The sequence below is a fragment of the Meriones unguiculatus genome, chromosome 7 (assembly GCF_030254825.1).
Source record: "Meriones unguiculatus strain TT.TT164.6M chromosome 7, Bangor_MerUng_6.1, whole genome shotgun sequence".
NCBI lineage: Eukaryota > Metazoa > Chordata > Mammalia > Rodentia > Muridae > Meriones > Meriones unguiculatus.
Window position 1 is genome coordinate 87364716 of NC_083355.1, and position 141750 is coordinate 87506465.

Below are 141750 nucleotides of genomic sequence, written 5' to 3' on the forward strand. Positions count from 1 at the left end.
AGCGCATGCCTCAGAGGCAGGCAGATCTCTTTGAGTTCTAGGCCAGCCTGGTCTATGAAGTGAATGCAGGACAACCTGTGCTACACAGAGAAACCCTGTCTCAAAAAGAAACAAACAACACAACCCTCTTTTCCGGGAGGGGACAGGAGTCGGGGAGGAGGTTGAGAAAAAGTCCCACTGTGTAGCCCCGGCTCCTAAGTGCGCCACCACCTTCCGGCTTCAATAGTTATTTTCTAAGATTCCCTGGGTGACGGTGTCCTGCCCAGACCAGAGAAGACCAGGGCGGCACATTGAGAAGCTTGGGACTGGGTACTGAGAAAACATGTGCTTTCTGCACCGGGGATGCCCACAGTCAGGCTAGGCTTACCCTGGTGGCCTCATAGAAGCTGTCGCTCTATAGCCATCAGATGAGGACAGGAAGTGCTCTTTTCAGCAGTCACCGTGTCCGGCCACAAGTAGTCCAGGGAGGGGTGTAAACCAGAGGTCTTTGTTTTGTTTGTTTGCTTTTGGTTTTTCAAGACAGGGTTTCTCTGTGTAGCCTTGGCTGTCTTGGACTTGGCCTCGAATTTGCAGAGATCCGCCTGCCTCTGCCTCCCCGGGCGCTGGGATTACGGGTCTGCACCACCATGCCTGGTTGAAGCGGGAATTTTTAAATGTCACCGGGACTTAGCCTGAGGTTCATATCCCTGGGTGATGAGGCTCATGAGTGTGTCAGAAATGCAGCTTCAGGTCCAAATGCCTCTAGACTTGTAGAGTGGCTAGCTGACACAGCAGTCACCCCAGCTTCCCGTGAGTCCCCCCAGCAAGCAGCCGGCCAGACAGTCCAGAGCAAGAGCTTCCTTGCTCAGGTATGGTGGTACACACTTGCCATCTCAGCACTCAGGAGGCTGAGGCCAGAGGACAACGAGGTCAAGGCTAGCCTGGGCTACAGACATGGACAAAAGTCCTCCAGCCCCAAAGCTCTTTTTGTGGCTTACCCGGGCACGGCTCTGAGAAGGCAACACCTCTTTATGCGTCTAAGAGGATGGATGAGAGAGGGTGTGTAAAAAGAAAGGCCCGGGTTTGCAGAAACCAGGCATGGCTTGGCCTCACAGTCAGTCCCTTCCACCTTCTTAAAGGACGGGAAACCTCAAGCATATGAAAAAGAAGCGATTAATACCTCCCACCTACTGTCAGCAATTACCGGTTTATGACCGCCCCTGTTTCAGCCACACTTGTCCGTGGGATCATTCGGCGCAAACCCCAGGCATCATGCCATTTTGTCTGTAAAATATTTCAGTATTTCTTCTAAAAGTTAACAAACGAATAATGAGCATGCTGGGGCCGGGATGTGACCCGGTGGTAGAGTGCTTGCCCTCGGCCAAGCTGCCAGCATCACAGAGAATAGTACAGATGACGATAAGGGGCCAGCAAGATGGCTCAGCTGGCAGAGGCACTTGCTGCCAACCTTGACAAGCTGAGTTTGATCTCCAGGGACCCAGACGGAGGGAATCGACCCCTGTAAGCTATTCTGTTGTTTTCTAACTTCAACAAGCATGCTATAAGGCATGCAAGCGCATGTAACATGAACATGTACACACACATGATAAATGTAAAAAAAAAAAAAAACAATAAAGATGACAATAACCATACAACCTATTAAATCTTCAGGGGAAAAACAAAAACAAAAAACCAGCTTCATCCTGAGGCAACCTGGTGCGGGGACTACCTTCTCCTTTGTCTTGCATCTCTGCCAAGATGCTGTGCCAGGCATAAAACAACTCAGGAGGCAAAGGAGGAGACAGCCCGCCACAGTGAGGTCTTACTGACGTGCTTGAACCACGGAGCATCTACATGGAAAGTGATTCCTTGTCTATGAAGCCGAGCTGCCGGAGGGTCCCAGGCCCCTAAGAGGCAGAACTGAGTTGAAGGCAGAAGGAATCTTTTCTTTCTGTAGTATTTTATCAGTAGCACTGTCATTACAGCATAACGTGTCAATACCTAGGGGCCCAATAGCCGTGCAAAGATTTGCTAGTGCTCACTGAGCTCACATCTACCCAAGGATGAAGGAAGGTCTGCGGTGAAAGTGAGAGGGAAGCAGCCCGGCTGCCATTTGATGGCTGTCCTAGGACTGTGAAGTCACCAATGGGAAGGAGCAGGGTGACCATGCGGGAGTCACCCCCTGCCCCCCAGCAAGTGGGAGACTAGAGCCCAGACAGATGTCAGCACAGAGGGTGACAAGAATGTTAGCATCAAGCCTCTCCACAAGTCCTTCCCTCCCTCCCTTCTTCCTTCCCTCCCTCCTTCATCCCTCCATTCTTCCCTCCTGCCCTCTCTCCATCCCTCCCTCCCTCCCTTTGTGGGAACACGTGTGTGGAAGTCAGAGGACAACTTTGAGCGCCGATCCCCACCTTCCACCTTGTTTGAACTAGTTTCCTTTGTGTGCCTCAGCTAGCTGGCCTGTGAGCTTGCAGGGAGTCTCAGGTCTGCCTTTCATCAAAGGAGCTCGGATTCTAGACACACACGCTACAGTATCAGGCCTGTGGATCTGGGGGATTCAACCTTAGGCAGTGTGCTTTTTACTCCTGGAGTCTCTTCTGTAATCCCAGCCCCCATGTTTCTGTTAAACCTTTTGGCGCTTATCAGACCTACAGGGTGGCTGCTCAGAAAACTACTGGAGGGAGGAGGTGGTCTCTGTGGGCAGCCTGAACGACTTCAGCCGCTCTAGGACCAAACCATCTAGCTCCTTTGGGGGCCATCAACACTGCCCCCTGTTGGGGCCTGTTGAAGGCTGACCCAGACTGCATGGTCCCAGTGTCTGCAGTCGCCATAGGAAAAACTGGTGACATCACAGAAATGCTCTCCGCCCAACACTAGTCTCTTGTAGGTAGCTGTGTCAGGGGCAACCACAGTCTTTCACACAAAAGAAAGAGACTGTTTCTCTCTCCACATCAGTGATTCTCAGCCTTCCTAACGCTTGCAACCCTTTCATACAGTTCTTCATGTTGTGGTGACCCCCAGCCATGAAGTTATTTTCATTGCTACTTCATAACTGTAATTTTGCTACTATTACAAATTGTAATGTAAATATCTGATATGCGGCACCCCTCCCCCAAGAGGTTGAGACCCACAGGTTGAGAACCACTGATCCAAATGCTTGAGAAATCTCAGAAATCCTGACTCAGAAGCTGCCACCTCTGGGGCCATCAAGGGTTTTTTGTTTTTTGTTTTTGTTTTTGTTTTCAGTACCAGCACCTCAATCCCCTGCCAACACTGTCATCGAAACTGTGACCTGCCACTGGAGTGATGATGGGCTGACTGTGATAGCCCTTCCTGGAACCACTTCATGGTGGAAATGGGCATCTGGGCCAAGAAGGGTCCGAGGCAGAGTAATCGCTGTGATGGCCAGGGCCACTGAGGGGAAGGACCCAGTGTTGCTGGATGTCCTCCAGCTGTTCACCCTGGAGCAGACGCTGGAAGGCTCACCCACACTTTCTTTCTCTGAGACCACAGGAGCTATGTAGCTGGCTAAGGTTGGAGGCCTGAGGCAGGCCAGGTATTCTTCAACCAAAGTCCGTAGGTGGAGGTGGGAGTTAGCATAACCATGGCAACTCTCCAGCCCCGGGCTTCTAAGAAAGAAACCATGATCTATCCCACTTTTCTTAAATTACAGTCCAGAAGCCTTAAATTCAAACATCTGTTGACAAGGACCCAGGGCCTGTCTCTGCTAAGTGATGTAATCAGTCCTTGTTATCTTCTCCCTGCTCTCTTGAGAAGCATAAAGCAAATTACCTTTGGCACTGAAGAGGCTTTTAGACCAACCTTTCCACGATATGTCTGGAATCTGGCATCCAGTGCAAGTATATAATTACCAAAGAGAAAGGTGTGCGGAGGATGAGCTGGCGCAGGCCCTCCAACGTGGCAGGAAGAATTGCTGCTGTCTTCAAAGACGAAACATCTTTCTCAGGGCCGGCTTAGGGCCTCAGCTGTGAATTGGAGTACATAGTATATCACTAGGAAATTATTCCCCCAAGGTTTCCATCATCGACCCCCTCCCCTGTGGCAGGCCATTAGCTAGCTTCTCCCAGCCTTGCTATCTCTCAAAGGTCTCCAGGACCTCAGACTCTCAACCCCTCCACCCCATCACCCGTCACTCACCCGAACGACTAGTCTACTGTTTGGCTGATCTTCCCGTAGAGGGCATGTCACCTGTTTCCTTGTCCTCTCCTCCCACAGCCCTGCACAGCACCTGGTACTGAAGCGTATGCTCCTCCCCAGCACCGTCGGAGAACAGCCTGTTTTCACAGCTGAACCTGTGCCTTGGAGTTTTTCGTCTTCTCCAGTCACTTTAATTAACGTGTTTCTAAATGCCCCAGGCCCTTTCTTCTGTTACCTCGGGGAAAGCTATGTGGTGTGGGGTACCTTGCTGCTCAAAGTATGCTCTACTCAAAGTAGAAGTTTTGCAAAATGTAGAATGTGTGGCCTCACCCCAGGCCAATGACTATGATACCCAGTGCCCGTCGAGTCTCCTCAGGAGCAATTTATTGCCTGTGGGTTGTTTGTTTGTTTGAAGTTGGTTTTTTGAGGCAGGGTCTAATATAGCCCTCAAACTCCCTAAGTGGCTGAGAATGACCTTGAATTTCTGATCGTCTTGCCTCTAACTCCCAAGAACTAGGATTACAAGTGTTTGTCATCCCACGCGTGCGATGCCAGGGACTGATGCCAGGGGCTTCAGGCCTGCTTAGGTAGGCGGGCACGCTACCAACCGAGCGACAGCCACAGCTATGTTGTCGGGCATCCTACCTGCCTGTTATAAACCCCACAGTATGTTTTTACTTGAAGCGGTGATTTTTTTGACAAGGTATCTCTACATAGTCCTGGCTGTGCTGGGACTCGCCATGTAGACCAGGCTGATCACCAGCCCCCCCCATCCCCCCAGAGATCTGCCAGCCTCCGCCTCCCGAGCGCTGGGACTAAAGGTATGTGCCACCTTGCCAGGCTAGGTGAATGTTTCACTAAATAAATTAAAAATAAGTGCTGGGGGGATGACTCAGTGGGGAGATGTCTCCTGATTGCTGGGAAAAGCATGAGGACCCGAATTTAAATTGTCATAACCAAGTTAAAAAAAAAAAAAAAAAAAAAGCCAAGCATAGCAGCGCACACTTGTCATTCCAGCCCTGGAAGGCGGGGACATGAGGAGGCAGGGATCGGCTGTCCAGCCAACCAGTGAGCTCCGGGCTCAGTGAGAGACTGTCCCGGAGAGGCGGAGGGTGGTAAGAGGGAGTTAGTCAGTGTTGACCTCTGACCTTTACACGTGCACAGCCAGGCAGGTGCACCTGCGCACACACAAGTGAAAGATAAAATTAAAAACTAGAAAAGGTCTCCTGTTTGCCCACATGCTTATCTTTCGTGATGCTTCAGTGTAAGCACTCTCAAATGCCAAGCCCCGGGCGGGTCTACTTTTCTAAGTTATCTTGTGAAAAGAATCTGGTTTTTGAAGACTACAAAATAAAGATGTTTTTATTTTTAACGATTCACATACTTTCATACCATCCATGCACAGGGGCCATACAGATCTTTGTTGTAGTGTTCCACCAAAGTTAGCACTGGAGATTTATTTATATCTCTTACATACATACATACATACATATATATATATACACATATGTATATATACATATATTTAAGACTTTACGTGTGTGTGTGTGTGTGTGTATGGTTGGTGCTGGCAGAATCCAGAGGGAGGTCATCAGATTTCTTAGAGTTGGAATTACGGGCAGGTTGAGTCCCTGGGTGGGTGCTGGACACTGAATTCTGGTCCTCTGGAAGGGCAGGAAGCAGTTAACAGCTGAGCCATTCCCCGCCCTGCCCAGGCCCTTCCCTTCGCCACCACCTTCTCCTCCACCTTCTCCTCCTCCTTTTCAGAATTTTCTGTTTCAGTCTTTCATTTTCTATTGTTTACCACTTTTTTCCCCCTGCAATATAAATAACATGCAACAACTGTTTTCTTATGTATCATTTTTATTTATTTTATGGTCTGGTAACAGTCAGCTTGACACAATGTAAAATTATCTGGGAAGAGAATTTCACCTGAAGAATTACCTAGATCAAGTTAGTCTGTGGAGGATTGTCCTGATTGTAACCGGGAAGTAGAAGTGTCCAGCCCACTGTGGGTGGCACCACTCTGTAACCAGAGCAAATAGCCCTCTTGCCAGCAGGTCATCAGAATCCTTCACGTTCCCGCCATGCTTCTTTGACCATTCGTTCCTTGGCCAGTGCTGTGCGGAATAGCAAGCAGGCCTGCCTCAAGTCCCTGCCTTGACTTTTCTAGGTAATGAACTGTGACTTGGAAGTGTAAACCAAATTAACCCTTTCCCTCCTCACATTGCTTTCAGTCAGGATGTTTAATCAGGGCTACAGAAATAAAACTAGTACACTCTGAATATGCTTTAAAATTACATTTTATTCTTAAACTTATTTAATTGACAGATTATATGCAATTACCATGTATAACATCTTTTACTTATATATTACAGAAAAAGCAAAATCAAACTAATTACCACATGATTTACCTAACATTTATTTTGGGTAAGCTGAAAACCTACTTGCAGCAATTTTCAAGAATATGGCACATTGTTTTTATCTATCAGTGAAATTTGCATTTGAAATACATATGTATGTATACATACATATATTTATAATTTTTATTTTATTTTCAGTCATGTGTATGTGTGTGCATTTCCAGCAGTGTGTGGCACCCCTGGAGGCCAGAGGCATAGGATTTCCTGGAGCTGGAGTTACAGGCAGCTATGAGCTCCTGTCATGGATGCTGGAAATTGAACTCCTGTTTTTTTCTGGAAAAGTAATACACGATCTTAACAGCTGAGCCTTATCTCCAGCTTCAATATACTTCTTATCTTTAGAAATTCCATTTGTAGCCAAGCATGGTGTCACATGCCTTTAATCCCAGCACTTGGGAGGCAGAGGCAGATGGAGCTCTGGGATTTCAAAGCCAGCCTGGTCTAGAGTTCCAGAACAGGCAGGGCTCTTTACACAGAGAAACCCTGTCTCAAAAACAAAACAAAAATCCATTTGTTTAAAAAAAATTATTAAGTGTAGACATATCTTCTATTTTTCCTAATTCAATCACATTAACTCTAAGGATCTATGTATTTATAATAGCTATTTTAATGTCCTTGTCTGTTGTCTGCATTCTGCATCTCTTGTTATTTCCTTTTTTTTTTTTTTTTTTTTTTTGGCTTTTGGAGACAGGGTTTCTCTGTGTAGTGTTGGCTCTCCTGGAACTTACAGAGATCCTCCTGCCTCTGCTTCCCCGAGCACTGGGATTACAGGTGTGCACCCCGCGCCCAGCCATCCCTGTTACTTCAAGGGTAGTTTCTGCTGTCTGATTTTCATCTCTGGCTGTGAGCAATGTTTTCTTGGTTTTTTTCTCTGACTAGTAATTTGAATGCTGGACACACATGAACGTTACTTTATTCATCTTTCTTTAATAAATGTTGCTCTTTATTTTGGCACACAAATCATTTGCAGATCAGCTGATTCCTTTGTGCACTATTATTAAGCCCCGGTAAGGAAGTCTAGACCAGGTTTGGTTTGAGGGACAGTTTAGTCTTGTTATGAATGGGTCACACACTGCGGGCTTCAGAGCACACCCTAAGTAATCATAGAGGACCCTATTTGGATGGTCACTCTTTGAATGTCTCCTCACCCCAGTTTAGAGAACTGCCCTCTCTGCCCTGGCCAGTTTGTCAACTTGATAGATACAAGGACGAGGGAACCTCAACAGAGAAAACACATCATCCATCAGATTGGCCTGTAGGCAAGTCTGTGGGACATTTTCTTAAATTAATGATAATGTAGAAGGGTCGGGCAGGCCCTGGGCAGGTGGATCTGGGTTGTATAAAGACACGAACCTGGGGAGTCAGCCAGTGTGAAGATTCCTCCACGGCTCCTGCTCCCTGGCACTATGGGAGTTCCTCTTCTGTTCAGCTTCCTCCTGTCCAGATCTTTGCCCCGAGGGTCCCAGCTGGCCCGACTTCACTGAGATTCTAAGTTGTCTCCTCAGCTGCAAGGGAGCTGGCGCTCGGTGGACCCCTCCCCATGTCTGCCATCCGGAAAATTCCATCCAGGTAGAGGTGTAGGGCTCCCTCTTGTTTGCCCTAGTTCACGGACCTGTGTTGCCTTGTTGCCTAGCAGCTCAAAAGTGGAACCCTTACTTGTTTGATTAGCCTGGGCTTTATTATTCTGTTGTGGCTAGAGGCGAAAGTCGGGGTAATTTTTGTGTTTTATTTTCCCTAGTCCAAATTCTTGATTCACTGCAGTTCTCTGGGTTTGAAAAACTGTAGCACGCAGACCAATACATTAAAAACAAACAAAACCGGAGTCTGTATAATGTTACTTTTATGCGTATGTTTTCAGGGCTGACCACTTGGTATTAGAGGAGCAACTGGTGCGCTCTTCCCTGGGGAAGACTGTTTCTCCCACTCCCAGCATTCCTTAGGTGTCTGTAAGTTCTTCATGTAGGATTGAGGCCTCATGAGCTTCCCTCGTGCATATTAGCATGTCCATTGTGGTCACACACGCCCCCATCCCCTCCCAGGTTTCTCTGTGTATAGCCCTGTAGACCAGGCTGCCCTCGAACTCACAACAGATCTCCCCACCTCTGCCTCTGGAGTCCTGGGATCAAAGGCATGTGCTGCCGCTGCCTCAGCTTATTGTTCAGGCAGCCTGGTTGGTGAGATGTTATGTGTATAGCTTCTGACACTTACACAGCAAGAACCCCTGTTCCTCTGGCTCTTACAATTTTTCCAGGTTCTATTTAAGACCTATCTATTCACACATATATATGTAACAATAATTAATGAAAAAGAGACCGTGAATCTGAAAGCTAGCAGGGAGGGTTTGGAGTGAGAAAAGGGAAGGGTAAATCATGTAATTACATTATAACCTCAAAAAATTAAAGAAATAAAAAACACTTTAGCCATTTCCTCTGTTTATACATGTGAGTAAATTGCCCTCATTTTAGAAAAAAAAAAAAAAAAAGAAAAAAATCAGGGCTGGAAATAGCTCAGTCAGTAAAGAGCTTGCCTCACAAGTACGGAGAGCCCAGTCCAACATTCAGGACTCACGTTTTAAAAAGCCAGCTTGGACTTCCAGCCACTGGACCCCCAGGGCTCACTGGGCAGGCATTCTAGTCTGTTTGGTAAGTTCCAGGCCACTGCCTCACATTTTAAAAAAGGAGCTGGCACCTGAGGGATGGATGACACCCAGGGCCACCCTCAGGCCTCCACATCCATTCACGTACGTGAATGCACACGTCCACCCTCGAACGTAGACCCACATTCCCACTCTTTGAACTTTGTTGTTTTTGTTACTTCTCCTGTTGCTGTGATAAAGCGGGATGCATTGGCCCTTGCCTGTGATCCCAGCACTCGGGAGGCAGAGGCAGGCAGATCTCTGTGAATTTGAGGCCAGCCTGGTCTACAGAGCCAGTCCAGGACAGCCAAAGCTACACAGAGAAACCCTGTCTTGAAAAACCCAAAACCAAACCAACCAAACCAATCCCTGACAAAAAGCAACTGGATCATAAATGAGGAAAGCCTTTCATGACAGGGAAGGTGTTTGTGTGAGAGGGAGGAAGGGAGAAAGCAAGTGAGCGAGCACCTGATTAATTGGGTGCTCTTATAAAGCCTCCCTGGCCTCAAGCTGTTGAGCCTTCTGCTCCCACTTCCCAAACATTAGAATCAGGTGTATTGTCTATCACACCCCACACTCCCGTCCTCTTTACGTGCAAATGTGCTATTTGTCTTTATAGTACACTGCAGAAAAGAGCTCACAGATAAACTCCCTTGACTTGGCTTTGAGGATATTATATTATATTCCAATCCAGACTACACAGCAGAATGCTTGATCCTTCTCCAACCAAGGTTTCACAGGATATGACTGAAACATCTTTTAAGGCTACTTGCAGCCTACGGAATTAAGGCTAAGCCTTAGCTTCATGTCTAAGGCACCTCCGCCATAGCTTTGCTGGCTTTTATTCTGTTATGTGGTCTCTTTACTCCAAACATGATGGCATACTATCCTTCAAACACGTCCTGTGTCACACCCCCACCGACTGTCCTAACTTCCTGCTGTTCTTCCAAGCCCAGTTTAAACTGCCCTCTAGGCTATCTGTGATCTCAGCTGCTCAGGAGACAAAGGGGAAGGACCACCAGAGCACAAAAGTTTGAGGCTAGGTTTGGCAACAAAATGAGAATGTTGCAGAAGCGTATCCCCAAACTTAGAGGTGACTTCCTCCATGGTGCTGGCTCTATGTGCCATCTCATACTTCCTACACGCCAGCAGAGAAGGGACTAGCACAGCTTCTGCTCCGAGGACAAACCTGACTGTGGGTTGACTTTCAGCTTCATTTTTGAGAGAATGTAATGATGTACTCCTAGGCAAGATTGCCAACTATGGGGGCTGGAGAGAAGGCTCAGTGGTTAAGAGCGCTGTCTGTTCTTCCACTGGACCCGGGTTCAACTCCCAGCACCCACATGGCAGCTCACAACTGTCTGTAAGCAGTCCAGGTGGTCTGACACCCTAACACCAGTGCACATAAATTAAAAAAAAAAAAAAAAAAAAAGATTGCCAATTATGTAAGCAATGAGCCTCAAGTGGCAAATTATACCTATACTGGGAGAAATTACAGGTCCGAGGTGGGGCAAGTTGTAACTGGGGTTCACCTGCCTCTTGCTCTAAGAGACATACGAAGTTATGAGAGGTGACACTTGTGCATGAGGTGCCTAGGCCAGGGTGGCTCTTGCACATGAGCAGAGTCTTTGGGAAGACAAATCCATGGGAAGTGGAAGTCCCACCATGAGGATTACTACCATTGGAGAAGCATTTGCCCAGCTGAGGTGCTGCCTAGTTCTGATGCTTGACGTACACTTGGGAGTCATCTGAAAAGGGAAACTCAGTTGAAGGGTTGCCTCCATTCGACCTGGCTGTAGGCAAGCCTGTAGGGATTTTTGTTTTTCTTTTCAAGGCAGGGTTTTTCTGTGTAGCCCTGGCTGTCCAGGACTCACTTTGTAGTAGACCAGGCTGGCCTCAAACTCTGAGATCTGCCCGCCTCCGCCTCCCCGAGTGCTGGGATTACAGGTGTGCACTACCGAACCTGGTGGCATTTTCTTAATTATTGATGTGGGCACACCCCATATATTATGTGTGGTGCCGGCCCTGGGCAGGTGGTCCTGGCTGCTATCAAAAAGCAGATGGGGCAAGCCAGTAAGCATCCCTCTGCCTTGGCTGCCCTCAAAGAACCATGATTTGGGGTATATAAGCCAGATAAACCCTTTCCTCAGCAAGTGACTTTTGGGGCCTTCCTATAGCAGTAGCAACCCTGAGACGGCTGAGCTGGCAAGCTGTGTTCTGAGTAAGCCGGTGCTAAGTGTGATTTGTCAGGCTTGTGAATCTAGGTGCTGGAGTCGGATCAGGTTCCTTTGACAGCAGTCACGTTACGTAGGCCGCAGCCATTCAATCTGTGTTGTCTCAGCCCCTGAACACCTTTTGAGATTAAAATCTTGTCTTTTCCATCTAGCAAAGTCTATTGCTATGCTATCTGAGCGAATCAACTCAGCCTGCTCCTATTTCTTTCATCCTTTATAGGAAATAACTGCAAGCATGCTCACACACACCCATAATCCTAGCATTGAGGGGGCTGAAGCAGGATTGCTGAGTTTGTTATCAGTCTAGGCTGCATGTCAGATCAGACAGGCTACAGGAGACTCAATCTCAGGAAAAAAACCAAACCAAACCAAACAAACAAAAAAAACCAAACAAAAACCCCCAAAACAAAACAAAACAAACAAACCCCAATTACTTCCTACTTTAAAATGTTGCAGGGATGACTACAGTGTTCCCTATTTCCTGATACCAGAGCCCAGGAGAAATAATCTTTAGATGCATACACATGTACACACACAGATTAATAAAAACACTAGGGGGGAAAAGCAACAAAATGTCAGCTTAAGTGTCAACCTCAGTCTTATCAAGCTGGCCCCAACACATCCCTAAAGGTCTTCATGCACACTAGTGTTCCTGAGACAGCACACGTAACAGTCCTATTCATCTCAACCGTTAAACCTAAAGTATCTGGCAGGGGTGACCTCCATTTAGGCTGATCCGGTAGAGAACTGCCTTGCCCTATCTCCCAGCTTGGTCTGGTCACTTTTTAACTGCTGATGCCAATACTACTCCTACTAGGTGTCCGTCACAGCTCAGACACCTAGTTCTGTTTGGAGACAGGGCTTCTCTGAGTAGCCCTGGCTGTCCTGGCCTCGCTTTGTAGGCCAGAGACCCACCTGTCTCTCCCTGAGTGCTGCGATGACAGGCATGCACCACCGTGTCCAGCTGACACCTAGCTTATTTAGGTAGTGACTTTTTTTTTCTCCCAAGTTTTTATTGATCTGTGTTATTGAGTGTGCACTGGAGGTCAGAGTACAACTTTTGGGAGTTGGTTTTCTTCTTAAACCACAGGTCCTGTGGACTGAACTCAGGTTGTCAGGTGTGGGAGCAAGTTCCTTTATCAGCTGAGTCACTTCACTGCCCATGCCATAAGTAACTTTCCTTCAAGGCAGAAATCAAACCTGCTTCACCTATGGAGAAGGCCAACTATCCACTGTAACTATCTTTCCAACACTGGGATAGTGCAGTAATAGCTGGGCCAAACCACTAAGGTTTATTACAGAACTTAGCTTAGAAGACTAACTTTTAAAAAAATTATAAATTGGAAGGTCTGAGGATAACTGTGAAATCAGTTTGCTCCTTCCACCTTTATGGGGGTTATTCGGATCAAATTTGGATCACCTGTCTTTGCCTGCTGAGCAATCTTAACAGCACCCCAAAGGCCACTTTTGACCTGTTGTGTGACAATAGACATGGCTAAAACACCTTTTTCTTTCTAAATCCATCATAATCTACAATCACACTGGAGAACGAAGGGTCCCACTCCTTGCAGATTTGCTCTATTTTACCTTAGAGCCGAGGTCATGCTAGACAAACACAGTATCAGCTGAATGGACACTGACAAGCAGGGCCATCTGACTTAACTCTGCAGCTAGTTCTTTTGAGATTTTAAAAGTCAGGCTAATTCCTCGTGAACATCACTGCCAGAATTCTGTCAGGTACCCTAGTCTTAATTCTTTGCTACAGAGATACTTCCATTAAGACAAGGAGGGCTGGGGCTTACTGGTTATGACGCCAATGTGCAAGGCCTCAAGTTCATCCAGTACTGCAATAAACAAACACCAATTTCAGAAGTTGATTCTGCATAAAACAGAGTTAAGAGTCTAATGAAAAAGATAAGGGGAAAGAAAAAGAGGGAACAGTAGGCCAGCCATGAGCCTCCCTGTAAACCATCAATCTCACGGTATATGAAGATGCTTACTACCATGAAATAGATTTAGAAGTGTGCATGTACAAAATGACCAGAAGGACAGTGTGACATGTTCAAGTCATGATGGAACCACCGTATTAAAAGATGACTTGGTTTTCTGGGGTCTCCCCTCACCTTAACAGCTTCCACAGGATAGTGGACAGTTAGTATTCACTGCTGCAGACTCCCAGAAACTCTTATAAATGGTTCCCAACCTAGGATGGTGTGAAAGATGCACACTGTGTGTTTTGAGTGTGGTTTTCTTCCTAAGCTGATGACATCAGGTCTAAATCTCTAGCAATGCTAGGAAGCTGCAGTGAGGTTAGCTGCAGCCACCAGGCAGCCAGGCGAGGAAAGCGGGTCTAGTGCGTTGTGCTTAGGTGGTGGTACTAACTGCATTTTGACCTAGGCTATTTCCAACTTGCAATGGGATGTACTCCCACTGTTGAGTTGGACTGAGATGTACTGATTGCTGGGAAAATGAGGCGAAGGCTTCTTGGTGTCAATCATAGCAAACTGGGTCCAAACATGTGAGCCTTGACGTTCTTCTGTAGCAGCCCACTGATTTTAAAACTGACAATGCTCTGCCAGACAATTCAATAATCAGAGAGGAAAAAAAACACTCAGTAAGAAAATACAACTACAGAACATTTCTTTATTTTTCTCTAAGACTTTCCCAGAGGACATAACTAACCTTGTCACCACCCCACCCCCCACGGAGGGTTAGTGCACTCGCTGCTATAAAGCAGGTACGAACAGTTTCAAGGACCGGAACCAACCTTAAATGGCAAAAACACTTTCTATTTGAATTATCAAAAAAATGTTTAGTAAAAAAAAAAAAGAAAGAAAGAAAGAAAGAAAGAAAAGGAGCAGAGGGGCAATGGTGGTTTCAGAATGAAAAGATCATTCACGTTTCATGTCTTACATTCAGTCTTGGCTCTAGTGTAACAAAGTGGAAACAGGATTACTATCTTACAAAATGTTCACTACAGCACACTGTATGCACCTGTTCCAAGCCCAGCCCAGCCCAGCCCCCAATGCTTCCAAATCTCCTACTTCCCAGCCTGTTGGGCCTGTCGACGAAGGAGCACATAGATCTTCTCTTTGATCCAGTCTTTGTTATAAGGCTGGTACGTCTGTGTATCAGCTCGGTAACTGAGGAACAGAAAGAAACATGCAAAGTTACAGTGGTCAGTTAGAGGCCCACAGAACTGCCTGGTGTGGCTTCAATATGCACAAGTACTGAATTAGAAGTGCTGTTGTAACCACACCACCTAGTATAATCCTTGGGGTAAAAGACAAGGCCCACAGCTTATAAGCACTCAGTTTCACACCTATTGACCAAAACCGGGTGTGCTTTCTCCCACAGTTTCTATTTTTATAGTCCTTTCAGTGATTACAAAAGCTAAACACTAGTACAAGCTTTAGATTTCCCAAAATTATTCTGAATCAACCAAGAAATCTCAATAGAATATTACTTCAACAATGATTTCCTGCTGATGTTTAAGGAACTCATAGTTTTAAGATCTTTTTTAAAATAAAAAGCAAAGGAAAGGCCTACAAAGGAGAATTTCAGAAAAAACCTCTCTTTTAGAAAAAGAGAAGGGTTGCAGGAAGACTAGCAGCAGCACAATTCTGCTGATGATGCAGGTTTCAGAGCCTGTATCACACCAAGCATCCCGCCAGTCAAGGCAGCTACAGGACTTGAACAGAAAAACTTTTCAGCTCGCCTAAAACCCTATCTAGTGGAGGAACGTATACTAAAGCTGCAGGATAGGGATGGAGAGACAGCTTTGTGAGTGGTTAAGAGCACTGGTTGCTTTTCCAGAGGACCTGGGTTTGATCCCCGGCACCTATATGGCAGATCACAAAGGTATATAACCCTGGGCACCAGGGGATTCAATGTTCTCTTCTGACTTCTGAAGGCACTGCATGCACACAGCACACAGACATACATGCAGACGATACACTCGTACACAGAAAATAACAAAACTGTTAGAGGTAGTCTGATGTGTGTTACTGGTCCTTAAGATCTGGTTACACCTTTTTTTGTTTTGTTTTGTAAATCTGCTTAAGTCATATCGGACTGGTTGATTAAACAGCCTATATATACCTGGGCAGGGCAAAATGTGGTAGGCATGGCTAAGGTTCCTGGGCTTTTGGAGAGGAAGAAGGAGGGCGCCATGATGGTTAGCCTGGAGAAGATACCTCGTGGAACCGGGAGGAAGAACTCCAATAATGGTGTGAAAAGGCCCAGGTGAAAAATAAAAGCAAGTATTTAAAAGATTATGGATAGAAAATAGGATGGTTGAGGAGGGTGCCATTGGATGGGGCAGGGAGGTGGGTGGTGAGGTAATTCAGACAGTGTAGGTAGGAATACCTGCCCAGCCCAAGGCGAGTAAGGCAACTATAAACTGAAACAGATGTCTGTGTCTTATTACTTGTGATAGCGGGTTAGATAATACTGCCGTGATATTCATAGGACTAATAAAATTATATAGCCCAACACCCATTTTATTTTTAATTTACTACAACACAAAACCAAAAACACTGTAGTATAAAAAGGCTGACAAAACACCAACTGTGGTGGTCCAGAATCCCAGCACTCTGAGGCAGGCAGATCTCTGTGAATGAGGCCAGCCTGGTCTACAGAGCAAATTCTAGGACAGCCAGGGCTACACAGAGAAACAACAAAAGACAAATTGTGGGGAGAGGAGCTCAAAAGATTGTTCACTTTCTAGGCTCAATTCCCAACACCCACACGATGGCTCATATAAATCTGTAATTCCAGTCAGAGAATGATACTCTCTTCTGGCCTTTGAGAGCATCAGAAATGCATGTAGTTAATAGACATACACACAGGTCAGACATACATACAAATAAAAAAGGAACTAGGTAAGTGATAGTATGTATTAAAATTAAAATTGTAGTGGTGACACACACCTTTAATTATAGCGCTTTGGAGGCAGGATAGCCAGAGCTACACAGAGAAACCCTGTCTCGAACCCCCCACCCCAAAGTTGTTATTAAGTTTGCAATATTATTTTAAGTATCTGAATTAGTACACTGTCTTTTAAAAATAACACTCTAAGTAGCTATAATTATTTTTTAAAAAGTGAGGAAATTAAGGCTTAAAGAGAAACAACTTACTAGCTAAGTGATGCTGGGCAATGTTCATTTTCTTCAGGTCATAAACCTTGTCATGAACTTTACACAGTACACTTAGACATTCAAGGCACTAAAACCCTCAACGACTAAGCAAAAAATCTATATGCTATTTTGTTTCATGGTTCCAAAGACTAAATATGGGGCTTTGTGCCTGGTAAGCAAGCCGTCTATCCTGAGCTACACACACCCAAGGCCACTCGTACCCTCTGAAACAGGATCTCACTAAGTTGTCTTAAACTTTCCATCCTCCTGCCTCACCCTCATGAGTAGTTGGGGTTACAAGCCTACATCCCCACAAGTAGGGCCAGTTCCCAATAAGGTAAATAAACCCCAAAGAAGAAATGCTTCAAGCAACAGTGAATTTTCGCCAAGTGATAAGGCCAGAGGCTGTATTACAAGCGCACAGGCTTCAAACATTGCCTATCCAAGCCCAGAGAAGCACAGTTCCTTACTAATGCTGCTTTACGGGAACTAGTTTAAAAAGTGAATTATTTTCTAGGAGCACCCTCTGTTCATATATCCTAATTAAGTAAGTCTCAACCTAGTCTATTTCAAGGTGTAGACTACAGTACAATATTTACACCAGTACTACTGGCAATAAATTTTAAATACAACTACAGTAAGCATGTTAAAACCTCACACCAATGAAACCAAACAAGTTTACACAGGACAGGACTAAAATTAAATTTCAAGAAAGGAACTTTGGTTTTAATCTGAAAACAATTACTTTAGGAAAAAGACAGAAAAACCTAAGAAAAGGGACTATTAGGTTTAGGGCACAAACAATTTGGAGCTTTTAAATCAGCCTATTTTCACCCTACACTATGAGCTGGCCAACCTTCCTATGACTTAATTTTTGACCTATATGTAAGTGAAACAGCAGTAACTAGATAAATGGACAAAAAAAAAAAAAATACAAATGAAAAGATATAGTGGCTAATACTTACACAAGACAGCTGAGATCTGCCAGATCGTCAATAAAATCAAACAACTGACTGATATCATATGTGATGGAGGGGCTGTTGGGATTCATTCTCTTCAGATGCTCTTCATACATTTTACAAACACCTACAGGGGGAGAGAACAAGAACTCATGAACACAAGTAGCGCTATCTTGCTGGTAAATTTAGGAAAATTGAGCTGGAAAAGGACCGCAGGCTGGTCACTTTTGTTTTAATTTCTGTGACTAGAAACTCAAATTTAATTGTTTTGGGCTTTGTAATTAGAAGATTATTTCAAACCACTGGAACTAGAGGGCCATTAAGGGTTAGGGCTGGTCATCTGGGGATGACCAGGGCCTATCTATGGTTGAACAAGGGCCTATCTATGGTTGGTTCATTAGCAATGACCCTTTCCCAACAGTATTTTTCCCCCTCCCCTAAAACAGGGTCTCTCTACATGGCCCTGGCTATCCTGGAACTCAGAGATCCTCCTGCCTTTGCCTCCCAGGCTCTGGGATTAAAGGCGTGTGCCACCACGCCTGGCTTGTATTGTGGTTCTTTTTATCAGGTTTCCCAGCAAATCCTTCTAAAGTCAGAGAGCAGACCACCACCACAATTTCCTATTTATCTTCAAATTTTGATGCAATGGAAAGTCACAGTAACTGGCAATGAAGTTGGATCCTCCTAATATGGCACTGAGGATCCTAGACATTGGATTCATTAGAAATCCAGAAAGCCAGCCCACTCATCACAAGACTGAGGACAAGTGCCTCCACCTACTAAACTTTCCCTGGCAAACAGTAAATACCTTTCCAGAGGGCTCTACAGGTCATCTGAAATATATCACATCAGCACAAAGCAAGCTCGTAAATACTCCAAGACAGCAACACCAGGTGTGGCAGCCACACCTGTAACCCCAGCACCAGTTCAAGCTCATCCTCAGCCACAGTTTGACCATAGCTTACCATGAGACTCTTGTCTCCAAAAACTAAAACCAAAACTCCCAAATCATTAACAATTATCCACAGAATATTACCTGTTAATTTTCAGCCTGAAAAGCATTCTAAAACGGGGAGTATACCTTTTCAGTCCCTTGCTACCACCAGCAACTCAAAGGTGTTAGCAATGTTAATTACCTGTGGGCAACAGGCCTTATGCTGTAATACATAAGCCCCTAAGGCACCTCTAAATAAACCTCTTAAAGACTGGCGGCATTGCTGGGGGGGGGGGGGGTAGGCGGTTAATCCCAGCACTCAGGAGGTGGAGGCAAGTGGATCTCTTGAGTTTGAGGCCAGCCTGGTCTATACAGAGTTCAAGGACATCCAGGGCCACACACAGAGACAGAGACCCTGTCTCAGGGGAAAAAGCCCCCCAAAACAAAACAATAAAGGGGAGAACAAACAACCTACCCCCCCCAACAACAACAACAAAAAAATCCTTAAAATTCCCAGTGAAAAGCCACACAGTAACATAATAACAAGGTAACTATTTTACATGTTTTTGTGTGTCTATTTGTGTGGAGGTGAAATGCCATGTCTCCCTTCATCTGAGACAGGGTCTCTTCACTGGCCTGCAGCTTGCTCAGGCTAGGCTGGCCAGCTAGTCGGTCGATCTGCTTGTCTCTACACCTCAGCATTAGGATTCTAAGTGCAGGTTACCAGATTTGGTGTACATGGCTTTTGGACTCTCACTCAATGCTGCTTATGTCTTTACTGACTGAGCTACCTGCCCCCTTTAATTGCTACAAGCACACTACACTGAAATCATATAACTGATAAAATAAAAAAGGAAGTGAAGCCCAGTGACCTGTCACTGACGTCATGTTTAGTGGTTACAGACTATTCTTATCTGCTACCACCAGGAGGAAGAATGAGCATTTACTCAGCATTTCACTACAGGCTGTAGCCAGACAATGAGGCAAGAAGCTAACAGGCATGTAGACCAGAGAGAAGGAAGTAAGCTGTCTCTATTTGCAAATGAGGTGATCTTGTAGACAGGAAGCAACCAAAACACCGTTAGAATTAATAAACGAGGTACCAAGGCTATAACATACAAGATCAATACATGAAAATCAGCCGTATTTCTATATAATAATAAAAAAATTACCTCCACATACAGTGTAATAAAATAAAGCTCTTACCAATGAAGCAGACTTGTGAGAGGGGGGAGGGAAGGACATACAAGTAGATTTTCAAGGAAATGAAAGGGTTTGCAGATGGCAGTGGTAGGCTTGAACCTAGGGCTTCATGCATGCTAAACAAATGCTCTACTACTGAGTGACACCTCTCAGTCACCTCCCCCACACCCATCCCACCCTGATTTCATCAGAAAGCATCCCAGTATTCAGCTCAGGCTGCCCTGCAACTTAGCTCAGGCTGGCCTTCATACTCCTTTGGCCTCAGCCTCCTAAGTGCTAGAATTACATGATGGTAATAACCACTGCTCATCTTTTAACTTTTTAAAATGGAAAATAAGCTACCATTTCTTTTCTTTTTTAAGAGGATGTCATATGTAGCCACGCTAGCTTTGAGCTCCCCACGGCTGAGGCTACACCTGAACTTCTAATCTTCTTGCCTCCAATTCCTAAGTGCTAGAATTACAGGTGCACAGCACCATACCTGTTGATGGTGTCAAGGAACAAATTCAGGCTCTACATGCTAGGCAAGGGCTCTATAAAACAAGCTACACCCCAAGCCTACAAGCTACAACTTCTAGTCTAAAAAAGAAAACGAAGTTATAAAACACACAAGAACCTTAAATGAGCACTGTCATGCCACAGAAACGAGCACGGTAAGTCTGTATGCAACAATTCCAACTAGCCACAAGGGCCTGTGTGGAGCAGTTAGCATTCACAGATTTAATTAATCATGGGTTGAAAACATCCATATTAGCAAGGCCATCATCTAATCAGTTTGGCACATTTCACAGAACTGGACCACACAGAATGAACCCTAAAGTAAACTACACTGAGTTAACAATGTATCAACCCCAGTTCACTATTGTAACAACCTTACCACTTCCAAAGCCAGATGTCAGTAACAGAGGCAGGGGGATTAACTTTATATTCTGTTTACATTTTCTACAAACCACCTATCAATTAAACTACAATAATTAAAAATATTAGAGGCAGACTCCGTGGAACATATCTACAATCCCAGTACTCAGGAGGCCAAGGTAGGCAAATCTTGCATTCCAGGTTAGCCTGGATAGGTATCAAAACTGTCATAAATAGACAAACAATAAAGCTAGACTTTACTAAAATTAAAAAAGGCTAGGAAAGGTCACTGTCTGCAATTCAAACATGACAACACGGGACCAGAGACACTGTGCTACGGCAGTAGTTAATTAATCTATATAGTTAACCTTAATAACAAATAAAATGTCAGCAGAAGAATGGACCTGAGACATTGCAATCCCACCCCCAACACCTTTTTTTTTCTTTCAAGACAGGGTTTCTCTATGTAGTCCTGGCTGTTCTAGACTCATTTTGTAGACTAGGCTGGCCCCAAACTCACAGAGATCGGCCTGCTTCTGCCTCTGGAGTGCTGGGGTTAAAGGTGTGTGCCAGCACCACCCGGCTCCCTCTTTTATCTTGAAGAGTAGAATTTGATGGCAGTGCTACCTTGAAGCCATTTTTGATTACAAGCAGCTTTTGTTTTCACAGGTATAATTAATCAGTTCAATTTGGGCCTGACCAAGTTAGTTTTGAATAATCAACAGTTTTATGGACTTGTGCAGCCAAACCAAAGTAACTATATATAAGTTTTTGATAGAAAGAAGAGAACCAACAATATCCTCGGAGCAATGTCAGTCAGCACAATGGGAGTTTAGTAAATGTACAGTAAGTAATACTGACCTGCTTCTGTAACCCTGACTTTCTCTGAGCTTACTTATTTTCTAACATTCTCACGGTCTACAACCAAAGCTAAACAACTTTAACATCCAATAGACAAGTTATTGGGTTTCACAAGGCATTCTCAGAGCTGAGTGTTAATCTATAGTGCTACAGTTTAGCCAGAATAGGTATATAAAACACCCGTATATTATAGCAAATATAATTAATGGTCTATGCTAAAATCCTATTTTCCCTGCTTAGTTATTAAAGAAATCTAACAAAAAAACCAGCTCTAGTCCCCACTGTTATTTATCTCACGAGAGAATGGCGTGTGTACTCCGAGGGACTCCAAAGATTTCTACCCTTGATTAATTCCTTCTGCGATCACTCACCTTCCATGCACTCATTCACAGACTCGTAGTCAGCATAAGTCCTGCCTTCTGGCCTCTTGGTAGGCTGTACCAGCAAAATGGTGTGAGACTGAAGGGGAAAAACAATTTCAATGAATAGCTATATGCATCTCAGAAATTCAAAACATGACATAAGCCCCTCACACACGACACAAATGTTACTAAAACACAATTAACTAGGTTGCTCATTCCACAGTACAGATGCCTATGTCCAACCATGTCATCAGTGCTGGGTCCACAACTCCCTTACTAAATCTGCCCCTAACTCTGGGTCATTCCTCAAACTCCAAATATACCTGCCAACAAGTACGAGCAAGCTATCTTGTACTCTCCCTTCTGTCTTCCTCTAACACCTGTTGTCTGCCTCCACTGATCTCTAGCAATATTAACTCAATAAATCCTAAGACAGAAGGTGATAAAGGGAGAAAGGGGAATACTTAAATAACTGTTATCAACGTAAGATCTTTTCTGACTTGAATACAACAGTGGAGCCATATTTTACGCATCAAGGTGTACAATATAATAGTAGTAATTTAAAATGTACATAGTAAATGGCACCCTAAAAAAAAATCCATTTACCTATTCACCTCCCAGGTGACTGGCCTATAGGGGCTAGCTCATACCCATGTTATTTGTCACACTGCAAGATCTGTGAATGTACCTGAGGAACAACAGGGACACTGAAGCTTCCCTCTCCTGCTCACCGGGGGGTGGGGTCAGTTGCTGGGTTTCTCGACCTCTCATTAGCCAAAAATGCCTCCAAATGTCCCTGGGAGATGAGGAGGAGTCCTATTGGAATTCTGGCTGTATCTAGTGTCTCCCTTGCATGTAGAATGACTAATTAATTAAACAAATGCCAGTATGATGCAATGCCACTGCAAGCCCAATCCTCAACCAAATTGTTCACCTTGTTTTCTCTGCTTGCAAAACTAGTTCCTGGCTAAAAACTAAATTCTTATATCAGGATGGCCAAGCTGCTTTGAGACAATCCAAAAAGAAAAACAGTACTGAGGACCGAACCCAGGGCTAAATCCCCAACCCTTAGCCAATCTAAAAATTTAACTATCAACAAATTGCAACCAAGACATCTGAGATCTGGGTTTTCTGGATAAAAAAACAAACAAAAAACTTTAAATTGCACATACCGAAAGAGCATTATATTGCACCCTCCCCAGCAAGGTCTGAGTCATTTTGATTAAGTTTGAGAAGACTTGAGGCAAAACTCTAAGTTGGCAATAAGAGCAATATGTATGGACACAGTTTTGCCAGTGATTAGAAGCCAGAGAAACCATGGGATTAGGTTTGTTATAGAGGGGATCATAAAAGGCGAGCTACTCAAAAAGCATTTTCAGTATGTCACTCATGAGAAGAATATAGTCTTATGGAAACCATATTTGCATCTTTTATCGCCTTATTCTAGACATGCTACTCATTCTTTGCCACATTTTAAAAAACTTAAGGCAAATTAAGGAATACTTTGAAAGAATAACATTTGAAAAGTGTAGACACACACACCTGCTCCAAGTATATCCCGAAAACCTCTCCCTTTTGTTTACTTAAGAGCAAGAGGACTAGGGTACTGGAGAGATGGCAAGCTGTTCTTCCACTGGACTGGTTTTCTATTCCCTGCACTCACATGGCCGCTTACAATCATTAGCAGTTTCAATCCCAGAGGAATCGGACGCCCTCTTCTGGCTGCCGCAGGTACTGCATGCAAGAAGCACACATCATGCAGGCAAAGCACCCATACACAAGAAACTAACAAAAACAGAACCCCACAACTTTTAAGATCTCCCAAAGCAAGACAGCAATCATGAGAGGGCTGAAGAGATAGCTCAGTGGTTAAGAGCACGTGCTACTCTTACACAGGACCCGAGTTTGGGTCTCAGCAGCCACATCCGTCGCTCAAAACCGCCCTCTGTAACTCCAGACCCTGGGGATCTCACACCCTCTTTCTGGACTCAGCGGGCACCCGTGATGTGTTCACGTGCACAAACACAGGCACATACTTTAACTAAAACAAAACCCTTTACAGAATGTAAAAGCCGATTCTTACTACCATTCCTGTCAGGCACTGGGGCTAGGACCCTGGAGTCTCTTTTCATGCTCCACTCCCAAGAGAATGTAATTAAGAACAAGACTGAAGGCTGATGGAATTGCCTAAACGGGGCAACTAAGGACATTGAAAAAAAATATACTTTTTTTTTGAAACATAGAGGTTAGGGGACGGCTGAGGAGGCACACTGCAAAGCAAATCCGAGCCTCCCGTCCCCACCCCAGGGCCCACATGCTGCGAACAGTGAGGTGACGGGTGTCAGTTTCAGGAAACGTCTCACACACATTCCCCGGCCATTGTTCCTCCAGTCCGCCGGTGCAGCTGAAGAGAAAAGGACGGCAGCCCACGCCTCCCTCTCCCGGGCAGCGATCCGCTAACAGATCATCCTCTGCCCTCTGCACACCTCGCCCCAACCAGCAGGCGGGCGCGCAGCCTCGGGGCGGACCAGATCCGGGGCCTACAGCCAGGCCCCGCGTCCCAGCATCGGGAAGGGTCCATCCGCGAGCTGGGGTAGGGTGGGGGTGGGGGGGCGGGGAGCAGCTCGCTCGCGCTGGATGAGCGGGGACCGGAGGGATGGGGAGATGTACGGAGCAGGGGTGGCCCTCGAAGTTGGGGACCCGGGCAACCGCTGAGGCCTCACCATCGCGCCAAACGCTTTGCTGCAGCCGCCGCCAACACCGCCGCCGCCGCACACGAGCTCAGCCTCAACGCCGCCAACAGCCAATCCCGCGAGAGCAGGCGCCGGAAATGGTCGGAAGCGGGACACGAAAGAGCCTTTCGCCCCACAGAGAGGCACACATTTCCGGTTTCCAGAGGGGACCCTGACTCCGCTTCAGCCATCTTGGATGAGGGCGCCGAGGCGTGTAAGAGACTATTTCGCGGCTTTAGGAAGAACGGTTTGTTTCGGGATGCTGCCTGGTGTACTTCAGTTAACGGGCAGGCGGCTAAAGTGACGGAGAATGCCGCGGTGACGCCGGTCGTCCTTTTTTAGCCTTTCTAAAAAATGGCGGTAATAGAAGGGCCGCGGTCTATAGGTCGGTTGTAACCCGGAAGTGCCCTGTTAAAGAGGAGGCGGTGAGACAATCCGGAAGTGGGAGTAATGAAGAGGTGCCACTTGGCGGCCATGGCAGCTGTAGTATTGGCGACTCAGGGTCAGGGCCTGGCTGAGGGAAGTACCATGGGCTACACCGGGTGTAGGGCAGAGACAGCGCTGTGTCGACTTTGCTGTTGAATCCTCTGATCCACTGTTAGAGACTTGCGGGACAGCTTGCTCGGCGGTAGACTCTGAAGGGAGTTTGCTGGGACTGGTGGGCTGGTCTCTTCCCTGGGGGCGGATCACCCGCGGAGCCACCCTAGGGAACAGGTACCGCCAGAGAAGAAGACACTTGGGTTTACCTCTTGTCCCTGCTGCCACCGGGGACATTGTCTAGGGGAGAGGGTCGTTGTGTCTTTCCTACAATTGAAGAGATCCCTTGTCGCACAATTTCTCCCATCTGTTACCTACCGGAATCCCAGTGACTGGCATCTAGGAACCTAAGATTGCGCGAAGTTTTCCCTGGTGCTAGTGTCAGTAAGAAGGAGCTTGCTTCTTAAGAGAGCAGCGTGCTTCGTGAACACCCCGGCTGGTGGCAAGGCTGAAAGAAGTGGGAGACTCCCTTCTTCTCTTGGAAGACCACACGTTTAAACAGCCTAAGGCGCCTTTTCAGACCGCTGGAATTTTGAAGCCTGGTGGTAGAGGGTGACTACAGGAGGGCAGAATGGATGACTTTCTCTCCATCAGTCTGCTGTCTTTGGCAATGCTGGTAGGATGTTACGTGGCTGGAATCATTCCTTTGGCTGTTAATTTCTCAGAGGTAAGAAATTCTCCGTTTTCCGCCAAGCGTTAGGATGGTGCTAGACGGTGTGATATTTGCAAAGAGAAGCTGTTTCTCAGCTCTAAGATCTCATTAAGGAAAATGTATGTAACATTTCACAGCAGAAACAAGCTCACGTTTAGCTTTGTAAGTCTTAACCGAGTGTGGTGGATAGATCATTCCCTAGAGACCCTGGAGTCTGCAGAATTCTATGGAAATTATATACAAAAAAATTGGGGCTCAGCATTTTCCTAGGGACAGGAACCGTAATTACATTTCTGATGCTTCCCAGAGGTTTCAAGGAATCAAGGTAACAAAAACAAATGGAGACTATTACTTTGTCCATATGAGTTGAAATCTGTATAATTTTTGGAGAAAAATCATGAATGTTTTTGGAGGAAAGCACCACAATTGGTGTGAAAAATGAACTAAAGTAGGTTGTGTTTTGTTTTGTTTTGTTTTGTTTTTCCAAAGAAGCCAAGGACTGGAATGGAATAGATATTCTGAGATTATTTTAAAATCTGTTTGCTTAGAAATAAACTTTTTGGCTGGGCATGGTGGTCCACGCCTTTAATCTCAGCACTTGGGAGGCAGAAGGCGGATCTCTGAGTTCCAGGCCAGCCTGATCTACAAAGCAGGACAGCCAGGGCTACACAGAGAAACCCTCTCTTAAAACCAAAAGCAAAAAACAAAAAAAAAAACCACAAAGAAACTTTTAGTGTGTTTGGATGCTTTGGTTCCTTAAACAGAGGTTAGCGGAGGGAGGGACAGGATGTGCACATCAATTCTTTAGATTGTCAAAAGTTCCCTAGGTGCACTGTTCAAAGTTTAGGGAGGAAAACCCCCATTCAATTTTTCCTCAAGATCAGCAGTAAAAGCTCTTACCTCAGTTCTATTCCTGAAAAGACTAATTTCCTCAAAGGAAAGATAAGGCATGAAGTAGGCTTCCAAGAGACTGGGAACGAAAGGCATTGATGGTGAAGAGAATAGCCTGCGGTGGAAAGGATGGTGAGGCTAGACAGTGAGGAAAAAGAGCCCTCAACCAGAAAGGCATTGCCTTGTCTGATCCTTTTTCCATTTCCTTTTCCATCTGTGCCCTTTGCGATCTGATGGTGTTTAGTTTTGTTTGCTTATGCGTGTGGATGTTTTGCCTAGGTTTGTAGCCGTACCATATGTGTGCCTGCTGTCATTGGTAGCTGGAAGTTGCAGGGTCCTCTGGAACTGGAGTTACAAAGGGTTGTGAACCACCATGTGGGTGCTGGGAATTGAATCTGGGTTGTCAGAAAGAGCAGCTGCTGCTTTTAGCTCTTCAGCTCCTAACGATAACACTTTTTAAAAAATTATATACGTTACCTAATGTGATTCATTGGAAGGCCTGGGGTATAAGCCAAATAGCAGAGTTTGCCTAGAATATACAAGGCCTAGGTTTGGTTCCTAGCATTGACACAAACAAAACCCACAACAGACTCACTGAGCTACACTACAGACAAGGAAACAGAGTATCCTGGAATGAGCTTGTCTGACTCAGCCATTCTCAGCCACTGTCCATCGTGGCAAGGGTACATGGTACATGTACTGTGTAGCTCATAGACAAACCCAGCACACAGACTCACTCTGGAGGTTAGTGTTTTTAAATTTTCGTTACTGTTTTTGTTTTTGTTATTTTTCTTTCCTCAAGATAGCAGTTGGATAAAGCTGGGCAGCAGGTCTTCCTTCATCAATGAAGCCTTTCTTTTGGGTTACTTTGCTGCCTAGGCTTTCTGAGCCTATTTTCCCTCTAACATGTTTTCTTTCTTTTAAAATATTTATTTATTTTACATGTGTGTTTTGTGTGCATCGGTGTCTGTGCACCATGTGTGTGCCTGGGGCCCTTGGAGATCCCCCAGAACTAGTGTTGATAATGATGATCCACCATGTGTGTGCTGGGAATTGAACTCAGATCTAGTGGAAGAGCAGCAGTGTTCTTAATCAGAGCCCCAATATATTTTCTTATAGTTGTGTTGGAATGGATTGACATTATTAGGGTGACATTTGTGAGGCTTGGAATGGTTTGTATATTTAAATATTTTAACTGAGATAAATTTTATCTAGGTTTTTGTTGTTGTTTTGAGACAAGGGCTCACTGTATAGCCTTGGCTGGCCTGGAACTCTCTGTAAACCTGGCTGGCCTCAAACTCACAAGTCTCTACTGGCCTCTTCCAGGGATTAACGGTGTGTGCTGCCAGGCCTGGCTTAATTGGAGTAAAATTCAAGTAAGTAATTTATAGCTTGGTTTTTGGCTTCCCTTCTTTTTTTTTCTCCCATTGAGTTTTCTTTTTTCTCAGCTTGGTTCTTGATTTGTTGTTTTGTTTTTTTTGTTTTCATTTTTTGGTTTTTGGAGACAGGGTTTCTCTGTGTAGAAACTGGCTGTCTCGGAACCCACTTTGTACACCTGCTTGGCCTTGAACTCATCAGAGCCTCTGCCTTCCAAGTGCTGAGATTAAAGGTGTGCACACCACGCCCACCGGTTTTTGAAATTTTTCTTTGTTTAGGTGTTCATAGAATCTCTCTATGTAGCTCTGGCTGTCCTGGAATTCACTCTGTAGACCTAGCTGGCTTTGACCTCAGCTTCAACTGTTTCTGCCTCCCCAGTGCTGGGATTAAAGGCGTGTACCTCTGTGTCTGTCTAAAGAATTTCTCAGAGCAAAAATAAAGGCTGATGACTGATGGAACCATGAATTTTTATTGCATTAGTTTGAGAGTAGTCTGAAATTGCTGTAGCAGAGTCTGTTACACCTGACTCTCAGAAAGTATATGACGGTAATTTCCTCTCACTTCCTCCTCACGTGCAAACCACCATTCTCCATGTGTGGCTTTTTTCTTTGTCCTTAGGCCAGGAAACAGTAGCTTCATGGATTTTTGATTTAGGAAAAAAAGGAGAAAAATTTTAATTGTCAAATCAATTATATATAACTAATGACAGGGAAAATGCTAATTTTTCAGCATATGGGGAAGTGAAAAACTAGACTTGTAAAGGAGGCCACAGCTCACTTTCCATAAATGAGGTCCAGTGTGGCATCTTGTGTTTTAGATTCAGTTGCTAAGGAGCCGTTTTCTTCTGCAGTTGGTAACGGTGCTGCGGATACAGACTGAACCAGTTTACCTAGTTTACACTCAGCAGCTGTCCTGATTGATAAGTGAAGTAGATACAGATGGCCAGAGTGGGATTTTAGGTCGACTGTCTGAGGATTATTTTTGTTTTAGACTTCCATTTCAATCCAGACCAGTATATTTGCAAAAGTGCAACGAAGTGGGGGGAGCGGGGGAAGAAAGACATAGCAAATACAGTCCCACAGGTGTTGTTATTAGAGTCAGCAGACACAAAAAGTACTCCTGAACTGGTAGTAATCATATTGTTGTAAAAGTTTCTGAAGACTTTCAGCTTGGGGACTTCTTGTGTTCGTGAGAGCAGTTTGAATTTTCCTCTGTTGAGACAGTGAGTCCATAGTAGGCAAATGATGATTTTAGAGCCTAATTGGACTAACCACCTATCTCAGAGAAACTGACACACCAGAGCACTGGGTGTCATCAGGGCAGGTCTCTAATCCAGAGAGAGACCGACGCAGGAAGGAAGATCACAAATTTGAGGTCCAGCCTCTACTGCATAGTGAGTTTCTATCAAGCCTAAGCTAGAGAAACTGTTTAAAAACCAAAACAGGGCCGAACACACCAATTGATTATTCAATATCATATGGCCAGTCCTGAAAACATACATACAGGCAGTGTCATACAGACTGAGCAGCTTATATCTGGGAATATGTATGTAAAAAGGAACTTTTATTCGCCGGGTTTTGTTGTTCTCTTGGAGTTTTTCTGCCTGTCTGCTAACCTAGGCCTAGAACGTTTTCAACCTTTGAGACTTACTGCTTAACAAGCTCACCCTTTTTTGTTCATACTGAGCTCTGGGCTGGCTAGTTCAATTCCGCTGTTCTGGTTTAAACTCCTCTCCTTAGACATCACTTTGAGATGGAGGTGCTTCTACAAACTAACTTTACCTTCTTTGCTTGGGATTAAAGGATTGTACCACCATTCCTGGATCTAAGCTTCTGTTTACTTGAAACTGGCTCTATACCAAGCTGACCTTGAACTCAGATCTGCTTGCCTCTGTCTCCTGGATTAAAGGCATGTTTGTATTTCAGCCAGATCACACAGACCTACATGAACTTTAGATGTGACCTCTTGCCAGCTGTATCTTGCAAACCTAGAAAGAAGGCTTTTGGATGAGATCTCTTGGCAGAACAGTCATGTTCTGAATTAAAATTCCTCTACATATTTATACATATATACATGCAATAATGGAAAAAGACATGAATTTGAAGAGAGAGAGGAGGGATATATGGAAGGATTTGGAAGAAAGAAAGGAAAGAAATGTAACTATATTATCTCAAAAACAACAACAACGAATCAGTGTCATTGCTTTGATCTCACACTCAGATCTCATTGGTGCTAGTCTTAAAGGCTGTAGTAAGGATGAAATGAAAATAAGCTTAAGCTAGGCCTAGGACATGGTAAGGACATTTGAAAATGTGGTACTACTTATAAGGCCTTTTAAGATCTTTTTCTGATTTATAATTTTTTGGGGGGTGCAGTGAACTTTATTGATAGTATTCAAAAGAGTAGAACTCCTTGAGCTGCTCCCCTTCTTTTGGGGGGTCTGGGATGAAAATTGAGGGGAAATGCTCAGTGTTGGGGCCTGAATTGAGACAGGGACTCCTCAGCATCCAAGGGCCTCTCTTCTCCCCTCATGTTTTTGCTGGATGTTCATTCCAGGAAATGAGCTTTACAGAGTTGTCATCAAGAGTAGTGTCAGTCCACCATCACAGCTGGAAGAGTGGGTATCAAGGTTCAAGTTGCAGGAGACACTCTTGTCCTTGGTGGGCTCTCTGCCGATGCCTGGTTCACTGCCTTCTTGATGTCTTTGGACCACCCAGCATGTCTGATCTGTGGCAGACACATTGGTGGTAGGCACATAGAAGGCAATGCCACTGAGCTTCCCATTCAGCTCTGGAATGGCTTTGCCCACAGCCTTGACACGTGGCTGCAAGGACGATGTTCTGGGGAACTGCACAGCTATCTTGCTATAGCTTCCCAGTGTGGCCATTCACTGTCTTGTGGGTGGCAAGGTCATCAATGTCAACATTTTGTCATCGTGGAGGCATTGGTCCATGAGCCTTTCCCCCTTACATGATAGGATGTTGACAGGCCCCATTTTGTTGGTAATCATAGCTGTATTGACATCAGGAGTACAGTGGTGATGTGATGTTCTGAAAGCATCGTTCTACCTCGTTGCACTCCTTCCTCTGCTCTTAAATTCTTTCTACCCTGTCGTCCATGATGCTAAACTATGGAGAAGGTGATATTAAAATCCCATTACAGCAGGTCACTCAGCAGCTTCTTACTCTCAGGGCTTTGATGAGTTAAGAGTTTCTGTAGTTATCACTGACCACTGCTAAATGGAGCTTTTCTGACCAAAGCTACAGCAGACTAATCTATGGTTATAAACACAATTATTTAGATAGCAATTTAATGGGTATATCATGTCCCCCTAGCAAAACAATAGCAGTAGCTTTTCCACTGTTACTTATGACTTACACACCCATGGACTTTTAACCAGGCTTACAGTACCTAATGTCTATTTACCCTTCTGTGGAGAAGGTCCTAACTCAGAGCAGGGATTAGTTGGTTACTCCATTACTGCCTTGCTACTGTTGCACCAGTGGGCACTTCTTGCTTGGCTGGTTGGTGCTGTAACACACACCATGATTTTGGGTTACCATTACTGTGATGAAATATGATGACCAAAGCAACTTGGGGAGGAAAGGGTTTATTTGGATTACACTTCCATATCATCACTGCTTATTATCGAAGGAAGTCAGGACAGGAATTCAAGCAGGGCAGGAAAATGGAAGCAGGAACTGATGCAGAGGCCATGGGAATGTGCTGCTCACTGGCCTGCTCTGCCTGCTTTCTTAGAGAACCCGTCCACAGGTTGTACCATCCACAATGCCTTCCCACCTTAAGAAAATGTCCTACAGTCTTGCCTACAGCCCAGTGTTATGGAAGCATTTTTTAAATTGAGGCTCGCTCCTCTCTGACGCCTCTAGTTTACATCAAGTCGACATAAATCTATCCAGTATACCACTGCTGGTACTGCAATTTTCATCTAGTAACCCATGGTTTCTGGAAGCAACTTTTATCTATCCTCATAGGGTACTTCCATGTAAAGTATTTATTTATTTTTATTAGCTTGTCATTAATTAAGTTTCCTTCTGGCTTTTCATACATCTTTAGTTTTGGTTGGTCCTCCCTCTGTACTTCCTCTCCCATTTCCTTGACCCTCTGTGATCTTCTTGCCTCTATTATTATTATTATTTTAATCATCATTATTATTGTTGTTATTATAGAAGGGCTTCATTTTGTAGCCCTGGCTGGCCTGGAACTCACTATGTAGACCAGGCTGACTTCAAACTACCTGCTTGCTGGGATTTCAGGCATGCGCCACTATTCCTAACCTGACTTACAATCTATGGTTTTTATTTGGGAACAAACTTCTAATACGAAGGAGCTATTTTTTCTCATCTCCTTCTCAGTTACAGGAACTTTTCAGCATTTGTTGTGCTGCAGAGGTCTGGTGATGGCTGGCCTTCGCGCTCATGGATGCTGTTCCATGAATAGGCCAGGCTTTGTCCCCCAGCCTCCCTACATGTGGCAGTCTTCCAAGCGGCTACCTTTCTGTTTCTTCCTTTACTTAAATATTACTTCTAAGCTTTGTTTTGTCCTTTCACATTTTGAAGTTTTCTTTTGTGCCTGATTATAATAGGTGATTTATTCATAATAGGTGTCTGGTGTTTTGACTTACCACCACATAAAAGGTTGTGTGCCTGAAGAACAAGTTTGTTCGGTTTTCATTTTCTCTGACAGTTGGTCCCCTTTGAGGTAGGTTTGACCAAATGGCATTTCAAGGATTTATTTTTTTTTGCATTGTCTAGCGTCTTTCTCTTTTGTTCCCTTATGAGACTGCAGTAGCTTTGCCACTCTTCTGAATTTCATTTCTAAGTTCTAAGACTTTAAATTTTACCTCAGAAAATTTATTCTTATCTGGAAAGCAGCCAGTAACATGTTGTTCCTCAGATTTGAGCTATAGATTACTATTTTATAGGGTTCTATGGCTTATAAAAAATTAGGTTTAAATGAGACAAAATTAGGATATGATCAGATTCAACATTATTATGAAAATTTTATTTTCTCTAAGATGCTATATGGATATGCATAATTAAAATTTATTTACATAATAAAAGTAGTCTTTTTATTGTTCCTCTTTTTCTTTTTCATTTTTTCTTTCTCTTTCTTGCTCTTTCCCTCTCTCTTTCTTTCTTTCTTTCTTCTCTTTTTCTTTCTCTCTTTCTTTTTCTATTTCTTTCTCTTTCTCTCTTTTACTTCTTTCTTTTGACCCCCTGCTTCTTTCTCTAGACCCCCTGCTCAGATGTAGCCTATGGGCAGCTCAGCCCCCATGGGGGTTCCCTAGTAAGGGGAGCAGAGGTAGTCTCTGGCATGACCTTGTTTGGCTGCTCTTTCATCACCTCTCCCTGTGGGGTGCAGCCTTACTAGGCCACAGAGAAAGAGGATCCAGACAGTCCAGATACCTGATAGGCCAGGGTCAGATAGGGAGGAGGTCCTCCCCTATCAGTGGACTAGGGGAGGGGCATAGGGAGGAAAGAAGGAGGGAGGGTGGGATGGGGGAGGGAGATAAGAGAGGGGCTATAGCTGGTATACAAAGTGAATAAATTGTAATAAATAATAATAAAATTTTAAAAAAGAAAGGGTCCTCACTATATATGGCTGGCTTGGAACTCACAGGGACCCACTTGTATCACCTCCTGAATACTAGAATCAAAGGTGTGTGCCACTACCCTGTGTGTGCTTCTTGAACTCTACCTATATATCAGGCATTGGTATGTGTTGTCTTCTTTAAACCTCAGGATGAGATCTAGAAATATTGTTGACATAGCTTTACAGATAAGCAGATCGGCAGGAGGAGCCATACACTGTGGTGGAGAGAGTTTGACTTGCCGGGCCAGAGTGTTTGTCCAATGAGTGATGCAACTTTCCTGATGAGCACTGTAAAGAAGGCATGAGAACACAGTCTGTTTAAGGCAGTTTTTTTCCACCTATTAACTCAGGAGCATCTTAACACCAATAACATTTGCCTTCCTGGTTTCTCTCCTGCTGTGGTCTTAGTTGGGGTAGCAAGGCTTCAAACCCCATGGTAAACACTTGTATGTGTGCAGGGCCCAGATGCCTGGAACACTTGCCCAGTTGGAACTAAGATCAGTTTCCAACTCAATAGCCTCACTATTTAATCGGTCCTCCATTTTTATGGTACAAAAAGTGATATACTTTTAAAGAAGAGAAAAACTCTATTGAGAATATTTTTATAGTTGACAGGCTTAACCTAGCCTCTAATTGAAAATTTTATTTGTGTGTCTGTCATCCTCAGTTGCCTTATCTTATTTTTGGGGACAGGATCTCTCATAGAACATGAAGCTTGCCCTTTCAGCTAGACAGGCTGGCTAGTGCAGCTCTCCCCTGCTCATCCATCTCTCGTTGCCCCCTATGTTGGTGTTACAGGCATGCAGCATCACACCTGAATTTTTCATGGGCACTAAGGTTCAAAAATCAGGTCTTCATTTTTAACAAAGCCTGAGCCATATCCCCAACTCCACAATTGAAGGATTTAGAGATGAGATTTAACATCCACTAGGGCTCAGTAGATGTTTGAAATTCCAGGTAATGAACAGTAATGCCAAGTGTGAGTGTGGTGTTTAGAATCTGTGGTGGAATTTCAGAAGCCTCTCCAAGGTGTGGTAGGTAACACATCCCTTTCATCCCAGACGAGATGCGTGTTTAAAGGCAGATCTAAGTTCAAAGCCATATATTCTACGTATTGGGAACTCTCTTTAAAAAGAAAAGAAATGCCAGGCATGGTAGCCCAAGCCTCTAGTCACAGCACGTGGTGGGCAGAGGTAGGTGGATTTTTGTGAGTTTAAGTTTGGCTTGTTCTACACATTGAGTTACAGACTAGCTGGGGTTACACAGAAAGAGAGAGAGAGAGAAGAGAAAAACAAAGCTGCTCACTTACCCTTGAATACTAGCGTTTGATTTCCAACTTCCTGAGCCAGAAGTAGTTGGGTTTTTGCGTTAGAAATCTTTCTGTCTCAGTTATATGGGCTATGAAGTGACAAGGTCTGGATGATTATATCATCATCGAAGGTTCTGCTTGCTGCCTTGATCCTAAGTATTTATTATAATCTAGCTAATCCTGGTCTCTCCATCTAGCTGTACACTCAGCTTCATTTCTTTATGCATTTGATAGGCAAATGGGAGAACGCTTGCTAAAAGCAAAAGGCTGTTAAACGACAAAACAAGTTTTGTCCACAAGCAGTTTAGCATAGTGAGCAAGCTAGCCTTCATAGGTGCAAGTCATTGCCCTGTCACTTACTGGTTATGTGAGGCTAGGCAAATTACCTTCTAGGCCTCTGCTTCTCCACCCGTACAGTGGGGATAATAGATGTACTTACTTGAGACATGTAAAGGGATGATAGTAGAACTTGTGTGGTTTACTGAGTACTTGACCACTAATTATATAGAGATGGAAGGAGAGTATTGGTGGCACCTTTCCAGACATCTGTTAATCCAGAGAACCAGCAAGTCTCATTAGTCAGACATCCTGAAAGTAAGCATTTTGTTTGCTCTCTTTTGCCCTTTGTTCTTTCTTAACTTCTGCTTTTTCTAGTAAACGAGTGGACCAGTTACCAGCTGAGCCTTTTGTTCCAAATTCAGTCTTCATCATCCTCTCTGCAAAAACATGTACCTGTGCCTTTAAATATTTCTTTTGCCAGCTGGCAGGATATTAACTCCTTGTCAGTAGAGGATGCTGGAGAGAATTTATAAGAGGGAGGTGTTACCCTTTTGGTTCTGGCATGCTTGTTCAGCAGGCTCGTAGGCAGTTTCTCTGGCACTGATTTCTTTAGTAGGGCAGCCTCCTTGCACAGTGTCCAGCTGTGACAGGGCCTGCAGCGTGCCTGGAGTCTTAGCCCTACTGGGTAGGTTTCTCTGTGCCCGGCTCCTACACTTCAGCCAGCTGTTCATTCTGGGCTCTTGGGGCATACACAGCTGCTCCAGCACTCAGCAGGCATCAGTTTCCATTGGCACCCCTCCTGGGTGGTTTTATGGGACAGTCTCCAGCAAGACACCCATGAACAACTTTCCCTACAGCCTGGAGTGCTTGTTTCTAGCCAGTTCTACCAGCAAGAACTGGCTTGCTGGTAACTCAGAAACTTGTGCTATTCTCTGGACCCCAGCCATAACCTCTTCAGCAGGGTTTGGACCTCAGTCTTTTTATTTTATTTTATTTTTTAGGTATTCTTATTTCTGTCTTTGGGAGGGAGCCACTCCTTATATTGCTACTTGTCTTTTTTTTTTGGGGGGGGGTGGTAGGGGTTGAGGGGTTGAGACAGGGTTTCTCTGTGTAGCCCTGGCTGGCCTGGAACTCACTCTGTAGACCAGGTGGCCTTGAACTCAGAGATCCACCTGCTTCTGCCTCCCAAGTACTGGGATCAAGCACCACACCACCTGGTACTTGTATGTTCTTATTAGTCAGTTTCTCATTACTGTTAAAGTTACTCTTTCTATTTAACTTTGCCTATTCAAGTGACTTTATGGTTTCTCTTTCCTGGTTGGACTCTGGCTGATACAGTGGGGTAGTTGTTCATAAAATCAAGCAGCACCAAGGCTGAGCAGTCACTCTGTTCTGGCATAAGATCCAACAGTTTAACTGGGGCAAAGGGGTGTGCTCCTGTAGCCCCAGAAATGCTGAAGCTGAAACAAGAGGATCACGTGAGCCTAGATGGGCCAGCTGGAGCAACATAGCAAGATCCCATATCTTAGAAAACAGTGTCATAATACGTGGCAGCTGACCTTTAGTGTCTGCCCTGAAGTCATTAGGTAGTAATGAGAGTTGTGATGAACTGAAAGCCGCTTATTATTTGATACATACTGCCTGATACTGCCAAAGCTTTCTACTTTTTCAGACCTGGAAATCTGGATTTTTGTATGAAATCTTCCAAATGTTATTTTGTGACTTAAGAATTACACATTATTGGGGCTCAGAGGTTAAGAGCGCTTCTGCTAGCTGCTCTTTCAGAGGTCCTGATTTGAATTCCCAGCAACCATATGGTGGCTCATAACCATCTATAGTGGGATCTGGTTCCCTCTTCTGGGGTGCAGGCAGAATATTGCATAATAAGTAAATCAGTAAATCAATCTATCTTTTAAAAAAAGATTTGCACATTGCTGGAGAGATGGCTCAGAGGTTAAGAGCACTGGCTGCTCTTGCAGAGGTCCTGAGTTCAATTCCCAGCAACCACATGATGGCTCAACAACCATCTATAATGAGATCTGGTGCCCTTTTCTGGTGGGCAAATGTACAGGCAGACAAAACTTTGAATACCTAATAAAAATGCATCTTAAAAAAGATTTATACATTGTCAACCCACCTTTACATTGTGAGAGCCTCTAGAGGAGCTCTCAGGGTTTTCTAAGCTGTCTGCAGAAAGGACAGTGACTAGTAGAGGAGATTAATACACATGACAGAGAGCAAGCGACTGAATTCGTGACAGTTGCAGAGTTTAAAACCATTGGGTAAAGGAGAGAACATATTTGTAAACATATCTTTCGGGCTTGGTGGTTAGGGGCACGTGTTCCTGCAGATGTTGGTTCCCAGCACCCACATGGTGGGTCACAGCCATCCTAACCCGGTTCTGGGGGAGTATGCCACCTTCTGTGCTCCACAGGCACTAGGCACGCACCTGGTGCACATATACATGCAGGGAAAGCATTCATATTCATATTTTAAGTCCTTAAAATATTTTTATTAATCTTAGAGAGTTTCATTCAATGTATTTTGATCACGCTTACCCCTAACTCCTCCCAGATCCGCTCCCACCAGGAGAAAACAACTAACTGATCACATTTAGGGCATTGCACCCTCTGATTCAACCACAGCACAATGATTGTAGTAGCTTACACTGTGAGTTACAAGGCAGTTCTGTGTTGATTGTAGTAGTAACCCTGATGAGGAAGTCTAAACCCTGTTAGTAGAGAGGAAACTGAGCTTCAGTGTTTAGTAAGTTCAAGGCCTGTTTATATAGTCTCATTAAAAAATTATTTGTGTGTGTGTGTGTGTGTGTGTGTGTGTGTGTACACATGCAAAAGTGCCCACAGAGAGTAGAAGGAAGTTACAGGATCCCTTGAAGCTGGAGTTACAAGTGTTCATAAGCCTTGGATGTAGGTGCTAGGATCCAAACCTTCCCAGACAGAGCACTCTTAACTGAGCTCTCTTCAGCTCCCAGCAGTTTTTCTTGTTGAGACTAGGTTTCACTATGTAGCCTAGCTGGCCAGAAACTGTCAGAGATACACTTTTCCTCTGCCTCCTGGGATTAAATGTATGCCACCCCTCCACCCCACCCCCCCTTAAGACAGCATATAAAGTTAGCCTAGGGTGAACTGGAACCTGCTAAGTAGCTAAGGATGACCTTGGACTTTGAATCCCCTGCTTCCATGTTAATGGTGGGATTACAGGTGTGTGCCACCATGCAGGAACGTGAACCCAGTGGTCATGCTTGTTAGACAAGCACTGAGCTACAGTCCCAGCCCATAGTTAGCATTTAAAATTATCTGTGTATGGGTGTTTGTGTGCATGTCTAAGATGCATGTCAGATACTCTGGAACTGAAGTTACAGACAGCTGTGAGCTGCCATGTGGGTTCCTGGAATCAAACCTAGGTGATCCTCTGGAAGAACAGCCAGTGCTCTTACCTGCTGAGCCGTGTCTCCTGCTTCCAGCATTTTGGGGCGGAGGAGGCATGTTTATAGTCAATTATAGATAGACTGTGGGACATTTAATGTCATGTGTAGAAGGAAAAGAAAATATTTTCCTACAGCTAGGTAGGATCACTAATAACATTTTGTCTTACAGTTTCATTGCTGTGAAGAGACACCCACCATGACCACAACAACTCTTATGAAGGAAAACATTTAATTGGGGTTGGCTTACAGTTTCAGAGTTTAGTCCGTTACCATCCCGGCAGGAAAGATGGCAGTGTGCAGGCAGACATGTGCTGGAGAAGTAGCCGAGAGTTCTTTTTACATCTTGATCTACAGGAAGCAAAAGGATACTGCGTCATTAGGCCTAGTATAAGTGTATATGAGAGCTCAAACACAACTTCCTCCTAATGGTACCACTCCCTATGGGTCAAGCATTCAAGCACATGGGTTTATGGGGGCCATTCCTATTCAAACTACCACACACATTTTACATCAGTTTTATTTTGTTTTAATATTTAACATGGTTGAGTAGATTGTTTATGTATAATTTTACATTTTCCCTTTTGTTTGGGAATAATTCTTTTATTATTCAAATTTAATATAGGCGTTTTCTTTTTAGGGACGTTTATTGAGACAGGGTTTCTCTGTGTATCTCTGCCTGTCCTGGACTTGCTTTGTAGACCAGGCTGGCCGCAAACTCACAGAGATCTACCTGCCTCCCACTCCTGAGTGCTGGAATTAAAGGTGTGTGCCACCACACTGGTTAATATATGTATTTTCAAATGTCTTTGCTACATTCAGTCATTTTATATACTGAAATTAATTTGTTTTTGACACGAAAAGATTGAGTGAACTTTTTTGTGCTTGTCTAAACTCTGGCCATATTTCAGATTTTAAGAATGGAATAATGAAGTTGGGTGTGGTGGCACACACCTTTAGTCCTAGCACTCGGGAGGCAGAGGCAGGCAGATCTCTTGAGTTTGGGCCAACCTGGTCTAAAAAGAGAGTTCCAGGACAGCCAGGGCTGTTACACAGAGGAACCCCGTCTCGGGAAAAAGAGAATCAAGAATGGAATAACGGAGTGAGGTTAGTGCCCTGGCTCGCCCCTGTGGAGGCTGATGCAGGTGAATCTCTGTGAATTGGAGACCAGCTTGCTCTACATAATGAGCTCCAAGACAGAATGGCTTCGTAATGGAGAGGTCCTGTCTCCAGGAATAAAAAAATTAAAATAAAAATTTAAAAATGTACAACGTCAGAGGGCATAAATGTCCCTAAGAAGGTTCTCAATGTTTTGAGAATGTTTGTTTAATCAATGCAAATGACAATTTATTTTCACATTATTATTCAATTTTTTTAAAGATTTATTTATTTATCTATCTATCTATCTATCTATCTATTTATTTATTTATTATATCTACAATGTTCTGTGTGCAGGCCAGAAGAGGTCACTAGATCTCATTGTAGATGGTCGTGAGCCACCATGTGGTTGCTGGGAATTGAACTCAGGACCTCTGGAAGAGCCGCCAATGCTCTTAACCACTGAGCCATCTCTCCAGACCCCCTATTATTCAATTTTTAAAAACTTTGCTAGAGAAAAAAAACATGTTTTTTATTATTTTAGTCTGTTCATTGGACTCTATATATTACTGGTAAATTATTGCCAATCTTTTCCCAACTTCTTTCATAGTAAGTTTCTGTTTTGTTTTTATGGTCACCTGAAAGAATCTACATAGGATTTTTAGCTATGTTCAGTTCTCTCTTTGTTTTGTGTTTCAAGACAGGGTTTCTTTCTTTTTTTTTTTTTTTAATTAGCTTTATTCTATGTGCATTAGTATAAAGGTGTCACCTTCCTTGGAACTAGAGTTAGAGACAGCTGTGAGCAACCATGTGGTAGCCGGGAAATGAACCCAGGTCCATTTAGGAAAAGCAGACAGCACTCTTAACCAGTCAGCCATCTCTCCAGCCTCAACCTCTCAAACCTCAGCCACTCTTAACCAGTCAGCCATCTCTCCAGCCTCAACCTCTCAAACCTCAGCCATCTCTCAAACTTCAGCACAGGGTTTCTCTGTGCAGCCTTGGCTGTCTTGGCTGGCCTCCAGCTCAGAGACGCAGCTGCCTCTGCTTCTGAGCATTTGCCACCACTGACTGCCATGTTTAGTTATTTTATGTTTAGAAAGAAAAACAGTTCAGTCTTATCTTTTAAGATTGGAGGAAGGGGTGTTAATAAAGTGCATGCTTATTATTACTTCCTGGAAGACTTCATTAATCTTTATGTTAAGTGAATAAAGAGGGACATCTAGCTGTCCCTGATCACTGTTCATTTAAGTGTCTCCAAGCAATCCCCTAATGTTAGACCCTTGCTGTTCATGCACCAGATGATGTCGAAGATAAGCACCAACAGTGTCTCTGCAGACTGTGCTAACATCCTGTTGCCATGCAGTAACAGCAACAGCGTTTGCATACAGAGGAGGACACGGAAGCACGGGAGGTTCACCCTGCTGCCACTTAGGGCTGGAGCTTTGGGGTGGCCTTGTTTCAGACAGAAGAACTTGAATGAAATTCAAATCTGAGTTAGGGATGTTAATGGCAGATCGTGTAGTGGCTAAATTAATGTGAAATATCTCCTTGAAGCAGCTTTGTAAGACTATGGAGAAAAGCTTTGCTGTTTGAGCAAAAATTATTCCATATTCCTTGATATCTCTTCAGTGCTTGGATCCAATCAGTGTTGCTCTAACAAATTTACCTCTTTTTTAGGATATTGTTGATGCTTTGAGTACTAAAGTAGCCTTGGACACGAAGACCGAGACAGAAATTTCAGTAACAAAAGCTTCTAAAAGTGTTGACTTGTATTTGGTTGACTGTTTTTATGAGTGGGGAAAGAAAAACTATTTAATTTTCTTGCTGTCTGCCAAGAAAATTAAACAGACTTCAAAGCTTTGCACTGATAGTTAATGGCATTGAATGCAAGCTGTTGTTTTAATTAATACAGCTGGCTGATTCTCCAGCTCAGTCAGCTACAACTGTGAAGTTTTAAAACGAGGTAACAAAACCAGTGGCACTGCGCAGTTCATGCCTCTCTTGAGAAAATAGTTCATTACCCTGACAGAAACTGTTGCTTGGGGAGCTCTCTTCCCATCTTGAAATATACCTGAAGTTTATAGTTCCTCATTTAAATTCGCCTTATTAGTGATTTACCACAGGCAAAGGACAGAAGCTGCCAGCACTTTGTTGACCTTAATAAACACAGAATTTGAGATTGAATCCCTGGTTGCAAAGTTTTATGAGAGAATACATGCATGTAGACAACATAGAGCCATTATAGCTAGGCTTGAAATAAATTAGGCTGAGTCTAAAATTATTCTGGTGGTGTACTGGCTAGTTTTCTGTCAACTTGACACAAGCTAGAGTTGAGTCCCCTCTAGACAGGGTGGCCCTAAGTCCAGTAAGAAAGCAGGCTGAGAAAGCAAGTAAGCAGCACCCCTCCATGGCCTCTGCATCAGCTTCTGCCTCCAGGTTCCTGCCCTGTTTGAGTTCCTGTCCTGATTTCCTTGGATGATGAACAGTGGGATGGAGGTGTAAGGCAAATAAACTCGTTCCTCCCCAAATTGCTTTGGTCATCGTATTTCATGACTTAAACTATGACAGTTAAGAATTTTTTCCCCCAATAAAAATTGACACTATGGCTCAAGTATTGGTATAAGCCTTGACCAAGACAGCTTATTGAAGGAGTAGTTTATTTGGGCGTATAGTTCCATCACCATGGTAGGGAGGCATGGCATCAGGGAGCAGCAGGCTGAGGGAGCAAACTGGGACTGACACATGGCTTATGACATACAGCTTTTGAAACCCCAGAGCCCACACCCAGTGATATATTTCCTACAGCAAGGCCACACCTCAAACTATCACAAGAGTACACCAACTGGGGACTAAGGACTCAACTGGGTCTTAAGGGGAACATTCTCATTCAAACCACCACACAGCTCATCATTTTCTTCTCTCTCCCTCCCCCCTCTCCGTGTGTCTGTCTGTCTGTCTGTCTGTGTGTCTGTGTCTGTGCATGCATGTGTGCAGTTGAGGCCAGAGGATGATGTTAGGGGTTACGTGGAAGTGAACTTATAGGTGACTGTGATCCACCTAATGTGGGTGCTGTAAACCTAGGTTGAATCCTCTACAAGAGTGACCTTGTCTCAGAAAATGAGATGGAGAAGACGACACTAGGTATTGATCTCTATTCTTCCCACACATCCCCGCATTCAGATGTGAACACACAAAGAAAAAGGAACTGAAACCACAGAACCATGTTAGTATTGAGAGCTAGGTTTATTTTCATGTATTTATAAGTTATATGTAATTATATACTGTATATGGTTATGAAGTAAAAATTGTTAATTTACCATATGCTTATTTTTATGTACTGTGACCCAGAATCGCCTGGGAGATGGCCTCTGGAAATGAGCACGGGAGGTTATCTCAGCTAGATTAATTGAGCTGGGGAGACCTGCCTGCCGTGGGCACACCATTCCTGGGGCTGAGACCCTGACCTGTGGAAAAGGGAGAAAGTGAGTGGCTCTCTCCACTTCCTGGTTGTGGGTGTCATGTAGCCGGCTACTTCGAGCTCCTGTCGCCTCCGTTGCCCTATCACGGACTGTACCTTCAACTGGGAACTGAGATAAACCTTCCCTTGCCTAAGTTGCTCTTGCTGAGTGTTTTATTGGAGCAGTTGGACACATCTATAAATTTTTTCACAAACAGATTATCAGTACACATTGTCATTCTTTCCTCATACCAAAACAGCATGACTTTCTGAACCCAAGACTAGACACTGGTCTTTTTTTAAGTGCATGATCATTTTTGCTTTAATTCTTTCTTTGGTGAATTTCTAGAAGTGAAGTTTGTGGATCAAAGATTTCACTTAATTTACGGGGAGGGGGGTTGAGGTGGGAGGGTGGGAGCATGAGAGAGGAGAGCAGGGAGTGCGAGTAAAAATTCCCTTTGGAATGTATGTGTGTCTGTATGTACGTATGAAAGTTGTATGTGTAACTAGTGTATGTACATGCGTATGAGGATGGTATATGCACCCATGTATACATGCGGATGCTGGTAAAAGACTGGGCATCCTGCTCTAATCACTCTCTTCCTTATTCCTTTGAGCCTGGGTCACTGAGTGATCCTGGAGTTAGGCTGGCTGCCTCCCCACAGCACTGGGTTATGGGCAGAAACATACCTATGTCCAGCTTTTTTCATGGCTGCTGGATTTGAACCTGGGCTTGAATACTTATACAGCAAGGTTCTTAGCCACTGAGTCATCCCTCTAGCTCACATCTTTGAGACTGTAAGCCTAAATTGTCAATTGTGGACCAAATAAGCTGTGGCAGTTCACATCCGTGTCAGGGTTAGGGCAATGTACTCGCTGCGCCTGCTCGTGCTCAGTAGTAAATGTTTCCCTACATCATTGCCAACTTTTCTTTTTTGCTTTAAGGGTTGTGGTTTCCCAGGCTGTAGTAGCTGATACTTGTAATCCTAGCAATGGGAGCCTGAATAGGATTGTTGTGGGTTCAAAGCCTGCTTAGGCTGGTAGTTCCTGGCCAGGTCAGTGAGACCTTACCACTCCCCTGAGGAAGTCAGTGGTCTGTGGGGGAGGAAGAGATACTACATTCTCTCTTCTGTTTTAAATTATTGTTTGTATTTTATGTATATGGGTGTTTTGCTTGCATGTATGTCTGGGCACCACATGTGTGCACAGTGCCCACGGAGGCCCAAAGAGAGAGTCAGAGTCAGATCCTCTAGAACTGAAGTTACAGATAGTTGTGAGCCGCTGTGTCGGTACTGGAGTGTAACTAGGTCTTCTGGAAGGGCAACCAGTGCTCTTAACTGCTGAGCCATCTCTACAGCCTTAGACATTTTTTTTTCCAGTGGTGTAGCCATTGGTAAGGTGTTCACACTTCGGCTGGAGAGATGGCTCTGCTGGTAAGAGCACTGTCTGCTCAGAGAGGACCTGAGTTCAGTTCCTAGCAACCACATGGTGGCTCACAACTATTTATGCTGGAATCTGATTCCCTCTTCTGGCATGCAGGCATATATGCAGATAGAGCACTCACGAATTAAATAAATAAATAAATAAGTAAATAAGTAAGTAAATAAATAAATAAATAAATGAAATCTTAAAAAGAAAAAAAGATGCTCCCAGTCCTGTAAGCATACTCTTACTCGCCTCCTGTAACCTGCATTAATGAAACTCATTGGATCATTTAAAAAAAAGAGAGAGACATGAAAATAGCAGGGTGACTAGTTGGGTTAGAGGAAAGGAAACAGTAGGAGTGAAATGGGAAAGGGATATATGCTCAAAATACATTAAATGCCATGGGCTAGAACAATGGTTCAATGCCATAATGAGATCCATTACTTTGTATGCAAGTTTTTTAACTAATAAGAATTAGCTATTTATAGAAAGAAACAAATGGACCAGCTGTAGTTCCGCTGGTAGAATGCCCAAAGCCCTCAGTTTGGTCCCCAGCATTGCATAAAACCAGGTGTAGATCTCGTGCCTGTGCTCTCAGAACTTAGGAGACAGAGATGGGAGGAAATTCAGGGTCATCCTTAGCTACATTATCAAGTTTGAGGCCAGCCTGGCCTACACAAAACCCTGCCTCCAAGTAAAGAAACAAAGACGTCATGATCTTGTGTTGTCCAGGTTGTCTCTAACTTTAGGCCCAAGCAATCTTCCTCCATCAGCCTCCTCAGAAGCCAGTGTGCCCAGCTTCTCATCTTTTAACTGGCATTACTTACGAAGCTAATCATTTGTAATGCTTACTGGCCATTGTGGCTATAGGTTTCATGAATAGAAAAATTTCCTTAACCATCAGTCTCTCTAATGGTTTCTTTTGTTGCTTTTCCAGGAACGACTGAAGCTGGTGACAGTGTTGGGTGCTGGTCTTCTCTGTGGAACCGCACTGGCAGTTATTGTGCCTGAAGGGGTGCATGCACTTTATGAAGAGGTTCTGGAAGGTGAGAGAGACTAGCCTTACCTGGGAAACATCAGCAGAAGAATTAATGGAATTTCTGTGGCCATAGTTCATGTTTGTCCTAAAAGGGTGTTTAAGACACCTTTGGACTCCTTAGACATTGCACAAATCCTTAGCAGTTTTCTGAATACTGTAACTCATGAACACTAATTAATACTGCAATGGGTGATTTAACAGTGTGTAAATTATCTTTGGATCCCTTTTCCCTAGCTGGATGCCTTTGTTTAGCCTCAGTAGAAGAAAATGTGCCCAATCATACTACAACTTGGTATGTCAAGGCAGGTTGATATCCATGGGAGGTCTCCCCTTCTCTAAGGAGAAAGGGCGGGGCCATAGGGGGACTGGGATGAGAGGGGAAGGACAAGCTCCTATCGATGTAAAGTAAATTAATTAATGAAAATTATCTAATATTTATACCAATAAAGATATAGGAGGCATAAACAGATAAAAACCTGCTAGCTCAGTGAGGTAACTTTGTTTTCTGAACTATATACAGTGTATCTATATATAAGCCTGACTCGACAGCTAAACTACTGGCTCTTTAGAAATCTTTTTCTATGTGTCATTCTGTGGAGCTAGTCTACCTTTCTCCTGAGCTCCTTCAGACCAAAGAGGACTCCTTAGCTCTTTTCTAGAAACTGTTTTGCCTGTGTCCTGCCAACTGCTTCTGTGTTGTTCCTGCAAGCCCAGAGAGAGGATCCCTATCTCTTCCTCAGAGCTCCTTCCAAAAAGATTGTTTTAAGCCAAAAAAGAGAGCACTATAGCAGAGGTCCAGTTGCCTATAAAAGAAGTCTCTAGCTCCTTCCCTACACCTTGGCAGGTTGAACCATGTCACTATCATGGTGGGGCCGCAATCCAAGTCAGTAGGGGCCGAACCATTTTACCTTCATGGTGGGTAGCTCGAGGCCACCCAGCTGACTTCGTCTCCGTTCATAGAGTGCAAGACCTCTCCCAAGGAACTTGCCTTGAAATAGTAACATTCCATTCCATAGAATTCTCATCTACGGAAGTTTTTAGAGGCACATTCAAACTGCATCTCTTCAGGACCATAAAACTGCAATATCTATTTAGGCTCTTGTATTGTGCTAACAATTAGGTTTTCTATGTACATTACTTAAATATCCTGTAACATAACAGTTATCTTTTGTGTGTGATGCATGCACATATATGCATTCAAGTAGATGTTAATGTGTGTACACAGGAGTATGGAAGCCCATTCGTGTCAGGTCTCTTCCTTTATCCGTATTTCTTATTATTACATTTATTTATTGTTTTGTATGAGGAGGTGGGTACACACATGCCATGGTGCAGGGGCAGTTTGTGGGGTCTGTTCTCTTCTTCTACCATGGGGGTCTGTTTTTGATTGGATTTAAGACCTACTGCAAGAGGTGGAACCTATACTCGACACTACTAGAGTGCCAAGAACCTGAGACTAAGTAAGTCACAGACCCAGGGGGAACCTACTACTGTTCTGATAAAGGAGCATAGTAAATCAAACGACTTGTAACTAGAGATTGCTATACCCATGATGGAGAACGTGGCAGAACCCTCGTCAGAGAAGCTCCTTGCAGCAAATAGTTAACACGGGACACCCTCTACTGGACGATTACAGAGAATGGGAGGCTTTGGAGCACTCAGCCCTAAATGGGATGTCTTCATCAAAGCTCCCCTCTGGGCTCAGAGATCTTTGCAGAAGAGGAGGCAGAAGGAGCGTGAGAGTTTGAAAGAAAACGGTATCTTCTGGGCACAATAGGACTGGTGCTCATGTGAACACACAGAGGCTTTGGCAGCCTACATAGGACCTGTAGAGGTCCAAACCAGACACAGTCCCAGCACAGGAATGGGTACTGGACAGAGTCCCACCTCTAACCAAGAAGTTTGCAGTTGTAACCTGCTGGGAAAGGGAAAAGCAGGTTTTCTTTCCCCAGTGGAAACCTGGTATGTCAGACACACTCCTGGGCTGGCCCGTCTCCAGGATTAGTTACTTTGTCTTTTTTGTTTGTTTGTTTTTCTCAGAGCTGAGGACCGAGGAACCCCAGGGCAAGCGCTCTACTCAACCCCCAGGAGTAGTTACTAACATAAAGCAGACCTTGTGTATTTTTGTGTGTTTTTGTTTTGTTTGAATTTTTTTATATATATTTCTTATTTTGTTGATTTTTCTTTTTTTTAGTTTGTATGTTTTGATTATTTTTGATTTTTGTTGTTTTTGTCTATTTGTTTTTGTTTTGCTTAGAGAGAAAGAATTGGGTGAGTAGGGAAGTGGAGAGGGCCTGGGAGGAGTTGCAGGAGGGGAAAGAATTTAATCTAAATATATTGTATAAATTTTTCAATAAAAATATAAAATTTTGGCCTGTAAGCATCAGTGTTTGAAGTATCAAACCTGTGATATGAATTAGGAATATCCTTTGGCTAATTTTGAGAGAGAGAGAAAGGAACTCACTAATATTTTATAAAAGCTAAATGTTTTCTATGCTGTTTGCTTTTTATGTGCGAATTTTGTGTCAACCTAGGTATAAAAGTAGTGACATTGCTGCATTTGCTTTCATTGCCACTGTGCTTTCTTCCCCTGGTTTCATCAATGTGAAGCTTCATGTGCTTTCCTGCAGAGACTGGCATGAACTTCTCAGATGAAAAAGGAAGATTTAGGTTTGGGGCTCTTGGAAATGTGACTGCATTCTTGCATGGTGATTTTCTTCCATGATCAGGATTTTGAGTTGATAGCACTCAGAAGGTCTGCATGCCAAAAGCAGAATGTTTTATCACAGCCTTTCAAACTGAAAGTTTATGGTTGCCTGGATTACAGTATAGGAATTAGGTGTCCTTACAGTAAATTAAATGGCACTTAAAATACAGATGGAAGCTGTTACATTATGGGTTTGTTTTGCTCCAGGAAAACACCATCAAGCCAGTGAAACCAAGCAGAATGTGATTGCATCAGACAAAGCAGCAGAAATACCAGTTGTCCATGAGCATGAGCACAGCCATGACCACACACAGCTACATGCGTACATCGGCGTGTCCCTTGTACTGGGCTTTGTTTTCATGTTGCTAGTGGACCAGATTGGCAGCTCCCATGTGCATTCCACTGACGGTGAGTAGCCCTCGGGCTTTTCGGCTGTGCAAGCACTCCTGCAGTTTGGAAATTTATAAACAACTGAACGATTTGGTCCAAGCCAATGACCTTACTTAAATGGCAAACTCCTCTGTTCTCCTCAGGTGCTATGTGGCATTTTATTCAATTAGGGGAGCTGGTGAGTGGTGGCATGCTGCAACTGTTTATTGACATATTAACCCCGCTGGGCTTAAAGCGGTCACACTTGAGTGAGCCTCTAGGGCATAAGTAGCCTGTGTCGTGCTGTGGAGCCTTTAGGCAGCCTGCAGCCTGTAGCCCGATGATTGGAACATTGATCTTTATATAAACTTAGGACATACGCTAGCCTAGTCTCCATATTGAGCTTTAGACCAGCCAGGGGGATACACAGGGAGGCACTGTCTAAAAGCTAGTCAGCCACAAGCAAAAACCCCAAACCAACCAACAGACCAAGCAAACAAGCAAAAAAATTGATAGTACTTTCTGATCTGCTTATTAGATACACAGAGGAAAGAAGTAAATTAAAGAGTCCAGCAGTGCTTTGAGTAGGTGATCAAAATCAGTGTCACCGGCATTTTGCTTTTGGTGTAGCTCAGGAAGCCATCGGACCAGCCCCTTTTCAAATAACTCTAAACCCTGTTCAAATATTTAAAAATTGCCATCTGAAGACAGCAGAGAGTCACCGAGAGCAAGCACAGTCTGCAGAGTATCAATATTTGGAACAGAAATACCTATTTTTACAGGGTTAGAAGTCAGCATCCTTGGGGGCAACTAAAATTGTTGCAGAAACTTTGTCTTTCCAAGCATTATTACATGTCTGTAGTCCTAGTACTTGGGAGGTGAGGTCAAAAGGACTCAGACCCGCCTCAACTACATAGCAAGTTTGAAGCCAGCCTGGACTACGTGAGACCTTGTCTCAGAAGATCCCCAGTTGTTTGCAGCACAGAACTCAGGACACCAGAGCCCTAAAGAGAAGGGCTGCTGCTGGGTGGAGCATCTCCGAGGGTAGCTATGCTAGACTCTGCAAGCAGAGTATCAACAATAGCTATGCTAGACTCTGCATGCAGAGTATCAACAATAGTGTCAGGGGTTGGCTCTCTTCCATGGGGTGGGTCTGGTTTAAGCCAACAGAAAGTTGTTACTGGCCAGTGGGGTGATCACACTGGCTGTTTGGGACACCAGTACAGCCCTGAGCCTTTCTCAGAGTGAGCTTTAAGCACAAAACCACATCCTGGGTTGACATACCTCAGTTAGCTAGAACAGTTAGCCAGAATCAGAACTGTAGAAACCAAAAAGCAAGCTTAATCCAGTTAGGGACTCCCCAGAACTATGGGCTATGATGGATTAGGGGTTGTTCTCGTTTGGCAGGGTGGTGCTACCTATGTGCTGGCTTCCATGGCCTAAACAGGCATTAGTTATGTTAAGGTCTGCAGACCTTAACTAGAACTTACACTAGAACTCAGCCCCAGTTTCCCTGAGTAAGCTGTTTAGATCTCTGGCTTTTTAAGGCAATTAAGCTAAAACAATTAAACTGAGCTGTTCAAACCAATAGTGCCCTGTACCTATACCCAGAGTAAAATGTAGCATATGATCATTCCTCCTTCTGTTTTCTCTCTCAAGCACTGTTTTTGCTGGCATTTTCTGTGTGTGTGTGTGTGTGTGTGTGTGTGTGTGTGTGTGTGTGTGTTTCTTTCTTTTTTTTTCTTTTTGTTTTTGTTCTTTAGTTTTAGTTTAATTTTTTTGGAGACAAAATCTCTTTATGTAGCTCAGGTGGGCCTCAAACACTTGATTTGAAAAAATAGGCTATAATATATAAAAGTTATAAATATATAAGAATAATGTGTTTTGGGGCTGGAGAGATGGCTCAGTGGTTAAGAGCACTGGCTGTTCTTCCAAAGGTCCTGAGCTCAATTCTCAGCAACCTCATGGTGGCTCACAACCATCTATAATGAGAGCTGGTGCCTTCTTCTGGCACCCAGGAACACATGCAGGCAGAACTCTATATAAATAATAAATCTTAATTAAAAAAAAAAGAATAGCACAGTTTGTGTGTGTGAGTCTGTGTCTGTGTGTCTGCATACAAAGGTACCCACCTGGAGCCTCAGGTGTAGGAGCCTGCTGGAGCAGGTCACAGGTGGGTGTGAGCCACCAGATGTGAGTGCTGGGATTAGAACCTCATTGGGCCCTCTGCAAGAGCTATAGGGGCTCTTAACTGCTGAGAAATCTTTAGCCCCCAAAATACTATGTTTAAAACCCCTAATGTTTGAAGTATTTTATTAATTTTTGACATTTCATTTAGTGTATCTTGATGATTTTTACCATCCCCACCACCTTTGTTCATTCTCCATCCTCCTTCTCTGCCTCTCCCTCCTGCACGCCTTCGTGGAGCCTAACTTGTGTTGCTCAGTAGTGTTGTGTGTGGGGTGTGGGCTGCTCTGGAGAGTAGTGGCAGACTAGGGATCACACCCTTACAGAAAGTGCGACTCTTTTTCTCCCAGCAGCTACCAAATGCCAATAGCTCCTTAGCTATGGGTGGAACTTCGTGCCCTGCCTCAACCCCCACCCTTGTTTCCTATAAAAGCAGTGGCATCTCCAGCAAGAGAACTTAAAAGGCGATATTGGTTGCCGGTCTAGGAATGGAAGACAATGAAGTGGTTTTCTCTGTCTGAGTGGTGTTACAGAACCCTTGAAGTGGCATATGGGTGCCAGCTACACAGAATGTTAGTTGAGCAGGGGACAGTTGTTTGGAGCTCAGATCATTCTCCGATCCTTTCTTGATGACTATGGTCCTAGGATTCGACTTGGAACACTGTTTATAATGTGGGAAGTTTAATACTTAACCAAGAACTAGAGGTGAGAGATTTGGGGAAAGGAGGGTAATGATGTTAGAAGGTACTAGAAAAACTGGGTTAACTGGTCTAAAAACTGAAAAACACTGAGAACCATCTGATACAAAGCTTACGTAAAAACCTTCCTCAGGTCAGGTGTGGTGCTGTGGGCCTGTAATTCCAGCTCCCCAGGCTGAGGCAGGGAAGCCACAAATCCAAGATCTGCATGGTCTTCAGAGTGAGTTCATGGCCAGTCTGGCACTTAGTGAAACTCTGTCTCAGAATTAAGGGAGGGAGGGAAGTAAGAAAGAGAGTGGGGGTTGTAATTCAGTGGAAGCGTGCTCAAATGCATGGCAAGGCCTTGGGTTCAATGCTCCGTACTAAAGGAAAAATCCTACCCAACAGTATAGTTGCAGCTGACCTGAGCTACTTAAAAGATGCAGCAGAAGGTACTGTTTTAAAGATGCTTCTGACATTTCTGGCTAAGGTGAGTTCAGGCAAAGGAAGAAAAGCAGTGGCGAACTGTTGTGACTTGGATATAAATTGGTGAAAATGCATATTGGGTGGTAGCTGCAAAGTGGAGAGGGGAAACTAGGACAAATGTTGGAATGAGAACAGAGCTGCAGGAGGTAGGTGAGCCTGGAAAGAAGTAACCAGGGGCCGTGGTGCACTTTCTGCAGACAGAGGGCGGGCCGGCAGTGGGCTTATTCATCCCTGGAGTCTATCCAGGGAAGAGTTTTCCCACACCCGCCTCTTTAGTACAAGGAGAATGTCGAAGAATTTGAAGTAGAAAGAAAAGGCAGTAGTGAGGAGAACAACCTACATCAGAGTTCAAGATCTCAAGTACTCATAGCTGGGTATAATGTTGTACATATACACCCTTAATCCCATTACTCAGGAAGGCGAGGCTGATTTTGAGTTCAAGGCCAACCAGGAGTGCACAGCAAGACTCCAGCTCTAAAATACTAACGATAATAATGGGCCAGCTCTAGACACAGGGTTTCTCTGTGTAGACTTGGCTGTCCTAGAACTTTCTGTCACACTACTTAGTGGTCCTTTCTCATTCTCGTGTAGATCCAGAAGCAGCAAGGCCTAGCAGTTCCAAAATCACCACCACGCTGGGGCTGGTTGTCCATGCCGCAGGTAAGTTGGGATTGCAGCAAGCCTAACCCACCTCACAGAGAAGACTCCACACTGAATGTCCTGTGTTGAATTTACAAGCTAAGAATGTTTTCTACATTTTTAATACCTAAACACAAGGTGTAAGCAAGGCATGGTAACACATGACTGTAATACAGGCACCCAGGAGTGGGGGCAATAGGATCCAGAGTTCGAGATGAACTTGAACTACTTAGTGAGTTCAAGGTTAGCCTGAGCTACATATTCAGACTTTGTCCAAAAGAGTCTTGCTGTAGCTTATAAAGTATCAGTTATAAGCGTAGTTACAAAGCATTGGTTGTGTATGTGAAAGGCCTATGTTAAGTCCTCAGCAGCACCATATTTCCTGTCACTGGAAAATTATATTTAGAGTGATAATGCTATTTTGGAAGGCAGCTGTGCCACATGTTTATATATTACCTGTGCCTTGTTTTATAGTGACAGAGTTGACTAGTTACAAGAGGCCAATTAACCCATAAAGCTCAAATGTGTCCTGTCTGGGCTTTAAAAAGTCTGCTGACCTCTTTCCTAAGATCTGTCTAGGATAGAGCCTCTGCATGTCAATACCACACAGCCTTGCTGCGCGTGGAGGCCGAGGCAGTGAGCAGAAGACCCAGCAGCGGGGTGAAGGGGCCTCACTTCAGCACCATAACCCAAACCTAGACCTGACACTAGCATTCTGTCAGGACCAAATACATTTGTGAAAAGTGGCGCACTCCTAGCCTGCTGTTTTCTGCTTTCTAACAAGACTCACCCTCATCACCACTGTAGAAGTGGTGGGGCCTGAGAGAATGGAGCAGATAAATGAGGCGGACTAAAGTCTTACACAACAGTCAGCTTCATGTAGAGCCCCAGACAGTGTATACTCGAGGGTTAAGAAAGATCACATGAGTAAAGGTCTCATGATTTCAGGCTGTATACAATCACATGGACGAGCCACACATGACAAAAACATGTCATAGAGACATATAAAGGAAAACATTTAATTGAATAACAACAACAAGCAAGAATGAGCAATTTGAAGTAAACTCGCTCCTATCCATAGACCTGGGAAGAACGTGTGGACATTCCCAGAACAAGCGTGTGTTTCAAAGAAACTGAGGTCACAAGACCTCGTTTGTTTTCTTGGAGTGTTCTCACAAACACTCAGAATTCTCCTAACAGGATTCCATTTCTGGACAGTGTTCCAACACACCCATTCAGCCAAAGTCCCTGTCCTGACAAATTTTATGTCAGCTTGACACAAACTAGAGTCATCTGAAAGGAGGGATCCTCAACTGAGAACGTGCCTCCATAAGATTCATCTTAGGACATTTCTTAGCTAGTGATTGATGGGGGAGGGCCCAGCCTGTTGTGGGTGATACCAACCCTGGACTGGGGGTCCTGGGTTTTAGAAGAAAGCAAGCTAAGCTAGCCATGAGGAACAAGCCAGTAAGCAGCACCATCCAAGGCCTCTGCCTCAGCTCCTGCCTTTACTGCTTTTGATGAACTGTGTCATGGAACTGTAAGCCAAATCTTTCTTCCCCAGATTACTTTGGTTATGGTGTTTCATCACAGCAATAGTGACCCAAGCTAAGATAGTCCCCATCATGTGTGAATCATCTGTATTGAGGCCTCCAGCCTTAAAGACAGAAAGATGCCACCTTTGAAGTTCTTCCTTAGCACTGCTATTATTATAACTTGACTCATTGGGGGATGTTGATTTCATACTTTTTCAACAATAAAAACTGCTAACATATGGACTACGCAGATGCTAAGCTCTTTGTATATGTTTTTTTTTTTTCATCACTCATGAAGCCCTAAAAATGTATGTTTTGTTGACCCCACCATTTTTGTTTGTTTGTTTGGTTTTTCTTGGTTTTACAGTCCCTGGCTGTTCTGGAACTCACTATGGAGACCAGGCTGGCCTCAAACTCAGAGATCTGCCTGCCCCTGCCTCCTGAGTGCTAGAATTAAAGGTGTTTGTCACTACCATCCCGCTTACTGATGTCAGCGAGGTTGAGTGACTTCCCCAGAACCAAGCCCAGCTCCGCCTGGCTTTGAAGCCCACGCACTCAGCTCTGCAGCCACCACCTTTTATAGCATCTTGTTTTCTTGTCTCCAAATTCAGCGGATGGCGTAGCTTTGGGAGCAGCAGCTTCTACTTCACAGACTAGTGTCCAGTTAATTGTGTTCGTGGCGATAATGCTACACAAGGTAAGCCAAGATTGGGTAGTCTTGATCATTGATGCATTTCTAAAATGTGATTTTTTTTCGTTTTTTAGCTTAAAAATATCTTTATTTATATGTGTGTGTGCACATGGGCCCACACATGCCACTTAGCATGATGAGGTCAGAGAACAACTTTGTGAAATTGGTTCCCTCCTTTTACCCTGGTTCTTGGGGTTTGAACTCAGGTCTCAAGGCTTACACAGCAAGCACCTTGACCCACTGAGGCATCTTGATAGCCCCACCCATCCTTTTTTTTTTTTTTTTTTTTACTTTTTAGTTGCTATCCATTTAGGAGAATTAAATATGTTCATTGCTAAGTTTTTGTTATTTTCTTAAACTTATTTTAAAGGCTTTATAAAATTTTTGTATCATGTTCACAAATGACTAAAATCTTATTAATTTTTTGTTTGTTTTTTCGAGACAGGGTTTCTCTGTGTAGTCCTGGCTGTCCTAAACTCACTTTGTAGACCAGGCTGGCCTTGAAACTTCAGTGATCTGCCTGCCGCTGCCTCCCTGCAATTTATGTATACGAGTGCCCTGTCTGCATGTACTCTTGCATGCCAGAAGAGGGAGCAGGATCCTATTATAGATAGCTGTGAGCCACCATGGGGGTGCTGGTGAACTCAGGTCCTCTGGAAGAGCAGCCAGTGCTCTTAACCACTCAGCCATCTCTCCAGTCCTCAGTTTCTATTTTTCATAGAATTTTGTTCACATAGCTGACTAGATGGCTCAGTGGGTAAAAGTGCTTGCAAGCAAGTTCCCAAAAGTTGTCCTCTGACCACCACACCCACAGTGGCACACAGTGGCAACATTCACACGCACAATACTAATAAATAAAAATTTAAAAATTCAAAATAATTTTGTGTATGGTGTGCGTGTGTGTATATCATGTATAGTATTTATGATATACACACACATGCAGGGTTTTTCTGATGAGAACACTGATTCCTAAAAAGCAAGCTTTCTCTTGATGGGATACCTAAGTTTCTGTTGTAAGAGTTCACATTCAGATACCATCACATGCATTTCTTGATGTGGAAACAAGCCCTGCTTATCGAGTCATAATAAGGGCTACTTTGTCATTTCCAGGCTCCAGCAGCATTTGGGCTGGTTTCCTTCCTGATGCATGCTGGCCTAGAGCGGAATCGAATTAGAAAGCATTTGCTGGTATTTGCATTGGCAGCACCAGCCATGTCCATGCTGACATACTTAGGATTAAGTAAGGTAAGTGTGGGCATCTCTTGCTACATAGTCATGTGTCTAGTTCTTCTCATATGTGCTCAGCCTGCAGCCTGTGAGCTGCATGGAGCTGAGAGCTATGAATGTGACCTAACACAAAATCAGAAACTTACTGAAACATGATACAGTTTTTAAATTATTTTATTGTCTAACATAAATATTGTAGATTGTGTGACAGTATGTCACAGTATCCAAAGGCTCAACAAACCTGATAGGGTATCTTAGGTTGAATTTTTCACATACAGTATTTTTCCAAACTAAGATAAAAATTGAGAGTAAAAGTATGTGAAATAAATGTCTTAATTCCAAGTTAGTCCTTTTTATGAATTTAATATTCATGTAAATTGAATATCCGTTCTAAGAATATTTATGTAAGTAGTAGAATTTCAGTATAATTTAACCAGCCATGCTTATTTTGTTTGGCAGATAAAGTCAGAACCATTATTATTGTTTTATTAGTATATTACTTTATCATTTATTATTTTATTAGTGCATTATTAGTGTTTTGCCTGTATGTCTGTGTAATGATGTTAGGTTCCCTGGACTGGAGTTACAGACAGTTTTGAGCTGCCATATGGTTGCTGTTAATCACTGAACCATCTCTCCAGCCCCACTGTCCAACATTTAATGCTGAAGCAGGCACAGGAAGCATGCAAGACAAGTCATTTAGTGGCCTGCAGGAGAGTAGAGCTGGAGCAGAGATGGCTGTAGGCAGCTGGGAGTCCAGTTCTATTTTTTTATCCCTTAATATAGCTTCAGACTTGAGATATCAGTCTCCAATTTAGAGCCCACATACTGCATTTCCAAGCCTTATAATTCTCTCTATAGCAACAACCCTTCCTAGTTTACCTAAAAGCCAGTGAGTAGAATATATGGGGAAAACCTAACTAACCAGGGCTGGTCGGTAGGAACTGCTTTCCTCCTTACCCTCATTGATCCATCATTATATGAAACAATAAATATGTTAAAAGAAATACCGACTCTTCTGGTTTTCTGTTGGTTGGCTGGTTGGTGGGAGTGAGCCCAGGGCCTCACACGTGCCAAGCACTCTACCACAGAACTATGTCCCCAACCTCTTTTTCCTTCTTCCTCCTTCCTTTTCCTGTTCGTTTTTCATTTAAAAAATGAATAAAAAGGAAGAAAAGGGAAGGATTTAAGAAAGCATATATGGAAAATGAGATGGTCAATGAGTAGTTAGATTCTGTTAACCAGGGTCTATGGATTGTTGATCTTGAGTCTAACAAGTGAGTTCTTAGACGGGGCCTTCCCATTCACCTGGAGAACCATGAGAACAGTGGGCAGTTCTTTATACGTTATCCATACACACACCTATCTTTGATGCTGAGGACTAAGCCCAGAGCCTGACACATGCCGTCACGTCCCTGCCCTGATAGTTCCTTTTAAAATATGACGCCATCCCTTCACTCTCTTAAATAATCAAAACCAACAAAACCCAGATCAGTGAGGGAAATCTATTTTAGTGCTGTTATTAATATGGCCATTGCATTTGTTTTGTTTTGTTTTTGTTTCTGAGACATGGTCTCTCTGGGTAGCCCTGACTGTCCTGGAATTCACAATGTAGACAAGGCTGGCCTTAAACTCAGAGATCAACCTGCCTCTTTTGCATCTTGATTAGTTTGTGTCTTAAGTACCTGGCCTGGTAACACAGAGGATACGTGTTCAAAGACTCAAGTGAAACTTTCTAGCTAGTGCTTGAATGCTGCTGTGAAAAGCAGCTGTAGGTAGAATGTTCATTGCAAAATGCTAAGGGCAAATTTAGAATGTTCTCCCTGCAAAATCATTACACATTTGAAGTAATAAAATGTTAATTAGTTTGATTATTTCATTGTTTTCTCCAATCACAGTGTCTGTATACTAAACATTGTGAGTTTCACATTTTTAAGCTGTGATTGTATGTGTCACTAAGATTCTTAGGCCTTTATTTAAAACCTCCCCATAAATGAGAGAATTTCCAGTCTGAAGATGTCAGCAGTATCAGGTATAAATATTCCGATTTAGTTGGGGCAGCTTCCTGTCTCTGACTTTGATGTGACTTGTTTTAATTCTAATTCTAATCTCTTCTACTTCACAGAGCAGTAAAGAAGCCCTGTCAGAGGTCAATGCCACTGGAGTGGCCATGCTTTTCTCTGCCGGGACATTTCTTTATGTTGCCACCGTCCATGTCCTCCCTGAGGTGGGTGGAATGGGGCACAGCCACAGACCTGACAGCACTGGAGGGCGAGGCCTCAGCCGCCTTGAGGTGGCAGCCCTAGTTCTGGGTTGCCTCACACCACTCATCCTATCGATAGGACACCAGCATTAATCGCTGAGGGCCCAGCCTCAGCTCCGGCCATTGCCATCCAGGAAGAAGAGCTAGCGCGTGGCGCTCCTCGCTTCCTCAGTGTCTTGTCTGACCTTGCCCATCTCCACCCGTGTTCCTACAGTCCGAGGGAGATGAGAGTCAGTCGTGGAAAAGTGGACTGGTGTACAGCAGGAACTTTGTAATCAGAGACTTTGTGTTGTCTTTTAAAGGGACTGTGACATGCTGAGTTTTGATGTTTCTCTTAACCCTATTCTCAGGGAAGATGGAATTTAGTTTTAAAGAAAAGTGGAGAACTTCATACAATGAAATGGTAATTATGAAAATACAGTGTTCTGTAATTAAACTAAAGTTTTTTCCCTAAGTTTAGAGGCTCTGCCACTTTACCCATTGGTTTTTAACATGGTTCTCACCATGTAAGACTGGTGCTTTAGTATCTGTGCCACATGCCTTGAGAGAAGGTGGCAACACCCCACCCCTTTGATGCTAAAGGTGATGGCAACTAATTTGAGGTTAGAGTAAGGAAAATAAGGGTAGGAGACACAAACTGACCTGTACCTGAAAGAGAGATTCATCGAAAGGAGTGTCTAGAGTCTTCAACAGCTCCTTTGCACGTGCCTCCCAGTACAGAGCCTGCCCCTCCTTCCAGTGGAGCAGTGGAGGTGGGACTAGCCTTTGAAGAAGGGCCTGGTATCAGACAGCTTTCTTTCTTTCTTTTTAGAAATACCCTTTGCAGAATATTTGCCTGCAGCGCATTCTTAGCCAGATTCTGTTCAGGCACAGTTCAAGAACAGTGTGATTACAGTGAAATTAAGAGATGTAAAAATTTCCAGGAATTTGGATAGTTACTTACATCTCTGTAGTAACCTTTTTTAAAGTAACACTATTATAAAGTATGTTATCCTTGTCTTCTAAGTCCAGTGGTTCTCAACCTTCCAAAAGCTGTGACCCTTCCAAATACAGTTCTTCATGTTGTGGTGACCCCCAACCATAAACTTATTTTGTTGCTACTTTATAAGTGTAGTTTTGCTACTGTTATGAATTGTAATGTAAATATCTTGATAATGGGATATGTGATCTCCGACCCCTATGGGGGTCGTGACTCACAGGTTGAGAACTGCTGTTTTAAGTATTTCTTTTAGCAGCCAGCAGTCCCTCTGGCTAAGCCCTTGTCCAGAGTGGAGAATGTTCCTGTCTGCTCGGTAGCTCCTGTGCAGGAGAGTAGGGCTGTATCAGAAGGCGGTGTCTGCTGCTGGCCTCAAGCTCTTTGCAGTCCTGTCGGCATCCTACTCTTCCAGTGCTTCTCTCCCCACTGCACCCCACCCCCGTGTGCTGCTTAGTGCTCCCGGTGATGTCAGTGCTTGTGTGAAGCGAATTCTCATCGGCACAACCACTTCATGAACCGCGATGATGAAGACAGCACTGTCGCTGTTCATTTTCTTCAAATACAACTTTATTACACCCTCAGAAATGTCACCTCCTCGTGTGAGTTGACACAATCACTAATACTCTGATAATTTAAGCAGTTGAGATAGCAAAAGTATTCAACAAGGTAATTTTTCCATGTTTGCCAAAATCTGTTCAAATCCTATTTAGTCAGATAAGTGTATAACGCTGTATTAATTTATATTTTCTGTAGCATTTCAAAACACTTTACAGAAAGACGAGCCGAGACTAGTTTCTTCAGAGCAGTGGGTACAGTCATCTGTATTTTTCTGTGATACCTATGCCAGCATGCCTGTGGTTTTTCTTAATTTCTCTCCTAAGTTGTCACTGGGTCAGCAGCTGTGGAATTAAACTTGTGAGCCCTCTGCTGGCTGCAGTGAAGAAAGCAGACGTGGGGTGCAGTTTAGCCATTGCATCCCATGCTAACGTGTTAGGGTGCAGTGTGTGATTAGGCACAATTAGGCACAAACAGGTGACTCGGAAAGGTTTGGTCTCATCTAGTCCTTCCAAAATATGAATGTCCTGATTCTTTCTAGAGCCTTACTGTGTCAAGTCAATGCCCATTCTGCGTCTGGCTTGGTTTGACTAGAAGAAACTCCTGTCACCCCGCTACGTCCAGTGGTCAGAGAATTGCTGAGCTGGCCAGAGCCTCCTTCATTCAGCAGTGCCTTGCCATCTTGCTTATAAATTTGGTTAGACTATCTTGCTGGGTAGGGCCTTGGACTCTGGCAAGGACTGAATCATCAAAGTTCCAAATTTGCCTTCCCCACGGGGCCTCAGTCGTCATGAGCTTTCTGAAGCTGGGGCCCCCTGCAGGCCTGGAGCTGCTACCTGGGGACCGCTCACCCCTTCCCTGGTTGGCAGGCTCACATAGCCATATGAATCTTAACAGGGCTCAACTGCCTTCCAGGCAGCAGGAACGTGCAGAGAGGTGGCTCGCACGCTGCCAGTGCTCGCAGGGCAGCTCCCTTGCTGCCCGCTTCACAACGCATCTCAGTTGTTTTCCTCCTTACAAGTCCCTCTGGAGGTGTGGAGGCCTTAACACGCAAACACATTTGGACACATTGATGATACTTCCGCTGCTGCCACAATTACAAGTGGAATTATGGGCTACCAAAGAATTAATTAATGAAAAGCGCGGGCCATCTGTCCTCATGGCCAAAGCAGTCTTAACTGCGGTTGGAGTCTCTTTCCCCGGGAAACTACGTGTTCTTCAGATTCTACCCCCGCCAGTTCCCAGTGCTGTCCCCATGTCAGCGGGGCAGCGGTGTTGCCATCTGATTCTGCTTTCCTCTGTGTGCTGTTGCCAGCTTGCATCCTTCCAGGCAGACACTCTGGCCTGGAATGCTAGCAGGTGGAACAGTACCACCCACTGAGGCCGTGCGTTCTCCCCTATTTCACCTTATTCGCTTATTCAAAACAGCCAAGTCAGCCTGCTCTGGGGTTTTGGATCCTCACAGAGAAGAAAGGGAGGGGCTGTTCTTATAGAAAGGGAAAAATTGTTTGTAAGCCAGTCTGTCACTGGCTGGTTCTCTTTTCCAAGGGTTACACTGGAGGAGCACACCACCGACAGTGTGGCAAGCCCTGACCCCCATGGAGGTGAAGTTCTGAACATAGGCACTGTCAATAGCACAAACCTCTAAAATGCTCCTGCCTGTCCTTGCCCAGAGCCCCAGACAGTCATGCACAGGATAGTCATCCTGCAAGATTCTTCGTGGCAGACTTCTGCTCAGCACAGAGCAAGCCTCACCCCTGAAAAATACTGGTGGAGATATTAAACTGCAACCTTTTGTACTTAAGACTTGACAGTTCAGCTCAGGAGACCGGAAGGTGCGTGTCTGGTGGGAAGGGCCTGGCAGCCTGTGCAGTGTTGCTTTAGGTGTGCTCAGTCCAACACGGGACCTAACCACGGAGCCTGGATCCGCTCCCTGTCTGGTGTCTTCCTGTACGCTGCGGAGTCTAGTGGGGGAGGGTAACACCACAGTTCCCCCAGTTTGGTGGCCTGAACGGTGATTTTAATTGTCCCTTTTTTCTGGATCCTTTGTACAAATAAAACTCATTCCATGGATGGCTGCCTTATAATTTTGTCTCTTTCCACTTTAATTGTGAATGGTTTAAAAAACGCTGTTTTCCGATTTGTTTTATGATATTAAATTTTTATTAGTGCGAACCTTGTGTGAGTGGCTCTTTACTTACACATTGGCGATATCTGTGTTTGGCAACCAGACCTGATGCACATTTGAACATCAGAGAGCTGAGCGCCAGGCTATCTCAGCTGCTAAAGGCACTTGCCGCCGAGTCTGTTGGTCTAAATTCAATCTCCGAGTCCCACATGGGGAAGGAGAGAGTCAGCTCCCATGAGTTGACCTATGACCTCATGTGTAACATAGTATGTGTGTACCATCCCCTCAAACAAAGTAAAATTGTAATTTAGACATTTTCAGGTAGTGTGGGAAGTTGTAAAGGACAGAAGAAAGGTGCCCTTTAAGCAGAGGAGAGAGAGGGAAAATGGGGGACCCGGTATGCCATTTGCTCCAAAAGACAAATCCAGGGATAGCCCCGCCCTTGCCTCACATTAGTGGATCACACACCCCTTTCAAAAGGCCAGGGTGTTATGAGCACATAAAGGCTACGATAGTTGTCTCTGGAAAGAGAGACTTGGATGGAAGGTCTGACTTTTGAATTAGGCATGGAGGCGCTGAGGGGTGTAAGCACAGACCTGCCAGAGTGTGGAGGTCAGAGAACAACGTCTAGGCGTCTCTTTCCTACCCCAGGCTGGTTCATACCTGAGCTGGCAGGCTTGCTTGACAAGCCACAAACACTTTTCCCCACTGAGACATCTAACTGGCATGTGGGGTTCTTGTTTTTTTAAATTAAATTTATTAGTGACATTTATTTGTTTTTTTTTTTTTTTTTTTTTTAGCTTTGGTTTTTGAGACAGGGTTTCTCTATGTAGTTTTGGGTGTCCTAGACTTGCTTTTTAGCCCAAGCTAACCTCTGACTCACAGTGCCTGGTTTATTGTCTTTATTTTTAATGGCTCATGCCTGTTGACTTAGCAGTCTTGAGGCAAAGCAGATAGGCTGCCATGAGCTCAAGGTGGGCTACAGGGTGAGACCCTATCTCAAAAAAACAAAACAAATGATAGTTGGGGCCAGTAATCCTAGCACTCAGGAGATGGATGGAGGCAGGAAGATCAGAAGTTCAAGGTCATTCTAAACTGCATAGTTCAAGGCCAACCTGGTTTGCATGAGACCCCCAATTCAAAAAATATTAGTGATGTTAATTGTACAAAATAATGGATTTCACTGTATTTGCATACATGCATATAATGTACTTTAATTATATTCACCCCTTATTAGGTTCTGTTGTTCCTCCTTCCCCTTTTCTGTGGGCTCCTTCCTAAATAGTCTGCCTTTTACTTTCATGGTTTCTTTTGTTATATTTTACTCTTTTTTGACAGGGCCCCGCTATGTAGTCCTGATTTGCCTGGAAGTCTATCTAAAGCAGACTGTAGGTTCAGAGTTCCTCTTGCATCTCTTATTAAAGGCATGTGCCCCACACCAAGGGGGATGGGGTAGGTGATCTTTTTTAAAATTGAGATCAGAGCTAAGATAAGATATAGCATTTGCCTTTGAGTCTGTCTCGTTGCACACAGCATCATGACCTCCTGCCTATTTTCCTGCAAAGGATACAATTTTATTCCTTATGCCCAAATGACATTCTACTGTGTATGCCTGGCAATCCTCGAACTCAGAGAGATTCTCCGGCCCCTGCCTCCTGAATGCTGGGAGTGAAGGTGAGTGACACCACTTGCCCAGCTTTCTTTAACCATTCATCTGCTGGTAAGTGGCTAAGCTGATTCCATAACTTGGCTCTTGTGTTCGGTAAGCATGGGTAAGTAGGTGTCATGCTGAATTTAATGCCTTCCAGTGCATATGCAGGAGTGGCATAGCCTAATGGCCTGGTAAGTTTTCTGAGGACCTTCCATACTGACTGACATGGTTGTTTAACAGTTTTTGTTCCCACAGTGTGTTGGAGGTTTTCCTTTGGCCCATCTTTGCCAGAATTCAATGTCTTAGATGATGCTTATCTGACTGGTGAGGTGAAATTCTTGGTATTTAGACTTATTTTCCCAATGGCCATAGACATGAGTTTTTCACATCAAATATTTTTTTCATGGACTTGTTTAAAAATAACTAACATCTGTCATCAATTTGCACATCTTCTAAGATGTGTCTGTTCAGTTCTTTTGTTCACTCGTTGCATTGTTTGTTCTTTGGATATATTTTCAGTTACTTACATATTCTGGATATTAATTCTCTGTCAGATAAATAGCCAACTAAAGATTTTCTTCCCATCTGGAGGCTCTTTATTCTGATAATTGTTTCCTTTGCATTCAGAACCTTTTTAATTTGATGTAGTCCCGTTTATTGGTTCTCATACTATTTATATTTCATGAGGTATTGGAGGCCTGTTCAAAAAAATGTTGCCTGTGCTTAGATCTTGGAGTTCAGATCTTCTCCCCACCCCTTCCCCAAGATGGGGTTTCTCTGTGTAGGTAGCCCTTGTTGTCCAGGCTAGCTTCAGACCGAGGCCTGCCTGTAGCTGTAGGACTAAAGGTGTGCACGAGTACATCCAGCTCAGGTAATTTTTTACCTGTGACACAGATTGCTGCAAATGGCAGTGTGGTAATGAAGTGCTGTTGTACGCCCTTAGGGTCCCCTGTGAATCCTGGGTGCCACATGATCGTCGCTGTCCAGGGTGCTCCAGACTTCTGGAAAACATCAAGACAACCAGCAGCTCGTGGTTCCTGCCTCACTTCTAGGACAGGCAAAGAGAAGCCAAGGAGCCAGCAGTCCCTACTTTGTGTTATCGCTTAGTACGGTCAGGAGTTCAAGTTCAGCCTGGCTACTTGGGACCCTGCCAAAGAGAGGGGGTGGGGAAGAAAGTGTAAAATTCTGTAGATAATTGGGCCACATCCATGTCCCTTGCCAGGTACAGTCTGTCTGGTCACCTAGATGTGGTAGTTGGGAATTTCTGGGTCTCTTCCCTCTAGTGACTATTGGCTGATTTTTTTTTCCCTCCTGAACCCTGATTCCTGTCCAGGGACTAAGGATTCCCTTGTTCCATACTCCTGAGCAGAGTTCTGCTTCACTGAGGCAGGCTGCTCACTCTGCCCCCAGCCTTCTCTCCAATGTTCCTTTGCTCTCTGCTCCTGAATTATAAAAAGGGCATGTCCTAGAATAGGAGTGGCCCTGCCCACTGCCCTGTATTCATAGCCCTCTACTGTTCTCATCAAAACCTTCAAGGTTCTTTTAGACCATTACGTCGGTGCTGGGAATTGAACCCAGGTACTCCGAAGGAGCAACAAGTGTTCTTAACCATTGAGACATCTCTCCAGTTATGTTTCTTTCTAGCTCTCCAGCCTGTAGTTTAGCTGGGTCTTCTGGGCTCAGGACAAAAGGTAGGGAGGGGCAGAAGAAACAGGCCTGTTTTATTCTCATCTGTTACAGCCTTTGTCCTACACAGTACTTCAACAAGATTGGATATGTTTTGGGGATTCGCCTGAGCCGTGGCCATAGGCAGATGTATGTAATACTTTGAGAATCAGAAATCAGCCTTGTTTGGAACTTGCACAACATCCCAAGCTAATATGGTGCTGAGTGTTGGAAAGCTTTCTCTGCACTTAAGGCAGGGTCTTAAGTACGTAGCTCAGGCTTGACCCTGAATTTATGATCCACCTGCCTCAGCCTCCCAATTGCTGAGACTTGAGCACCACAGGGCCCCCTTTTCAAATATGAGTTCTAGAGGGTTTCAAGGTAGCTCATCTTCAACTTTTTTATTGTGCAAAGATGGAGCTAATGCTGGTGGCTAATCCCTGGTGTCTGGCCTGCTAAACCTTGTATTCAGTTCTACAGGGGGACCGACCTCTGTACAACTGCAGGGATGTTTTAGGAACGTGCAGGACTATAGCAAACGGCTTATGAGATTGACTAGCCAAACTCCACACATCTGCCCAGACCCAAATAAAATAACCATGCTCTTAGGAGCTAAATTTATATATGTAGTGAGAATTTTGGAATTTTGGTTTCTTTTAAAACACAGAAGTATAAGAATATGGCTTCATTTTAATCACAGGTGTGGGGATGTGGAGCTGCTTTGTAGCAGCTGACTGTGATTTACCGTGTGCTCCGGCAGGAATATGTTTTTGCCAGCTGCTGATAGTTTCTGCAATTGTGTGATGTTTGGAATTCTGAGGACTTTTCAGAGGGTATATAAATGTTAGGGCCCTGAGAGGTGGGGACAGTTGTTGGTGGGTTGTTGGTTGCTGTTGGTCAGGGGTGGGGGTTGTTAAATAGTCATGTACGAAGAAGCAACAAGAAGAAATTAGATACTCTGATGGTGAAGATCAAACTTGCCCCAAGGAACTAGATGCTTCTAATCAGCAGGAAGTAGTCCAGCGATAATATCTCCCCTTCCCGAACCCTGACTTCATTCAGGGATCTCTTTCCTCTCTATCCTTTTTTTTTTTTTTCCTCAAATATCTAGTTTTAGGGAGTTGAAGGGGAAGAAGAAAAGGGGTGGAGAAGGGTGGGAAAAAGAAGAACCCACAAAGTAGCCAAATAGTAGCTACAAATGTATGTAGCTAATCCACATAGCACCCTCCTCAAGGGGCAGCAGCATAAGCGTTTCTGAGAGATCTCGTTCCCCACTGATGCCCTGGGGCTCCAAAGGCCCATATTAGTGTTGGGAAGTGGCAGGGCAGCAAGGCGCTCCAGCTCCCCCTGAGACATCTCCCCTGGCATATCTGGGTGTGAGCACTGGTAGGCAGTTAGGGCAGTGGGCCGCCTGATGAGAACAGTCTTATCTGCCAGACTAGTGCAAGGGGCCGTGGCAGGGAGCTCTAACGGGGATAGCAGGATGGCTTCAGGTAAGCTTCCCGGGCAGGCAAGCCTTCCTGTAGGGCCTACAGGGACCCAGACCACCCAGTCAAGGCAGCAGTCTTCCACGTCCGTATAGTGTTCTCCCTGACCTTATCTTACTGGCTCTTGTGCTGTCCTGTGGTGAATGTACCCCACTTCACCTCCCACCCTGGCTTGTTTTAACTGTCAACTAGATACAAGCTACAATCACCTGGGGCGGGGGGAGTCTCAATGAGGAATTATCTAGATCAGATTGGCCTACTGTAGGCCTTCCTGTTAATTGGTGGTGGAAGGTATCATTCCATGGGCTAGGCTCTGGCATGTGAGAGTAGAGTAAACTGTCAGAGTACTAAGCAAGTGATTATTTTCTCTGCTCTTGGTTGTTTCATATGTTGCTGTTTGTCAGAGTATTTTATCATAGCAACAGAAATGAAACTAGAACACAGCATCTCTCCAAGGTTACTCTGGAGGCAGCCAAGCCTTGCACAGTGAACCCTCCTGGCATTAGAAAGTCCAATCACAAGCCAGGCGATGGTGGTGCATGCTTTAATCCTAGCACTTGGGAGGCAGAGGCAGGTGGATCTCTGTGAGTTCGAGGCCAGCCTGGTCTACAGGATGAACTCCGGGACAGCCAAGGCTACACAAAGAAACTGTGTCTCATAAAAACAAGTAACAGACAAACAAAAGAAAGTCCAATCACAGAAGGAATACAACACAACTGAGTTTACCATGGAGAAAGGCATTACAAAGGAGTCCTGACCTGAGGCTAAGCAGGATTAAGAAGAGGAGCAACATTCTAGACCGAGGGGTGGGCAAGCAGAGAAAAGACACGAAAGTTTGTGACAGCCTGCCAGAACATCAGAACTGGGGTAGCTAGAGGGTGTGGGGTGAGTCCTGATGGGAATGGAGGTGGGTAGGTGGAGGAGGCAGGTTGTTAGGGGTATTACAACCAAAGATCAGGAGTTGGGGACCAGGGTCAAAGCAGTGGTGACCAGTGGAGGGTATGATTGCCAACTTGCATGGTTGGCTTTGGGCTTTGAGATCAGATGAGCGTCAGCAGGGAAGCCTGGGCTGTGTGAGAATGCTGTGTGGGAGAGTTCAAGTGAAAAAAAAATGCATGTGAATCTGGGAGTGGAGGTTGAGAGTGTCAGGCCCTCCAAGCCCAGTGTTTATCCTTGATTCCCACAGCTAATGTCTAGGTGAAGCCTGGACCAGTACTCAAAAGCCTGGCATTGAAAAGTGGCTACCACATCCATTCTCAGGCACTCTGCAGGTTCCTTTTTTAAAGGAGAAGAAGCCAAGGGCCTGATACATGGGTCTCCATTTGGTTGGCCAACAGAAAGTGGAAAAGTACCTGACTTTTCCACTTCTGAGCAAAGATGCAGCGGTACAGCTTTCATTCGCTGAGTGCCTACCGCATGCCCCGTTCCTGCCCTGAGGTAGCTCATGAACAGAAGAGCGGCAGACACAGGAGAGAAACTCCAAGCTGAGCAGAATGCAAAACCATCTTGCTGGAATACAAGAACGGGCAAAGATCCGCCCTCAGTCACCACAGTCATCTGAAACTGCTGCCACAGCCTTTATGTGGAGTCCAGCGTGAGAGCCCAGGTCCTGCAATTAGCCTAAGAGGAGGGAGACACTTGCTGCTGCTCCAAGGCTTGACCTGAAGCCCAGATCTGGCCACTTCTACTTGCCCCTGTAAAGATGCTTTTGTGCTGAGGTAGCTCAGAGATGCCGGAGTTGCGTCACTCTGGATCCTCCACTTGGTATATGTCGGGAAGCAGTGGAAATGGCATGGTCTTTCTGCGGTGGCTCAAGAACAGAGTGTGTTTAGGGAGCTGAGGAAGTGACAGCGTGGGAAGACCACTTTTGAACATGCTCGCTGCCAGCTTTTGCCGCCCAGTCAGGGTGTGACTCCAGTGAAAGCTTTGTCTCCATCTCCCTCAGGGAATGCTTTATTGCCCTTCCCTGGGTTGAGTGTGTAAATTAGCCTGGTGTGTATGAGCAGAGAGCTCATCCCATTAGGTGTCTTTCTTACAGCTCCTCCTAGAGGCTGTTCCTCCAGAGTGTCGTGTTAATACCTGTTTCCCGGATCAAGGGTGCCCATCCCGTGTGCCTGCACACTGGGATAACAGCTACTGTATGAAGGCATGTGTTCCCGATCAGGGGCCATGGCTTGAGCCCAGTGGAGATGTGGGAATTTTATGGTACAATTAGAATGATCTCTTCAGGGGCCAGAGAGTTGTCTCAACAACCATTTACTGTTTTTACAGAGGACCTGAGTTCAGTTCTCAGCACCCACAAGGCATCTGTAATGACACAACCATCTGTGACTCCAATTGAAGGGATCTGACCCCCTCTTCTGGCCTCCTCAGGGCTCCTGAATGTACACAAAGCTCACTCAACTCAACACTTGTACATGTAAAACAAATCTTAGAGAACGGTCTTTTAAAGAGCCCTGAGTTGTAGATAAGTTGTCCGTTGAGAAATTATAACACAGAGAGCCTTCAAAATGGCTCGGCACGCCCTCAGCTCCCACCTGGGTTCGAAGGCTGGGTGCTGCAGGGAAGGTTTAGAGTCAGAACAAATCAAGATGCCTGATCAGCTGCTTGTCCCCACTCCGCTTGCATGCACAGGCCACCATACTTCAGGAAAAGCCTAGTTGTGTAATCTTGAGTACCCCCCCCCCCCATTTTGAGACAATGTCTCACTATGTAGCCCAGCCTGATGTCAAGGTTGAGATCCTTTTGCCTCAGCCTCCTGAATATGAGGATTACAGACGTGTTTCTCCTGACTGGTAGATAGCTTCTAAAAACAAAGACAACTGAACAGTGCAAGGGTCTTAGAAAGCAAGAAGAAGCCAAACTCCAAACCAGAAGATAGAAGGTAATAAAACAGAGATGAAAATTTAAAAAAAGTAAAGAGTTCTTTTAAAAATTTTTAAAGGTTATTTATATGTGTGAATATTTTGCCTGCATGTACATGTACCACATGTGTGCCTGGTACCACCAGAGGTCAAAGGAGGCCACTGGATCCCTTGGAACTAGAGTTACAGGTGACTGTGGGGCACTGTGTGGTGCTGGGAACTGAACCCTTGTCCTCTGCAAGAGAACAACAATCGCTCTGAGCCACTGAGTCATCTCCCTGCCCTAAGAGTTCTTTGAAAAGACAGACAACATTTAGCCAAACTCACCAAAGGTGGGGAAAAAAAGCAGACCAATATTAAGGAAGTTAGAGCCAGGAATAGTGGCACACACTTGTAATCTCGGCACTCTAGAGGCAGAGACAGTATTTCTGTGAGTTCCAGGACAGCCTGGGGTCAGACTGGGATACAGAGTAAGACATTGTCTCAAAAAAGAACAAACAAAAAGTTAGAGATGAAAAGCATAGGATGTGGGGCGTTGCTGTTCCAACAGATAGTAATGGCATCTAGGATCATTAGGGAGTGCGTTGAAGCCTGTGTTCCAAAAAGATGGAATGCATAAATTTCTGGGGACATATAACTCACCAAACAAATTAAAAATTAGATCAAACTTTTTTAATCTTGATTTTTTCCCCCATTGGGGCAATTAAGAATACAATGTTCCCTTTAGCCTTTTGTCACAAGTAGCTGAATTAAGTACTCTGCAAACAGAAGCTCCAGCTGGGCTGTTGATGCACACCTATAATCCCAGCACTCTGGGGAGACGGAGGCAGGCGGATCTCTGTGAGTTCAAGGCCAGCCTGATCGACAAAGCAAGTCCAGGACAGCCAAGGCTACACAGAGAAATCCTGTCTCAAAAAACAAAAACAGTAGCTCCACACCTCTTTAGGACGCCTGGATTTCCACCCTGGCCTCATTTGATTGCTAAGACTTGGCAATCCTGGCCAAGCATGGTAATACAGGACTGTAGTTACAGCACTCTAAAAGTGGAGGCAGGAGGGTGACAAATTTGAGACCAGCTGGGCTACATAGCACGATCCTGTCTCACAGGAGAGAGAGAGAGAGAGAGAGAGAGAGAGAGAGAGAGAGAAAAGAGAGAAGAGGATAAAGAAAATGCTGAGGCAGCCCTGACCGGCTTGGTGTGGCCTTGGCTTGTTTTGTCTTCCCCAGAACTCTCAGTGTGCATTCACTGGGCAGACAACACGCGGAAATGGAAAAACTTTGCCCATGCCCGACCTGGCAGCATCTGTGCTGTTTGACAAGGGGAAGAGAATCACTGAATGTCTCATTGCTTGCCTCTTACAGTTTTTCTACCCAGCGTTATCTGTTGTTAGCTGTGGACTATCCAGATTGTCCTGCATGCAGGTGAAATAAGCAGAGATCGGTTCCTCTCTGCCACTGAAGAAACCTATCTCTGTTTCTTCGATCGCAGAATGTTTTCCAGGAGCCCCTGGGCTTGCTTAGCCATCCCCCTTAAAAAATTTCTCATGAATGGTTCTACCCATGCCATGGCTCACAAGCTCACCCTTGGTCTTTACCTGCTTCAGGAGAGCAAGGATGAATTTGCTAAAAAGAAGGGGGTGAGGAGCCATGCCTGAGAGGAAGTGTCCAGTACCATACCTTGAACCCTGCTCCTGCCACACGTGATGTCAGAGTCTGTCCCCTAGTGACTACCACCGCAGCTGGCTCCCTGGCTACTGCTCCTCAGGAAGGCAGCGCAGAAGCCACAGGACCATTTGCAGCAAGTCAGGTGCCTTAAGCCGCTACCTTGTTTCTCGCCTGCAAGGGAAGGTCCTATTGTGCTCCCGGAAACACAATACCACAGGCTCTTCTTGGTGCGAATTTTGTTTGTTTGTTTGTTTCTTTTTGTTTCGTGTTGTATCTAAGAAGAGCAGGACTCCTAAAGTAAGGGAGGTGTCCAGGCATCAGGATTATAAACCTGAGCACCTGCGAGGGACTGGAGGCAAAGGCCTAGCATTCACAAAGCTCCGGGTTTGATCCTCGGAAGACAGAAACAAGCCTTATAGAGCATAGGGAAGAAAAGCCGGTGAGGTAAGACCTTGAGATGATGAAGGCGAGGTCTTTGAAGGACGCCCTTTCGGGCATTCAGATCCAATAACTTTAAAACATTAAGCAAATAGTGGAGAGTGAGGGGAGTGATTGTGGGTTGACTGGAGAAGGGCACAAGGCCCGGAAGGACCTAAATCTTGTTTTGGGTAGTGGTCACGTGGTGCATGCATTCATCAAACGAGCCCGAGTATACCAAGTACACAAGTATACTAAGCAAGCGACCTTAATGCTGAGTGCTCAGGGCAAATTCATAGTCTGAGCAAACTGGTTTGGCTCTCGGATTACCCACTTATTTGCGCTCTCTGTTGCAATTTCACTCAGAGAGGTCACAGGTCCGGGGAGGAGAGTGGTTTCACTAAGGACACGGGTCAGTCAAGACTGCCAGTGGCTTTTCAACCTAGAAGAGGCTAAAGAGGGGGGGGGGGGGGAGCCTCCAGTAGGCAAACAAACCCTTCACTTTTGGAGTGTCTTTCCACCAGCAGAGAAGGAGGCCAGGCAGTCCCCGCGCCTGGCTAGCAAGTGAGGAGGTCAACAAAAGCCTACACCGAGAGCGAGAGCGCGGAAGTGGACAGAGCCTGGAGCCCTAGGGAGCAGAGGAGGCGTGCAGATAAATCGCGAACACAAACTGCACTGGCAGTCTGAGATTGACACCGAGTGCCAGATGCCAACACAGACTGCCAAGCGCCAGGAAACGAAATCCAACCTGGTCCGGGCAGACTTGGCGGCGCAAAGCGAAACCCACCTGCGGGAACACGGGGAGAGAGAGGGGCGTGAACCTCGCCGGAACCTCTTTTCGAGGCCGGTCCCTGGACACTTACCGAAGTGTTAGCTGGCCATCGGCCCGCCCCAAGAGGCAAGAGCGTCTCGGCTTTACGGGTGGAAAAGGACACGGTCCGGCAGCTTGCCTGGCCATTGAAAGCTTGAGTCGGACGCGCAAACCCAGTTCTCTAACTCCACGCCCACGCCCGGAGGCGAGCAGGTGTCCGCGGAGCGACTCCTGCCCATCACCAACCACACCTGGCCGGCGATTTGATGTAAGCGCGACCGACCGTCCGTAAGGAACTGGGAGGAGTGTTGGGTGCCTGGGCGGGGGGTGGGGGTGGCCAAATCCCCGGCGACAGGCTGGGACCCTGCGGACTCCCTGAGCCAGGCCCTGCCCGGCAAGCCGGCGCCTGCCCTGATTGGCGCTCGCGGCCGGCCTTGAGCGGCTCACCTGCCGTTCCCAGCCAATCCAGGCCACCAGAATTGAGGCTGCCCGCGCGGGAGGAGGGGGGCTGGTGGGAGGGGGGTGGCTGATGATGCGAGCCTGCGGCGGAGCTGCCCTCCCCCGCCCCGGAGTTCCCTCCCGGCCCCGCGGCGCTCCGGAGCTTCGCCCCAGCCGCCGGCTGCGCTTCCCGCGCCTGTCTCCACTCGGCTGGCTGCGACGCGCCCCGACGGCGGCGCCCACCGCTTCCCGCCGTCCTCCCTCCCTGTCCCTTCCCGTCCCGCGAAGGGGGTGGGTTCGGCCGGGACAGCGCCTCCTCCGAGACACGATGTTCGCATCCAAGTCCAACTCCGTGTCGCCGTCGCCGTCCCTGGAGCAGGCCGACGCGGACGCGCTGGACATCAGCACCAAAGTGCAGCTCTACGGGGTTCTGTGGAAGCGGCCGTTCGGGAGGTCGTCCGCCAAGTGGTCCCGGAGGTGAGTGTGTCCCCGTTCCCCGTGAGGGAGCCCGGGGCCTCAGGACCCCTCCCACTCTCCTAGTCACCGCCCCGCCTCAGCCTTCAAAGGTGACCCTGGCCCGCCCAGCCAGTTTCTCTCCACGTTGTCCCCAACCTGCAAGGTGTGACTTTCATTGGTGGCTGCCGGAGCTAGAATGGAATCACCGGCCAGCAGGTGCCGGGAAGTCTCTGTGGGGGGGAACTGAGTTCCGAGTCCCAGGTGTAAGGCTGCATGAGGGATAGAGACTGAGGTTGAGTTGGGCCAGACTCCGCAAAAAGAGAGGCCCTGTGTCCAAGCAGGGATTCTCCTGAGACCTCCACAGCCAATTCCATCCCTTCATTGAGGCTCTAGATGGAGACGAGCTCCACTCTCCTCTCTCCATCCACCCACCCTCAGCCTTTCACAGCATTTGAGCAAGGCTGACCCCTAGCCGTTCCAAAATACTCAGGAGAGAGAGAACCGCAAGAAATTGGGTTGCCAACCCCCTCCAGCTGTGCCTTTTAGTGATACATGTGTATCACTGAGATTGGAACGGGAGACAGGGTAGGTTGGTCCTGTCCAAGGGATTGATTTTTGAGGAGTGTTGGGGAGAGCCAGAGCAACCCTGGCCGCATTCTCAGCACCAGGCTCTCCGCTCTCCGTTCCTAACTCCAAATCAAGGTCCCAGGGGCCAACAGGGCTCTCTATGTACACATGTCCATGACAGGTGTTGGGAGAAGAGGAATTCCCAGACCGGGGCTTGCAGGAGCCTCATGAAACTGGTCACGAGTCAGTGGGTCATTTTCAGTCCAGCTCTCTTCAAGACAACTAAGATTTCCTGCCGGTGTCTAGAAGACTCAGACTTTGTCCTGGCCCCTTCCTGGCGGGTCTGACTGCTCTTCCATCCCCCACACCAGGAGCCTGGATGCCTTAGATGTTCTCAAGACCGCAGGTCACGTGCATTGTCGTATTGGTTAGTTCTGATGCTCCATTTTGGTGAATAATTTATATTCCGCTGGTAAGACCTCAGAACAAATGGAGATGTGGATGGGGACTACGCGTTTTACACAGCCGATTTTGTACACTTTTATTCCTTCTGCCTGATTTCTCTCGGGGATTTAATGGGATACAGGCCCCCCTGGGTCCCTCCCAAGTTTTGCTCTGATGCTTTAAGTGAAGGCTCCGAGCGCTGTGGCGGTTATGCGGGAGGCTCGCAGAGCTGCACTGTCTGAACTGCAGCCATTGAGGGCCAGGGGCATCCTGTCATCACTGTGGTGCTTGAGGGGGAGGAGGGGCTATTGTAGGCTATGGCAGAATATCCTGAGAGAAGGCAGGCAGTCTTCCCTCTCCATCAGGTCTGACTCTGTCCCAGGAATTACTCTGTGTCCTCATTTAAGACTTTTTCCTGGCAGGCATTTTCAGCTGATGGCACCTAGTATGTGTTAGGTGCCTCGGACCCCAGGCTGAGTCTCCTGGCTCCCTTTTCTGCTGTGGGTACAGGCTCCTGAAAACACAATTGATTTGGGGCTGATAGCTCTGGGCACTTGGGGTTGGGGCTCCGAGAGTCTCCATCAGCAGTCCCCACAGCCACCCAAACCAAACCAGTCCAAGTCAAAACAGTATATCTGTGCCAAGTCACTTCTGTGCTTTGAAAGGGACTGTCACCTCTGTCCCCTTCAGGAGTTGTCACTGTGCAAACACTCTCCCTCCTCTGCATCTCAGAAAACAGTTAACATCTTATCTGCCAGCTCTAGACCTTTGTGTATGTTCCCTCCTCTGAGAGAATGCCTCCCCATCCTCCACCCCGCAGCACACATGATTTTCCCTTGAGTCAGCAACAGCCAGTCAGAAAGTCAGAGAGTCCGGAGGAGGTGTGATGCTCAGCCCAGCCTCACCCAGTAGGGCCTCTGGGCTGCATTTTCCCATTTTTGAAGGGCAGTGGCTGGACCCCAGCTAATTAGCAACCACAGGAAGGCTTGGGACAGGGCGGCCAATAGCCGCCCGCTGCTGCAGAGCCTTGCCATTAGGGGAATCGATGCTCTAGTGGGCAGCTGAGGGGAAGAGGCCTGGAAAGGCTCCATGCTGCATAAATAACCACTGGGCAGGATGGAACCGGCTGTGGCTGGCTGAGTTCTTCTCCTCAGGCTTTGTCTTATGAGGAGCTTCCAGGACCCCACCACCACCTCCACCTTGGCCAAACAGCAGTGAGAAGATGTCCTCATTGTTAGTTTACTCTCCTGTGGGCACAAGGAGGGAAGGGAATCAGAAGTGTTCATCAACAGAGAAAAGAATTCTAGAGGGGTCTGTGGGTAAACTGATCACAGTCCTCTCCTTCCTCTGGGAGGAGCATAAAAGCAAATGCAAAACCCTGGATGGCTGCGGGGTGCTGGTGGTGCACACCTTTAAACCACTACCCAGGAGGCAGAGGCATGCAGATCTCTGAGTTCGAAACCAGCCTGGTCTACAGAGTGAGTTCCAGGACAGCCAGGGATATACAGAGCAACCATGTTTTGAAAAACAAAAAACTAAAACAAAACAAACAAACAAAAAACATGGGTGGCTCTGAACAGGAGGAGGCATGGCCTTGGCTTTGGCCAGGGTCAGCAAGGGGTAGGTAGATGGGATTGCCCTTCTGAGACCACCAATGAACCATCCAGGACTCAGCCCACTCTATTCTCTCTGGGAACCCATACTCTCCACACCCATCCATCCATAGGTAGGTTTCTGCGGCCCTCTTGAGAGTGAGATAACTTTGGCTCCAAGATCAAATCCCATCGAAGTTCAAATCCTGCATCTTGTCCCCACTAATCCCCAGGAGGTGCTGAGCTCAGGTGTCCTGCTGCCAAGCGTTGGGTAATTTAGGCGGAACTTGGCTCATCCCTCAGTTTCCTTACCCCAACCCAGCCTTCTCCAGTCTCTCACACACGGTCTTTTCGGGCAGAGTAAGACCCGAGTGCTGGGATTACAGGCATGTGCCACCATGCATGGCTGTATTGCTTATTCTTTCAAACCCTGAGCAGTTTTTAAGGGAAAGCATGACAAAATAGAGGCTGAGGGACATCTCATCTCTTGGAAGGGCGAGTTCCTTCAGATGGACTCTTTGTTCTGTTTTCTGAAGCCTGTTTTATTTAACACTTTTTTTTTTTTCAGTTTTTGTATTCTGATTTTTTTTTTAGGTTTGGTTTCTTTTCTAAAATTCACATCTCTGTGTGTGTGCCTGCTTGTTTGTATGTATGCCATGTGCATGTAATGCCACCCTCTTGGTCCAAACTCAGACATGCTCTTGAGCCCCTTTCTCCACTGCACTTACCCATCATGCCTCTTCCTTTCTGCCCTGCAGGATGTCCTCAACTTCAAAGTTCTCTCCCCCTGGTCGACACCCCCGAACACTGAAGAGCTCAGTAGACGGAACCGCTGCTGGTGGTGCTGGTGGCTCTGTTTGTTGAGATTTTGCTTATTTTTATTTTATGTATATAGATGCTCTACCTATACATCATTTGCAAGCAGTGGGGACTGGATCTCCCAGATCTGGAGTTACAGATGATAGTGAGTGATATGCAGGTGCTGGGAAACTGAACCCAGTTCTTCTGGAAGAGTAGCCAGTACCCTTTACCACTGAGCCATCTTTCCAGACCCAGGCTGGTCCTTCTTTAACAAGACCTGCCCGGTGTATATTGCATCTATGCTTTGAAGATTTTCCTTTGCCTCCTCTGGGTGTCTCATGCGACCAGAGTTTGCCATTAAACCCTGGCTGGGACCTTATTATACTCAGAGCACAGGGCGGAGGGAAGCCACAATACAAAAAGCCCACCCGTGTCCATCCTGCCACTCAGGCCAAAATTCAAGCCATGGTGTCATGAGACTAAGGGCACCCTGCCCTGGTCTAACTATTCAGCATGCCCTGCTGATTTTTACCTTTTGCTAACTGGGGTTCACTGTTTGCCCAGCTGGCAACCTCCTCAAGGCAACCTCCTCTTATTCTAAAACCACAGTTTGGGCTCTGGATACTTGTTTGATATCTGTGCAAGGTGGGGGTGGGGAGACTGCCTGCTCTCAGCCCCTGTTCACATACGCATGTTCTCTCCTTCCTCCATACCCTGGCCACGCCTTTGGTGCTTATCTGCGAGTAACACCAGACATATTTTGATAACCTTGAGCACATGAGCACACTGCTCTCTACATATTTTTCTCTGACTGGAGACATCTTTTCTCTCTCCCTCTTCCCAGGTTAAGACATCTTCTCCCCGCCCCGCCCCCCGACAGGGTTTCTCTGTGTAGCCTTGGCTGTCCTGGACTCCCTTTGTAGACCAGGCTGGCCTGGAACTCACAGAGATCCGCCTGCCCATGCCTCACCGAGTGCTGGGGTTACAGGCATGTGCCACCATGCCTGGCGGCATTGCGTATTCTTTCAAACCCTGAGCAGTTGTGACCTCCTCTCAGAACTTGGTCAGACCCTAGGGCATCCATCTAGTCTGTGGCCACAATTCTGTTATTCACACAAACTTACCTTGTTGCCATGTATCCAGTTACTTTGTCGCCACTGTGTATCCGCCAGGCACTGTAACATTGCCTAGCGCTCTGCTATGTTATAATGTCACAGTAATGTGTTCTGGTGCTTCACAGCATCCTCCAGGTGCTTTCCATGTTGCTGTGCGTCCCTGTGGCCTGACAGTGTCACCCTCTCTTCTAGCGCTTTACATTTTTAGCTTCCCCATCTCCCTGCTGTGTGATCTGGGGCATATTATTTCGATTCTCTGCATTCCACTTTCCTCGCCTACTTTAGATAAGCAGTGAATGCATTACTACACAAATTGTTATTGCTCAAACAGGCCTGGTACAAAGAAGGGACTTGATAAACATTAGCTATTTTAAAATTATTTCTTTGCCCAGGCTCTCTCCTACATTCATCTGTTAAGCTCCCTGAGGGCAGGGACTCCTCAAGCTGGCATGGCTCAGCACAGGACCTGCGCAGGCCAAGTCGCTGCCTCCTTAACAGCTCTCTTACCTGAGCCAAGTGGGAACTGCAGCCATTCTCTGGCATACAGCTCAAGAGACAGACATCGGGAAACAGAGCTGAGGATGGCTAGCAATAAGCACACAGGCAGCTGAGAATCTGGGCAGCATCAGAGAGTTCACCACTTACTAAAGGCTCAATCTCCCTGTGGTTCAGTTTCCTTACCAGTGTACTAGGGAAAAAATGAGACAAACAAACAACAACAGCAAAAAACTATCCATCACTTAAATAAGTCATCACTTAAATTAGTCATTTAAATATGGTAATGTTAATAGTCAAAGTATAGCAGGCGTTGTGGTGCATGCCTTTAATCCCAGCAGGTGGATCTTTGTGAGTTCAAGGCCAGCCTGGTTTACAAAGCAAGTTCTAGGACAGCCAGGCTGTTACATAGAGAAAGCCTGTCTCAAAGAACTAACTAACTAACTAGCTAAAAACAAAGAAAAAACAAAAACAAAAACAAAAAACCCACTATATATAGCAAAGGGCATACCTTGCTGCCATCTAAATGTTCTTTAGGTGGAAACACCAGAGCAGGAGGATGTGGCTCGCAGGTAAGGCTGCTTGTCTAGCATGCATGAAGCCCTAAGTTCAGTTCTCAGCACTCCATAAACCCGCATGGTGACTTATGCTTATCATCTCTGCACTCAGGAGGTGGAGGCAAAAAGGTCAGAGGTTCAAGATCAGCATCAGCTATATAGGGAGTTTATAGGCCACCTGAGGCACTATCTTAAAATACTAAATTAATAATAATAATAATAATAATAATAATACCAGAGAGAGGAGAGGAGGCAGCCAGTACTGGTATGAAATGTTTACCTTGCACATACTCCAGGCTTCCCATGACCCAGGAGGGCTAAAAGCAAAAGCTGACAGTAAAGCTTCTCTAAGGACAGATGCTGTCCCTAGACAGGAGGACATGACTGGGACATGTGTTTGGAAGGCAGGAAGCCACCAGGTGGGCTGCAGCTGTGTGAGCACAAATGGGAAGCCGGGCAGGGTGGCTACAGAGACGCTGAACTTGACAGTAAGGAGTAACAGTAATGGGGATAACAACGAACATTTCCTGCGTGTTCGCTAGGAGCTAAGTCTTTATGTGATCAGACCCTTTCCCTCCCAGGCATGAGAAGAAAAAGCCATTAACAATCATCCTCAAGTTTCACACAAGGGGCCTGAGGCCTCAGAATATCTTGCCCCAACACTGCTCTTCAGTTTCTCTCTCCAACCTTAGCCATTACAACTTGTGCCTCTACCCTGGCTGTGTGTCCTGAGCCAGGACAGCAGCCCCTGAGCCATAGAGGGAGCAGGAGGAGGGCCTGGTGGTCCTGGGTTCCAATCCTCCTCCTGCAGTTGTAAATTAACTTCCTCTCTAAGCCTGTCTTTCCTCACCTGAGGCGGGGAGCGAAAGGCCCCGCCTCCAGCGTTGTTCTGAGGAGCAGATTACCTCATCCCCACATAACTTGCCTCCCAGAAGCTCACACATGAAAGTGGTGCCTGTGACCGGCCCTTGCACTCACTCACTGGCAGCTCAGCTCTGCAGGACCCAAAGGAGGTTGTCCCAGCCTTGCATACCGAACATCAGCATCTAGAACTTGGGGACTTTGGAGGAAGGTCTGAGAGGAGGAGTGCCTTTCTATGCAGCCTTACATAGACCGGCATCAGCAAAAGTGGCTGCCACCAAGGCGGCTTGATAAGCAAAGGTCTTGTCAGACAAACCATGGTGGGTAGAGGCTCACCCTCCACCTCCAGGTCTGTACCAGGTATGACTCACGTGGCAGTCCGTGGTGCCTCTCAGCCTGCTGAGAGTGTGGCCTCCATGGAGCAAAGGCTCCTGGGAGTGTCTCCTCTGCCTCTCTGGGCTTGCTTTAGGAGGGGAGGGACATCGGGGGACAGCCTGTGTATTGGGAAGATACGGGGAACTCCGCATGCCTCTCTCCACCCTACCCATCTCTTACCCCCCAGATGTGTGGCGGCAGCTTTTAGCAGATTCCCCTGCCTGTGCCAGGACAATCCGCTTCCCATGCAGCAGCCAGGGCTAGCCTTTTACAACGTAAGTCAGGTGGCGTCACCCCGGCTCACAGCCCTCCCATGGCCGTCTTACTCTGAGAGAATGCCAGTCTCCACCAAGTGGTTTCAGCAGTTCACGCCACCCCTCTCCTCCATTTCTACTCAGAGAGCGCACAGGAGTACCTGCCTGGGAGAGTTTCCGTGGGGTGGGCCTTAAACGCAGTAACAGAAGCAACTGGGTGGACTCGGGGTAGGCTGGGGCGGTGAGGGCTCAGTGAACGTGAGCGCTGCCATTTATTGCTCTCACAGCGCCCCCTGCAGCCTAGGGGTCATGCTCCAACTTCCTCCACTTCAGCCTTCTGGTTCCTTTTAGAACCAAGTACCTTGGTACCCATGGGCCCTGTGTCTAAGGTACCTTGCTTCAAATATCCCCTTCTCTTGCTCTTTTTGACACAGGGGCCTCTATGTAACTCAGGCTGACCTCAGACTCGTAGCCCTTGTATCTCAGCCTCTTGCATGCTGGGATTAGAGGCATGTGCCGCTAGCAATTCCTCCCGCCCCCCCTCTTTTTAAGATAGTCTCATGTGGTGAGGGCTGGCTTTGAACTCACTGCATAGCTGAGGATGACTTTGAACTTCTTATTCTCTTGCTTTTACTTCCTGACTGTTTGGGGTTATAGGTGTGTACTACAATGCCTAGTTTCTGTGGTGTCAGAGACTGCTTTGTGCGTGCTAGGTCAGCACGCTACCAACAAGTACCCCCCACCCGCCAACCCCTGGTTCCTCTTTATAAAAGCCACAGCTCCATTAGATCATGCTCCTGCCTAATTATTAGCTCACCGAACCATAGTGACCTCCTAAAAATCCTGGGTCCGGATACAGTCCCTCTGCAGGTAGGGACATAGGTAGGGGTTTGTGAGGCTCTATTGTGGGGGTGGGGAGGCAGCTCCGTTCTGCTTGCCTGTCTTTCCTGCTGAGGGACCTTACCAGACCGTGTGACATCCAAGCCCATCCCAGGTCCTTCACACACGGGCTAGGTCTCACTCAGTCCGCAGGGCCACCTCTTAATGTAGGTGCCATCACTTCTGTGCTACAAAGAGACTGAAGCTCAGGGAGCTGAGTGTCCACGGGTTCAAGACCAGCCTGGGCAACATAGCAAGACACACCTCCCCACTGCGTGGTGGTAAAAGACAAAGCTGAGCTTCAGTTCCTTCGGGAGAGGGAGCAGCGGCTGCAGCCATCCAGGCTGCCCCTCCACTCTGTCCCAGAGCAGCCGTGGTGGCAGGGAAGAAAGACCATGCAGCTGGGAGACCTGTAGGGCTCCTCTGACTTCTTGCTGCCACCAACATCTTTGCAAGCTCCTCCCAAGAAGGACCAGTGAACGGTTTAATAACAGGCTCTTGGGTGGTTCTGCAGTGTTTGGTTGTCAGGGTATGGTGCAAATGCCCTTGGCGCCAGTGTGACTTTACCGAGTGCTAAGCAGGTGAGTGAGTCACACTGTCGGCCATTGTGGGCAGCACGTGACTGCTCCAAACGTGCCCCCGGACACACCACTCAAGAACTCCAGATCCCTCCAACTCCTTTTCAGGTCACATCACAGCAGTGTCCCTGGAGGAGGAAGAACTCTAGTGGTTTTGAGCCTCAGGGGCTTTGAGGCCTTATTGGGCTCCCCCTGGAGCACACTTGATTTTTTAAAGCTTCCGATGCTAGTTCTGTAAGAGTTCCCCAGGTGGGACATGGAGTCTACCTGTTGGCATGGAGACTTGCCTCCCCAGGACCCAGAAAGTACCATGGCTACTTGGATCCCAAGTAGTTCAGGGAGCTGAGTGTCCGTGAGTTCAAGACCAGCCTGGGCACCTGGGCAACACAGCAAGACACACACGGACTTCCCAGAAAGGAAGTCTGAGACAAAAAAAAAAAAAAATACAGGTATCACCAGGGGGTATCAGGACGACAGACCTCAGCAGTTGACATCAATTCCATCTGGTTTCACCAAAATGCCCATCTGGAATCAATCTGTCTCCTCCTTCGTCCACACCTGGAGGAGCTCCCAAGTGACCTTGCCCCGGAGCTGATAGTTCAGAGGATAAAGGGACCAGAGGAGAAAGACAACAGGCTCCTGCTGTGCTGAAGAGGGCAGTCTGAGAAGCCAATCACGATCAAGGGCCCTGTCCTCCACTACCTTCCCACAAGGCCCTCTAAGGCCTCTAGCATGCAGTGCGAGCTGGTGTCCCCATGGCTCCCCCAGGGTGCTGCTGACCCACCAGGTCCCATCATTTTCTCATGCCTCCTCCACAGGTTCTTCATCATCAAAGAGAGCTTTCTGCTTTACTACTCTGAGAGTGAGAAAAAGAACTTTGAAACCAATAAATACTTCAACATACATCCTAAGGTGAGGAAGCTCCTTTCCAGGACCACAGCGAGGGAGGGCCCACTGGGGACTTTTGGGGATGGTAGGGAACTCAGAGAACAACAGATCCTCTCAGGGCTCAAGACACCTGCTCCAGCCTCCCTCCACCTGCTGAGTCCTTCCCTCCACAAACACACACATTTCCTGAGTTGCAGAACCTGCCCCAGCTCTTATTCTTCTTTCCGGAAGTCAGTCCTAGCCTTAGTGGCATAATCCTGGGATGTGTTCCAGCCTGAGGTCCTTGGCTTGCTCCAGGAGGCTCTTGGGACTCTTAAGTGATGTGAGCTGGATAGGGTGGGAGCTGCCTACTCTGCTTTCTTCCTCAGGGTGTCATCCCCCTAGGCGGCTGCCTGGTGGAGGCCAGAGAAGAGCCCAGCATGCCCTATGCCATGAAGATCTCCCATCAGGACTTCCATGTGCGTGGGGACCCTCCCCTAGCCTCTGGGAACAGCCCTGTGATGTCTAGCCTGAGAGAGCCACCAAGGCCCAGGCCTGTGGAGGGTGGGGTGGGAGGAGAAGAAATCGCCTACTCTTCCTTTGGATGGGTACCACTCATTCTGGCTTCTCTTCCCTGCAGGGGAATGTCTTGTTGGCTGCTGAGTCTGAGTTTGAGCAGACACAATGGCTTGAGATGCTGCAGGAGTCCGGGAAGGTGTAAGTGTCTGCCAGCAGGGCATCTGAGGGACCAGGATGAAGGGGGTGGGGGAGGCCAGCATGGGCTAGGCTGGGCCCGCCCACCTGCTTCTCTGCTGGGCAGGGCTGTGGGAGGAGACAACTCCGGCTGTTGAGCATCTGTGAGGGTCCCCGGAGTGGTGAGTTTGGGAAGGTGTCTGCAGTGACAGGTGGGCAGCGTTTACCTCCAATTCTTGGGAGTGGGTGGAGCATTGCTGCTCGCAGTCAGCACCTCAGTACATCCGTCTTCCCCTCCCCAGACCTGCACTTAGCCTTAGCAAGGTCCAGGGATGTTGTTTACAAATCACAGTGCGGGTCACAGAAACCACCTGACCCACACAGCCTGTGCCCCGCCCCTTCAAGCCAGGACATACTTCTAACCCAAACAATAATGCAGGGTACCCAGACTCGCGCCGGGGCGGGCGGTAGGCATGCCGTGATGTAGAAGGCTACTAGGGAAGCAGTCCTTTCCCTCTTCTCTGAGTGCTCTTGGCTCTGTCCCCGTGGCCCACTTTGCAACCTCAGCCTCCAGTTACTGTAACTGATCAATGCTGGTGGCGTGCCCAGAGCACTGGGTGCCAGACGGAACTGAGATTCTGCAGAGCGGAGGGCAGGGCTCACACAGCAAATGTGCACTCTCCTTCTCCCCCGGGGCCTCCCTCCTGGTTTAACTGTTTGTATTTCTCACCTCCTCTCCTCTCTCCTCTCTGCCTTTTCCTCCCCAGGACGTGGAAAAATGCCCAGCTAGGAGAAGCTATGATCAAAAGTCTGGAAGCGCAGGGCCTACAGCTGGCCAAGGAGAAACAGGAATATTTAGGTTGGTGACAGGGGTGAGCTAGAACCTGGAGTTTTCTGATGTGGCATGTGGGGACCTGAGTGACAGCCAGGGAGGGACCTGGTGGAAGTGGTATGGGGGAGGGGTGTCTCCCTGGGACTCTGAAGGACACTTGGCACCATAAAGCTTTATGTTGTGATAAATGGCCTTTTGACCAGGGAGCTAGAGGCAGGAAAGACTAGGCCAGGACCATGGCTTTAGTCCTGTCATCTACTTACCTGTTGTGCGGATGTGTCTGCTACTCAGTCTCTATATGCCTCAGTTTCTCCTCCTTAAAGAAGAGACCAAAATGACCTCAGGTGTTAGAGGTGGGTGGATATCAGCTTAAAGGGAAATCCCTGGTTACGTATATGTGTCAGGTCTTGAGTTGATGGATCTAGAAATAGAAAAAAGTATTTTCCTGCTTGAGCCCCAGGTCCTGCATCTAGCCTCTCCTTTCCTCACACTTTGAACCTAGCTTCAAGGATCCAGGCCCCAGGCCCGAGCTGTCCACTAAATGCGCTCTGGTTGGGAGAGAAGATGGGTTGATCCCCTTCCCGGGAGCTTGCTGGGACATCTGAGGCCCTGGCTCCTCTCTGCCTGCTCTAGGCACCTCTCCCTTGCCAGGAATATGGCCACCCCCATTAACCAGGCACTAGTTCTGGTAGTAGGAGATTGTAGAGAATAAAGGCTGAGAAGACCCACCTCAGCCGCCATGCTCAAGTCCTCTGTGGATCTATGAGTGCACAAAACAGGGAAGGTGACCTAAAAGGCAGCTGCGGCCAGTGAGACAGTGTCGGTTCAGCAGAGCAGGACCCAGCCCTCTGGCTAGGAGTGCAGACCTCATCCCTGGAAGATGGCACAGGAGACAGAGGCCACCTAAGGCGACTGCCCCCAGGACCCCTGAGCTGTCTTCAGTGAGTGTGTGCTTCCTTTGGCAGACAAGTTGATGGAGGAGACAGAAGAACTGTGCCTTCAGAGGGAGCAGAGAGAGGTAAGCACAGAGGGTGGCCGCAGAGAAAAACTCTGCTCCCCAACCCCCACGGCTGCATTTGGGGTGATGCTGGTGTGTGTGTGTGTGTGTGTGTGTGTGCGCACGTGCGCACCCGAGAAAGAGAGAGAGAATCCAGAAACTTGCCTGAGAGACTTCAGAAGGGATGGAGCCATGAGGCCACTGAAAGACAGTGTTTACATCTTGCTGTAGCGTCTTGGTGGGAAGCATAGTTCTGTGAACCCTCAGGAAAAGAATGAGCGAGCAGGTCTCAGAGATAAAGCCTTTTTAAGCGTTTCATAAGTGACTTGCTGAGACCCTCAGGAGCTTGCAACGTCCTCAGTTATCCGTGATGGGGGGTTTCTGGTACGTAAGAGTGACAAGGTTTGAGGACCTCAGAGATTTCTTTACACAGTTGGCATCAACCATATGAGCCCTGTGGAGGCTCAGCAGAGGCTGAAAGCAGCCTGAAGGCCAAGGGGACTCTTGTTTCATCTGAGCCTTTGACGTCAGCCTCATTCCCACATCTGAGGGGCAGGGCAGGTGGTAGGCCGAGGGAAGCCTGGAGCCAGACTGCTTGTGGTTGTATTGGACCTTAGCCCTTCTAACTGGATGATCCCTGACAAGTTACTGAACCTCTCTGAAGGTCAATGTTCTCACCCAAAACTCAAGGAAAATAATAAACTTACCCTTTTAGGAATGTTATAAAGATTAAGCAAGACGTTACGTCAAAAGCATTTGGCATGCTGTGTGTGCAAGGTGATCTTAGTGCCTAGCTATTTCTCTCAGCATTATGCTCATTATTGGCCACACCTACATGGGTGAGGCCTGGGCATCAAAAAGTGAGGCTCAGAGGAGACCAACCCAATCCACCTCCTTTAGCCTCGTCACCTTTCATTGTCCTCTCTCAGGCCAGCCACTGGGCTGAGGCCATCAGCTGTACCTCAGTGTCCGGCTGCGGCTTGTCTCAGGAACTCAGCTCCTTCCCCACCACCCCTCAAGAAACACATGTCCCCCTCAGACCCCAAACCCTCCAAGTCCTGACCACAGCACCCAGGCTTACACCCTCAGGCTTCCCATGAGAGACAATATTCATGGAAGGAGTCGCGGCTGAGATGACGTGATCCCTGCAGCTTTACCTTACAGCTTCATCTCAAACCACTAGGGCAATCTGCTTCTGTTCTTCCAAAGTTTTGCCTCCTGTGCTCGTTTAGTCTTCCGGTTAGACTGCAGCAGTTCTCAGCCTGTGGATAGCAGATGTCCTGCATGTCAGATCTTTACATTTTAATTCACAACAGTAGCACCATTACAGTTATGAAGCAGCAACGAAATAGTTTCACGGTTGGGGGGGGCGTCACCACAACACGAAGAACTGTATTAAAGGGTCACAGCATCAGGAAGGCGGAGAACCACTGCTTCAGAGTCTTTTCATTGATTACAAATAAAAGAAAAAAAAAGATCGAAGATTTTAATTTGGAGACGGGAGGTTGAAGTTGGGGTGGGTTTAGCATCTTTGAAAAGCATTTCATGTGCATGAGCGTTTCGCCTAAGTGCATGTCTGTGCACCGCATGTGTGCCTGGTGCCCAGGCAGATGGGGGCGTAGGACCCTCCAGACTAGCCTCACCTTAGTGCAGTGCCTCTTTCCCCCCAAAGTTTGAGCCCTAAAGCCTCCACACTCATGTCTAGATCCCATTAGAATTTGGGCCTTTTTCTCCATAGCATCCTTGTGCGTTTGGAAGCGAGACCCGCTGTATTGTCGGAAACCATAAGGACAGATGATCTGGGAGGCCCAGCATGGGCTGGAGTGGGAGACACAGCCCCCAATGGGGAGAGGAGACTTAGCCAACAGAGGTTGAATCTGGGGCAGCAATTGGCCCGAGGAAAATTTAGACACATTATCTAGGTCTTAGCTTGGAAATTAGGGCAGCAGAGACCCAGGGCACACGGGCCTCGGTTAATGCCGCGGCACTGAAGTGGGACTCTGGCAGCTACAGGGCGCGAGGAAGGGGCAGGCCCAGCTGTTGATGAGGCGGACACTGCTTGGAGCAGGCGGCGGGAAGGGAACTACAGCGGGTTCAAGCTCCCCATCAGTGATGCGTTGAGAAGCAGAGCCCAGACTCTGCAGGCACGACCAGACTGAGTCACTGTGACTGAGTCTCAGGGTTTCTCTCCCTTAGTTTGCTCACCCATAGGGTATGTGTATTGTCCCCATGCCTTCCCCATCCTAGTCTAGACCAGAAATGGGTGGAGGGTTTGGGGGCCACATAGAAAGATTACTGTATCCCAGAGACGGGATGGTTCTTATAATGATGTGTGAGGTTTTGGGGGGACAGCCTGACCAATAGGGAGCCTCAGAATCTGCAGCCAGTGCCCTGGCTGGCTGATGGTGTGGATGCCATTGGATTCCTCTGGAGTTCAGGTTCTTTCTTCATAATACCTGATACAAGTAACAGCTGCCTCGCCTTTTTCTGGGTTGCTGAGAGGCGAAATGGACTAGACTTCTAGTCTAGGAACTACAGTGTGTGATGGTGTAGCCATGACATTTTCCATGTGTCAGAAAGAGCGTGTGACTCTGAGGGCATGAGCTTTGCTGCTTGGGCATCTCTGCTAGGGCTGTTGGGCTTAGCACATTCCCTGTATCTTGGCAAATGTAAAATGCCACTAATTCACCCTCTGTGACATCCCAAAGAATAGTTTCAGTGCCTTAAAAATCCGGTGTTTCATTATTCATCTCTCCCATCATTTAACCTCAGCAACCACTGAACTTTTGAGGGTCTCCAAAGTCTGCATTTCCCAGGATGTTGCGGAGCTGGAATCGTAAGCCACAGAGACTTTTCAGAGCAGAGTCTTTCACTTAGTGAGGTGTATTTAAGTGTCCAATGAGCCTTTGTATGGCTTGGACACTGGTTTCTTTTCATAGTTGGATCAGCCTCAATGTATCGGTTTTCCCACCGAAGGACCTCTGAATTGTTCCAAGTTTTGGCAATTATGAATGAAGATACTATAGATATGTTGTTGCTTTTTATTTTTTTGGTGGGGGTGGGTGGGGAGGGGTGCCTGGAGAGATGGCTCAGAGGTTAAGAACACTGACTTTTTTCAGGGATCCTGAATTCAATTCCCAGCAACCTCATGGTGGCTCATAACCATTTATAGTGAAATCTGGTGCCCTCCCCTGGTAGGCAGGCACACATGCAGGCAGATGGCTGTATAAATTAAGTTTTTTTGTGGGGATAGGTGCTGTCATTTCACTTGAATAAATAACAAGGGATGTTATATATTTTAGACTTATGACTCAATATTTCATTGGGGGGGGAAGCACTCTTGAAATCACCTCTCTGACTTGTGTTATTCAGAAAGGTATTGTTAAATCTCCAATCACTTAGTGGATTTTCTTGCTATTTTGTTAATCAGTTTCTATATAATTTCACTACTGATTAAGAACAAACATTAAAAGATTTCCAGCCTTTTAAATTTGTTAAGGTGTGTCTCTTCCTGCAAAGTCTAGCCTGTGTTGGTGAAAGATGTATGTAAGCTTGGGAATAATGTGAAATATACTATCATTGAATGGTGTGGTTTATTGATCCTAGTCAGTCTGATCTACCATGACAAAATCAGGCCAACTGGCTGAGCAATTCACTTTCCAGAATTCTGGAGACTAGAAAATTCAGGATCAAGTTGTCAGAAAGGCACGTTTTATTCTGAGGTCTCTTCCGTTGGTGTAGGCAGCTGCCGGCTCATGGTGTACTCTGCGTCCTCTCCTGTCCACACTTAGGAAGAGATGAAGAGCAAGCTCCCTGGTGTATTTGGAAGTTTCTCTCAGCAAAGACTTTAAAAAAAAACAAAACACAAACATTTGTTTATTTTATGTACATCAGTGTTTTGCCTGTATGAGGGTGTTGGATTCCTTGAAACTGGAGCTGTAGACTGAGCTGCCATGTGGGTGCTGGGAATTGAACCCCGGTCCTCTGGAAGAACAAGCAGCCAGTACTCTTAACTGCTGAGCCATCTCTCTGCACCCTGCAAAAACATCCTTTATACTTTCATAGTATGGCTTTGTTGTCTTGCTTTGGATCTTATTTGCGTGCTTGCTTTCTGAAGCAGAGTGATGTGTGATGTAAGCCTTGATCTTCCTTGTTCCCGAGTTCTGGAATCACAAGAGCACCCCATCATGCTTGGCCATTGTCCAAATGTCTTGTGTTTTGAGTCTTGTTCTGTATGTGTGTGTGTGTGTGTGTGAAATTTCCCATCTTCCTACATATTTTAGTCATCTATTTTTATATATCTTTTTTTCCATTAAAGTCTTTAGCCTATAACCCACAGTTAGTTTTATTTTGTTGTTGTTGTTTTTAATTCCTGGTCTGACAATTTTAACAGCCCTGCCATCTGACTTTGGGTTCTGATCATCTCTTCAGACTGTACATTATACCTTGCTTTGAGACAGGGTCTCTCTATGTCGCCTTGGCTGGCCTGAAGCTCACTATGCAGACCAGGCTCACAGATCTGCCTGTCTCTACCTTCTGAGGGCCAAGATTAAAAGCATGCATCACCATGCCTGGCCTGGAAGGCACTTAGTTAAGCACTTACTACATTATAAGCAGTTTGTGTGAGTAAGCTTGTGCAAGCCTCCTGGTAACTCTACAGTTAGTACTGGAACTCCCTCTCCCCTCTCTGCAATCCATCTTAAGGCTACCCACACTACAATCCCCAACTTCATCTTGCTATTTATGGGCAAACGACTCCGAGGGTGAACCTCTAGTCTCTTCTTTCTGTTGCTCCCATCCTCTAATACCCAACAGTGACTTCACATTTCCAGCCAGATGTCCAAACACGCTGAGAGCACATCTTGTCTGAGGGCTGGCTGTCTTCTCACATACCCATCTCGGGATGTCTCACCCAAGGCTCGTGCAGGTCAGGAACTTGGGAGTCGTGCTTCACCCTGTCCTCTCTCCTTTCCCCTCTTTCCCACCCTACTCCCAAGCCCAGCTGGCACCAGGCTTTGGCCCAATTAGTACTGTCACCTCCTGCCTTGGCTCCTTAAACTCCTTTCCCCCACACTGCAGCCAAACTCAGTGTTTAAGGGGAGACTAAATCCTGTCAGCGGCCAGCATTCTTCTGCTGTCAGATCTTTCGCTGCTGCGGCGGTGAAGGTGCAGGTGCATGTTGGCAATCTCAGCGCTCAGTAGGCTAAGCCCGGAAGACTGTGAACCTGAGGCCGGACTGGGGTAGGTAGCGCATTCAATGTGAGACTCCAAGCAACTGACCAACTGGCAAAATGTCCTTTGCTTCTTGTTCAGGAAAAACAAACAAAAACAAACAAACCACCACCACAAGATCCTCACCTAAGCCAGAAGTCCTGCATGGCTAGGGTGTCTCCTTTGTCAGCCTCCCTGCTTCTCTGACCCCAGCCTCTTGCCCATCATCTTTGCTCTCATGTCTCAGGTAGGCATGACTTGCTTCTTCCAGGCAAGTTTTCTGCAGGGGCTTTGTATGTACAGCTCCTTCACCTGGAGTGCTCTTTCCCCTTTCTTCCATTTATTTATTGTTTGCTTGGTGATTTCCTTCGCTGGGGGCCTAACCCAGGGCTGTGTACTTATTAGGTAAGCCACTGAGCTAAATCTCGTATCCATTTATCCATTCACCTTTGCCTTTTAGTTCAAGAATCAACTGATTGCTCTTCTTCCCACTGCCACCCAGCTTGACCTGGAACTGGGTTCCTGTCCTGCAGGACATGGATCTTGCTTTGTAGCGCTCTCTGATGTACCTGGTGGTTTTAGTGATGTTGGATTCCTGCCTTTGATCCAAAATCCTGCTCTGGGTTTCTTAGTAGCTTCACGAGACCATAGGCTCCACAAGAACAGCTTCAGATCCTCCGTGCAGAGCCCAGCAGGTGCCTGGAACATACTATGCACTTGGTAAATAGATGGAGTGTGAAGGAATAGAACTATAAGAAAAAAACATCTCCCTGAGCCATTTCCTGGAATGGCACTGAACCTGTAAATGACTTGCAAAGAATCCTCCCTGTATTAAGTCTTCCCTGTCAGGGGCCCCTGTCGCTGCATTCCTTTCACGAGTATAATTAGTTTTATTGAGGACAAGAAATCACGGTCTGTGAAGCATGGCAAACAAGATGTGTTTAGCTGGGAGGATAGGAAACTTGGGAACAGAATGTTTTTTGTTTTGTTTTGTTTTTTAAAGAAATACTTGAAGGGAAAAGGAATTAGTCTTGTTGATGGCCCAAGAAGTAGTAGATTTGGTGAGGGAACTTGGAAGGGAGGCAGATTGGGGCAGAAGTGGAAGTAGTGGAGAAGATGGCACACTTGCTTACAGCAACCTGGAATGACCAGGTGCTGGCTGCTGCCCTTGGTCCAGCTGGTCTTCTGTTTGGCTCAGTCCTGCCTTCTATCTCTGATCTTGTGGTCTGGGGATCCACAGGTCTCAGAGGCTCAGAGAGAATCCTGGAAGAAAGCATGATAAAGGCCAGCAGTGAGGCAGCTACTGAAGGGAGGGAAAATTTAAACAAGGACAAGGGTGGCTCAAGGGACTGGGAAAGGAGTAGAGCCTTGCTCTTGGGTGCCCATGAAGATTCCCACAGAATCTTCTTCCACCATTCACCAATGCTTTATAGCTGTGGCTTTCAGAGAGTGAGACCCGGAGCTGGCGGTGGGGGTGCGGTGGGGTGTGTTTTTTGTAGGTTGGTCAAAGCTGAAACAGGTTTTCTGATTTTCTACCTTGAGTGTCACTCAAGTCAAGCCTGACCACTTGTTGGTAGAAACTCATTAGGGGGTTTAAGCATCCCACGAAGACTGAACTTTTTTTAAAGTTGCTTTAGAGCCCTGGAGGGCTCTGGTTCATGGCACTCAGTCCCCTGGTCCTTCAAGGCAGCAGCAAATAGCTAGTCATTGACACAAGCAGAAACTCCTTATCACATAGGTTTGGGACCACTGACTGGAGAAGCAAGGCAAATGGCTGAGTTGTTTCCGTTGCCCTGCTGTGTTCAAAGTTACTTTCCCTTTTGGGTTCTTCGAGGCACTGCCTTGTTGGCATATTTTTTTAAAAAAAAAAACTCTTATTTACATTTCTTTTATCTTTTTCTCCCTACTCCACCCAAATCCCTTCCAATATCCCAACACCAGATAGGAGAGAGAAAGGGTTAACAGGAAAAGGGGCACAGTTCTCTTTCTTAGCTGCTTCCTGCTGGTTAGGGTCGTCAGGTTCCTTGGAGACAGTCCAATGCTTGTTTCAGGAGATTTCCAACTTCCTGTCTCACAACAGCAACCAGGAGCAGGACTCTCTGGACTCTGGCATTTATTATCTCTCCAGAGTCCTCAGATTTAAAGCATCTTCAGCTGGCAAAGAGCTCCTCTCAGAGGCCACATGAGGCAGATAGGCTGCTGCTGTGGACTATCTGAATCAGTCCACATCCCACACCTGGGACCAAAACAAAACCATGTTTCTATCCACAACACTGCTGGTGCATAAGGAGCTTGAATGCTAGGCAAGGAGCGTCTCAGTTTCAGACAGGGACTGACAATTCAACAAAAGCTCTTCCAGCAAGTGAAGGAGGTGGTTGTAACCTGCAGTGCCAGGAAGCTTTCCGGGGGAGGAGGGAAGCAGGGCTGTGGGGTGGAGTCCTCTACTGAGTCCTGGATGATCACGTCTGAAACACAGAAGCCTTGGGACCCGTGAGAGCCACCCTGGGGCTCAGGTGCTCGTGGCTAGGAAGGCCTATGGGCCTCTCAACAGCTCTTGCTGACAAACACCTCCAGAGAAGGACAGGTCCAGTTTGTTGACTCTAGAGCCAGAGAGGCTGTCAACACCAGCAACACCATGAGTATTAAAGCAGAGTTTCATACTTTTTTTTTTAGGGCCTCAAGTTGTCTTCCGTTATTAGGGTATGGGGTATGTGCAATTTTAATTTTATCTATATTTTGTTTATACAAGGCACGTCAGATATAAATATAAAGGCTAGGTCACGGCTTCTGTAGCAACCCAAAGCCCTCCTAATGCCATGGCTTTTCACAGCACAAATGTGCTTTCTCACACTGCTGCTCAGGCTGGTTTGGAGCACTGTTTCATATGTCCTCATCCCTGGGGATCCAGGCTGATGGGGTCCCCTACCCATTCCAGGGGGACAGGGATCATAGCCCCTCACACACCAATGGGCTGTAGCTATGGATGTGCCCAGAAACATCAGAACACTGGGGAGCGGTCCAGGCGATGAGCACATTTAGCAAACCGAGGCAGTTTGTGCCAGCAAAGATTAGATGAGGAAGAAGTAACTCACGTGGGCAAGAAACTTAGGAGTGGGGACTGAAACCAGGCCCTTTCCTTTCTCTATTTTATTCCCTCTCTGCATCTCTTCAAAGCCAATGGCAACTTCGGCCTCCACAGGCGGTGCTGTGCCCTGTCAAGGACACCATTATACTTGAGAACAACCCCTTCCACACACACACACACCGCCAGGTAACTAGAGAGTAGTTTAGAACTGGAGAGTGAAAAGCAGCTGCAGAGACAATGTGTTCCCACAACATAAAATGTGGGAGGGACAAAGCAGCTGACACAAAAACACTGATGAGCCAGTCTTGGTGAAGCAGATTCCCTAATACCACCTGCTACTGACCCAGGGAAGATCCGGTTCCTGGCCTAGAGGCTTGCTGGGAAACATTCAGGCAGGCTCGCTTCTCTAAAGGGACTGCTCTCGCTCCCTGGCCTCCTGACACTCCAACTCCCACAGGGCTGAGGAGAGGGAAGCTGTCCACCTGACTCACGCCTTGAGATAAAGGAGGTCTTGATTCTGACTCTTGGTTTGGGGATAGCTTCTCTTCACCACCCTACTTGATGTCATTCTGTATCCTGGAAATACACACTCCATGTTTTTGCTGTTGTTGGTTTGTGTGTTTCATGCTTGAGGCATAGCCACCTCACCTTGGGGTGTTAGTTCCTAGAGCTGTCCTGAACAACAACCAGAATTAGTCCTATCTACCAGAGGACTCTTGTTGGGAGGATTTCCAACCCTGTCCTTCCTCTTGCTAACAGTTTTCAGGGGCAGGATTTATCACATTTTTGGGTTAGTTGAGGCCACATGCCCTTGATGGAATCTGGGCCCCTCAGGACTTTCCAGTTTGGCCATATGCCCCAGACTGAGCCAAATTCCAGAGGGCCCCCTAGGCTACCGAAAGGAAGAGTCATCCTCAGCCTAGGGCCTTTCATTCTCTGCCTGGGGTCTCTCATTCTCAGCCTGGGGTCTCTCATCCTCAGCCTAGGGGCTCTGTCCTTTCTGTGACTTTCCTCCTGTCTGATTCCCTTCAGGAGCTTGAGCGTCTGAACCAGGTGCTGGAGGCTGAAAAGCAGCAGTTCGAGGAGGTGGTGCAAGAGCTGAGAGTGGAGCAAGAGCAGATCAAGAGGTGACGCCGGCAGGCCCTGGGAGGGACAACAGGACGGGGCGCCCTGGCCCTGGCAGACTGATGTTCACCAGACTTGGGGAGGTTTTTACCAGGAAACCACTTATGGCCTGGTCTTCCCAATGCTCCAGGCCTTAAGTATACCCAGGAGAATATGGGGGCCTCCTCAGTGGCTCATTTCTGCTCATTGATAATGATCTCTTGCAATGGCATGAATGAGAGTGTGAGACGTGGGTGAGTACAGGCCAGCCTCCTCCAAGGAACAAGCCCCTCCTTATCCTTGTGAGAGCCACTTAACTCGGGTTGCTGGCAACAAGCTGGCCTGGCCTAGAAGTGCGGCCAGCAAAGACTCCAAACATTCTCCGTCTCCCCAGAAGCCCTTTCACGTTTTAGTTTTAATGATACACTGGGATCTCCATTATATAGGGCTCTAGTTGCCCGTTGTAAGCATTAATTGAATGATAATCTCATGAAGGTATACCCCCCGACCTAGCTGACTCAGATATAGTCTATGCAGAATCTGGGAACTATGCTGTAGTCAATGGCGTTCTGTGTCATACCACAAAGGCAAACACCTTTAGACACTGAATTAGAAGATAAGCCCCTCCCCCCCACCCCACCGCAGCTTCAGGACCTCACGCTATCTGGTTAAGTGACTCTGCCTCATTTGGCCGAGGTTTCTGGGCAGCCCTGAGCTTGCTTTCAGTATCCAGCATTGCAGAGCACCCACTATCCAAGGACCCTAACAGAAACGTGACTGTACAGAGAGGTGGGGAACAGTTCAGCGCGCTGCCATTCCAGCTCTCTGTCCCCGCAGGGAGCTAGAACTCACTGCAAGGTGCCTCAAGGGTGTGGAACAGGAGAAGAAGGAGCTGAGGCATCTCACAGAATCCTTACAGCACACGCTGGAGGTGAGGAGGCTGCTTGCCCAAAGCTGGATGGTTGGGCTCCGTATACTGGATTTTCTCATATGTTTCCCAGGGCAGGAGGATGAGCACGGAGGGGAACTCACCTGAAGGACCTTCCCTGTGCATGGTTGGGAGCTCTAGCTGGCACATAAAACCCAAAATGTGGACTGGCCAGAGCCAGAACTGAAATCTCAGCTTGCCCTTGCAACGACCAAGGCCTCAGGAAGCGTGCTTTCTGGAGGGCGGGTATTTTTATACCAGCGGCAGGATTGATTAGCGTAGGCGTTGGAGTCACCCACCACATCCTTCTGTGGTTCCCTCACTTAGCTGCTCCTGGGTGAAATTGAGCATGAGGGGAAGTCAACTTCCAGGTCACCTTCATCTGATACGAGGAACTGAGCGGGGAGGGGCAAGCAGCATGTGTCAAGGACAGAGAACAAACTTCTTAGCACAGCGTGCAAGTACAGCCCCTCACCCAGCTGTTCCTCCCCTGCTGCGTTTCCACACCGCGCCCCCCAAAGACACCCCAGCCCTTGCTCCAATCACTGAGCTCATATCCCTAAGGAAAACAAGCTTTTTGACACCCCCCCCACACACACACACACTACTGTTGCTTCTACGCATTTTCTTTTCATCTCTTCTTTGTCTGGAGAACTATTTGTCTTCAGATCAACTAAAATCTCTTCAGTCCGCCTCTCTTGGTTCTTCTAGGTGGGTATATGCTCTGCGTTCCTGTGCATTTTGTATACCTGTTACAGGATTAACTCTGGGTTATATTTCCGAAACTGCAAACATCATTTGACCACGTCTCAGCAGCATCCCAAGGTCCAGCACCTGAAGTGAGCTTAGGGCCATACACCTTAGTTGAGTCCATGAGCTGTCATGAAGGCTGCAAGGGCTTTAGTCTCCCTTGAGTGACTGGAGCCTTGGTTTGTTTTGCTTCCCCAGTCATGGGGAGTGGTTGCCACGGGTATTTTCAACCATGTAATTTCATTGTAGTGTTACGATCCCAGCTGAGAAATGCAGAGAATGTCTAAGTGTGTGTGCTCTTGCACTGATCCTTTTGGGCTTTCGCCTGAGTCCAATAAGTTTCTTTTCTCCTTGGGGAGCAAGGGCCTCAAAAGATCACGTTGCCCTTGGGCCTTGGGACCTAGCTCTGACAGGTACTGTCTCTATTGGAAGTCACATTGAGTTCCTCCTTATCTGTCTGCCTTGATGGAGGAGTAACCTGGCCATTGCTGTAAGAAAGGAGATCTTAGAACGAGACATGTGAGATGCCCTTCATGAAGGACTGAGGGAGGAGTAGATTGCTCCCTGGAATTGTAAGGAGACCAGAGCAGCCATGCTGGAGAGCTAACCCCTGTTCCTTCCTGCCTCTGTGCCAGGAACTCTCCATAGAGAAGAAGAAAACCCTAGAGATGCTGGAGGAAGATAAGAACCAGCCACAGCCGTTGACCAATCAGAGTGAGCAGCCTCCTGCCAGTGATGATCTCCATAGCAACCTCAGGCAGATCGAAGAGCGGATGCAGGAGCTTCTGGCAGAGAAGCTTCTGGCAGAGAAGCGGTGAGGCGCCTGACGGCTGGGTCCTCCAGCAGCTCAGGAGCTGTGGCTGCCCTCATGTTAGACAGCTGGATTTGAGTTCTAGCTGTCACTGAGATGAGTCACTTACTTCCTCTCTGCCTATGGCCTGGCTTTCCCAAAGCTGACTTGACCAGCCATACAGAGCATCATCAGGTCCTCCGAAAAGTGCCTGTGGCCAGCCAGCAGGTTCCCTTAGCTTCTACCCATCTCACCCATGAAGAAACTGAGCCTCACCAGGGTCGGAGGGTTTCTCTGAGGTCAGAGAAGTAGCAATCCTTGAACCTCTAGGCCTAGGGCTCCCAGCACCCCCATACCATCCCTCTCATGACCTAGCTGACTGGGCCCGGAAAGGACTCGGCCTTTCTCTAGCCATGTCTCTAGTAGGCACAACCTCCTTTGTAGGTGAGCACCTCGTAAGCAACCCTCCTCCCTACAGGATGAAGGAGAATGAGGAACGTTCACGGGCCCTTGAGGAGGAACGGGAGTTCTACTCCAGCCAGTCCCAAGCCCTGCAGAACTCGCTGCAAGAGCTGACTGCAGAGAAGCAGCAGGCCGAGCGGGAGCTCAAGGTGCAGAGCATGCCGGGTGCTTGTGCTCTGGGCCCTCCAAAGGACTGGCGACTCCTGCCCCTCCCTATACTTTATGGTTGCCCTAATCCTCTCTCCCAGTATGTCCAGACGGCCAGGCTGAGGGATGGGTTTATCCAAAGAGGTGGCAGTCTCTCTATCATGGATGGACAAGCATTGGGAATTGGGCCGAGCCGAGCCGCCTGGCTCATGGCTGAGGCATGGAAGCAAGATGTAGAAACATCCATCCATGCTTACTGAGCCCATAATGAGCAGGGGTGTTGGCTATATTTCCCCATTACTGTGATGAAGTACCTGTCAGAATCAGCCTAAGGAAGGAAGGTTCATGGTTTGAGGGGGATATGGCGGGAGTAGGATGCAGCTGGCAGCCTGTAGTCGATGTTGGTGATTACACACCTTCCCCCCTTTCCTTTTAATTCAGCCCAGGACCCCAACCAGCGGGACAGTGTCACCCACATTCAGGGTGCATCCTCCGTCCTCAGTTAAACCTCCCTGAAGGTTAACAGCCTAGAGCGTGTCTCCTAGGTGATCCTAAATCCAGGACAGTTAGCAATGAAAACCATCACAGAAGCCTTCTGGAGAGGTGGAGCCTGCGTCCCGGACTCCTCTCCCCTCTCACTTGTCCCTCCGTGTAGGCTGAGGTGAAGGTGCGCATGGACCTGGAGAGGCGACTGCGGGAGGCAGAGGCGGCCTTGCGGAGCCTGGAACAAGGCCTCAATTCCAAGATACGGAACAAGGAGAAGGAAGAGAGGATGCGGGCTGACGTGAGCCACCTGAAAAGTAAGGCCTTCCTCCAGGGCCCAGCCCTAGTCCCAGAGCTCAGCCCCACAGACCCAAACCCACTGGAGTCTGGAACAGGCCTGGCATGTGTGAGGCGGTTCTTCCTGGAGTTGCTCCTCCAGAGACCTTCCCGTAGGAGTCCCTTTGGCAATGCCTCTTTGTGGCACTTGAGCCTGGGGTGAAGGTATGGGAGGAATGCCTGGAGTTTTGTCCTCTTTTTGGAAGCTCAGAGCTCTGTTCCCAGCAGGTCATCCCTGTGATGGCTGCAGGTTGTAGTCTGAGGGCCAAACTGTGTCGCGTAAAGAACAGGCCAACACGTCTCCCACCAGACCAAACCAGTAGTACTTCTTGCCGCCAGGGTTCTTCGAGGAGTGCATCCGGAATGCAGAGCTGGAGGCCAAGATGCCAGTCATCATGAAGAACTCCGTGTACATCCATAAGGCGGCCACTCGCCGCATCAAGAGCTGCCGGTTCCACCGCCGCCGGTCCAGCACTTCCTGGAATGACTGTAAGCGCCCATGTGCCATCACGGGGTCAGATGGCACAGGCTGTTGGTGGCAAAGCAGGCAAGCAAAGGGCGAGGTTGTGAGCAAGTAGATAAGGCCGGGCAGTATGTCCTTGAATAGGCCTCCACCAGCCTTGGGCAGGAAGGACCAAGTGAAGCTTGGTAGCATGTAGGGCTGGGGTGAGGGAGGAAGTGTGGAGGGGGGTGTCTCAGCATGGGGGAATGCCACTCATGGAGCAATGGGTCCTTGTCTCCCCAGTGAAGCCATCCCAGTCCTTCATGACCTCCCAACTAGAAGCCAACAATATAGAGGAGCTGAAGGAGGTGGCCAAGCGGCTAAGCCGAGACCAGCGCTTCCGGGAATCCATCTACCACATCATGGCCACCCAGCCTGGGGCCTCTGCGCTCCCCCGGGGTGGAAAGTGATTGGGAACTCCTCCTCTGCCTCCCATCTTTCCTTGGTGGGACAGGAGGAAGGCCGGACTCCCCCTGGCTCCTCTTCATCAGAGCACCACTGGGGGAGGGGCACCCTCATTCTCAAAGGAGGTGATACCTCCCTCTGCCTCACCTGGAGCCCTGACCTCGGAGGTCAGAAGAGAGTGTTGGATCCCCTGGAACTGGAGTTATAGGTGGTTGTGAGCCACTATGTGGGCGCAGGGTGTCAGGGCTGGGTCCTCTGGAAGAGAAACAAGTGCTCTTAACCACTGAACTATCTCTTCAGACCTGAGCCCTGACCTTGGGTCTACGCTAGGTGGGATGGGTCCACACTGTGTGCTACCTGGTTGTCATGATGAGGCCTGACTGTGTGTGGTATCTGTTGATCAGGAAGAAATGATGTCTACTCCATGAGGGTAGGCAGGGCCTTGCCCACTGTCAAGGACTGAAAAGCTTCTCTGGTACCCACCATTCCCCTCTGTGACTGCTGCTCAGCCTCTGGTCACATGACACCCTTAACTTCTTCTTTACTCCTGGTCCTCCAATACATTTGTCTGGGACCCGTACTTATTCCATGTGCTTGGAGAGGGAAGAGCAGGCCCTAAGACAACCCCAGGGTCACAGCACCCCGTACCTTCTCTGCAGTATCCTACTTCCTGGGGGCTGTCCTGGCTGCCAGCCACCTAGCTTCTCCATCTATAGCATCAGCAATCCCCTAGAGGGTGCAGGAGAAGTTCGTGATCCTATTTTTGTTTTTTTTTCCCAACCCTGACTGAGAGCTCTTGACCCTCAGGCTTTCTCAAAGTACACAGCCAGACCAAGAGTGAAGGGGCCAGGCCTTTTGTATTATCCACAGTCAGGTGGAGCTATCGCTGCCTCAGGCTCTCCTGACCCTGCCGCTTTGAGATCCCCAAGATCCGGCTCCTCCCCAGCTGACTCACCTCACTGCCTCCTCTTGTTCCAGATGTGGTGCAGCAGTTAAGAGCGCTCGCCTCCCTTGCAGAGGACCCAGACTTGCTTCCCAGTGCCCACAGGGCAGCTCACAAACATCTGTAACTTCATTTGCCAGGAACCCAACACCCTCTCCCGACCCCCACAGGCACCGGGCACTCACGTGGTGCGTGTACATACAAGCAGACAAAAACATTCATACACATAAAATAAATCTTTAAAAAAAAAATAGCTTGAAAGGGGCTGGGTGCTAAGACACTGGTAGAATAAAGCCATCCGTTTTCTGTTCAGATGACGGAAGGGTTCTGAAGGAGAGACCTTTACCAAGGTCTGGGCTTCGCCATTCTCAGTCCCTTCTTAGTGGGTGTGGTCTCGGATACGGTGCTTTGGGATCAGTGCATCCGTGTGTAAATACAAAGCTCTGAATGTGTATAAACCTGCACAAACCTGAGGCTTGTCTATAAAGTATGTACGTGGAGTGGACTTTGAAATGAAGATTTGTAAAACCAAGATTCCTGGTTTTGTTTTTAAAGAACTATTAATAGCTTGCTCTCGGAGAGAATTTCAAATGCGTTTGGTTTTCCTGGTCGAACTATTAACCAGAAAGAAAAATACTGCTGTAAGAGAACACCTGCAAGAATGTACTATGTTCATCTAAGGTCTTAGATGGCCCAGGCTGGCCTTGAACTCAATGTGTGAGGGTGACCTACTTCCGCCTCTAGAGGTCTTTAAGCAAAGAAGGCAATACTCTACCAACTTAGCCACATCCCCAGTCCATTAATTTATGAAGAATGGAAGCTAGCTTTGTGGACCAGGCTGACCTTGAACTCAGAGCCAGCTGCCCCTGGCTCCTGAGTGCTGGGATGAAAGGCCGCCTTGCCACTGTCACCAGCGAGGTCCCCACTCCTAACACTATTGTAATGGCAATTCAGTTTCTTGTTTGTTGTTGTTTTAGTTTTTAGTTTTTTAATGGCTTTTAGTTTTCCGAGACAGGGTTTCTCCATGTAGTTCTGGCTGTCCTGGAACTCACTCTGTGGACCAGGCTGGCCTTGAACTCAGACATCTGCCTGCCTCTGCCTCCAGAGTGCTGAGATTAAAGGCGTGTGCCATCACTACCCAGCAACAGGTAAGCTTTAACATGAGTCTGGGAGGAGACAGACTCAACACAGCTTTCAGAGCACAAGCACCAATTTCCCAACTTATTTCCTCTGATTCTCACCCTGTACTTTCTGTGCCTCAGACAAGTCTATTTTACCTCCAACCATACCTGACAGTACACGCACATACACACACACACCAGCCAGCATCCCCATATGAAATATGGCTGGAATTACTTACTGGGAACATATTGACATGATATATTACATTAACAGTATAAAGCAGTTCCTAAAAGTAACTTAATCATTGGCCAGTTAATGAAATGTGTTACTTCTGGCCGTGGTTTCCAAAGTAGGCAGAGGGGTCATTTCTAGAGAAGTGCTGCCCCCTGCAGGCCACCCACGGAATTGTCCACCACCAACTGATTTTTTTCCAGCCGAAGAACGAAAACCCCAGTCAGCGTTCACTCCCTGTGACTGGCTTATTAATAATTAACTGAAAAATATGTGTTTCCACCCCGAGGTCCCGGATGTTCCCATGTTATAAGACAATCGGCAGGATTTCCCTCTGATTTGAGTATAGACCAAAGGGACAGCCTAAAAGAGACAAACTGCCTGCTAGCTTCAACAGCCTCATGAGGAATAAACCCGCCAGGGCTAATGCTTTGTTTTATAAAGAAGCACAAGGTGATCCAGAAGTGAATCACCAGATCCTCCTGTTAGCCTATTCAGTTTCCTGGCTGAGGACGGATGATGTGTGCCGTGCCAGGCTGCCCTGTGTGTCCCAGCATTCCCAGTGGCTCCCCATTTCCCTATCATGAATGTCCCCACGAGGACAGCCATGTAGCAGTCACTTGCTCCTAATACTCTCCCTCGGCTTTGATGACTTTTCTTGATTCTGTGACTGAATACCGGACACGGGACGAGGGAGGTCTTATTTTGGCTTGCAGTCTGAAGGAACCGTCCCATACGGTAGGGGAGCCGTGGCAATGACAGCTTGCAGCAGCTGGCTGTCACAGTGCCGCACAGATGAGAGTGTTCCTCGTGGGGCGACCTATGCCAGGAGCCATCCCAATTGGAGCCCTCCAGTACCCTTCCTGTGTCCACCGCCCGTCCCTAAGGGCTTTGCCCTGTGTTTATTGAATGACACAGAAAAAAATAAAATTATAGGAAAGGGCTGAGGGCTCCCCTGACTTAATTTTTTAAGCCAGAGTTTACAAGGGAAGAATTCACTTTATTAAGCCATACTGTCCCAGAACAGCACTCAAAACTGCAAACTGATGGCATCAACCAATGTCCGGAATGTTGTTTCCAACGTTCATGCTGGACAATTAAATCATTGATTTCTATGTTGCCATTTTCATCTGATGATTTAACTAATCTCTGTCTGTCTGTCTGTCTGTCTGTCTGTCTGTCTCTCTCTCTCTCACACACACACTGTTCTGGGTGAGGGTCATGAAAGAGTCACAAAGGAGAGACAGGGAACAGGGTCCCAGGGTAAAGTCAAACATTGGGTCTAGCTCGTAAAAGTGGGTTACAGGGCAAGTCCAAGGCCTTAGAAAGGTTGGCTACATTGTTTCCTTAGAGCAAGGTAAACAGGCTGAATACACAGCAGGGAAACAGGTCAAACACGTAGCTTTTAAGTGGTCTCCAGGCAAATTATTAACTTGGTTGCAAGGCTGCAAAAGTTCAGTCTCTGAAGGCTAGAATATTTGCAGAGAGCCAGGAAGCATGGAGTCAGGAATGCTACTGTTTAGTTCTCTATAGTCAGTCACAGCCGCCAGAGATAGAATGGTCTTCCAACCTCCATGAACTTAATCCAGATCATCTCTCACAGACACAGAGGTTTGTTTCCATGGTGATTCGAAATCCCAGCAAGTTGGCAAGGTTACCCCTCACACCCCTCAAAGACACGTTAAAGGAGAAGGCAAAAGACTGGGAAAGCACCAACGACCCAGCCCAGGGAAGGAGCCATCGTCCTCTCTCCATCTCTGGAAGGAGGCAATACCCTCAACTCATCAATCGCTCACAGCTTAGCCTGACCCGGGCAGCCTGTTTGGAGGACAGTCGCATGCCCCAGTCTCAGGGGCAGCCGAGGGTGTCAGCTGTGAGAAAAACCACACAGCAGCTGTTACACTACAGAGCCAAGCAGTTTCCCTGCGGCCTCCGTGGAGCCTCCTCGGAGCCCTGTGCCTCTGCCAGGACGAAGCTAGCTACTGAGCTCTCCAGCTCACAGCAGAGTCTACCCAGAGTCAGCAACCCCACTCGGGGAAACAGCTACTGGCTTCTCTCACCCCACTTCTTGTGAAGGGTAGAGGAGTAAGGCCCCAAGGGAGGGTGAAGCGGTTGGTTTAGCCTGGTAGAAAGCGAAAGCCGCTCCATCCAGTGGTGAGCAATCTCTCTGGATCCCCACAGTTGGAAATGGCAGCCTGTCCTGTGTCTCTGTGGCTTTGCCTTTCCGGGTAGCCTGGTGGTCAGGTAGGGAAGCCAAGGTGATTCAGGGCTGCTCAGGGACAGAGCTGTATATTTAGGGCTCCAGGAGCCACCAGGTGATGAAGAGAAACTACATTTTGGGACTCACGGTCCTAGAGGACCTGATGCCTGCTTCCTGTCTGTGAGTCCTTCTGTGAGCACTCGCCCCATCCCTGTTACCTTGTCCCAACCATGGCTAGTGGGCGTGGGATGTCTGAAAAGAGACTTCCGTTACTAAGTCCTGCCTGCACTGACAAGACCCCAGGAAGAACCTTGCCTCTGTCCCTGCTCCTGTGGGGAGGTGGCCCTGATAGGGAGGGTCAAGCCTCTGCTGGCCGCTTGTTGGTCATGTGGCGTTGGAGAGCCACTATTTGTAATGATATCCGTATCCATATATTTAAATCCTCTTTAATCTCATGAGGTCCCATGTTGGACTGGAGCCTGGGTCCTGCTTCTTCCCCGAGCTCCAGGCCAGTTTTCCCAGTGGCACAGTCCACGTGCCCCACAGTCACATGGAGCCCTGATGGCTATGGACTCCAGCCTTTTACTGCTCTGTAGCCTATAGAAAATTGCCCGTGACTGCCATTAGAGGTCAGGACAGATAGGCCTCAGGGAGGATGATCTGGTCCGCTGAACTCTGTCATACTGTCCTCAAAATTGCCTGAAATAAAAAAAAAAATCGAGCCTTGTGTGGTGGTACACGCCTTTAATCTTAGCACTGGGCAGGCAGAGGCAGGTGGATCTCTGTGAGTTTAAGGCCAGCATAGTTGAGTTACAGGATGGCTGGGTGACAGTGAAATGCTGCCTCAAGCTAATTCATTATTTAATTAATTTTGACCTTGAAATGAGAACAGGAAAGACAACCAATTTATCAGCTCAAGGAAAAAGCAATCATCACAGAGAGAGTGCTTCTAGTAAGGGGAAGATGCCCATTGTCACCTTCACCCCATGTCTGGGGCCGTTTATTCAGTCAGTGCTTATCAGGATTCTATATCGTGGAATTGTGCACCTCCCATGGGCTTGGTTCTGTCCTTTAAGGGGGTTTTTATTGTGGTAAAATAAACAAACAAAATTTATCACTTTAAACATAAAATTTAAACTTGAACTATTTCTCTCTGTCTCTCTCTTTTTTCAAGACAGGGTTTCTCTGTTGTCTTCGTTAGGGTTTCCATTGCTGTGAAGGGGCACCATGACCTCAGCAACTCTTTTCAAGGAAAACATTTAATGGGGGCTGGCTTCAGTTTCAGAGGTTTAGTCCATTGTCATCGTGGTGGGACTCATGGCAGGCAGACAATCCGAAGGAGGACACTGGATGTGTTTCACACTGGGCATTTCAGACCTTCAAGCCTCACCTCCACAGTGACATCCTTCCTCTCACAAGGCCACACCTCCTTCCATAAAGCCACACTTCCTAATAGTGCCACATCCTATGGCCAAACATTCACACACTTGAATCTACCGGGGCCACACCTACTCAAGCCACCACATCTGTGTAGCCCTGGCTGTCCTGGAACTTGCTCTGGAGACAGGGCTTGCCTCCGTCTCGGAGCTCCGCCTGTCCTCTGCCTCCGGGGTGATGGGATTAAGGGTGTGTGCCACCACTGCCTGGCCACTTGAACCATTTCTGCACACGTGACTTGGTGATATTCATTATATCCACACGGCTGTGCAATCAGTTTCCAGGCTGCTCTCATTTGGCAAAACTCAAACTCTGAACCCATTAAAAAAAAAGTTCTCTTACTTCTCTCCTGTGTCTATGACAACTTTAAATACAGATAGCTCAAGTAAGTGGAACTATGCACTTGTATTTGTCATTTTCTTTACATATCTATTTATTGTATGCCGTGCAGCACACCTGTGGAGGTCAGAGGTTAACCTGCTGGAACCAGTTCTCCCTTCCCACCCTGTGGGTTTCCGGGATTAAACACAAATCGTCAATCTTTGTGTTCGATTCCACTGAGCCAGCTTGTGGTCCCATTTTTGTTTGTTTTGTTAAAGATTTATTTTATTTTATGTGTATGACTGTTTGGCCTGCGTGTGTGTGTGTGTGTGTGTGCGCGCGTGTGTGACTGTTTTGCCTTCCTGTGCGTGTGGAGTATGTGTAAGCTCGGTTGCTGAAAGGGGCCAGGAAAGGGTATTGGATCTCTGGGAACTAGAGTTCCAGATGGTTGTGAGGCACTGTGTGGGCATTGGGAACCAAGCCAGGATCATCCGAAATAGCACCCAATGCTGTTCACCAGATTTTTTTTTTAAACCAGCTTCCTTCATTAGCATAATACCCTCCATGTTAAGCAGTGTGTCAGGACTTCTTTCCTTAAATAATAAATATCCTGCCACTTAAAAAAAAAAAAAAAGCTAATTGAAATAGTAGTAACAAGTTGTTGGCCCAAGAAGGGGCCTCGGCCTGTCTCAACGGACAGGAGGTCACAGTCCGGGTCCAGTTCTTTAGGGTTTCCTCCCCTCTGCAGTTCAGGGATGCTTGGATGTTCACTTCCCCTTGTGCCCAGCAGATGGCAGCACGCTCTGAGCAGCCCTGCAGATTCTGGTGGGAAAGTGACCTGGGGCTTCCGCAACCCGGGGAGGGAGGGCTTTGTGCCTGCGCGGTGCCGCCTGATTGGCTTGAATCGGGTGGTCATTCTTTCCTGTAGGATCGAAAACAAAGGTTCTGCTTTGGCTCTCATATACTCAGCACATTATAAGTCGGGCACGTTCGCTCTGGTTTCTCCTTTGTGTTCTCACGACACCCCTTTCCTTAGGTATAAAATAAAGTCCACAGCGGCTGCGGGACTTGCCCAAGGTCACATGGCTTGGAAATGGGCTCAAGGCCCGTGTCCTTCATACCACACCCCGAAAATGTAACATTTACTAGAATATCATTATGACCTCTGCTACTGTGTAATCTCTTTCAACCCTCCCCCAGTTCTGGTGTAGAGCTTCCCATCCTGGGGAATAAAATGTTAAAGCGCTAACTATTTCGAATTTTAAGCCTCGCCAGGCAATTGATAGAATTGAAGGGGAAATGTTGCTTCAAACCAATGTTTCTTCAAACCATCTTAAAAAGTAACAAGCCCTTCAACAAAGTGGCCAAGTGCTCTTGCTCCTGGACCTGTCATCCAGGATGACTCTTTCGCCTTTCTGTAACATAAAAGGAAATCATTACCCCATTTCTCATTTGGACTTTCTACCGCGGCCTCTGGTTTCGCCTGAAGTTCGCTTCTGAGGAATGATTATCTACACAAAAAAGGAACATTACATTTCGATGTGAAAGGGGCCTCGTGTGAAACAGCTGTTTTAGAGCACAGCTACATGGATTGAGGGTGTGACTCAGCTGAAAGGCGGCTTGCCTAGCGTGCCCGAAGCCCCGGGTTCAAATCCCCAGTACCATTTAAACCAGAAATGGGTTTGTGTGGCTGTTATCTCACTCGGGAAGTAGAAAGCAGGAGGGTCAGAAACTCACGGTCATCCTCAGCTGCCTGGCAAGTTGGAAACTGACTTTGAATAGACCCAAGATTTAAAATGTTTCTTTTATCTGTCAGGTGTGTGTGTGTGTGTGTGTGTCTGTGTTTGTGAGTATCATGTGTGTGGGTGCCTGCAATGTCAGAAGAAGGCCTTGGGTCCCTCGGAGTTGGACCCACAGGCAGCTCTGAGCCACCCAGAGTGGGTGCTGGGAATATGACTGGGCTCCTCCACAAAAGCAGGTGTCCTGAGCCACCGAGCTGGGCCTGCATCATTCTTTTTAAATAAAAATTAAAATCCTTCGGATGTGCCAAGTATGCTAGCACAGACTTCTTTTGTTTTGGTTTTTTGAGACAGGGTTTCTCTGTGTAGCCCTGGCTGCCCTGGAACTCATTCTGTAGAGCAGGCTGGCCTCGAATTCACTGAGATCTGCCTGTCTCTGTCTCTTAAGTGCTGGGATTAAAGGAGTATGTCACTGTGCCCAGCTTTTGTTTGTTTGTTTTCTTGTGTGAAGAACATTTTTTTTATATATTTTAGGTAGGACATTTGTTTTATGTTCACTCATCAATTTGTTGTCTGTAAGCAGTGAGTGACGATAGCTTGATATAAGAGTGAGTATTGATACATTGTAGGAGATAATTTCTCTGACAATGTGTGTGCATGCGAGTGATACTAAATCAACTTTGCAATCGAATGTTCGGTGCCTACCGATGAATACCACTTGCTGCTGGGTGGCTTCTCTCACAGAAATAGAATCTTGGGTGACTTCCAGGCATTAACCCGGGAGGAAGGTGAACTCTATTCAAGCCCAATGACACATCCTAATTGATCCAATGTAATCATGGCAATTATTCTTCTCTGCTGGAGATATTGCTTCAGGAGCAGGCACATGGCCGAGAGGATGCCAAAGACGCAAGCCTGCTGGAGGACTCCCGGGAAAGGTTTTCTCCTCAGAGCATGTCATGGGAAAGCTACAGTCCCTCTACTCAGTTTGCCATGTCTGACTATCACATTTGGGACCATGAAGAAAACTGGTCTGAGGACCATACCAACGTGTACAGGATGGCGAAGCAGAGGCAGAGCCTTGTCAGAATCGCTGAGTTACTGAGGTTAACTGCGCTGGATCTACCAGATTTCAGGACTCCTTCCAGCGTGAGCTCATTCGCTTGTTGTTTAGCTCCTTGACTGTCCTTCCTGCTGTCTGTCAGGGAGCAACCTAGGAAAACAATCATCCTAGCTTTGCCACAGATGTCGTCCCTGTAGCTAAGGGCTATGGCCCTAAAACAGTTTTGGTTTTTTTTAAAAAAAATCATTTTTCAATCACAGATTACAGACTAGAGACATCTACTCATTCCTTCAGTGAGTATTCATTGAGGATCTAAAGCATATTTTTAAAACTTCTGGCCTGTTTCCCCTGAAAATTCTCTAAAATTAGAATCTTTGAGATGCCCAGCATGGAGGCTGGGAACTGAACTCAGGTCCTCTGGAGGAGCAAGTGCCTTAATCACTGAGGCACCTCTCCAGGCCCTAGAATTGGAGTGTTTTGAAAAGAGAATTAACCATTGGTACTAACAGAAAAATATGCTTAGGGAGCGGATAACCCCATCCAAATGTAGGTTTTTCATGGCTATTTTCAGAATCTTCATATGCCAGGTGGTAACGGCCATGCCTTTAATCCCAGCACTGGGGAGGCAGAGACAGGCAGGTCTTTGAGTTTGAGGAAAAAGGTAAGATGGTGCCTAAAGGGTCACACGCATTCAGGCCTTGAGCCGAGGGCCACTGCTATTTTCACACAGAGTATCTGTGTGTGTAAGGAATACCAATGCTGGCAGGCTTTGCAGCAAGCGTTGACTGTGTTTGAATTCTTGCTTTTTCAGCTGAGAGGCTTCAGTCGGACTCCGAGATGGCAGGCTCCTCTCCCTTCTCAGGTCCCATAGTTTCCCACAAACCCACAGGTCACAAGGTTACACAGGGAGATATGTTTTTACTGTAAGCAAAGTTTGTAGCCTTGTTTGTGAAATTCTAAGAAATTGCCGGTTTACATCTGGAAAGAGAGCAAAGCCATAATCAAGGTCATAGATGCTCAGGCCTTCATGATTTATTGTTATTTTAATATTCTTTTGTATGTTAATTTTTTTTTTTTTTGAGACAGGTTTTCTCTTTGTAGCCCTGGCTGTCGCTCTGTAGATCAGGCTGGTCTCGAACTCACAGAGATCCTCCTGCCTCTGAGTGCTGGGATTAAAGGCATGTGCCACCGCTACCTAGCTAATATTCTTTTAAAAAAAAAAGAGAGAGAGAGAGAGAGAGAGAGAGAGAGAGAGAGATTTTTTTAAATTTTATTTTTATGTCTTTTTCCTGCATGTATGTATGTGTGTGGACTGTGTGCTCGGGCCTGGTTCCGTTCCCTTGACTCCCCCTGTGGGACCCTAATATTTCATTTTCACTTCCGGTTCTAAAACTGCTGACTAACCACCTTTGTAACATCCCCGTAACACCAGTGAGTGTGAATTGGAGGTTCTGAGTGTCATAGTTTAAACTGCCAGCTCTTTTGTATCTTGCGGGTATGCAAAAATAGAATGCCGTGCCCTCCGTGGCGTCTCAGGCTGGACCGTATTTCTAAGGGCTGAACACTCACAGTGCAGGGGTTAGCGATGAACAAGGGAGGCAACACTTTAGTTGTCCACCCCAGTTAATTGTACAGGGTCCTCTGCGTCGCTTTCAGAGGCGTGTGTGAGCGGCGCTTTTCCAAGATCAACCCCATCCCGGGCTCGGTGTCCCCAGCTGCTTATGAAGATTTTCCCTGTTCCCTGAGCCTGAGAGGGGCCCAGCGCACTTCTGTTCTCATGTGGTTGGCTGGAGCTTGGCCACGTCTTTTTGCAGGGGAGTTTGGGAAATGAAGTCTGGCTGATGGACACCGATGGACACAAGTGATGACCGTGGTGCACATGGTTAGCGACTCTGTGGATGGGAGCAGAGGCCCAACAGAGAGCTTTCCAGAGGACGGAAAACAAAACCCCAACCTGGATGTCCTGCCATCTCTTTGGGGATGTCGTCCTGAATAAGAAGATGCGCGCAAAACCAGCCCCGGTTAGCTCAGCCTTCAGAGCTCATCCTAAACCAGGAGTCTCTACCGGGGGCATCTTTAGGTGGAGGAGGGTTTTTAGGAGTGCAGAGGAAGCTCCGCCCCTAACCCGCCGACTCCGCCCACTCTGCTGGTTTGTTTATTCAGTGTTGTTTTGGTCATCCAGCCCCAGGGTGGAGAGCGGGGCGGTCCTGCCAGTCATTTCTGTCTCAGCAACTAGGAGCTGTGTGACTACTCAACATTCCTGAGCAGCAGAGTCATGTGTGTGCTTACACATGTGTGTGTATGTATGAGTACGTGTGTGTGTTTACATGTATGCCTGTATGTATGGGTGCATGTGTGTTTGCATGAGAAGACCAGAGGAAAGCCTGTTCCTCAGGTGCTTTCCCCCTGAGTTGGGTCCTCTCACTGGCCTAGAACTTCCCTGAACAGGTGTGCTAACGGACTGGTGAGCGCCATGGTTCTGTCTGTCTCTGCTTCTGATCTCGACATCACTGGGGTTACAGGTGTGCACCACCACACCTGGCTTTGTAGTCAGTTCTGGAGACCTCTACTGGGATCCTCACGCTTGCAAAACAAACATTTTACCAAATGAACTATCTCCCAATCCAGCCCCGTGTGGTCCTGGCTGGCCTTGAACTTACTACTTAGCTGGGGATGACCTTGACCTCCTCATCATTCTGCCTCTGCCTCCCAAGTGCTGGGGTTTCCAGACGTGTACCAAATTCCTTTCAGTAAAGAAAGGAATTAAAGTAAATTAAAGAGCTATGTTGCGTGTATGCTCAGGTGTCTTGAAACCCCTAGAGCTGGTTACAGTTGATTATGAGCCACCAAATGTGTGTGTTGGGAATCAAACTCAGGTCCTCCGAGAGAGCATTGTGTGCTCTGAACACAGTCATGAACTGCTGAAGCGTCTCTTCATCCCAAAGCTTATAAATATACACTCACAAATGTAAGCGTGTCTGTAACTCTTGCTCCTGTTACCTCCCTCTCATGTTTGTGAGGAGAGGTCAGTGTTTAGCGTCTTCCTCTTATTTTTGTCACCTCCATCTTATTTTTGGAGACTGTCCTTTCATTGAACCTGGGGCTCAATGATTCAGAAAGGCTAGATGGATGGAAAGCTCCAGGGATTCTCTGGTCTCCACCTCCCCTGTGCTGGGAGACAGCTGTGCTCCCCCCCTCACCCCCCCCCCCACCCCGCTTGGTTTTCTGTAGTGTGGAGCAGGTCCTCAGGCTTGGGCAGCAAGCACTTAACCAACTGTTCCACTTGCTTCTCTCTCCTAAGAACTAGAACCAAAGGCTTGCCTGGCCCATCAGCTACTTGTTTAAAACCCTTTCCCCCTCCTCCTGAGCTCCTTTGTATGTTTGAACACAGGTATATGCAGACACAAACATGCATGGTGGGGCTGATCGTTTCAGCATTTGGGATAAACGGTGAGTCCAAGCTGAGTAACAAAGGCCTGCTACTAGCATGGACTTCTCTGGGAAGGGGGAAGGCTGGCTTCTGGAGACATCCTCTCCAGTGTGCCAGCTGTGTGCATTCTCTGTTGGCAGCAGCCTGTCACTGCCAGGAGGTGCCCTTTTCCAGGTATGGCAGCACAGCTCTGACCCCCCAGCCTCAGGCCAGCTCTACAGAGGCTCCTCCCCTGCCCAGCTTCCCACCGCTCCTTGACAGGAGCATTCCTCCGGAATCCCCTGGCCTGGTCCTGACCTAAGCCTTTCACCATCTGCTCTTTCGTCCTAGAGTGGACAGCATTGGAGCTAAGATGCCTTCTAACCATTGTTGGAGCTGTGGAACACAGGAGGGGGGGAATGATTCCTTCAGAGGGGGCTGAGCAGACAGGCGCTGAGACCAATCCACTTGGGTTTCTGATGACAGAGCACATGACCCCCAAAGCTGAGGCTGAGCAGACCCCAAGTGTTAGCCAGAGGAGCCAGGGCTCAGGGTTCAGAAGCAGGGACTAGATGCCATGGGAATGCTGGCCCTGTTTGCGTCTGCATCTTTGAATAAATGACCTTGATCTCTAACACTGGGGTGAAGGCATGGTACCCACAAGGAGGAAGGAAGCCTCTTTTTTGAGGTCTCTGGTGTTTATCTCAGCAAATGAACTGTCCCTGTTCCCCGGGGTTCTGTGCTCACCACTTGGTTAAATCACTGTTGTGGGTTGGGGGAACGAGTTTCTATAATTGTTCAGGCAATCCACCAATACTGCTGGGGGTGGGGTGTCACAAGAAAAATATGTGCAAAGAATAGACGCAGAAGGTGTGTGTTTGTGTGTGTGTGTGTGTGTGTGGTGTGTCATATGCAACCTGCCACGGTTTCATCATGAACTGAGTAATTTGGAACAGCAGCAGGACCACAGCTTTTCTGGACTGCAGCTGCTGCTTCCCGGAGGCTGGGTCAGCCATGGTTGTCATGGCAACAGCCTGATGAAGGAAGGTCTCAAGAAAGACTGGGGTGAGAGCGTTTTTTTTTTTTTTTTTTTTTAAGGATCTCTGCCCACAGCCTTTATCTTGCTGGGAGACAAAGGATGGGAGTGTGGCTTAGGTCGGCTCAGTGTGGGGAGAAGAGCTGGCAGTGACCCACAGTGTTGAGTTCGGCTGCAGCAGAACACCGGTGCTCATGCCGCCTGTTCGTGACTCCCAGGGGTTAACAAAGATGTGTCCCGCACATACCTAACTGGTCTCACAGAACGCCAAGGTGAATCCATGGGGCACGTGGATGTGCCAGGCTGGTGGGACATCTCCCCTAAGGGGCTTTCCTGCCCCTGTCAGCTCTACCGCCAGCAGCTGCCCAAGCTCTTTCTACATCACCTCGCTTTCCTGCTTCAGTCCCTCAGGACTGCAGTTTCCCAGAAGGGCAAAGCTCGGGGGAATTCGGAGCTCGACCATTCTGACCACATGATCTCATCTTTTCTGCCTCCCCCCCACTTTGCCGCCTACCACTCTCCTTCACTCACACCCCCTGATAGCCTGTGTTCTGGGGATGCTTCTCCACCCGAGTCTTCACAAGAGCTGTATGCTGGGGACATCTTCCTGTCTCCCCTGGAGCAGCGCAGTGTCTTCTTCAGGCACAGCTTGTGACCCTTCCGGTAGGGGGAAACCCTCAGATGGGGAGAGCACCAAGTCACATGTCCCCCTCGGTCGCCAGCCCCGTGCCCACCCCTGCCAGGCCAGCCAGCTTCCCCTTTAGAGATAAGCAGCTCTCCACGGTTCCCTCACTCCTGTCAAGTAGGTGATTTATCGCTTTCATGTAATGAAAGCCCATGATGTACCAAGTACTTAACAAACCAGCTAAAACTTCCGTCCTAAGGTGGGTATCTTAGTTAATTTTTTGGTTGCTGTAATAGAACAGTATGACCAAGGCAGTTTATAAAAGAAGGCAGTTTATGGTTTCAGAAGGTTAGAGTCCACGATGTCAAAACAAAGGCATGGCAACAGGAACGGCTGAGCGCTTACTGCTTGATCCACAAGTTGGAGACAGAGAGAAGGGGACTGGAATGGCCTTCTGAAACCATAAAACCCAACCCCAGCGACACCTCTTCCAACGAGGACGGACCTCCTAATCCTTCCCAAACAGTTCCACAAGCAGGGGACCAGGTACTGAAACCTGTGTGCTGATGGGCCATTCTCATTCAAACCATCACAATGTGAGTTAGGTAGGGCTTAGTTGTGTAATCTTAGCACCTGAAAGGCTGAATCAGGATTTCAGGTTGAATGCCAGCCTGGCTACATAGTTAGACCCCGTTTAAACCCAACAACAACAGCAAAAAAAAAAAAAAAAAAAAAAAAAAAAAAAAAAAAAAGAAGAAGAAGAAGAAGAAGAAGAAGAAGAAGAAGAAGAAGAAGAAGAAGAAGAAGAAGAAGAAGAAGAAGAAGAAGAAGAAGAAGAAGAAGAAGAAGAAGAAGAAGAAGAAGAAGAAGAAGAAGAAGAAGAAGAAGAAGAAGAAGAAGAAGAAGAAGAAGAAGCAAAACCACATCCCTTCGGCCTTTATCGAGCCTTCATTGAGTTCCGGGGGTTGGGGGCCAGGGAAGGATAAGGAAAAAGTAATTATGTGCTGCACCATCTGTCCTCGCCAGGGGGCGCCAGATGTACCTCCCTCCCCCACGCCCCCATTCCCACCCCCACGTCCCGACTCTTGGCTCCCAGCTCGGGCAGAGAGCTACGCTTCCAGGTTATCGATAATACATTCAGTCTGGGTGCGTGTCATGAACATTTAGTGCCTTGCACCTCTTCTGCCCGAGGGACTGAGTCACCGCAGCACAAGAAAAGGACCGTTTTGGAGCGGTCACCCAGCGCACCGATTCATGATTCATGAGATGGTGGGAGAAGAAACATTCCCCTGGGAGGGGACCCTCACTGCGGAATTTGAAATTACCTTCAGTATTATTTAATACAATTTGAGACAATAATTATTACAATTACAATAGCTGTTGTATCACTTACTGTTTTTCTTCTTGTCACTCAAACTGCAGTCAGTAAAGCTTGATAGAGCCCTGTGGGCAGGGAGGGATTGAGCTGAAAAATTTTTGAGGCCTGGGATGCAGTTCCGTGGAAGAGGTTGGCGCTTTCCCAGGGTTTGCGCTCCAGAAACTGCCCCACCCCCAACGCAAACGCTGAGAGTGCCTCGGAGCCTCTTGGCTAGTAAGTTCCACGCGAGGAGGATGGGGCTTCCTGAAAAATAGAGTTGGCCTTGTGGATGGTGATCATGGTGGGTCCGCCATGATCGCAGAGAGAATGCTGGGAAGTGGGTGATGCGGCTGCGGCATTTCTCTCCACAGGCCTCCGTGTAAGGAAGACGGTGTCCCAGGTATGCTAACTTGCTGAGTGTTCTCTTGGCAGATGACTTAGGAAGCACAGAAAAAGGAAAGGCAAGGGAAAGCCGGGAAGATGACAGCTGGTCCACATGAGGATCCGGGACGTGATGAGAAGGATGAGAAGGATTAGAGGAAGCCCCCCCCCCCCCGCCACTCCCACATTCCTGACCTTGAGCTGCAGCACTCCGTGCTCTCATTCATTTTATAAGGGAAACTTCTAGTCTCTTAAAATCATTCCAGGGTGGATTTAATTCCACCAGAGAGATGTGTTGTCTGTGCATGTGAAGAGGAGGAGGGACTTTCAAGGTAAAGACTGCACTGTTATTTCTACACTGAGTGCTGACTATCGCAGATCTCTTTCTCAGGCTAGACCAATGTCTCTCAGGGGTCGGGGTCTACAAAGTGAAGCACGAGACTGGGAGTCACTGCGACCCCCCCCCCCCCCGCAAGTACAGAGGACAACCAACCGCACCTGATTGGCAGGCATCCAAATTGAGTGAGCCGGTACCAGATTTCACTATCTGTATCGTTTCCTCTGGCTGCTGCAGCATTTCAGTTACCTGCAGGCATGGACCATGTGCCATTCAGTATGTCCCGTGTGTGTGTGATAATAGCCACTACAGTGGGGTTCTTTGCTCTTGCTGACACCATTTCACCTACATAGTCTCTGCTTCCTCACCACCCTTTGAGGAAGCAGGACTATTGCTTTCATAATTCTTACTTGAAAGAGGTGGAAAAAGAGGTCAGAGTGTTGGCTCTTAGAGAGCCCCAAAGTGCCACTCAATCCTAGCCCTGCCCACCCACATCTCCCACCCCTAAAGAGCAGGACAATGCTAAGATGAGTAAGATGAGTTATCCCTGTGCCTGGTGTGTGCATGAGGAGTCAGCCAGCATCTTTACTCCTCCTGTAAGTCCTGTGTCCTGGGCCACCCCCCAACCCCCGGGTGAGCAGGAGATGAGTTCCTTGGACCTGTTCTGCCCTCCGATGGATTTCTCTCAGCATGCTTTCCTTGGGATGGGCAATTTTCTAAATAGGTTCATGAGTCAGCAGAAAATAAAACCAAGCTGCCTGGGTGAGTCCCCACTTATATCAAGGGGGCCCTACATAGGGCAGCCAAACAAACAAATGACCTTTCTGTAGTAAGCGTTGCCTTTGTCTGCCCTGAGATGGGACAGGATGGGATGATGCGGAGTTCCTGCTCAGATCGGGCTATCCCATCTTTACCAGGGGGTGACATTCCCATGATCCTCTACTCCCACAAAAGTCAGAACTGGTGCTGGAACTTCCCACCCAAGTCCTCACACCTTCCCTCCAACCTCTTGGAGTCTTGAAACAATGCTGAACAGAAATGGGAGTATGTCTCTGTGGCCCCTGTGGCCTCTGCTGTCTAGAGGGGGCTCTGTACAGAGGCCTGGGTTCCTCCTTCACTCAGATCAAGGACTCCTCGGTGGCCAGGATTTGCACTCAGTTATTGCCCAGCTGTGGTGGCATGGGTTTTAGGCGAACCGGCCTGTCGCTCAACCAGACCACACGCCGTCCCTCCAGGGTCTGTCACTCGCTTGAGACAAAGAACTTGGGAACTCCTAAGACTCACTAAAGAGGGCATTTTATTCCACGTCTTTCCTCCCTGCTCCCACATCCATTTCCTCTTCCTGCCTGCTGCCTCCCTCCACCATCCCCAATCTGACCAGATGCTACACAACAGCATGCTCTCTACTGTTTCTGTCAGTTAGGAAGCGCCAGAAACTGAATCCTTTCTCCCAGTCAGGAGCACTGCTGAATTATTCATAGACCCAACCTACCGCAAATTTCAGAGTGATTTTTTTTTCCCCTCAAGGTTGTAGCTGTGAGGGTATGGGCAAAGAAATAATGAGTACACCTGACGTCGCAGAGGTAAGCCATGCTGTCTGATATCACAGCCCAGAGTCCCTGTCCCCCTGCAGCTTTAGGACGAGGGCGGCAGTGGAAGAAGCTAGGTGGATTCACAGTGCTTGGCCTTGAGTGGGTGGAACCTTTGACCTCCCCAAAGTCTGTGGTCTGTGGATTAGTAGTTTTAACACATGGTAGACAGCTGGGCCTCATCAAACCACGATACCCCTGGAGACCTGTCCTCTCAGTGCTGAGCCATTTGAAGGAGCCTCGGGGAGCTAGAGACCACTCCCTGCAGAGGAGGCCGTTGCTAGCAGACAATTAGAAACCAAGGCCACAGGAGGGGGAGAGCGTCTGTGAAACAGAATGTCTAGAAAGGATGAGAGACAAGACGGAAGAGCAGACGTGGGGGAGGATGCTGTAGAAACGAAACACTGGGAAACCATGATGTCGGCTTGTTCAGCTTTACATTCTGCCTCCTCCTCACCTGTAGAGTTGCCCTCTGATAGGATTCTGGCCAATAGAATGTAGGCAAAGGTGATTTGTCAAACTTGTACAAGAAGAAATGGTTGGCCGTGCCTATCATCTTTTCTCCTGGGAAGTGTAGGTGGCAAATGCCCTAGAGGATGGCAAAGGAAGCTATAGAAAGCTGGTCCTTGGACAGCCAGGGCTCCTTACCCAGCCTGGGTCATCTGGCTACTGTAGACTCAAGGAAGAGGAAACAGGCCTCTTCACGCCAGCCTTCTGCTCCTCCCTCAGGACTTGGCCTGTGTGACGGTTCTTTGTGACTCTCCCTTGACCAAGGCTTCCCGTGAGGGCTCATCCTGTCCTCACCGGAGCTTTCATGACAGTGTCCTACAAAGAAGTCATCACTGCAAACCTCCCACAGGCTGGGAACACCATGCGTCAGAGACTGTAATCCCACCTGCCCTCGTTTTCTCTGGATCAAGAACACACTAGGCAATTAGCAGATGCAGAATAGCAGGTGGAGAGCCACACGTGTTCAAACTGCCTTCATTCTTGCCTACAGGGACCAGCGCTTTTACAAGCTCTCACACACGCAAACACCAAAGAGCATTCCTATTCTCGTCTTCCTTCTTCCCAAGACATTTGGGCCTTTTTCCCCTCCCATGACGGGTCACAAAAGAGCCTGGAAAGGGAGAGCTCCAGGTTAGAGATGTAGCTTAGTTGACAGGGTACTTAGCATGCACAAGGCCCTAGGTTCAAACCCAGCTCTGCATAAAACAGGCATGCTTTGTGCACACAGGGAATACAGCACATGCCTGTATTCCCTGTCCTTGGAAGGTAGAAGCAGAAGTTTAAGATCATCCTTTACTACATAGCAAGTATGTGGCTAGCCTGGGCTACATAAGACCCTGTCTCAAAAGAAAATGCTTATTCATTCCACCCTAATGGGAAGACAGGAAGGATTTGTGAAGCGTAGCAGGAATTTCCCTCGTTAAGTTAAAAAACAAACAAACAAACAAACAACAACCTAGGCAAAAATCAAAGTATTTTGACAGAAGAGCAGGAGGAATGTATATCACATTTAACTGGAAGAGGCATGTGAACTCTATAATTTGTTTTTCACTGCTCATAGCTGTGAGGTCTATTACAAATCTGGGGTAAGTGGGTTTCTCTGGTCACTGTAGCAGGAGCCATATATCCTCCAAGACCCAAGGTATTAACAGCCCTAGGCTCTGGTCTCCTGCCAGCCTTTCATTGAAGACGCTTCCCAAGGCCGTGGCCTTGGCAGCCTTTAGCAGCCATGCTTTTTATTATAGCTTCCTTGTCTTTGCCAAGTCCTTCTCTGGCATCTTCCTCAGGCAACAAATCTCATTATGGATGGTGGGGTCAGAGGAGCAGTCTGTCTGCCACACGTCCAGCAGCCTCTGCTGTAGAGATTCAAAGCACAGCTTGATCGACACCCCTAAACTGACCTCCAATCCCAGCTGTCACCTCACTGCCTAGGAGAGTCAGGGACTTGCCACACTCTGACAGCCAGGTGATTATGTAGGTTCAACTGACTTATTAGAACCGGAACCCCACACATTTGTCGACCCTTTTCTCTGACCCCCGTCCATGATGGTCATCTCAGATTTTCCTCCTGGTGCAATCCAGGAGGCGGAAAGATGGGAGGTCCACCCTCACAGGCTAGTGTCATGGTCTGCTTTCTGAGGCTACAGCAGGCTACCTGAGGCTAAGTAATTATCGAAGGAAAGAAGCTTATTTCATGTTTCTGGAGATTGGGAATTCCAAGAGCCTGGTGCCCGTGAGAACCTTGTGCTGCTCTACATCCGGGTAGGAAGTGGAAGCATGAGTGAGCATGCGCAAAAGGGGCAGACCTGCTTCATACCAACCCACTCTTGTGGTAACCAATCCGGTCCTGAGAGAGAGCTCATTCCTGAGAGCCTCATGCTATTTCTCGTTAGGACCTCAGCACCTCTCAATCCTGCCATGTTGGGGGTGACTATTTCAACATATGAATTCTGGGGAGCATAGCAATATAGTTTGGATCTAGAACAGTGGATCTCTGGAAGTTCAAGGCTAGCATGCTCTACAGAATGAGTTCTAGGCCATCCAGGGATGAACAGTGAGACTCTGTCTCAAAGCAAAACAAAACGTCATGACGAGATTGCCAAAGACTACTGTTAAGCATACACTGCAAGCCCTAGCACTGTGATGTTCTCTCTGTGTGCTTTTTCCCATGTGGTCTTCACAGTCATCTGTATCATAATTTTCTCAAAATGGCCCCAAGGTCGGGGTGTTTAATTCCTCAGTTTTAACTGCTGCAGTTTTGTGAGAGGATAGCCCCCCCACAGCAGTTTGAAGAAACTTGGGAAGGACTCTGTCCTGAAGTGCAAGTTTCTGTTTTTTTTGGAAGCTCGGTTGTGGGATGTGGGATGTGGAAATGTTTTCCCCATGGAAAAAACAGCCCCTGTGAAAAGGCTTGTGATGTCTGTCAGCTGGAAACCACCCCGTGCAAGGGGCGGGGCGTGGTTTTCGATAGCTGGGAAACGTCCCCGTGTGGACTCTGAGAAGGGATAAAGGGAAGCCCACAGACAGTGAGACGGCACTTTTTGCATCTCTGTGCTTTGTAATGGTTCCCATCTCTTTGCTGGTTTTTGAAGAGAGAAACTCTCCAGGAACTTTTTGTGCTGCTTTGGGAGAGTTCTCCTGCTTTGGGGGAGTTTTATTTAGCAGAGTCTTTTCCCTTCTGCTGAGTGGTGCCACCTCCGTTCCTTGGCCGGCTGCTTTGCTGTTTGGACTGCTGGTATCCTGACAACTGAGATTGGTACATCCGTGTGCCCCCCTCCCCACTAATCTCTCCCTTACCTACGGTTGAAGGGTTGGTGGAAGGGAGGTAGAGGCACAAACACCCCAAATAAAGTAGAGTTTAAAAATGAGTGCGACACATGGGAGGGCCCAGCCACTGTGGGCCGTGCTGCCCCTTCATGGGTGGGCCTGGGCTGTGTAAGAAGGGCAGCTGGGCAAGCCAGAGGGACCCAGCCAGTAAGCAGAACTCCGCCCTGGTCTCTGCTTTAGTTCCTGCCTTGAGTTCCCATCCTGCCTTCCCATGCTATCGACTGTAGCATAGAAGTGTAAGCCAAATAGACCCTTTTCTCCCCAAAATGCTTGTGTCCAGTGTTTTTCTGTTTGTTTTGCTTTTACAATTTACTTATCTTAAGCCAGGCGGTAGTTCTGTATGCCTTTAATGCCAGCATTTGGGAGGCAGAGAGGGGTAAATCTCGAGGCCAGTCTGGTCTACAAAGCTAGTTTTAGGACAGCCAGGGCTACACACACACACACACACACACACCTGTTTCAAAACACAAACACAGAGAGATATAATGTTTACTTATCTTTATTTTATATATATAGGTGCTTTGCCTGTATCTGCATCTGTGTATCGTGTGTGGAACCCTGACAAGGCATCAGATCTTCTGGAACATGGGTGCTGGGAACTAAGCCTGAGTATTCTGGAAGAGCGCCCAGCAGTGCACTTAACTGAAGAAGCATCTTCCCCAGTCCCTGGTCAGTGTTTTAACACAGCAACAGAAAAATCTCAAGAACATCAAGTTAAAACTCCAGAAATCATATCTCTCTATGGTACAAGTTCAGCATCTACCAGGTGTAAATATTTGGCAAGGCATGCTAGCTTCATGCATGTGGCCTGCAGTGGTTTGAATGAGAATGGTCCCCATAGGCCCCCATATATTTGACTACTTGGTCACCAGTTGGTGGAGTTGTTTGGAAAGGATAAGGAGGTGTGACCTTGCTGGAGGAGGTGTGACCTTGCTGGAAGAGGTGTGTCACTGGGCAGACTTTGAGTTTATATATATATATATATATAATATATTTTATATATAATAATATATAATTTATACAGTGTTCTGCCTGCATGCCAGAAGAGGGCACCAGATCTTACTATAGAGAGTTAGGAGCCATCATATGGTTTCTAGGGATTGAACTCAGGACTTTAGGAAGGGCAGCCAGCGCTCTTAACCTTCGAGCCATCTCTCCAGCCTACGCCATCTTAGTTGCCTCTCTGCCTCATGATTGTGGATCAAGATGTAAGACCTTGTCTGTTGCTTCAGGACCATGCCTGCCTGCCTGCTGCCATGCTCCCTGCCATGACAGCGATAGACTCTAACTCTTTGGAACCATAAGCCCCAAAGTAAATGGTCATGGTGTCTTATCACAGTAATATAAAAGCAACCAAGACAGCCACCCACACATCCCCATGCCTAGATGAGTCCCACCCTTGGTTTCATGCTCTGCAAATGCCATCTTGAAACACTTAATGATCTCTTTTAAAAAAAAAAGGCTTTGTATTGTTAATTATTCACAGGCCATGCAGATTATATAGCCAATGCTGCAATTTGGGAGAATCAAAATAATGAGCTGAGACAGAAAGTAACTGGCCTGACAGGGCCCTCCATGTGTCCTTTTCTTATTTTTATTTTTTTGGTGTGGTAGTTTGTCCATTTACCAACACTGCGTGGAACGCTAAGATTGGCCTCACAGCCAAAGCTCAGTGATGGATCCACCAGAACAAATGGGGTCGCAGAGATGAGGGAATCCCAGGAAAGTGGGGACAGGTGGCTCAAAGCCTCCTGAGTTTAGCTTAATGCTCTTGACTTGTGGCAAGTGGTTCCTGTCTTGTGTATCTACCGTCTTCTCCAGCTTGCAGCTATACCCTAACCTGGCTCCTTGGACACTCTAACTTGTTTATAATTTTTCTTCTTGATCTGTCCCCGACCTTAACAACTAGCCTGTCCTCAGTATACTTCTCTGCAGATGCTGTAATCTCTGCTGTGCTGACATCCCATCCTGTGGGTTCATGCTGTTATTAAATAGTAGCCGGGTGGGGGGAGGAAGGGGAGGTTACCCCTGGTCCCTGTGAGATCAGCTGCTGCTGGGTGTGCAGAGTAGAGGGAAGGGGGAAACATCTGAGACTCGCCATCTGGACAGCACTTTAGATTTATAAAAAATTTATCCAGGCTGTGGGTAAGGCTTGCCTGATGTGTGTGAGGCCCTGGTTTAATCCCCAGAAACACACACACAACACACACACACACACACACACACACACACTCACTCTTTAAATCTCAAGGTACTGGCAGCCTGTTTAGGAATCTTTTTTTGCTCGTCTCTCATCATTTCTCTCCTCTTTTCTTTCTCTTTAAGATATATTCTGTTTTATGTGTTTATGTGAACGCCGGCATGTGCCCGATGCCAGGGGAAATGAGGGTGGTATTGGAGCCCCTGAAACTGGAGTTATAGTAGTTGTAAGCAGATGTGGGTGCTAAGAGCTGAATCCAGCTCTCCTGGAGGAGCAGCAAGCACCCTTAACCACTGGTCCATCTCTCCAGCCCATTTCTCTCTGCTTTCGACTGCAAAATAGCTTTCCAGAAGAAAGCTTCTGCCTTGCAGGCTTTTGTTATCCTTATTGGACATCTCTGGACATGTACTCACTCTGGTTTTCCTTGCTCTGTTCAATCTCCACCTCGCTGGATTTGGGATGTGTTATCCTCCAGACCGCTTTGCTGTCGCTGCAGGATTTCAGCATTTCCTAGGCCTCTGCCTAGTATCTGCCCCCAGGGCCTGTCTTGGCTAGCTCTGAGCTGGGAGTCTGCTCCCACTGAGTTGTCATGGAGAAGGTTTAGAAACATGGCAGGCATATTCTTGCCACCTGGAAACAAGCGGGTTAGTAGAAAAAGCACCATGGAGGGGGAGAAAGAGCTCTCGGAGGGCGGAGCGGGTGCCAAGAAAGCCGGTTGCGATGGTGCAGTGCTGTATGCTGCTTGGCAGGCCATCTCCTGCTGATCACCTCAGATCCTGCAGAACCCTGGGAGCCTGTGTCAGACAGAAGGGCACAGACTGCAGAAGAGTTTGAAGATTCTAGGGAGAGGGGTTTCTGTGCAACCCAAGTCTGTGGGATCAGACCAAGTGGGCTCTAGACACACCAACAGAAATGCGGGCATCATGCAAGCAGAATCCTTCACCCATGCACTTCCACGAGGCCGTCTGTGGCAGCTTCTCGTGGGACCTGCGTGTCCCAGTGATGATACCTCCCATGCTACTCCATACTGCAGGGATGGCCGGTTCAAAGCATCTGTAGCTTTATAGGCCAGGAACAGTTGAGCGTCACTGAAAGTCCTGGGGACATCTGGCAACCTTCCTTACATCAGGATAGAGAAGCAGCCACCTGGATGAGCGTGTTTCTCCTGATCAGCACCAGGAGACCACCGTCTCCATGGAAGCCAAGTTGTCGAGCACAGTGTTTGAGCTGAGGCACGTCGCCAAGGGCATCCTTCAGTGACCTCTGGATGAGCAGCGGTCGTACAAGGACGACCAGCTCTGAGCAAGGGTGGCTTCATTATCCAGACAGCACAGCCAGTGGTGTCCGGCCTTTGGAAAAGACGGTGCCATTGAAGCCCTGCTGATTGAGCTCTTCTCCAGCCCTCCAGAGCTTCCAGATATGAGGAAGCCTCGGGATTCTGGAGGCAGTGCCGATGAACCAGCCGTGCAATGAGGTCCCCAGGCCCACTCCCTAGAAACGCATTCCCCCAATTAAAAAAAAAAAAAAAGATTTGGCTGTCTAAAAAAGAAAGGTTAGATAATAACATTAAATAGAACTAGCAGTAGATTTTCTCTTGCTCCATGAGTGTAATCGATTGCCCTCTAAGCTGGTCTAAATTCTGGCACTCTGCCCAGATGCCATGCTGGTGTACACATTGGAGATCATGACCCCTGAAGTTACAGAGCTGGCTGCCTTTCCCTGGAGAAGGCTTGTATACTTTTTTTCTGCCACTTGAGCTAGATGCAAGATCCAAGATCCTGATGCCCATATAGTGAAGAGTCATTTCAAAGGGTTTTCTAACAGATTCCAAAGACTTGTTTACAGATTTTATTATAAGTGCAAGAAACTATCTTTTTTGTTGTTTTGTTTTGTTTCTGTTTTTCGAAACAGGGTTTTGTTTTTTTTTTTTTTTTTTTGTGTGTGTGTGTGTGTAAAAGTCCTGGCTCCTGGCACTTACTACAAAGTGACCAGGCTGGCCTTGAACTCACAGAGATCTGCCTGCCTCTGCCTTCTGAGTGCTGGGATTAAAGACATACATCACCACACCCAGTGAAACTCTCCCTTTCTATTACTTTTACGTTTGTGGTGTGTGTGTATATGCGCAGATCACTTGTGAGTGTGCATGTGGAAATCAAATAACCTCAGATGTCTTTCCTCGGGATCTGTTTATCTTTGGTTTTGAGATGGTGTCTTTCATTAGCTCGGGGCTTGTCACTTGGCAAGGCTATCTGGCCACCATGCATCAGGGAACTTACGGTGGCCGTTCCCCAGTGCCGGGATTACAAGTACATACCACGATGCCTGGCTTTTCCATAAGGATTCTGGGCATTGAGTTTAGGTGTTTGTGTTTGCACCTTACGGATTTAGCTACATTGCTCCACACTTCCCCTCCCCCCCCCCTTTTGAGATGGGATCTTGCTACGTGAGCCAGGATGCCCTGGAATTTACTACGTAGCCTGACAGTCTCCAAACTTAAAATCCTCCTGCCTCAGCATCCCAAATTGTGCAGTTACAGCCATGCACTACCACAGCAAGTTTCCATACCCTCCCTCTCTCTTTTTTTATTTTCTGTGCGTGAATGCTTTGCTTGCCTGCGTGTGCACCACCTGCATACAGTGCCTGCAGAGACCAAAAGGGAGCATCGGAACCCCTGTGACCGGGGTTATGAGCTGCCCTATGGCTTCTGAGGATGTGGAGCCCAGGTCCTCAGGAAGAGCAGCCATTGCTTTGAGCCACTGAGCCATTACTCTGGCCCCTTTCTATTTTTTTTTCCTTCCTTCCATTCTTCCTTCCTTCCTTTTCACCTTTTATGGACCCAAGCTTGACCTTACTCATTTTAATAACCTTTCATGGCCAGCCCTTATCTTGCTAGAGAAGTTTTGCTCACTTCCCTCCTTCCCCCTCTCTACCTGTGGCAATGGAGTCCGACTGTGAAACCCAGACCTTTCGGTTATACCCACATTGAGTAGTTGATAACTGCTTCATTCCTGATCCCTTTCTGTTGTGTATCTTAGGCAAGAAGCAGGAAGGGCTTCTCTGGCTAATGCCATGTCCATTTCAAGCAAGATGCAGTCCAGTTCAGGAGAGTCCGCTTCTCAGGAGGGGAGCAGGCTTTCCCACCCAGACCCCAGACTTCACATAATAGTGGAAACAAGTGCTTTATCTGTCCTCAAAGGAGTACAGGTTTATGACAATACTGATGGTACCCAGAAAGTAAATAAAACTGGCTACTGGCAAGCCTCAAAATACTGAGAGAAAAAGGTTGGATTTCTAACTACTTTAAATTTTTGAATTTAATTTGTTTGTTTTGTAAGTAGGACAAAGTTTCCCAGAAAACCTAGAGCATACTTGGAATCTGAGTTCTGGTCCCTTACAGCCACCCAATACATCACAATGCTTGGAGCATCTAGAGTAGGCACGCCCAACACAAGAACATCTGGCTGAGGAGAGGCTCGCTCATGGCATTCAGATGGGGAGATGGTTGAGGATGGTGCCAGATTCCCTTTGAAGTTGAGAATATCACCTAGAAGCCTAGAAAGTGGAAGCCAAGCTGCAGAGGACACAGACTCGACAGCAGGGGAAGGAGTTACTGAGGAACACTGAGGTAGAGGAGTGTTACTGTTTAAATGTGAAAGGTCCCTCACGTGCCGAAACTCTGAGGTGGGGCCTGGCTTGGGGAAAGGGCTGGGTTACTGGAGGCTTGGCTCTGAAGGTTATATCTGTTCCCAGTCCCTGTCTAGCTTTCTGCTTCCTGTTCCATGAGGTAAAAAGTTGCACCCTGCAACTGAACACATGCTCCTGCAGCCATAATATTTTGACTGGGCACAGTCCCGGAATCGGCAGAGCAAGGACAATAGACAGAAATCTATGAAGCTGTGCACCGAGATAAATATTTTCTCCACTAAGTCATGGCATGAAATTTGTCACAGAGGAGTAAAATTAACTAATATAAGGAGGTAGGGAGAATGTACCAGTGGGAGCTCACCGTAGAGGCAAACCGAACTTGAGCTGGGCTTGTCTTCTGCAACAAGGATGGTCCAACCTGAGTATGTAACATGAACCATCTGGGAATATTGGAAAAAAAAAAAAAAAGCCAGACTCTGATGCAAGAAGGTCTGGGATAAAGCCCACATTTTTTATGTCTAAAAAAACTCCCAGTGATAGCAATTTTGTGGCCTGTGGATGTCGTTGAATAGAAGATGCTGGAGCCGTGCTCCCCAGCAGCAGTGACTCTCAGCCCTCCTAATACTGTGACTCGTTCACACGGAGTCTCATGTTGTGGTGACCCTCAGCCATAAAATTATTTTATTGCTACTTCATAACTGTAATTTTTATACTGTTGATGATGAACTGTAATGGCAATATCTGGTTTTGATGTTCTTAGTGGATCTCTGTGAAAGTGTCTTTTCACACACACACACACACACACACACACACACACACACACACTGCCCTCCCCCACTGTCCAGAGAGGGGTCATGACCCACAGGTTGAGAACCGCTGCAGCAGAACTTTCTGTGCTGTTCTAGATTTGTCCCATCTGATATTACGTCCTCTCCAACACGTGGCTGCTGACCACTTGCCATGTGTGGAGCTGAATCTCCAGTTTCACTGAAATGTAGTTAGCTTAAGTTTAAACAGTCATGTGCCACTCAGGAGTACGAAGTTGAGAAGGACAGCTCTACAGCAGTGGTTTTCAAGCTTGAGTGCATGTCAGAATCATCCAGAGAGGGAGCCAAAAGCGAGATTGAGGGCCCTGTATCTGATATCAGATGCTGGGCTGCTGGTCCAGGGACCACCATTTGAGTACTTCTGCCAGAGAAATACATCATCCCAGATATGATATGAGTTGCTGTCAGTAAACTGGCCTCTTGTCTCTGGCTAGTGAATTTCATTCCATGTCATTGTCAGGAGTCTCATTGGTTTACTGGTGGGCTACAAAGAGGTGTGTTCAGGACCCCCTAAGGAGGCCTCTTTAAATTTATAAAACACCATCCCCACCGACTGTAGTAAGCAACAAAACACACTGTGTACTGTCAACCAGGTTAACTGCGTCCAAACCAGCTCTGCACAACATTTGCCGGGTGACTTTGGAAAAACTGCTCAGTGTCTCAATTTTATCACTGTAGAATGGGACTAATGGCACTTCTCTCATAGACATCTTGGGAGATTTAGGAGTGTTAAAATGTGGCCTGTGGAGACAGAGAGGTGGCTTTCTGGTTAAGAGCACTGGCTGCTGCTCTTCCAGAGGACCCAGGTTTGATTCCCAGCATCCAGGCAGCAGCTCACAACCATCTGTAACTCCAGTACCAGGGAATCCTATGCCCTCTCCTGGCCTCATGGGGCATGGCACCAAGCACACACCCGCAGTGCAGATGCACAGGCAGGCAAACAAAACATTCACACATATAAAATCAAAATGATAATAATAATAATGTTAATGTCGCCTGCATAGTGTGACAGCTTTGAATGCATTAGCTGTTAACACTCTTGTAATCCTACCCCAAACTTAGCAAATTCCCCTTCTGCTGTGCATTTTGTTCATCCTGTGAGTTCTTACCAAATAAGCAGCTATTCCTGGGAGGAACATTCTGCCCACTCTCATATTTTGCTGAGAGCTCTGGAGATCTTTGAGATCCTCTAGGGCTTTCCTCTTAGAGTATCCAAGGACAGCTGAAAGGTGACAAAGTGGGAACACAGCCAGCAGCTTGCTACATTCTTCATCTTCATGTTTAGTGCACAACCAGGGCCAGCACAGGCCAGCCCATCCACTTAGCGTCTCTGTAGACCAATGTACATCCGTAAAACCACAAATTCCAAAATTACCATCGAAGTCAACCTTACTGTCTAACAAGGTAGTTTGGTAAACAATATACCCCTCCTACCCTCAGCCAACCTGAGACTAACGCATACCCCAGAAAAATCATTATTCCAAGACCTCTCCCTTTGAGATGTTTGGGGTCTTGTCACACAGTGATTGTGTGACAACCTCAGAAGAGATACCACCCAAATCTTGTAACCCTCCCCTGCCCCAGGACCAGTCTCAAGCTCAAATGACCCTAATTCCTTCCTTTACCACATCCCAAGACTAGCTAATACTGTCGGCTAATTGAGTGCTGTTTTCCGGAGCTTTTAAAGCATGAACCATTTTAACAACTTCCTACCAAATAGGATCTATGTCTCCATTTAGCAAAGGGGCAGGTGGGAGAGAATGTTGGGTTGGTCTGAATGAGCCATACTTCTCCTTTGGCAAATCCCTTGCTCTGAAAGGGTGGTGATCATGTGGGGTGGGATTTCACAGCTTTGTGACTGCCATTCATTCTGTGATTCTCAGATGGTTCCAAATGCCAACAGAGGAACACCTAAATTCTGCCTCCTATCCAATCTCTCAAATAAGCAAAGAAACACAGTGGAAAGGTGGGGCACAGTGCAACCTGAAAAGCCTTTGTCATCATGGGGCTCAGCAGATGACCTGGAAAAAATGCAGATACCACAATTAAGAGGCCTGAGTCTGAAGCAGTCTTCAGATGAATCCTTCAGCCCACAAGGGAAAGGTGGAAACAACAGACCCCTACCAAAGACAGACAGGCTTTCCCCCGGAAATAGCTTATTCCTCCCTGGGTGAACACGAGAGCCACGGGTTCCCTCTCTCTTCAGAACCCCAACACTAGGATTGGCAGGGTGGGCGTGCACAGACAGTAGATGTGAATCATCCTGCTTACAGTCCTGTGAATTGTGAAAGAGTCAGACACACATGAAAAAACACCATGCTATCAGTATTGTGCCAGTGGGAGGAAGAAAGATACAAGCAGCTCAAAGTGACTGATGATTTAAAATCTCACGGGACTGGTGTTTTTGCTCACGAGACATGTGAGTGTACATGATGGATGACTTTTGTCATCACGAGGGGCACGACTGCAAATGATGAATCGGGGAGCAATAGCTCTGCAAATGACGGTGTTATCAGCCATCTTTAGAAGAAACCATCCTCGCGCCCTAACATCCTACTGCCTCTGGCCTGCACTAACCTTGACCTGTTAAAAACCAAACCGCCTCAGGGGTAGTTGTGAAGGACTGGGGGCAAACTGGTGGGGGGTGCATAAAGCAGGAAGAGGTAGAGAGAATGCCAAAGCTCCATGTTTTGAGTCAATGAGATGCCCTTCTGCAGAGACACACATAACCAAGCATGGGACCAGTTGTAATACTTGGCCCCTGCTCCAGACATGCAAATTCAGGCACCACATAGAGCAGCTAACAGTTCTAGAAGCCAGAGGTATCTGCCGCTGGATCCCTTTCCAAGCTGTGTCAAGTGATGCAAAATATTACTGGGCAATGATGATGCTTACCTGTGATCCTGGGACTTGGGTGGCTTGATCAGGAGGATTGGGAGATCAAGACTAGCCTGGGCTATATAGAGACTCTGCCTCAAAAAACAAAACACATGTAATGACACCTGTTTCCTTATGCTCTAAGGCGAGTCTTCCCAGCAACCTGTGGGTAATGTCAGTTGCCTAGATGCTCTTAGTCAGGTTTCTGGGAGTGGGATACTCTTAGTCAACTTCTCGATTTAGACCTAACCAGAAATCTCTTTGGATTTGTTTTTTAAACATTGGAAATACTTCTGAAATGTTGACTGTCTTGTCTTTAGCAAGAACAGCTGACTGCTGGAGCAGACATTTGGTGAACTGGGGCTCTGTATGGCATGAGGTTTGGTTTTTTAAGTCCACAATGATTATTTATCCCTCCTCTCTAAAATGACATGCAGCACCCTGGAAGGCCATATTCTCGGTCTTTCTCACTCCCATGCCTCTTAATTTAAGGTATATGGCATTATAGATTTGACCCGATTAATCAAGCCTTTTGTGACGGAAAAAGAGTAACAATGACTAGATGATAGCTGACTGGCATCTCTAGGAGACTGGAAAGATACGACATTAGTGCCTCGAGGGACAATTAGGTCTACCTGAGAATACATGTGTCCAGGGGAAAGTTAGGTAGGCTCAGTGGGGAAACAAAGATACGTGTTCATGACATTGTAGAAGAAATGACCCCTAAAGTCAGTAATCCAGGAGATTCTCTTTCCTGAACATCAAGACAGGAATGGTGGCACACACCTTTAATCCTAGCACTCAGGAGGCAGAGGCAGGTGGATTTCTGAGTCAGAGGCCAGCTTGGTCTACAGATTGAGTTCCAGGACAACCAGGGCTACGAAGAGAGAGCCTTCCTCAAAACAAACAAACAAAGAGTAGTGTTTATCATGTAGTATGTGCTAAATAAAGATTTGTTGACTGAACAGAGGCTTGCATACACAAACTGTTCTACACAGGTTTCCTCTAATCACCATTCATGGGTCGGTCCTCTGCTCATCCACACCCCCAACCTCCTCTCCACCCAATATTTAAGCACTTATCCTAGATGAGATTCTATACCATAGGCTACAGGGGATTTGATGGTAAATAAGAAGCAGCATCTCTCTCATCCATCTTTGTAGAACTTTGTAACGGAGGGATACTAAGGGACAGACTACATAATATCCAGAATACAGACTACATTCTCATTGCTTGGATACTGTTTGCCCCTCAAGTAGTTCATGTCCTGGGGCCTTGGTTCCCATGATGACAGTATTGAGGTGGTGGAACCTTTAAGAAATGTGGACTAATAAAAATCCACAGTATGGATTCCACCTTCTGGAGGGATTAATGCTGGTCTTGCAGAATGGTCTGGGTCTTGTGGGGGTGGCTGAGTTCATTTGGATTGACATGCAGGTGTCTGGCTTCTCTGTCTCATTTCCTGCCTTATGTGTGGAGCATTCCCCAGGTGCGTCTGAAATGTAATGTTCCCCTGAAGTCCTCATCAGAAGGCAAGCAGGTGCTGGTAACATGCTCTTGGCCTCCAGAACTATCAGCAACAAATCTCTTTTATTTTGAACTTAGCCTTGGGTATTGTGTTAGAGCAAAAGAAAATAGACCAAGACATTCCTCTATCTGCACTACCCTAAAGACCTTTTGCATTTGGCAAATCCTTGTTACCGCTTTATTGAAAACCCAGTCTGTGTGCTTCCAAAACGAAATGTCCATTTTCCTGTCCAGAGGGGTGCAGACTGTGGTCCCTGCCACAGCAGAATATCGCACTGTCTTCGACAATGATTTCTTCTGACACGGTTTGGGCTTGTTTTCTTGGTATCCAACCGAATTAAAGCCTTTCCAGCCTTTCTTAACCCTACTCATATACTTCTTTTTTTGAAGTGGCAAATGTTCCAAAAGTGTAAATGTAAAGCTGTAGCCACTTCAAGGTTGGGATCTCCTAGAAGGCAAGTCATTTCCAGCCTGCTCAGTTCCGGACACCTGTTAGAATGGTATTTGGGGACAATTCTCCACCCCTGCCCTCCCCCAATGTTCTCTTGCTGCATTTCAGAGTAAAACAAAACTTCTCCTCTCTGGGTAACTTAAATTAGGGTCCCATGAAAGACTTTGGGCATTCATTATCTTTAGAAAGAAACATGAACATTTCTTTAAAATACGCAGGTGGTTCTCCTTCCATTTCTGCTTGTTTTGTTTTGACAGTGTCTCATTATCTCACCCAGAGTCCTTCAGCATCCACAGGACTATGACTATAGATGTGTATCACTACCCCCAACTTTTGTAGACGGTCAGGAACTTGAAGGAACCATTTCTTACTGTCACTGGATTTGAGCTCTGTTTTTGTTTTAATTTTACTTGGCCATATGGACTTTTTGGTAAAAATCTAAAATGTTTGCATCCTTTACATAGTGGTTCTCTCAGTGTCTAATTTGGTGACATTCAGGCCTGGGCCTCTGCATCACCTGTGACCCTGTAGCTGCAATGTGCTTCTCAAGACTCCTGTCTGTAACGAATCATGGTGGTACATTATCCTCTCCAGACACAGCAGTTATGTCACTCTGTTTATAGAATCGGGAGTCACTGTCATTCTCAGTTTGCACAAACCAGGGGTCAGCAACCATGATCCTGCTTCTACATGGTGGGAACTAAGGCCTAGACAGGTGATCTATCTGAAGTAAGGTGGGAAGCAGACTAGGTAAAAGGCCAGGTAAGATCCCTCATGTGCCTTCCAGTGCTTGGTTCAAAACGCCAGACTGCCTCCTCAAACAAATGCCCAGACTTTAAAGTAAGTAGTTTTGAGGGTGGAGTTTCCTGTGGAGGTGTCAGAAGCAACTCAGGAACCACAAGATCCAAGAGCCACAATCACATTAACTCTTTAGTAAAATGCTCCTGTCTTAAAGCAGCACATTATCACAGCTCAACAACAAGTGTTAAAGGACACACCACCCATTCAAGACACAAGCCTTGGTACATTGCACCTTTCCTGGTTTCACATTATCTCAGGCATGACACCTAAACACAGCTTTCTTCGACACAAGACTCCTCTTAGCATGTGATGGGGTAGGGTTGATGAGGGGTGTGGGCAATAGCCAGTCATTTTAGGGACAATTCTGCCAGCAGAATACACACAAAACACATCTAATGCACTAAATCTCTACCCTGATTCCTTTCTTTTTGGTAAGTTTTTTTGTTTGTTTTTGTTTTACTTCCTGACCTTGATTTGAAGTAAAAGGGGATGGTGGACTTCCCACCTTTTCTGGTGAACACATAGCTGACAGGTGGCTATGAGTGGGGTCAATTTCAGCTTCATGGAAGGAGCACTCAATGGGTTAAAACTGCCAAGTGATAATTAAACCTTCTGACCAGGGAGTGGCTTGGTATTTCAAGTACACCCCCTACCCCACCCTACACACACACCTCAGATGCTAAATGACCATCTGTGATGCACTGCCCTGTCTAATGCCAGGAATCCATATTACCTATGGATTCATAGAAACAAACTAGGCTAATAGCGGTCCTCCTGCCTCCCAACTCCAGGTCAAGAAAGGCACAAAGGAGACCGACAAATAACACTGAAGTGGTGCTTTGGATCCAGGAGATTTTGAGGTACCAGAAGAGCTCTGATGGCCCTATCTGGCAGATGGGAAAGGTGAGGCACCAAGAAACTGATTAAATACTCCAGGTATGTGAGAGGGTACCAGGAATTTAAAGAGGGAAGATTCTTTTTCCCACTAGGGAAGAGTGATACCCTACCAACACTAGCACAGCTCAGCGCAGAGGCAATTCTAGACCTTCAGCCACCACAGGTAAGCAGCCAAGGATCCTAAATGGTCCTCAGGGCGCTGAACTGACTGAATCACAGCTGGGATCCTACACACTCCAGGGCTCACCCTAGAGAACCGCATTCAAGGCTGGAGCTTTAGGCAAAAGTGGCCTGGGCAGGCACAGAAGGTTAACTCTGCTTCGTAAGGCAATGGCTTCTGTCTGCAGGCCCCACACAGGTAAATGGGCAGCAGACACTTGCCTCCACTGGAATACACCACCTTCCATGGAAGCCTCATGGGGTGGGACGCTGCTGCCTAAGAAAACCATCACCTCCAGAGAACGCAGAGGATGGAGGGCTTCCGTTAAAGCCAAACAGCATCACCAATCCACCCTATGCCACTTGGGAGAATAAGAAGTGACTATTATCTGCAGATGATTGTCTAACTAGAAAGCCTAGGGGTTCAACTGAAAAAAAAATATGGGAACAGGAGAAATTTGCTCAGGTGTCAGACTAATAGTCCCACACTCAGAACTAATAGCTTTTGTGGTTCCTTGTGCATGAACTAACATCTTCGAAAAGCTGTGCTTTCTTGGGAGACTTTAAGGTCTGTGCAACTTGTATTTCAAAAGATAGAGGTGAGCCTGGAAGATATCCCCTTGGCTGCTGCAACTTAAAGTTGTCTTGGACGCAAATGTCAGAAAGATGCCCAAGGCAGCTGCGGCAGAGAACCCAACATTCACCTCTGTGCTCTCTCCTAGGGGACCCTCCCTCTCCCTAGCTACTTCCTATTCCAACCCAAAGACACAAGTGGATGTGCCTTGTCATTTCCAAACGAAGTAAGTCTGTAAAATAATGGCGGCAGACGGAAAAGTACCACGTCTGGCTTCTCAGTGCCTCATGATTCATTAGTCCCGAGAGTTCATGCTGTAACAGCTAGACTGGAGATGCCCGGAGTTTGGTCAAAGTGACTAAGGAAGGCCCCACCTAGAGGCCATCTGGCTATACAGAGCAGCATGGCCCGCACATGGCAGCCGTCATTTGCGGTCCAGGCTGGCATGTAGCTGGGCCTCTCGCACCATGCGGTCAAAAGAGCGTGTGTTGGTCTCCTCCCGCACCTTCTCCCGCACATGAAAGGAGGCCCGGGCTGTGGAGCGGGCGCTCTCCAGTGCACTTCGCCGTTCCCGAGAGAGCTGCTCGCTGCGCTCCAGCTTCCGCCCAATGGCCTGCAGCAGCTCCCGGCGGCGGCAGTCTTCATCCCTCTCCACCTTCTCCTTGTTGGCGCGCTGGGTCCTCTCCTTCTCCAGGCGGGTCTGAACCACGCGCCGCGCCTTCTGCTGCACCGCCTCCTCGGCCACCTGCGCCGCGTGCTGCAGCCGTCGCTCGCCCGCCCGCGCCAGCGCCTCCAGGTGGGCCTGATGCTCCCGCTCCTTGCGCTCGGCCGCTTCCTTAGCCCGCCGGCCCTGCAGCTCCTCCCTCCGGGCCCGCTCCCGCAGCTCCCGGGCTCGCTGCTCCAGCAGCTGCTCGTAGTTCTCCTGCGCGCGGCCCAAGCTGGCCTCCAGGGAGCTCCGCAGGCCCTCCCGCTCCTCGTGCTGCTGCCGGACTCGGCCCCGAAGCAGCGCCTCGTGGCGGGCCCGCTCGGCCCGGCTCAGCTCCCGCTTCTCGCGCTGCTGCTGGCCCTCCTGGCGCTGCTTGGCGCGCGCCGCCCGCTGGGCGCGCTCCCTGCGGGCCAGCTCGGCGCGCTCCCGCCCCTCCCGCAGGCCCTCCTCCCGCTGCTTCAGGTTCTGCTCCTGCTGCAGCTTGCGCAGCCGGTCGTCCCGCGCGGCGCGCTCCGCCCGCTCCCGCCGCAGCAGGCCCTGGCGCTCCGCCAGCTCCCGCCGCCGCTCCTCGCTGCGCTCGCACTGCTGCTGCCTCCTCCGCGCCGCCTCGCGCTCCTCCCGGCCCCGGCGGCCCCGCCGCTCCTCCACCTGCGCGGCCCAGGCGCGCCGGCCCTGCTCGAGCGCGCGCTGCTTCTCGCGTTCCTCGCGCTCCCGCCGCTGCTCGGCGCGCATGCGTTGTTGCTCCCACTGGCCGTGGGCCGCGGCGCGCTGCTCCAGCAACAGGCGCTCCTCCTGGTGGCGCGCCAGCATGAGCGCGGCGATCTTGCGGTCGCGCTCGGGGACCCCGCGCAGGCCTCGCTCGGCGCGCACTTGGCGGACGATGCGCTCCACGTGTTGAGCGGTCTGCGGCGAGTGGCTCAGGTCTCCCAGGCTGAAGCTGCGGGCCGTGAGCGGAACCAGAGCCAGGGCGGAAGGGCGGCCCAGCGGGTTGGGCGCCGAGGACGCGGAGCCGGCGGGGCAGCTGTTCCTGGCTGCAGCCCGAGGCGGCCAGCGTAGCTCCCGGAGGCTCTCGCCGCTGTAGGACGACGACGAGGCGCCGGACTCAGAGCTGAGGGCGCCGTCCCGCCGGCGCGACAGCGAGTCCAGCGAGTGGCTCTTCCTACCTGTCCGAGAAGCCGCGGGCGGAGGCCGGGTCCTGGCGGGGGGACTCGGAGAAGTCCTTCGGGCGACCCGCGAGGCGGGCGAGGCCGGGAGGCTGCTGCTGCTGCAGCTGCTGCTGCTGCCCGCGCTCATCGCCGAGGAGGCCGTGGCCGAGGCCGGCGTCGAGGTCGGGGCTGCAGCCGGACCCTTGGGCGTGAACAGGCGCCGCTTCTCCTCGCGCATGATGCGCTCGCGCTCTTCGCGGCACTGCTGCAGTTTGGCCAGCCGCTCGGCCTCGTACGCCTCGTACAGGCCGGTGGCCACGCGCATGGAGCGGCCCGGGGCCTCGCGCACCAGGTCAGCCAGGGCCCGAGGCAGCAGCTCCACCGGCTTGACCGCACAGCGGGCGCAGGCCTCCAGCGAGCGGGGGCTGGTCAGGACGTAGCGGCTGCCCTCTGCCTCCGGGCAGGCGAAGTTGAAGAGATCAAGGTGCAGCAGCGGGGACTGCTCCCGGCGCCCACCTTCTGCCCCGGATGGGACTTCGGCCTTGCGGGGCGGCGCTGCCGAGGCGGAGGCCGAGGAGGCAGCGGGCTGCTGGGCTCCCTGGGCCTCGGGGGGCACGGACGCTGTGGCCGCCTCATCCCCTTCTGTGCCGCCGGGCTCCGCTCCCTCCTTCTCCTCTTCTGGCACCGGGTCCACCATAGCTGAACCCCGTCCTTTGTTGGAGTCCCTGAGATGACAAGGAAGGGACATAGAGGAATGCATCTGTGAGCTGTTTCTCCCTCCTCAGCCATATTTGCCCCTCCCAAACTTTAATCCGATTTCGGATTAGGCTCAGGGGGCCTGATGGAACGTAAATCCCAAAACCGATGCCCTGAAAACCCAGGGTAGCTGGGGTGAGGGGACGCCGGGGCTCAGACAGCAGCTTGGGTCTCCCTCAGTCCTAGAATGCAGGGCCTGTGGGGGAGACTGCACGGGCCTGAGGCCGGCTAGATGCACCCTGCAAAGACTGTGGTGCAAGGCAGCAGCCAGCGAGGGGAGCACCGGAGGATTCCCGGGAGGATTAGCTATTTGTTTGTAGCTTAGGCGGGCTGCTGGGCTGCAGCTTTGCAGGAGCACAAAAGGGGAAGAGGCCTGTTCATGCCAAAGTGCATGGCTGCGAGGGCCCCAGTTGCCTAGGAAGAAGTTTATGGTTGATTTCTCTCTACCAAAAGGACCCGGGGCGCGGGGCCCTCGGGAGATGAAAGGGCTGAGAGAGGTCTCCAGGGGCTCCTCTGAGTGGAGCGATGGATTCTTTCTCCTGCCTCTCCAGCAGGGTTTGCCGTGAGCTCTGCCTGCCTCTTCCTCCAGCCCTCAGCCGGTGTTTGCCCGGGATGCACAAGGCACCTCCATCCTCCCAGATAGATGCACCCGGTCTCCAAGGCTGAATGTGTAGCCAAAGGTACCATCAACCCCAGTATGGTGGATCCAGACACCAGCCCCTAATGTCCACCGGTACCTTCACCGCATCTTAGGCGGAGTGGGCTCTTAGAGCGCCGTAAACCTTGCCCCTCCATGCTGGGTGCTGCCAGGTTCCCCGGGCGATTTCACTTACCCCAGGTCCGGGCTCCGGGCCCCCACGCCGAGGGCTTTTGTTCACCTCTGGCTGCTCTCCCCCGCGCCTCTTCAGTCCCTGCGCCGGCGGGGTCGGGTTACGGCCGGCTGCCGCAGCCGGTGTCTCTCCATGGGAGACTACGAGCGGGATGCACACATCCTAGGCGCTAGCTACCCGGGGGAGGGGGAGTGCGACAGAGTCTCCCTAAAATATCGTGGCTCTACCCCCTTGCCTGCACTGATTCTTAAAAAAGGAAGCTGGTTCTTCCCTCGCTCGCCGCCGCATCTATCTATCTCCACCTCTACCGCCAAGGTACCGCAGGTCTTTCGCTGCTCCTGGCGCCTCCTGGTGGCTAACTTAAGGGTGTTCATTTGTTTGCTTAGAGGACGACAAAGCAGTTAAAAATACAGTAACTATGCATATATAAGCATATGTGTGCATATGCACATCTACAGAGAGATGTGGATATAGCAGTTATCACCAGAATCCGGGTCTTTGGGCACCTTAGGCGGGTGGCATGAAATCAGCATTATTTCTCAAAGGGATCTTGAGAAGCCAACAGACCAGTCAGTAAGTAATTGGATAGAAATAGGGCACCTGGTCCAAACAGCGATTTTATTATTTAAGGAAAACTAAGGTGGGAGAAAGAATGAGAACAAAGCATAATGTCGTGTTATGAAGATGTCATTACCTTCTGTGCTAACAACAAAAACACTTACAGGGGCTTGAGGCAAGCAGAACATAAGTGACCAGTGAATGCCACTTCTGATGCGCTGCTGGTTCCATTAATGAAACTAATTAGTGCCATTTCACGAGTGTTGTTTGATGATGCCTCATCCCACCTCTTCCGTCTTGAGTGGTAGTGGTCAGTGAGATTCCAGATTAGAGTCCTCCAAGGAGTGGGTGAGGTATAGAGAGTATGGTGAACTATGGTGGTAAAGAATATGACAGGGGCTGGGCAGTGGTGGCACACACCTTTAATCCCAGCGCTCAGGAGACCAGCCTGGTCTTCAGAGGGAGCTCCAGGACAGCCAGGGCTACACAGAGGGGGGAAAAAAAAAAAGAAAGAAAGCAAATGAAGGTTTTGAGCAAGGAAATGACACCAACGTACTTTATAGTTTAGGAACATAACTCTAGCCACAACAGGGCAAGGCAAAAGAGACTATGGAAGCCCAGTTAGGGAGGCACTGCAGTTCCCAGCACAAGGAGTGTTGGAGCCAGAAAGGGAACAATAGTAGGAAAAGAGAAGTGTGGATTCAGTAGAAAGGGGCAACATTCAAAGGTGCTTTGGCCCTAGGAAGTGAAGGATCAAGAATGGCTGCCAAATCGTGAGAGGCTGTGTGTGTGCGTGTGTGCGTGTGTGCGTGTGTGCGTGTGTGTGTGTGTGTGTGTGCGTGTGTGCGTGTGTGCGTGTGTGCGTGTGCGTGTGTGTCACAGAATGACGGTGGATCTAGGAGGGAGGATTACCTGGCATGGGAATTCGAGTTTTGGACAGTTGCCCCTCTCCATCAGTGGAACACAGAGCAGGGCTGTCGAACAGGCGGCTGGGTGAGCCATGGTAGAGGTCTGGACTGGGCCTAGACTGAAGATGTCATCACCTAGGTTCCTGTGCTGGCTAGCTTTTTGTTAGCTTGACACAAGCTAGAGTCATCTAAAAAGAGGTGACCTCAGCTGAAAAAAAACTGCACCCCTAGACTGCTCTGTGGGCAAGACTGTGTTGCATTTTCTTAGTGACTGATGTGGGAGTGCCTCCCATTTTGAGTGGTTTAGCCTCTGGGCAGGTGATCCTGGGGTGTTTAAGAAAGCAGGCTGAGTAAGTATTGGGGAGCAAGCCTGTAAGCAGCTCTCCTCTGTTGCTTCTGCCTCTGTTCTTGACTCTAGGTTCTTGCCTTGAGTTCCCACCCTGACGTCATTCGATGACAAAACTATGATGGAGAACTGTAAGCAGAAATAAAAGTCTTCCCTCTCCAGGTTGCCTTTGGCCACGGTATTTCATTACATTTGGAATAAAATATCCAATGAAACTGGCAGCTAGCAGCCTTGGGGTAACACTGGCACAAAACAACGAAAGTGTGTTGTGCTGGGAGCAGATGCCAGAGTGGGACAGCGGTTGAGGGAGTGGAGGTTTGGCCTGCTCTGAGGTGGTGGTAAGAACTCTAAGGTCTGCACTTGACCCTGTGCACACGCTGGCAGGTCAGCCCCCGTGGTGCATAGATGCTGGCAGAGGACAGGGCACTCCTGGGCCAGAAACAAAGGACCTTGTACTCATGTACGGAAAGAACATGGGTTTGTGTTCTTTATCAGAGAGTGCAGCCAGGTAGATGCTGCACACAAAGCGGGCTTATGTTATGGTTTGTTACATAATGTTAGGGGTGGAGACACTCTAATCATTTAAAGGGAGCTATGAGTTCTAATCTTTGTCATCAACTTGTGTGAACTTAGAATCACCTGGAGCCACACCTCTCGGTGTGTCTGTAAGGGCATTTCCAGAGAGGGTTAGCTAGAGGGGGAGACCCAGTCTCCATGTGGGAGCGTCCTCATCCCATGGTCTGGGGCCATGGACTGAATGAAGGAAGGCGATGAGAGGCAGAGGTATAGCTCCATTGGTAGAACACTTACTTGGGATGCACAGAGCCTTGGGTCTGGTTTCCATCACCATGTGAAGCCCTTGTAATTACAAGCCTGTAGTCCCAGCACTCAAGAGGCAGAGGCAGAAAAAGCAGAAAATTCAAGATTATCCTTAGCTACGTGGAGGCTACCCTGTGCTGACTTACAAAGACCTAATCGCCTCAGAAAGGAACAGGAAAATGGAATATGTGCTAAGCACCAACACTTACACTGTATCTCTGCTTCCTGACTCTGGACACAGTGTGACCTGTCACCTGCCTTCCATCTTGATGAAAGGTACCCCTCTGAAAACAGGAATCAAAATAAGTATTTCCCCCTTAAGCTGCTTGTATCAGATCTTTGGCTATAGCAATGTGAAGAGTAACTAACACGAGAGCTGAGAGCGAACATGGTCTTGCTTTGCCCCAAAGGAGGCATTGTTTTAGTTACCCTGCCTGGCAAAGAAGTCCTCCCCCTGCCTGACCTGGAGGGAGACACTGTCTCTACTGTTCAAGGATGTTTACTCAGCAAACATCCACGCAGTAAAGCCCACAGGAGGCTTTAGAAGACATATTACAGCAGGAAATGGAAAAGGAGCGCTTGGTCACGTGGCAGGTACAAAGAAGATCATGCTTTGTGCTTCCACTTTAAACTGCACCTGGAGAGATGCAGGTTCAGGTAGTAAGGAGTGGGGTGACCAGTCAGCATCTCCATGCCTGGGTTCCTCTCTCTGGAGGACCCCATTAAATTATCTCACAGAACTAGAAAGACTGTATGCAAAATACATAAGCAGACATGTTCAGCGAGCCGTGGTGAATGCCATTTATTTTGATTATTTTGATAAACCATGTAGATATGGTCAAGCCAGTAGAAACCATACACACACACACACACACATCCAAAATCAACCTTGAATTTGCCAAGAATGCCCTAAAACTCTTGATCCTCCTGACTCTACCTTCCATGTGTTGGGATCACACAAAAGTGAAGGGCTGGAGTCCATTCCAGAGAGAG

General features: G+C 47.5%; 4 protein-coding genes across 6 annotated transcripts; 2 read left to right on the plus strand and 2 right to left on the minus strand.

Annotated features, from left to right (window-relative positions):
• Window positions 1-14058: 14058 nt before the first annotated feature.
• Window positions 14059-72830, minus strand: Erh (ERH mRNA splicing and mitosis factor). Of its 2 annotated transcripts, XM_060387778.1 has the most exons (6): window positions 72654-72830; window positions 64576-64693; window positions 38833-38933; window positions 21754-21841; window positions 17533-17653; window positions 14059-14572 (listed from the first exon to the last, which is right to left on the minus strand). In XM_060387778.1, exons 2-6 carry the CDS (start codon window positions 64661-64663, stop codon window positions 14470-14472), a joined length of 501 nt encoding a protein of 166 aa, XP_060243761.1. In that variant the 5' UTR covers window positions 64664-64693; window positions 72654-72830; the 3' UTR covers window positions 14059-14469. The 2 variants fall into 2 exon arrangements, with proteins under 2 accessions (XP_060243761.1, XP_021489186.1); XM_021633511.2 differs by lacking the exons at window positions 38833-38933; window positions 64576-64693; window positions 72654-72830 and adding an exon at window positions 24468-24619.
• Slc39a9 (solute carrier family 39 member 9) lies at window positions 24665-62088 on the plus strand. 2 transcript variants are annotated; one of them, XM_021633509.2, is made up of 7 exons: window positions 24665-25680; window positions 45500-45608; window positions 48516-48716; window positions 52619-52687; window positions 54813-54898; window positions 56003-56137; window positions 58245-62088. In XM_021633509.2, exons 1-7 carry the CDS (start codon window positions 25585-25587, stop codon window positions 58473-58475), a joined length of 927 nt encoding a protein of 308 aa, XP_021489184.1. In that variant the 5' UTR covers window positions 24665-25584; the 3' UTR covers window positions 58476-62088. The 2 variants fall into 2 exon arrangements, with proteins under 2 accessions (XP_021489184.1, XP_021489185.1); XM_021633510.2 differs by lacking the exon at window positions 24665-25680 and adding an exon at window positions 27898-27932.
• Window positions 72831-73012: 182 nt separating the features above from the next.
• On the plus strand, window positions 73013-101080 carry Plekhd1 (pleckstrin homology and coiled-coil domain containing D1). The gene is made up of 13 exons (XM_021633521.2): window positions 73013-73516; window positions 82832-82925; window positions 83270-83359; window positions 83521-83597; window positions 84341-84432; window positions 85371-85423; window positions 94731-94825; window positions 95640-95733; window positions 97116-97294; window positions 97749-97881; window positions 98535-98679; window positions 99038-99187; window positions 99444-101080. Exons 1-13 carry the CDS (start codon window positions 73131-73133, stop codon window positions 99608-99610), a joined length of 1755 nt encoding a protein of 584 aa, XP_021489196.2. The 5' UTR covers window positions 73013-73130; the 3' UTR covers window positions 99611-101080.
• A 32090-nt stretch (window positions 101081-133170) lies between these two features.
• Ccdc177 (coiled-coil domain containing 177) lies at window positions 133171-138454 on the minus strand. The gene is made up of 2 exons (XM_021633523.2): window positions 138130-138454; window positions 133171-137265 (listed from the first exon to the last, which is right to left on the minus strand). Exon 2 carries the CDS (start codon window positions 137235-137237, stop codon window positions 135114-135116), a length of 2124 nt encoding a protein of 707 aa, XP_021489198.1. The 5' UTR covers window positions 137238-137265; window positions 138130-138454; the 3' UTR covers window positions 133171-135113.
• Between the last annotated feature and the right edge of the window lie 3296 nt (window positions 138455-141750).

Excerpts from the sequence above, each read along its gene's own strand:
- Plekhd1 (XM_021633521.2), top strand. The coding sequence starts at position 73,131 with ATGATGCGAGCCTGCGGCGGAGCTGCCCTCCCCCGCCCCGGAGTTCCC. Across the intron at positions 84,433-85,370 it reads GGAGAAACAGGAATATTTAG|ACAAGTTGATGGAGGAGACA; the intron begins GTTGGTGACAGG and ends TTCCTTTGGCAG. Across the intron at positions 94,826-95,639 it reads GAGCAAGAGCAGATCAAGAG|GGAGCTAGAACTCACTGCAA; the intron begins GTGACGCCGGCA and ends CTGTCCCCGCAG.
- Ccdc177 (XM_021633523.2), bottom strand. The coding sequence starts at position 137,237 with ATGGTGGACCCGGTGCCAGAAGAGGAGAAGGAGGGAGCGGAGCCCGGC.
- Erh (XM_060387778.1), bottom strand. The coding sequence starts at position 64,663 with ATGTGGCACCCAGGATTCACAGGGGACCCTAAGGGCGTACAACAGCAC. Across the intron at positions 38,934-64,575 it reads TGCAGCAATCTGTGTCACAG|ATCAAGATGTAAAAAGAACT; the intron begins GTAAAAAATTAC and ends TGCTTCCTGTAG. Across the intron at positions 21,842-38,832 it reads ACGGACTAAACTCTGAAACT|TCTCACACCATTTTGCTGGT; the intron begins GTAAGCCAACCC and ends TTTCCCCTTCAG.
- Slc39a9 (XM_021633509.2), top strand. The coding sequence starts at position 25,585 with ATGGATGACTTTCTCTCCATCAGTCTGCTGTCTTTGGCAATGCTGGTA. Across the intron at positions 45,609-48,515 it reads TTATGAAGAGGTTCTGGAAG|GAAAACACCATCAAGCCAGT; the intron begins GTGAGAGAGACT and ends GTTTTGCTCCAG. Across the intron at positions 52,688-54,812 it reads GCTGGTTGTCCATGCCGCAG|CGGATGGCGTAGCTTTGGGA; the intron begins GTAAGTTGGGAT and ends CTCCAAATTCAG.